Source organism: Castor canadensis, chromosome 6 (assembly GCF_047511655.1).
Source record: "Castor canadensis chromosome 6, mCasCan1.hap1v2, whole genome shotgun sequence".
In the NCBI taxonomy this organism is placed as follows: Eukaryota; Metazoa; Chordata; class Mammalia; order Rodentia; family Castoridae; genus Castor; species Castor canadensis.
The window spans coordinates 34,700,149-34,844,327 of NC_133391.1; the positions used below are offsets into that span (position 1 = coordinate 34,700,149).

At 37.4% G+C, this 144,179-nt stretch overlaps 2 protein-coding genes and 1 pseudogene across 4 annotated transcripts; 1 reads left to right on the forward strand and 2 right to left on the reverse strand.

Annotated features, from left to right (window-relative positions):
- Positions 1 to 200: 200 nt before the first annotated feature.
- LOC109697725 (alpha-2-macroglobulin-like) lies at positions 201 to 66,671 on the forward strand. 2 transcript variants are annotated; one of them, XM_074076104.1, is made up of 36 exons: positions 201 to 390; positions 8,662 to 8,845; positions 9,683 to 9,842; positions 9,959 to 10,011; positions 14,979 to 14,999; positions 15,281 to 15,449; positions 15,807 to 15,891; positions 17,308 to 17,428; positions 18,287 to 18,407; positions 18,555 to 18,664; positions 21,567 to 21,728; positions 29,336 to 29,563; positions 29,749 to 29,812; positions 30,706 to 30,848; positions 32,061 to 32,210; positions 37,563 to 37,724; positions 38,298 to 38,379; positions 42,240 to 42,354; positions 42,942 to 43,170; positions 45,014 to 45,140; positions 45,405 to 45,526; positions 46,037 to 46,088; positions 47,646 to 47,729; positions 48,015 to 48,191; positions 48,420 to 48,507; positions 49,812 to 49,968; positions 50,293 to 50,367; positions 50,941 to 51,121; positions 53,684 to 53,907; positions 55,219 to 55,437; positions 55,581 to 55,708; positions 56,655 to 56,745; positions 57,789 to 57,857; positions 58,752 to 58,854; positions 64,446 to 64,487; positions 64,622 to 64,788. In XM_074076104.1, exons 1-36 carry the CDS (start codon positions 308 to 310, stop codon positions 64,714 to 64,716), a joined length of 4,476 nt encoding a protein of 1,491 aa, XP_073932205.1. In that variant the 5' UTR covers positions 201 to 307; the 3' UTR covers positions 64,717 to 64,788. The 2 variants fall into 2 exon arrangements, with proteins under 2 accessions (XP_073932205.1, XP_073932206.1); XM_074076105.1 differs by lacking the exon at positions 64,622 to 64,788 and adding an exon at positions 64,827 to 66,671 and having other exon boundaries at positions 202 to 390.
- A 54,161-nt stretch (positions 66,672 to 120,832) lies between these two features.
- Positions 120,833 to 135,546, reverse strand: Klrg1 (killer cell lectin like receptor G1). Of its 2 annotated transcripts, XM_020181558.2 has the most exons (5): positions 135,378 to 135,546; positions 130,665 to 130,769; positions 128,528 to 128,697; positions 122,866 to 122,966; positions 120,833 to 122,541 (listed from the first exon to the last, which is right to left on the reverse strand). In XM_020181558.2, the coding sequence occupies exons 1-5, from the start codon at positions 135,511 to 135,513 to the stop codon at positions 122,430 to 122,432; spliced, it is 624 nt and encodes a 207-aa protein (XP_020037147.2). In that variant the 5' UTR covers positions 135,514 to 135,546; the 3' UTR covers positions 120,833 to 122,429. The 2 variants fall into 2 exon arrangements, with proteins under 2 accessions (XP_020037147.2, XP_073931415.1); XM_074075314.1 differs by lacking the exon at positions 130,665 to 130,769.
- On the reverse strand, positions 132,900 to 135,199 carry LOC109697720 (protein BTG1 pseudogene; annotated as a pseudogene).
- Positions 135,547 to 144,179: the final 8,633 nt, after the last annotated feature.

A 144,179-nucleotide genomic window follows, 5' to 3' on the forward strand; every position in this document is an offset into this window, starting at 1 on the left:
TCAGAAAGTTGAGTTCCATAAAATGGACTCCCACTCCCCCAAACCTTTACCACCCCACCAACAACTACCCCTAAGCCTGTTAGGATTTATCTTGAGTTGTAACAAGGTCACCACTAAGAGCACTGACCCTGATAGAGGACTCTGGCCAAATTCAACATACTCTGTTTGGAGGCCCTGGGTAAAACTTCTTGTTTGCACAGAGCCATCTCACAAATAAATCCCTGTGGTTTGGGGAGTTTGTGAGAACACACAGAGTATAAGACAGGGACACCATATTCTCTGCTCTCTATCACTTTTTCCCTATACCATGAAGAAAGGCAGACATGAGCTGCCATTTCTTATTGCAATTCTTGTTACCTTCTCTGCAGCTGTCACAGACCATGGGAAACCGTGAGTACCACCCAGAACCTTCTCTTATATCATTCTTTCTTTGTTGAATCAGCACCATTCTATGGTAATCCTCCCACCTTGAAATTTCTGACTACCTTTTATTTTTCTCCATATAATAAATAATAATTGTATATATTTATGAGGTACTATGCAAGGTTTTGCCATATGCATACATGGGGAATGATTAAATACAGCCAATAAACATATCTATCTCCTACTTACATATCACTTTTTATGGTGAGACATGTGATATTTACTCTCAGAAATTTCTAAATACATAGTAATTATTACTAACACTAGTCACTATGCTGCATGGTAAATTACCAGAACTCACTGGTCCTCATTAACTGAAACTTAATGCCCTTTGACCAGTGTTTCCTCATTCCCAACCTCCTCCCCCCAAGTCCCACTTACCACTATCCTATTCTCTCCAGCTGTTTTCTTTTTTTTTTTCCTTTTTCTTTTATTATTCATATGTGCATACAAGGCTTAGTTCACTTCTCCCCCCTGCCCCCACCCCCTCCCTTACCACCCACTCCGCCCCCTCCCTCTACCTCCCCCCAATACCCAGCAGAAACTATTTTGCCCTTATTTCTAATTTTGTTGTAGAGAGAGTATAAGCAATAATAGGAAGGAACAAGGGTTTTTGCTGGTTGAGATAAGGATAGCTATACAGGGCATTGACTCACATTGATTTCCTGTGCGTGGGTGTTACCTTCTAGGTTAATTCTTTTTGATCTCATCTTTTCTCTAGTACCTGTTCCCCTTTTCCTATTGGCTTCAGTTGCTTTAAGGTATCTGCTTTAGTTTCTCTGGGTTAAGGGCAACAAATGCTAGCTAGTTTTTTAGGTGTCTTACCTATCCTCACCCCTCCCTTGTGTGCTCTCGCTTTTATCATGTGCTCATAGTCCAATCCCCTTGTTGTGTTTGCCCTTGATCTAATGTCCACATATGAGGGAGAACATACGATTTTTGGTTTTTTGAGCCAGGCTAACCTCACTCAGAATGATGTTCTCCAATTCCATCCATTTACCAGCGAATGATAAAATTTCATTCTTCTTCATGGCTGCATAGAATTCCATTGTGTATAGATACCACATTTTCTTAATCCATTCATCAGTGGTGGGGCATCTTGGCTGTTTCCATAACTTGGCTATAGTGAATAGTGCTGCAATAAACATGGGTGTGCAGGTGCCTCTGGAGTAACAGTCTTTTGGGTATATCCCCAAGAGTGGTATTACTGGATCAAATGGTAGATCGATGTCTAGCTTTTTAAGTAGCCTCCAAATTTTTTTCCAGAGTGGTTGTACTAGTCTACATTCCCACCAACAGTGTAAGAGGGTTCCTTTTTCCCCGCATCCTCGCCAACACCTGTTGGTGGTGTTGCTGATGATGGCTATTCTAACAGGGGTGAGGTGGAGTCTTAGCGTGGTTTTAATTTGCATTTCCTTTATTGCTAGAGATGGTGAGCATTTTTTCATGTGTTTTTTGGCCATTTGAATTTCTTCTTTGGAGAAAGTTCTGTTTAGTTCACTTGCCCATTTCTTTATTGGTTCATTAGTTTTGGGAGAATTTAGTTTTTTAAGTTCCCTGTATATTCTGGTTATCAGTCCTTTCTCTGATGTATAGTTGGCAAATATTTTCTCCCACTCTGTGGTTGTTCTCTTCAGTTTAGAGACCATTTCTTTTGATGAACAGAAGCTTTTTAGCTTTATGAGGTCCCATTTATCTATGCTATCTCTTAGTTGCTGTGCTGCTGGGGTTTCATTGAGAAAGTTCTTACCTATACCTACTAACTCCAGAGTATTTCCTACTCGTTCCTGTATCAACTTTAGAGTTTGGGGTCTGATATTAAGATCCTTGATCCATTTTGAGTTAATCTTGGTATAGGGTGATATACATGGATCTAGTTTCAGCTTTTTGCAGACTGCTAACCAGTTTTCCCAGCAGTTTTTGTTGAAGAGGCTGCTATTTCTCCATTGTATATTTTTAGCTCCTTTGTCAAAGATAAGTTGCTTATAGTTGTGTGGCTTCATATCTGGGTCCTCTATTCTGTTCCACTGGTCTTCATGTCTGTTTTGTGCCAGTACCATGCTGTTTTTATTGTTATTGCTTTGTAATATAGTTTGAAGTCAGGTATTGTGATACCTCCTGCATTGTTCTTTTGACTGAGTATTGCCTTGGCTATTCGTGGCCTCTTGTGTTTCCATATAAATTTCACAGTAGATTTTTCAATCTCTTTAATAAATGTCATTGGAATTTTTATGGGAATTGCATTAAACATGTAGATTACTTTGGGGAGTATCTACATTTTTACTATGTTGATTCTACCAATCCATGAGCATAAGAGATCTCTCCACTTTCTATAGTCTTCCTCAATCTCTTTCTTCAGAAGTGTATAGTTTTCCTTGTAGAGGTCTTTCACATCTTTTGTTAGGTTTACACCTAGGTATTGGATTTTTTTTGAGGCTATTGTAAATGGAATTGTTTTCATACGTTCTTTTTCTGTTTGCTCATTATTAGTGTATAGAAATGCTAATGATTTTTCTATGTTGATTTTATATCCTGCTACCTTGCTATAGCTATTGATGATGTCTAGAAGCTTCTGAGTCGAGTTTTTTGGGTCTTTAAGGTATAGGATCATGTCGTCTGCAAATAAGGATATTTTGACAGTTTCTTTACCTATTTGTATTCCTTTTATTCCTTCTTCTTGCCTAATTGCTCTGGCTAGGAATTCCAGTACTATGTTGAATAGGAGTGGAGATAGTGGGCATCCTTGTCTGGTTCCTGATTTTAGAGGGAATGGTTGCAGTTTTTCTCCATTAAGTATAATGCTGGCTGTATGTTTGTCATATGTAGCTTTTACAATGTTGAGGAACTTTCCTTCTATCCCTAGTTTTCTTATAGCTTTTATCATGAAATGATGTTGGATCTTATCAAAGGCTTTTTCTGCATCTATTGAGATGATCAAGTGGTTTTTGTCTTTGCTTCTATTAATGTGGTTTATTACGTTTATTGATTTTCATATGTTGAACCACCCCTGCATCCCTGGGATGAAGCCTACTTGGTCGTGGTGAATAATCTTTTTGATGTGTTGCTGAATTCGGTTTACCATTATTTTGTTGAGGATTTTTGCATCAATGTTCATTAAGGAGATTGGCCTATAGTTCTCCTTTTTGGAGGTGTCTTTGCCTGGTTTTGGGATAAGTGTAATACTGGCTTCATAAAATGTGTTTGGCAGTTTTCCTTCCCTTTCTATTTTGTGGAACAGTTTAAGGAGGGTTGGTATCAGTTCTTCTTTAAAGGTCTGATAGAATTCATCAGAGAATCCATCAGGTCCTGGACTTTTCTTTTTTGGGAGACTCTTGATTGCTGCTTCAATTTCATTTTGTGTTATAGGTCTATTCAGGTGATTAATTTCCTCTTGATTCAGTTTTGGATGATCATATGTATCTAGAAATCTGTCCATTTCTTTTAGATTTTCAAATTTATTTGAATAGAGGTTCTCAAAGTAGTCTCTGATGATTTCCTGGACTTCCATGGTGTTTGTTGTTATCTCCCCTTTTGCATTCCTAATTCTACTAATTTGGGTTTTTTCTCTCCTCATTTTAGTCAGGTTTGCCAGGGGTCTATCTATCTTATTTATTTTTTCAAAGAGCCAACTTTTTTTTCATTAATTCTTTGTATGGTTTTTTTGGTTTCTATTTCGTTGATTTCAGCTGTTATTTTTATTATTTCTCTCCTTCTATTTGTTTTGGGATTTGCTTGCTCTTGTTTTTCTAGGAGTTTGAGATGTATCATTAGGTCATTGATTTGGGATCTTTCAGTCTTTTTAATATATGCACTCATGGCTATAAACTTTCTTCTCAGGACTGCCTTTGCTGTGTCCCATAGGTTCCGGTAGGTTGTGTTTTCATTTTCATTGACTTCCAGGAACTTTTTAATTTCCTCTTTTATTTCATCAATGATCCATTCTTCATTAAGTAATGAGTTATTTAGTTTCCAGCTGTTTGCATGCTTGTTGTCTTTACTTTTGTTGTTGAGTTCTACTTTTACTGCATTGTGATCAGATAGAATGCATGGTATTATTTCTATTTTCTTATATTTGCTGAGGCTTGCTTTGTGCCCTAGAATATGATCTATTTTGGAGAAGGTTCCATGGTCTGCTGAGAAGAATGTACATTGTGTACAGGTTGGATGAAATGTTCTGTAGACATCTACTAGGTCCATTTGATCTATTGCATATTTTAGATCTTGGATTTCTTTATTGATTTTTTGTTTGGATGACCTATCTATTGATGATAATGGGATGTTAAAGTCTCCCACAACCACTGTGTTGGCGTTTATATATGCTTTTAGGTCTTTCAGGGTATGTTTGATGAAATTGGGTGCGTTGACATTGGATGCATACAGATTGATGATTATTATTTCCTTTTGGTCTATTTCCCCTTTTATTAGCATGGAATGTCCTTCTTTATCTCATTTGATCAATGTAGGTTTGAAGTCTACTTTGTCAGAGATAAGTATTGCTACTGCTGGCTGTTTTCGGGGGCCATTGGCTTGGTAAATCTTCTTCCAGCCTTTCATCCTAAGCATATGCTTATTTCTGTAGGTGAGATGAGTCTACTGTAAGCAACAAATTGTTGGATCTTCCTTTTTAATACATTTTGTCAAATGGTGCCTTTTGATGGGTGAATTAAGTCCATTAACATTAAGCGTTAGTACTGATAGGTATGTGGTGATTCCTGCCATTTAGTTGTCTTAGTTGTTTGAAGGTTTGATTGTGTGTATCTAACTTGATGTTACTCTCTACTGTCTTGCTTTTTCTTTTCCTGTGGTTTGGTGCTGCCTGTCTTTTCATGGTTAAGTTGGGTGTCACTATCTGTATGCAGAATCCCTTGCAGAATCTTTTGTAGTGGTGGCTTTGTGGTCACATATTGTTTAGTTTCTGCTTATCATGGAAGACTTTTATTGCTCCATCTATTTTGAATGATAGCTTTGCTGGGTAGAGTATCCTGGGGTTGAAGTTATTTTCATTCAGTGCCCGGAAGATCTCACGCCACGCTCTTCTTGCTTTTAATGTTTCTGTTGAGAAGTCTGCTGTGATTTTGATGGGTTTACCTTTGTATGTTACGTGTTTTTTCTCTCTTACAGCCTTCAATATTCTTTCCTTAGTTTCTGAACTTGTTGTTTTAATGATGATATGTCATGGAGTAGTTCTATTTTGATCTGGTCTGTTTGGTGTCCTGGAGGCCTCTTGCATCTGTATGGGAATATCTTTCTCTAGATTTGGGAAATTTTCCGTTATTATTTTGTTGAATAGATTACGCATTCCCTTCACTTGCACCTCTTCTCCTTCTTCGATGCCCATGATTCTCAAGTTTGGTCTTTTGATGGAGTCGGTGAGTTCTTGCATTTTCTTTTCACAGGTCTTGAGTTGTTTAATTAATAGTTCTTCGGTTTTTCCTTTAATTACCATTTCATCTTCAAGTTCTGAGATTCTGTCTTCTGTTTGTTCTATTCTGCTGGATTGGCCTTCCGTTTTGTTTTGCAGTTCTGTTTCGTTCTTTTTTCTGAGGTTTTCCATATCCTGGCAGTTTTCCTCTTTAATGTTGTCTATTTTTGTCCTGAGTTCATTTATCTGTTTATTCATCATGTTCTCTGTTTCACTTTGGTGTTTATACAGTGCTTCTATGGTTTCCTTTATTTCTTCTTTTGCTTTTTCAAATTCTCTATTTTTGTTGTCTTGGAATTTCTTGAGTGTCTCCTGTACATTTTGGTTGACCCTATCCAGTATCATCTCTATAAAATTTTCATTGAGTACTTGTAGTATGTCTTCTTTTAAATTATTCTTGTGGGCTTCATTGGGTCCTTTGGCATAGTTTATCTTCATTTTGTTGGAGTCTGGATCTGAGTTTCTGTTCTCTTCATTCCCCTCTGGTTCCTGTACTAATTTTTTAGTGTGGGGAAACTGGTTTCCCTGTTTTTTCTGTCTTCCCGTCATTGTCGTTGGTGTTGTTACTGTCCCTGTACTGTGTGCAATTAAGTATTTTCTAGCTTGTAATAATAACAATGGTAATATTTAGAATGGAAGGGTGAGCTGAGATGGAAAGCAAGAAGTTAAAGAAAAGGGGAAAACAAATATACAGACAAGAGGGAGAAAGCAGAACAAGGTATCAGACAAGAGAGTTTCAAAGGTATAAACAGGGAGTGTTAGTATACTAATCGACAGTAAGCTGAACAGACATTAGAGAGACAGAGAGAGGATTGAAAATCAAAGATAAAAAAATAAAAAGTAAGTAAATGAAAGAAATATCTATATATAAAAATGAATTAAAATAAAATGGAAAGTAGAAAATTAAAAAAAAAACAAAAAACTTCCAAGCTTATATGCAATGCAGTTTCAGTCTTAATAATTTGGGTGTCCGTCTCAATCTCCAGTCCTGGAGTTTGTGCCTCAGATGTTGTTCTGTAGTTGTCTCATCAAAGGGGATGCATAAAGTAGAACAAAACTACACACTCTCTCTCTCTCTCACACACACACACACACACACACAAAAGCCCCACCAAGTGTCCCAAGTTCAAATGCAATACAGTTTCAGTAAGTTTTTCGGCTTGCAGGTGTAATTCTTTTGTTCTCTCATCAAAGGTAGGGAGAAAAAGAAAAAAAGAGTCTGGAGACAGTTCTGAGAGTCGTATCTGCAACTGTGGCTTGCCTGCCTGCTGTTCTCAGCCTGCTGTAGCTGGCGGCATTATTTATGCAGATCTCTGGGGTGAACTTAGCACTCACCTGGTCCCACAGGCTTTGTTTGTTCAGAGTTCTCCTGTGCGGGAGCCTCTGCTACAAGGTTTCCCCTTTCCAAGCACTGGGAAAGGTGACACTGCCCCTGCGTTGTCAGGCCTGCATGTTTATTTACAGTTCATGTGGGAGGTGGGTCTTCCCCCCTCTCCTATGCAGTTTTCCTCCCACTGCCACTTTCACAAGCTTTCCTGCTCCTGATTACTGGGCGGTGCTGCTGCTCCTGCCAGCCGCCATGTTTGTTTACAGTTCACGTGGGAAGTGGGTCTTCCCTCCTCTCCTGTGGAGTTTTTCTCCCTCCGCCACTCTCACAAGCTTTCCTGCTCCTGGTTGCTGGGTGCGCACCCCGCTCCTCCAGCTGTTTTCTTGAACACCCTTTCCAACTTAATATTACATGATCTCTGTAATCTTTCTTTCAACTCTATAGCAACTTTGTAACTAAACTCAGATGTGACTTAATACAGGCCTGTCACTTAGACTTAAAATTCCATGTTCAAGGCCCTTGGCTTTGAGTTGAGGCCATTTAAATGTAATAATTTTAAAAACAAATGTTTAAATTGTTGACAATCATAATTGGATTATATGTTAAAATTAGAGTTGAAATTTGGGGCAAATTAAGACTTTGGGCAAGTCAGAACTCTTTGAATATGCCTTAGACAAGCCAAGCATTCTGTTGTGTCAAAAAATGACAATATGGTATATGTGCACCTATTGCAAGGTTCACACTGCCCTGAAATTTATGAAGTACCACATGATTTCTTATTGGTGGCAGAAATAATCACATTATTAGGGATTGTATTATAACATTACTGTTCTCTTTTTATGATTAGGAGAAAAACAAGAATATTTGACTTTAAAAGGTTAATATTAAAATAATCTGGTGATATTTAGCATACTTTCAGATAGCAGTGATGGGCTGGATTTTGGAAAACTGGGGGATATGTAAACTCTCCAATATCTTGAAGGTGTAGAGGAAAGTCACCAAAATACAGACTTCTATTACTCAGTGGTAAATTGGGTAACATATGGAACTCTGAGTCCCACACTTAATCTTATGAATCTGAAGATGAGGAGAAATTGAAAATAAAAAGGGGGCACTGGGCTATTTCTCAAGAATTAAACTTGACAATTAAGTGTAATGCTGATGCACTTTGTAGAGAATAATTATTCCTCCTATGTTTCCTTAGTAAAAACAACCTCCATGAATTTGAGTGCTGAGTACTTAGTGAGGGAAGCACATAAAACAATCATACCATTAAAACCTACCTTGAGTGGCATGACCACTGCCTAAACTGAATTGTGACTATCACCAAAAACACATGGAATGGTTTTCTTGCCACTCTAACCCAACATCAAGTTGTTAACCTACCTTTTCAGGGTATAGAGTTAAGTATGGTAATAATTATCACAATGAAACCACAGTCATGAACAATGATATTTGTCCTTAGCAGACTGAATTCCTTCCTTTCCAGACAGTATATGGTGCTGGTCCCCTCCAAGCTCCACACTGAGATACCCCAGAAAAGCTGTCTCCATCTCTACCATCTGAATGAGACGGTGACTGTAAGTGCTTTCTTGGAGTCCAGCTGGGGAAACAAGAACCTGTTTGATAACCTCGTGGTTGACAAGGACTTGTTCAAATGTATTTCCTTCACTGTGAGTACTAGCTACCTATCTTAATTTGTTATATTTCTATTGGAAAGATAGGGAGATTGATTTTCAATAGAAAAATTAATTTAGAAGGATATCACTGACTTCTAAGAAAAAAATCTAGAGAGAGTTTGGTCCCACAAAAGAACAAAATATAGATTTTTTTTTCCCACCAAAGGATAAGGGACAGGAAAAAGTCATAAATATCCTAATTTCCTATATAATTCCTGCAAAAATTTTACTATGGAAAGAAAGCATGAGTTAGACTGTTCTGGCTATTTTCTATTGGTGAAATGCAAACTGAAATAATACCAGAACAAACAAGGGCCACATCTTCTACATACCCTGAATAAATTTCTGGTTTCTTCTTTGGACATACCATCCTCAAGTGTTAATTGCTACCATCATTAGCATATTAATTTTTTTCCTCTCTCTCAAGATTCACCGTTGGATCTGCTTTTTAATCAAAATTACTTTTACTCCATGAAGGTGATCATGTGTTCATAGTTACTGCTGACTCACATGAAAATTTGAGTTTCATTTGTTATGCCTCTTTGTGACTTATTATTCTGTATTGGGAGAAGGAAAGAAGTAATAGGCTAATGATAATAGCAACCATATCTTGAGGATGGATTGCCTAAAGAAGAAATTACAAATTTACTCTGTCATCTATTATATGTAGAAGATGAGGCCCTTGTTAGTTCTGGTATTATTACTGACCTGATACTTAAGTAATAACTCATGACGGACCTTCCTGTGATATGGAAGAGAAAAGGTAAAGAAAAGATGCTAAGATCTCCAGATGGAGAGATGAGAAGGCTTTCATGATCTTTTTCTTCTCAGCTCCCCAGATCCTCATCTTCTGAAGAGGTGGTATTCTTTTCTGTCCACATAAAAGGACCAACACATGAATTCAGGAAGAAGACTGTAGTGCTGATAAAGAACAAAGAAAGTGTGGTCTTTGTTCAGACAGACAAACCCATGTACAAGCCAGGACAGTCAGGTATGAACGAAGTTCCAGGGTGGCTCAGCTCCACAGATGAGGTGGTGTCCTCCTTGGCATGGTACCCAAAAGGCCTGGGTTTCTGGACCTCACAAGGAAATCTTCCCTTTTTTCAGTTAAGTTTCGAATTGTCTCTGTGGATAAAAGTTTGCGGCCACTGCATGAGTTGGTAAGTCTTTTGTGTGTGTGCTTCAGTAGTTTGAGGGGCAGTGGGGAACAAGGAAACATGAATATAAGGGATTTTTTATTCAACAAACCCCTAAAATCAACAGCAGTAGCCCTACCCAAGCAGAGAAGGAGATTGTCACCAAAAGAGAAAAAGGGAATGAAACTTTTTTCCTCTGCACTTTATAGTAAGCTAGATATCAGTTAATAATCATTTAGAAAGACATACACCAGAGGATAGTGGGGCACACACAATAACAGACATAATTTTCATCTCTTGATACCATTTAATCACGCAAATACTCAAAGGCTTTATAACACTGGTTTACAGCTCTACTTAAACATCTAAAAACTGTACTAGACAAGTGTCCCTCCCTCAAGAGAAAAGAATGTCCCTATTCTAGGGACATCCTTGTTAAGAATCTTATTCCACAGCCTCAAGTATTCAACCAGGGTCCCATTTCTTCCAATTAAATAAAATCCAAGAAAGATTTTTCATGGAAAATTCACTTTTTGACATTTTGGAAAATGCCCTCTCTTTCCTAGAAACATAATATAATCCAGAAGATTTATACAGATATCCCAGAAATTAGTAGGAAAAGCCAATAGGTTTCAGTCCAGCATTACCAATTTTTTGTCCCTTTTCCTGCAAACTCAGCACAACTGTTACTTTGCTGTGTTCATTTGACTATAGGACAAATGTCAACAAGAAAATAAAATAGTACAACACACTCTACTAATAATTCTGCTTTCTTTTGGCAGTACTGGGGTTTGTACTTAAGGCTCTGCACTTGCTCAGAAGGCACTCTACTACTTGATCCACACCTCAAACCTTCTTGATTTATGTATTTTTTCAAACAGGGTTTCACATTCATGCCCAGGTCAGCCTCGACTGGGAACCTTTTATTTGTGCTTTCCATGTAGCTTAGGATGGCAGGCATGTGGGAACCATGCCAAGCTTTTTATTAGTTGTGATGAAGTCTCACTACCTTCTTGCCAAGATTGGCCATGAACTGCAATCATCCTGATCTTGGCCTCCCAAGTAGATAGGATTACAGAAGTGAGTTACTACAGTGGCCTACAGTTTTGCATTTATTCATATTCTGCCTCTATTTCCATTACAATAAGAGAACTATTCCTGTTCCAATTCAAAGTTCTCTATCTGTGCTTTTGAACTCATCCTCTCTGACTTTTTTTAAGAACACTGACTGCTCTCTTCCTCTCCTCCATCATTGCATTTTCCCTTTATGGGATTATTTCCAATAGGATCAACCATTTGCCACTATCACTTATCCTATCAAAGTGCCCCTCTTCAAATGGAAATTCACTTCACTCTTCCCCACCAATCTCAATAAAGAATAAATACTCATACTGCCAATGTTTCCTCCAATCTATACTATTTGATACTATGAAATACTTAAAATACACAGATATTATGAATAATTTCATAAGCACTTATACCCAAATCATGATACATCAACTATTGGCATTTTTCCATATTTACATCATTTCTGTAGAAATTTGACATTAAAGAAAATGCGAATATACTCTACATGACCTTTTCCTCCTCTTCACACCCCATCACAGATAGCCATTATCCTGAATTTGGTACTTATAATAACAGAGATAAAGATTGACTTCCTTAAACTATTATGTTACTGTTTTTCATGCTTTATCAAATTTTTATCAATGGCACTGAAATACATATATCACTGTACAATGTACTCTTTCATTTATATTATTACTCAAATTAACCTATGCCACTGTAATGTATTCTTCTAGTGTAATTAGTTCTTCACTGTATGGGTAAGTCAGCATTTATCTAGCCATTCTGTTGGTGAACACTTAGGTTGTATTCAATGTTTGGCTATTGTAACAGAGCTGCACTGAACATTCTTGAACAAACCTCTTTAATACCCTATAAGAGAGGATCTCTACAGTATGTCACCAGTATAATTCCTGGACAGGAGGGTGTGAACATCTTTGACAAGGAGCTCTCTGCAACACCTATACTGATATTTACTGCCACTTTTCCACTACTTCACCAAGAACAAGGGTCAAATTTTTATGTCTTTTGAGGATTTCAATGGGACGCAATGGTTTCTCAGTGTACTAAGTTCTGACTCCCTACTAAGTAGTGAGTTTTTCTTTTCACAGTTTCTACTCTCTGCATTTGCCTGTTTATCCTTTGCACATTTACCAACAGTATGTTTGTCTTTTCCTTATAACATGTAAAAATTCCTTATTTTAGACACAGTTCATTATATGGATTACATGACTTGCAAATCTATCTTCATAGTCTCTTGGTTGTCTTTTTATATTGTGGAAATTGTTACTGTATAGAATCTGAGTGTTGGTCATATTTGTCAGTCTTTTTCTTTGGCAGTTGTTGCATTTTATATCTTACTTAAGATACCTTTTCCTAAGCTGGGCACTGATGGCTCATGCCTGTACTCCTAGCTACTCAGGAGGCAGAGATCAAAAGGATCGAGGTTCAAAGCCAGTCCCAGGCAAATAGTTCATGAGACCCAATCTCGAAAAAAAAAAATCACAAAAAAGGATTCATGGAGTAGCCTAAGGTGTAGGCCCTGAGTTCAAGCCCCAGCACCCCTCCAAAAAAAGATACTTTTTCCTAGAGAAATAACATAGTGTAATTTAAATTTTATCTTGATAAGCATTTAGACATAACTAAACTGGGGTAAAAGATAAAAGGTCCTCTATAATAAGAACAATTTAGAATGAATCAAAAATATTGAAAATCTGGTGTAGTTTAGGATTTGATTGGCTGGGACTAGTTTGTCTCATTGTTTCTCCATTCTATTATGAGCTGCATCAGTTTTCAATAGTTACTTGTAGTTATAAATCTGAAAAATCAACATATATTACTTTTCTTGCTTGAAGTTACTTTCAGATGTCCCATAATCATATGGACTATTGGAAGCTTTTCTGTATATGATCAGTCTTATTTACATAAGAGTTGGGAGATTATCATTCATATTTGATGTTAATCAAATTTATCCAGAATTTAAATAATGACTGATTCTTTTATCCCATGTTACATATTTAATAAAGATATTTTCCTAGTAATTAAAAAAGATATCTTTTCCTAATATTAGAACACCAAGATATTTTGTCTTTTTTTCTTTCATTCATATGTGCATACAATGATATTTTGTCTTTTAATATTTCTGTGATTTTTGTTGATTATCTTGGCTTGAATTGTTTTACCAGAACGGTAAATTCAAAGCCAAATTGTAGTGATAGCAAGAAAGAAAAAGAAAAAAAAATGGAGAAAATAAATGCTGGACCATGACAACATATAACTCTGTTGAGCTCCATTTCCTAGCCTGTTGGACCAGAGTCGGCTATCAACAATGGTAGCAACTTCTATTTGGAGAACTAAAAAAAGACACTTGTTATTGTTAAAAATTTTTATTTCTTGTGTGCTATTTTTAATATTTGCTAGGTTCTCAAATTTGATTCATTCGATATTCTATGAATTTTTACTTATAAATTTTGCAGCTTTCTATAACAAATAGGACTGTTTTGCATTAACTTACTTTATCATGAATTAGCTGCCTTGTTGAAAAACTGTAATTCTAGAAATATAAACAAACACAACTTATTTATCTTTAACAGTTATTTGAATTATACTTTTCCTTGCTTCTAGATGAAAGTCCTGGCAATCCCCTGGTTTTTCTTATCCCTCATCAATAAGAATTTCATGTCCCATGTATCAATCTAAACTCCATGCCCAATTCAAAGCTAAATCTTCTCCTTTTTTGGAGCTGAACTTTTCTGTAGATGGGAATCCAGACATGAGAGATTCACAGATCCTCTTCCTCCCTCAGCCTTCAGGATCTACTTTGTCCTCTCTTATCTGGGGTTTCTGACCTTGCTAGGAATGAAAAAGAAAAGAAGAGAAAATAATTGAACTGAATTGACTTGTATGCCCTAAACTAGCACCCTAAAGGCAAGGTGGATAGTTAAAACTAACTCTTATTCTTATTCTCATGGTATACATTTTGTGGATGCTCAGAAATGACCATTAATATACCAATAACAGTTCCTTACACTTGACAAGTGCACTCTTTTTCAGTGAATACTCACTGCCTCCTCAATTATCAGAATTGAACCCATGTGCTCATTTCCACCATATCCTTGCTTAAGATAAATTTGCCTCTTTTCGCAGTACAATTACAATAGAATCTAAAATGACCCCTTTATTGGCTGACACTCTCTTTCCTACATAGGCCTCACCTGGCCAATAGGAAATACTCAAGACTTCTTTGTCTATAAGTCTCTGGAAGTGCATCCCAATCCTAGGCAGCAGAAATTCTCCTTTGCTCTGTAGCCACAGCAATTATTCAGTTATTTCTTGTCCATGTATTCGTAGGGTAAGAGTTAGGCACTGGTTCAGTGTATTCAATTAGTACAGGAGATATATAGCAAATGCTATATATAATACATATTATGTATCTAATCCCTTTGCAACCACACTGATTGGAACTACAATGAGAAGCAATGCCTCATGTAAAGTAAGCATAATTCTGATTTGCCCAGGGTAGCCCCAAGTTTTAAATGTTATCTAAAAATAGTTACAATTAGTACCTCCTTTCATTGTCAGAAATTTCCTAATTTGGACAATTAATTATATAATCACTCTACTCTTAGAGCTGTCATTTGTCTCTCAACACATAAGAGAAATCTTATTCACAAAGCATTCATGAATTTCTGTTCTCCTGCTCCTTTTTATCATCAATGTGGTTTGAGTTCTCTAGCCAGTTCTGGAACATCTATCTAAAACTTTTCTTTTATGATCTGCTTTGCAATTGACTTTTTTATCTGATATTACATTTATCAAATCGTGGCTGAAACTCACATTGTAATATACATTCTTTAAATTTACTGACTTTACTATAACTAAGACTTCTGAGCTAACATATTCTTTTTCTTTTCTTTTTGTTTCAGTTTACTTCTGTTTACATTGAGGTAAGAAATGTAAAACTTTCACCTTCAGAAATAAATTGGTACAATGAAAATAAATTGTAATATTCTGACTATATATTTAAAGACTGTCTTCTCAGGAACCTTCCCTCATTCCACACAATTGCTTTCTTAAATCCCATTTGCCTCTATTTCTCTCTTCCCAGGGAAAAACAATAGAGATTTCCCTGAGGATCCTATCACCAACACAGCAGTCTTCCTAAATATATCCCTGCCCATATGTCTTTACCTACTTGGATAAGTTAAAACCTTTTTCACATATTTAGGACCCAAAAATGAATCGAATTATGCAATGGCAGAATATTGAGTTAGAGAACGGTCTCAAGCAGCTGTCCTTCAGCCTATCATCAGAGCCCATTCAGGGCTCCTACAAGATAGTGACACTAAAACAATCAGGAAAAAGGACAGAACACTCCTTCATCGTGGAAGAATTTGGTATGTTTTGGGTAGATTGAAAAGGGAATATGGGTTCTGACTTCCTTGGTATGAATCCACTTGCTATATCAGGTTTCCATGAGTAGGCTTGGCTTCGTCTGACTAGAACCAGGACCATCTGTCTACAAACACAGAACTTCATAAAACTTCTAGCATTTTCAGAAGCAAAAGATTTCCCCAATTTGGATGTTTTACTATTTAAAAGGAGGTTTCTATGACTTGCTAAGACTACTCCACCTTTTACCTTTATGGGATGTTAGCTCAAGATTATAAAATCACCATTTCACTGGTTTATCATTTAGGCAACTAGAGAAATAACTTGCCAACCTGCAACATTTCTCTTATCTGTCTCAATAGTGCTTCCCAAATTTGAAGTGCAAGTAAAGGTCCCAAAGGTTGTTAATCTACTGGATGAAGAAGTCAATGTGACAGTATGTGGAATGTGAGCTGATTTTTCTTTCTTCTATCTAAAAAAATTAAAAAGTATTGGGGATTATGTCTAATTGTAGCACCATAAAAATACACAAATACCTAAGGCATCTCTCTTCCTTTAGAACTTTCTCTTCATAACATGCATTTCTCCTCCCCCATTACAATTACTACTCTATACCCACTGCTTAAGTTATAGTATGAAGAAACAACCTGAGTTAATTCTGATAAGAACACGAATGATGGAATTAATTGTCTTGGCAGCAATGAGTTCTCCACCTTTGGCGACATAAAAAAGTACATGACAAGATCCACTTGGCCTAACATGTAAAGAGATTCATGAACCAAATGTGGTATTATGACACCACGATCTAGTAGGAAGAGCACCGGAATAAGAGCTCACAGTTCTTGCTCCAACTCCAGCACCTGTCACTAACTCTTTTGTTTTAAATATATTACTTTTTTTGTTGTGATCATGCATATCTGTATCAGAAAAATAAGGATATTGGACTAAATCATTTGAAATTGTGATGCAAGTTTATAATCACAGTAAGCCAAAATAATACCAACAATAGTCACCTGCAGTTCTGTCTAAGGATCAAGTAGAGAAGACACTGCTTCAGTTCACAATTTTGTTGTAAAGTATTACCATAAGCATTCTGAGAAGATAGAAAAACTTGAAAAGAGAAGTGGGCTGGGTGCCAGTGGCCCACGCCTGTAATTCTAGCTACTTGGGAGGCAGAGATCAGGAGGATCATGCTTCAAAGCTAGCCGGGGCAAGTAGTTCTTGAGATCCTATCTCGAAAAACCCTTCACACACACACACAAAAAAAATAGGGTTGGTGGAGTGGCTCAAGGTGAAGACCCTGAGTTCAAGCCCCAGGATGAAAGAAAGGAAGGAAGGAAGGAAGGAAGGAAGAAGGGAGGAAAGAAGGAAGGAGGGAGGAAAGGAAGGAAGGAGAGAGAGGGAGAGAGACAGAGAGAGAAAAGATAGAAAAGATAAATGATAGGATAAAGGAGAAATATTAGAGAGTTTCTTAGGGAACATGTCTCCATCTATTGAGTCGTGCTTCCAACTAACATGAGCCATACATCATAAAGTCATGGGAGGCAGCAGAATATAATGCTCAAAAGCTCAGGTCTTCCTGAGTTGAAATCTCAGCTCCACCACTTACCAGCAGAATAGCCTGCTTGAGTTATTTAACCTTATATGCCTCACTTTGCAGAAAAACAAAATGAACAAAGTAATGTTATATCCCTCATGAACATAACTTGGCTCTTCCAAGTGTATCATATTGGCTGTAATTATCATGAAACTACACCAAGTCAGCCTTCCATGACTGATTGATAGTGTGGGATATGAGTGAGAAGAAAGTAGGTCTCTGCCTTTTGGAAAATCTTTGGTCTCTGTGAATTTCTCTTATGACAGATACACCTATGGGAAGCCTGTCCCAGGACGTGTAAATATACATATATGCCAAAGATATATGTATTTTTATTATGGTTTTGGCAAATACTTTGAGACCAACTGTAAGGAAGTCAACTACCAGGTGAGTGAAAACTTTTCAAGTAGGCATTTTAACATCCAAGAATAACTGAGAAATAGAAATACAGAAAGAAAATCTGAAAGGAAAAGCATATCAAAACATTAAACATTGATAGTCCAGGAACTTGGGGTATAGTTTGTTGATAGAGCACTTGCTTAGGGTGTGCAAAGCTCTTGGCTCAATCCTCAGAATTCTCTGTCCCCAAAAAATGACAGTCCCTTGAAACACTATTGTTAAAGGAAAATTTCCAGAAATATATAGCTAAACTTGTCAACCAAATATTAGTCACAACTGAGAAATAAGGGCAGCCATTGTATTTCATTTCATTTATTTATTAGTGATAGGGATCAAACGCAGGGCTTCACAGATCTAGGTAAGTATTCTGCCACTGACCTTATACCCCAGGCCAAGGTGGCTCTTTTAAATGATAGCACACAGTTATTAAATTCTTATGACACACTAGTCAATGTTCTAGTATATTACATATATTAATTTATGTATTAGCATGCCTATGAAATAGGTATTATAATCATCATTTTTATAGATGATAAAGCAGATGCACGAAGATGCTACATAATTTGCTGAAGACCATGTCACATAGTAGTTGCATATTAGAGTGAAACCCTTTCTTACAGCCAGAATTGTGGTTCTCTCCAGAGGCTTTCACAAGCTGGAGGTGTGACTCAAGTGGTACAGCACCTGCCTAGCAAGTGTGAGTCCCTGAGTTCACATGACAGTCCTACCCAAAAAAAAAAAAAAGAAGAAGAAGAAGAAAAAGAAGCCCTCACATATTGGTTTGGATTGACCACAGACCATGTTCTTTTGTCATGTTCTTTTGTCTTTATTTTCCTCACTTATCAGCTAGACAGTAAAGGCTGCATCACACATAGACAAAACACCAGTGTGTTCCAACTAATGCAAATCCATCAACAAACTATAACAACTCTTCAAGTGAATGCCAAGATTACTGAGGAGGGAACAGGTACGTGGATACCATAAAAATATGGGAGCTGAAGGTGTGAATATTGATATCTTTTCTCATCAAGAAGATAGGGAGCAGGAATAGAAAAATAATTTGAAATTGCCTTTCCAGCTGGTATTTTTTTTTTCTTGTTAAATTCTTTCTCAGGCTTGGAATTCACTGGAAATGGGAAAATTGAAATCACAAGGATCTTAACCAAACTTGAATTTGTGAAAGTGGACTCACACTTTAGAAGAGGGATTCCAATCTTTGCAAAGGTGAAGTACTTTATGAACCATAGATGGTTAAATTGTATTGTGACATGCAAGCAACACAGACCGTTCTGGTCAAGATTAGACCTGCTTAAGATCTTTGGTTGCAGAGCTGGGAGTATAGTTCAGTGATAGAGTGTGTGCTTAGTATGTTCCAGGGCTGGGTTCCATATCCAGCACTTAAAAGGGGGAAAAAAGATTGTCCATTTCTTCATAAGGCTAAAACCCCAAATCTCAAAACCATATGTACTAGACCTTCATAAAAAATGTTTGGGAAATCTCTGAACCCTGAAGCTTTACTAAGCTTCCTTTGTGAACTAACAAGCTCTACGTGTTCATATAACTCCACACTGTCTCAAACTCTCATTGTTTGGTGTATTTTATTCCTACTCACTGACATAAATATCATTTCTTTTACAAGTTTTTCTTGTGACCATGTCAGCACATCTGCCACTCTTAGTTCCACAATGAATGCCTTGGTGGCTGAGTGATTTCTCTTAAAGCACAGGAAAGTCTGCTCCTCCTGTGTGTACTTACTAGGCTGCATATGGTATTCCTCACCATCTCTGGTCCACGCCACCTCCTGGGAAACGCGAAGTCCTTCAAACACGGCCTGACCAAGTGGAAACGCTTCACCTACAACCTGACCACCAAGGACTCCTGGGTGCCCTGCCAAGAGCTGGGGTTTCATCTTGGTCTTCTACCAAACCTCCTACAGGTTCTTGGCTGCATTCTTCTCTTTCATCACGTGGGCTGTGATTCGGACTCTGAAGACAAGGTTACAAAATATTGTGATGTTTCCTCCTCAAAGAATTTGGGGTTTTCCCAAAACCATTGACTACAATGAAATATACATGTAGTGTATATTCACAGGGACTTGGATCTCACTTTAGAGACCTTGATAAATTTCTTTTGAGCAAAAATAATTTCACAGGATGTCCTGATGGAGGAGTTTTTGAACAAAAACTTCCAGTTATTGTGCATATCATCTTCCTATTTCCTTACTATAAACATGCATTGATATGAGTGATCCTGACTTGGGCTTTTCACAGAAATCTTGTATTCTTGTGAAAGTGAACAGAATCACATTAATGCCTGAAAACTAAGCAAAGAATGCATTTCAAAGGATGAAAACATAGCAAATTTTTCAACTAATTCTAATAATGGAGTTAAAGACTTACAGTATTTCCCATGTTGTGGAAAATAAAAAAAACTGCATACAGGGATTCAACAACCATGAGCTTTCCAGGTTACCTTTGGATATAACAGTACCAAAAAAGGAGCGGCAGAATGCAAAATGGTTGGATAGCAAAAATCAGAATGAGCATGAAAATTTTGAAGGATGAATTGTGTTCAAAACTATAGCACAAGGATAGTATGCATAGGATATCTACAGAGTAAAAGCTGAGTTGTCTATCTTCATTTTGTATCACCTTAAACTGAAACTACAATTCCAGAACTGTGAAAACATCTTGGAGAAAGGTAGTGTGGTAGGTGACACTGGCATAACAACCTCAATGACATGTTTCCGTGTCATTATGCTCAGTGCCCTCACAAGTAACTACTGTTGCCTCTGCTACCATTTGAACCAGGGTACCATCACCATATGAGGACTCATGAACACTGATTCTGAACATAAAGAATGAAGATTTTCTTCTCTTTTATGTGGTTTAATTTGCCAAGTGTCTAACTATTAATGTGCTGTGCTGTGACATTGCTTCATGGATTTCACACTGGTGTTAACTGTCATATTGTGATATCAACAAAGTTTTAAGAATAAAATGGTACCTAGCCAACATTGAGTAACTTTATAGCTCTGAGAAGTGTGTGAGTATGAAATTCTGTAAGTAAGGAGAAAAGAAGCCAGATGCCTGGGGCTCACATCTATAATCCTAGCTACTTGGGAGGCTGAGATCAGGAGGATCACGGTTTGAAGACAACATAGGCAAATAGTTTGTGAAACCCTATCTCCAAAATAACCAGAGCAAAATGGACTAGACGTGTGACTCAAATGGTAGAGCTCTTGCTTTGTGAGTGCAAAGCCCTGAGTTCAAACCCCAGTCTCACCCCACCCCCCAAAAAGGAGAAACAAAAAGCGGATATTGAAGTGGTATCTTGGAATTTTTGCAAATTTACATACTTTTTGTTGTAAAATATGTTTTAAAAATGGAATTATTGTGGGTGCTGGAACTGTGTATTTTAGACCATAGATGAAATACAGCATTTTTAGGCAAGCCAGTATAACTGTGTACCTAAAATTTATAAAATTAAATTTATAAGACTTAATTTGAACCAGAATTTCTGTAATACCTTGACACTGCCTTTATTTAGCAGACTGTGGACTAGTAAAGATTTAAACTGTAAAATATAAAAAGAATACATTCAATGTAATAAATAGATATGAATAAATTTAAGAAATACAAATATTTTTAAAAACTTGACTACTTGAGGTTCCTGGCAATTGGTGATTAATGAATTTGCCAGAGTCCAACAGAAACCTTTTCTGGTGAGATTTTGTTATAGGTTATTGTTAAAAACAGAGATTGTCACAGTCACTTGCTGGTCCTAGAATCCACAATTTTTATTCTACGTGCATAATTGCCTCTACTATAGTTAGCTTGTCCCATTCTATTCTTACTCAAAAAATGTAGAATTTCAAAGATGTACACTTGGAAGTGATAAATAGTGCAAAATGATAAAAAATAAAGCAGAATTAGGGTAATGTGGGGGGATGTTTTGTTTTATACAAAAACAGGTAAGTCTTATACTTGATACATTGGAAGAACCTTTTAAGATGCTACAATATACCCCCACCCAGCACAACAATTTTAAAAAAGTTTTGCACTTATATTCTTCTGGGTGGCATTATCAAGTCTGATCCATAGTCTTCTTTCTTGTTCTATTATAGGTACGCCTCACAGATGCAAAAGAAGTTCCTATCCCACATAAAGAGGTCTTGATCAGTGTACCTGAAATTAGGTATTTCTCCAATGCTACCACAGATCAGCATGGCCTGGCAGAATTCTCCATCAACACCACTAACACTATGGATTCTCTCCTCACTATCAAAGTAAGTTTGAAAATAAGAGTCTTAGACATAAGAAGCCTTGATAACAGAGTTGTAAATCAATAGTATTTAGCTTAAGAAAAAGAATTAGCTTATATTAAAGTAAAATAAGAAAATTTCTTGATAAATATTAAAATTACTAGGAGAAAGGCCAGAAAAAAACTGCCACACCATAAAGATAACTTTAAATATGCTTCTTTGGCAAGTTTTTATTATACAAAATAATAGGCTTCATGACATTTTCATATACATATATAATGTAGTTGGGTCATATTCATATTCCATTACTCTCTCTTGTTCCTTCTCCCACTGGTGCCTAATTTCTTCCTAAATAGTCTCACTTCTGTTTTGTTACTGCACAGCACACTGGCTTCATCATGTCATTTTCACACATAGCACACAACCTACTTTGATCATATTCACTCCCTCCTCATGACCTTTCCCTGTCAGCTTCCCATCCCACTGTCCTCTTCTAGTATAGATTCGTAGGTTTTTGTTTGTGTGTGTGTATTTATGGATCTAGATTCTGCATATGAGGGAACACATGTGATACTAGTCTTTCTGAGTCTTGCTTATTTCACTAACATGATGCATAATTTTAATTCCTAATTTTATTCTCCTTTGTAGCTGAGTAATACTTCAGGGTGTGTCTACATAAAACGTTTTTCTTTATCTGTTGATGGGAACCTAGGCTGATTCCATTATTTAGCCATGGTGAATTGTGCCACATAAACATGGGTATGCAGGTATTCTTGTGGTATGCTGAGTTGCATTCCTTTGTGTGTATGCACAGGAGTGATATAGCAAGATCATGTGGCAGTTCTATTTTTAGCTTTTTGAGAAACCTCCATACTTATTTACATAGTGACTCCACTAATTTACAATTACACCAGTAGTGTAAAAGTTTGTTTTTCCCACACATCCTAGCCAGCATTTTTTATTTTTTGCTTCCTTGATGATGGCCATTCTGATTATGGTGAGATGGAATCTCAATGTTGTCTTGATCTTCATTTCCCTTTTTGGCTAAGAATGTTGGACATTTCTTCATGTATTTATTAGCAATTTGTACTTCTTTGGGAAACTGTTCATTTGCACATTTATTAATTGGGTTATTTATTCTTTTGTTGCTTCATTTTTTTAGTTCCTTATGTATTTGGCATCATAATCCCTTCTCAGATGAATAGCTGGCAAAGATTCCCTCACTCTGTATATGCTGTATCTTTACTCTGATAATTGTTTCCTTAGATGTGCAGAAGGTTTTTAAATTGACGTAATCCCATTGGTTTTATAACTCATTACATTCTGAATATTAATCCTTTGTCTGATGGACACTGGGAAATATTTTCTCTGTAAGTTCCCTTTCCTGGCCAAAAGCTTTTCACCTTGATGCAATCCCATTTATTAATTCTTGCTATTATTTCCTGAGTGATTGGAGTCCTATTCAGAAAGTCACTTCTTCTGCCAATATCTTGAAGTATTGTTTTTCCTGTGTTCCTTTAGCAGTTTCAAATCTTCAGGTTTTACACTACAGTCTTTGATGTGTTTTGAACTGAAATTGGTACAGGGTGAGCAACGGAGATTCAGACTCAATCTTCTACTTGTGGATGTCTAGCTTTCCCAGCACCATTTGTTAAAGAGCTGCTTTTTTCCAACATAAGTATTTAATGCTTTTCTTGAGAATCAGATGGCCATAGAATTATGAGCTTATTTCTGGGTACTTCTACTCTATTTTGTTCCATTCCATTCTATTGGTCTATGTGTCTGTTTTGTGCTGGTATGGTGGGTGCTGTGTTTATTCCTATGGCTCTGTAGTCTGTTTTGAAATCAGGTATACTGCTACCCAGATTATTGTTCTCTTTGCTCAGAATTGCTTTGGCTATTTGTGCTTCCTTACGTATTTAGGATAATTATTTCTATTTCTGTGAAGAATGTCATTGGAATTTTAACAAAGATTACATTGAATCATTGAATCTGTAGGTCACTCTAAATAGTATTGCCATTTTCACACTATTAATTGTGATAATCCATGAACATGGGCAGTCTTTCCATCTTTTACTATCTTCTTCAGTTTCTTTCTTCAGTATTTTATAGTTCTCATCTTTTACCTGCTTAGTTAGATTGATTCCTGATTGGGGGAAGGGATACAATAGAGGGTTACCATTGTGAATAGGTTGGTTTTCTGACTTATTTTTCAACATGCTCATTGTCAATGTATAGCTACCGATGGTCATAGATTGATTCTGTGTTCTGCTGCTTTGTTGAGTGCTTAACAGATATAAGTGTTTTCTGGTGGAGTGTTTAGGATTTTTTAAGTTTAGGGTCATACCATCTGCAAATTTGGATAACTTGACTTTTCTCTTTCTTACTTTTATCCCTTTTATTTCTCTCTCTTGACTTATTGCAGTAAGAATTAAGTACTACATGTCATCTTAGCCTCATTCCTGATTATAGAGGAAATACTTTCAGTTTTTCCTATTCAGGATAATGCTAGCTCTAGGCTTGTCATATACAGCTGTTTTAATGTTAATGTATGACCATTCTATTCCTAATTTCTTCAGGGCTCTTACCATGAAGGGATGTTGGATTTTGTCAAAAGATATTTCTGCGTCTATTTAGTTGATCTTGTGACTTTGATCCTTGACTCTATTTGTAGGCTACATTATGCTCATTGGTTTGTGTATGTTGAATCATGGTGTATGATCTTTTAAATGTGTTGTAGAATTCTGTTTGCAAGTCTTTTATTGAGAAGTTTTGTGCCTACATTCATCTATACTTTTCTTTTTCTTTGTGTCCTTATCCAGTTTTGGCATGAGGGTAATATTGGTTTCACAAAATTAATTTAGAAGTATTCTGTCACTTTCTATTTTATGAAATGAGGCACATTGGTATTAGTTCTTAAAACACCTGATTGAATTCAACGATGAATCTACCCAGACTTGGAAATTCCTTTATTGGAAGAATCTTTATTACTGTTTCTATCCCACTGCTTGTTATAGATTTGCTTAGTTTGTTTGCATCCTCTTGGTTAAATTTTGGTAGGTCATGGTGTCTACAAATTCATCCATTTCCTGTAGATTTTCTTATAAACTGCATTTATAGGAATGCAGTTTTTCAATATATTCCCTAATGCTCATCTTGATTTCAGTGACATCTGTTCTACTATTCCCCTTTTCATCTCTAATTATTAATTAGGGTCTTTTCTCTCTTTCTTTTAGTTATTTTGTCTAAAGGTTTGTCAGTCTTGTTTGTCTTTTCAAAGCCAATTCTTTATTTCACTGACCCTTTGTTTCTTCCTTTAGTCTCTGTTTCATTAATTTTGGAACTTATATTTATTATTTTTTCCATCTACTAATTTTGTCAGCTTGTTCTTATTTTCCAAGTGTTTGAGGGGCATCATTAGGTTATTTATTTGAAATCTCTGATTTTTTTATTAGGGACTTATAGCTATAAACTTCTCTATTAAAACTGCCTCTGGTATATATCAAACATTCTAGTAACTTTTTCCATCTTCATTTTATTGTAGAAATATCTTAATTTACTCCCTGATTTTTTATTGAGCCACTGATCATTCAAAAGTGTATTATTCAATCTCCATTATTTGTATACTTTCTGTAATTGCTCTCACTTTTAATTTCTAATTTTATTCTATTATAATCTGATAAGATACAAGAAATTTTTTCAATTTTTTTGCATTAGCTGAGAATTGTCTTGTGGACTAAAATGTGATCTATTTTGGAAAAAGTTCTATGGGCTATTGAGAAGCATGTGAACTCCATAGCTCTTGGATGGAATATCTTGTAGATGTTTTTTAAGTAATTTGGTCTATGGTGCAGTTTAACTCTGAAGTTTCTTTTCTTCCTTTTTGCCTGAATGATCTATCTCTTAATGAGAGTACTGAGGCCACCCACTCCACTGAGCTCTGTGGAGAAGCTCATAAGGCAAGGATCTGCCAAGATCCATATGTGTCCACCATCTTGGAACTGGATCCTCTACCCCCTGTCAAGCCTTCAGAGACCACAGCCTTGACTAACATCTTTTTTTTTTCTTTTATTATTCATATGTGCATACAAGGCTTGGGTCATTTCTCCCCCCTGCCCCCACCCCCTCCCTTACCACCCACTCCGCCCCCTCCCTCTCCCCCCCACCTCCTCAATACCCAGCAGAAACTATTTTGCCCTTATTTCTAATTTTGTTGTAGAGAGAGTATAAGCAATAATAGGAAGGAACAAGGGTTTTTGCTGGTTGAGATAAGGATAGCTATACAGGGCATTGACTCACATTGACTTCCTGTGTGTGGGTGTTACCTTCTAGGTTAATTCTTTTTGATCTAACCTTTTCTCTAGTTCCTGGTCCCCTTTTCCTATTGGCCTCAGTTGCTTTTAAGGTATCTGCTTTAGTTTCTCTGCGTTAAGGGCAACAAATGCTAGCTAGTTTTTTAGGTGTCTTACTTATCCTCACCCCTCCCTTGTCTGCTCTTGCTTTCATCATGTGCTCAAAGTCCAATCCCATTGTTGTGTTTGCCCTTGATCTAATGTCCACATATGAGGGAGAACATATGATTTTAAGTCCAATCCCATTGTTGTGTTTGCCCTTGATCTAATGTCCACATATGAGGGAGAACATATGATTTTTGGTCTTTTGGGCCAAGCTAACCTCACTCAGAATGATGTTCTCCAATTCCATCCATTTACCAGCAAATGATAACATTTCGTTCTTCCTCATGGCTGCATAAAATTCCATTGTGTATAGATACCACATTTTCTTAATCCACTCGTCAGTGGTGGGGCATCTTGGCTGTTTCCATAACCTGGCTATTGTGAATAGTGCCGCAATAAACATGGGTGTGCAGGTGCCTCTGGAGTAACCTGTGCTTGACTAACATCTTGATGCCATCTCCATGAGACCCAGCACTAGAACTGCACTGCTAAGTCCTTCCAGGATTCCAGACCCTCAAATGAATGTGGGAGATGAAAATGGGAATATTAAAACAGATACTACTAAAATCCAGATGATTGGGGAATATTTTGAAAAACCTATATTCCAATGAGTTAAAAAAATCTAGAATAAATGGATAAATTTCCACACAGATGACCTAATAAAAATGAATTGAGAGGATATGTAAAACTTAAATAGATCAACTATGGGAATGAGATCGAAGAAGTAATTAGAACTTTCTTCCTACAAAAAGAAAGTCTAGGACTGGACAGATTCATTGGTGAGTTCTATCAGAACTCTAAGGAAGAAAAAACACCAATGTTGCTCAAACTATTCCATGAAGTATTAAAGGAATAGGTGTTTTCACACTCATTTTGTAAATTCAGAATTATTGTGATACCAAAACCTGGTAAGGACACAACAAAAAAACAACAAAAAGAAAGCTATGGACTAATTTCTTTGGTAAGCATACCTGCAAAAAATCCCCAATAAAATAGTTGCAGACCAAATTCAATGACACATTAAAAAGATGATACACAATTATATACCAACACCAAGTTGGTTTCATACCAAGACTGAAATGATGGTTCCAAATACAAAAATTGATAAATATAATACAGCATATAAATACAGTCAAAAACCAGAAATGGCATGTTCATCTCAATGGATGTAGAAAAACTCTTTGACAAAATGCAACATGCCATCATGATAAAATTCTTGGAGAAACCAGAAATAAAAAGATCATACCTCAGAATAATAAAGACTATAATTGACAAACCTATCCTCAATATTATACTGAGTGAAGAAAAACTGAAAGGATTTCCTGTAACATCTGGAATGTGACAGGGTGTCCACTCTCTCTACACTGGTTCAATACAGTGCATTGAATGTTAACTGGAGAAATGAGGCAGGAAAAAAGAAATAAAGGGTATACCAATAGGAAAATGAGTTAAATTATCTTCATTTACAGATAATTTGATCCTATACCTAGAAGACCCTAATGACTTTGCGAGAAGACTTAGATTCTACAATTTCACAAAAGTAACAGGATACAGACTCAGTATACAAAAAGCAGTTACCTTTTCTATAAACTAACCACAAACACTCTGAGAAAGAAATCAGAAAGCAATCCATTCATGATAGCCTCAAAAAAAAAACTTTTGAGAATAAACTTAACCAAGGAAATGGAAAATTTCTGAAATAAAAATTATAAAACCACAAAGAAAGAAATTGGAAAAAAAAAGAAAACTAGTAGAAGATAGAAAGACCTCTGATGTTCATGGTTTGGCAGAATCAATACTTTTTAAAGGACTATACTACCAAAAGCAATCTACAGGTTTAATGTAATACCCACCAAAATCTCAATGACATATTTTTCAGAAAGAAAAAATTATGCTAAAGCCTCAATGTAAGACCTGAAATTTTAAAACTGCTAGAGAAAAATTTAGGGAAAGTCATGTATAGGAACAAGGTAATAGCTTTCTGAGTAGTACTCAGCAATAGTTAACAAATGGGATTGCATCAAATTAAAAAGCTGCACAGCAAGGAAAATAATGACCAGTGTGAACAGACAGCCCACAAAATGGGCTCTTCATCTCATAGGGAATTAATATCCGAAATTTATAAAGACCTCAAAAAATTAAATACCAAAAGTACAAATAATCCAATTTATAATGGGCAATTGAATTCAATAGACACTTTTCAGAAGAGGAAGTATAAGCAACCAATAAACACAAGAAAAAATGTTCAATATCCCCAGTCAACAATGAAACACAAATCAAAACTACATTGAGATTCCAACTTACCTTAGTCAGAATGGCTATCATTAAGGACACAAAAAACAACAAATGCTACTGAGGATGAGGAGGAGGTAAGGAAGGAACACTTATGCACTGCTGGTATGAATGTAAATTAGAGCAGGCCACTATGGATTTTGGAACATCCTCAAAAGTCAAAAGTAGAACTACCATATGATCCAGGTATATCACTACTAAGTATATACCCAAAGGGATCAAAGTCAACATCAGAAGGATGGATAAAGAAAGTATGGTATATCCACAATGAAATGTTATCCATCCATAAAGAAGAACAAAATCATGTTGTTTGCAGGAAAATGAATGGAAATGGAGATCATTCTCTTAAGCAGAATGAGTCAGACTCAAAGACAAGTATTGTGTGTTTTCTCTATATGGAATCTAGCAAAAAAGACATGAAAGTAGAAGGGGAATTATGAGGGAAGAGGAAGGAGATGACTGGAGGTGGAGGGAGAGGGTAATAGGATGGATGAATGTGATCAAAGAATGTTATACACATGCATGAAAATGTCAACATGAAACCCATTATTTTCCACAATTAATATACACTAAAACTTGCATCTCTAAACAATACTTCGATGCATGATGAAAGCTTGATAATTGTTTTCTTTGTCTTAACAAAAAGATAGTTTATTTTCTCTATTCACAAATATAAATATATTCCCCAATTCTCCTGAAAATTAAGGTGCTGAACTTCAGTTCACTGAATTAACAGTAAGGGAGACACTCTCCCCCCATTTTTACTAAGATGTACAGAATTTCTAACTATTCAACCAGGTGGGACAGTAAGTTCATGCAGTTTAGAAGTTCTTTATAATAGTCAATCTGTGACACAAACCTTCTTTTTTTTTGTTTCTCCAGGTTGAACACAATGGTCAGAGTTTCTGTGTGGATTACTATTGCAGGATAGAAGAAAATATTTACGCATATCATGTGGCTTATCCTGTTTTCTCCTTTAGCAAGAGCTATGTCCACCTTAAGCTTATGGCTGATATCTTGCCCTGTGACCAAATTCACATATTTCAGGCACATTACACTCTGAATGGACAGGTCTTGGGAGAGCAGAGGGAGCTCATCTTCTACTACCTGGTAAGCTCTGATTCCAAGTTAAGAAACAGAAGGTGACCATGAGGGAAAAAATTTTGATTTCTCCTGACACTCTGACTTCTCCCTGGGCTGAATATTACTGCCTCAGTCTCAACAATGATTATATTAGAGAGAAGACAAGACTCTTAAGTGTGGTGATAAAATGAAGAAATACTTTTTATTTTAAGGTCATGGCAAAGGGCAGAATCATACAAAGTGGAACCCATACTTTCCCCATGGAGCCAAAAAAATGTGAGTATTCCCAATCTATCAATACATGTTTGACTGTACCCCTTACACACTCACCAACGGATAACCCACAATTGAGCAATGCCATGATGCTTCTGTGTGGCACCAGGAAACATTCTCAATAGACATAACACAATGTTCTGCCACCTACACTTGATCGACACTCATACCATTAATCCCAGGCAAAAAAGTCTCAAACTCTCAAACTGAACATCTCCTGACACCACTAAATATCTATCTCTGGAGTTGTAATATCTGAAAATATAAAATATTCATAGATGTGCCTAAAATAAGTAATCCATGCAGTCAAACAAGGATTACCACTAAAATGCCAAAATGTGTTATCTTAGTATATTTCTCCAGTAAGATCTACTTTGGTCCCTGGGCCATTCTAGCTACATCATTTTTTGAATGATAAATAAGGACTAACGGGCTGGTAATGTAGCTCAATAGTAGCTTACTTACCTAACATTCAAGTGGCCCAATGTTTGATCCCCAGCACCTCAAAAAAAGACAAAATAATAGCAATAACTGGTAAGCATAATAGATTGTTTCAGAAAGAAATTTTTAAGTGGAGGATTTAGTGCAAATTAAGTATTCATCTATCCAAACGAGCCAATTCTGATCTTTCATGCCAGTGACCAACATATCTTATTTGTCATAACTCCTGCATGTATTGTATTACACAAATGTGACTATCTCCTTACATCATAAAGTATATCTTCCTGTCTTGTTACTGACTGTTCTAAGACCATTAACCACTGGAGAGATTTAAGAAAGTCTCCATTATCTGTTATCAGTGTATAGATACAGTTCCCAAATCCTCAGGTGTCATTCAGGTTTTCCTGTCAGTATCCTGGCCCTTGACCATCTTCTCTCATTCCTCTGTGCTCCAGTGAAAGGCCAGTTTGCTCTGGAGGTCCCTATCCAGCCAGACATGTCTCCAGTTGCTCAAATGTTCCTCTATGCCATTTTACCTGATGGAGAAGTGATTGCGGATGTTGCAAAATTTAAGATTGAAAATTGTCTTCTCAACAAAGTGAGTGGTTTATTGCCTTAAATTTGAAATAAAACAAAACCAGACAATAAACAGGAGTCTAGGAAGGACACAGAATACTTTACAGATAAAGAACCTGAGACCTTCGTAATGTACTAACTAATTCAAAGTCATACAATTTTCTACCAAGGTCAGGTTACTTAGAATCCAGGTTTCTCAACTGAATTTGACACACTTTTTCCTCCCACATTTTTTTTACAGCTCGTGTTGTATTTTCCAAATGTTCCTGTTAAGGAAGAGGATATAATAACACAGCTTTGTCAGTAAAAATTATCAGAAATAGAAACACCATAAGAGATAGAGCCATGAGAGGCTGCTACATGAAAACCATTAGCTTCTAACTGAAGTAGGGTCAGCTGACTGGATCCTCACACATTTGTATTATTATTGTATGTTTTTGATAAAAACACTTAATGTAAAATCTATCTTGTGATCAAATTTTATGTAAACAAAGTGCTGGAGGTGTGGTTCCAATGGTAGAGCACCTGTGTAGAAAGTGTAAGGCCTTTATTCAAATGCCAATACCACAAAAATACTTTTTAAAAATTTGAGTATATAGTATGGAATTGTTAAATATATAAGATATACTGTAAGTATACAGTATGTTTCTGGCAATTACTTATCTTGCCTTATTGTAACTTTGTTCCCTTTGACTAATATCTTGCCTTTTCTCCTTAACACCAGGAAACCATGATTCTAGTCTGCACTCATCAGCCCACTTTCACTCACAATGAGTTGTGTGTTGTAGATAAAACTAAGTCCAGAGCTATTCGTTCCACTCCCCTGAAATGAAGTGTGAAACACAGGAAAAAGATGATAGATAGATACACAGATAGATAGATACAGAGAGAGAGAGAGAGACAGAGAGACAGAGAGAGAGATCCAATTAGAATAATTGACTTTCCACCTGGAACAATAGATCAAATACGTAAGTCATCCTTAAAATTAGTAATCATCAAGAATATCACTTCAAGTGGTCATTGTTGCATCAGAATATGACTGACCCATGTGTTAACTGCTTAAATAAACCTTGATGGAAGAAACAGAAATAGAGAATCTCAGGAGTAACTCTGACATCACATTTTAGCAAAACAGACTTGTGTGTTGAATATGCAAGTCACTCAAAACTGTGATGGGCTTTAAGACTGCAATGTCAGGTATATTACTAGCCTTATGATCTTCCCTTTCTCACAGGTGGATTTGAGCTTCAGCCCAGCACAAAGTCTTTCTGCCTCACACATCCACCTGCAAGTCACAGCTTCTCCTCAGTCCCTCTGTGCCCTGCGAGCCGTGGACCAAAGTGTGCTACTCCTGAGGCCCGAGGCTGAGCTCTCCCCTTCCTGGGTGAGTCCCTATTAGCCTCAGACCAAGAAGGCCCACATGAGGGGTTCAGAGCAAGGGGAAACACTGTTTAGAAAAGAAAATAATAATATAAAATATTTCTGTTGGTTTGCAAATTTATAGTGGTCAAAATTCATAAATTCACACACTTAATGCTCATGGCATCCCCAAGAGATATTCTCTTTCTAAGATGTAAAATAGGTACAGTGGGGGGTGGTAACTAGTGGAAGTGGAGAAGGTGAATGAAGGAGATTAAAGTGAGGGAATATGGTTCATGGACTTCATATACCTACATGAAATAGAACAGAAACCTCTTGCATTTGCTTTAAATGAGGTGGGGAGGGAGTTGAAGGGGAGAGATGATGGGGCAATGTAAAAAATGTACAACATAAGTCTAATCAGAATGGTCACTATGAATCCCCCCATACAGTGAATATATCCTAATAAAAAATATTTTTAAAAAGATCTAAAAGTATAGTTCAGAAAACTTAAGCCATTGAACTCAAGATGAAATAAAAAGTAAAGCAGGCAGTAAGTTGTAGGGTTTGTATCTAATTTCAGATCTTCTGTCCATGTACCTGCAATTTATTATACCATTGCTACCTTGATAGAGACGCATGAACATTTTAATCACTTTTCCCCTTAAGATACTCGATACAAACCCTTTCAGAGTAGTGCTGGTCTTTGAACACTGAATTAAAGTTTTCATAAAAATGGAATATTAAAATTTTATGAATTCCTAAAATAAAGATAAAATAAAGTAATAAAAATTTTAAAATATAGAAGTGGGTTCTCAACCTGTTTTAAAATTTTTTAAATACACATTAAGTCATAAACTAGTCGCAAAATCTTTTGGATTTTGTATTAGATTAAGACAAGTATTCACAGAGTGTAACTACATAATAGCTCTAATTTTAAAAATTAAGAAGTGTTATTGACATTTATTTAAAGCATTTTTAAAACCTAGGGTTTATATATAAATTGTCAGAAAAAAATTGTTTAACCAGGATTCTTCTGGGAATTGGTCCATGTTTAAACTAGTGTTTAAATTATTGTCTAATTTTAACAATGAGAATTTATGTCCCAAATTCATTGAAGATCCTATTAGTAAAGTTTTCCCATTTGTATTTTAACTTCCCTCAAAACATAGTTATACTACAGAAAAGGTTAGTTCGAGAAGAATCAATTTAGAAAGTAACACATATGTACATGGAAGCAAAACTAGGAATCTCCCTATAGCTATCCTTACCTCAACTAGCAAAAACCTCTGGTCCTCCTTATTAATGTTTATACTCTCTCTTTAACAAAATTAGAGATAAGGGCAAAACAGTATCTGCTTGGAAGCGACGTGGTAGCAGGGAGAAGGAGGGGGTGGGGGGAAAGGGAGGGGGTGGAGGGAAAGGGAGGGGGCGGGGGGGGGGAGGGGGGAGTAATGACCTAATCATTGTATGCACATATGAATAAAGGAAATAAAATAAAATAAATAAATAAGGAAAAAAACATAGTTGTAACAAAGGAGCTCTTAAGTAGTTATTTTATCTGAAATACATAGGCAATTAATTTAGAAATTCAAAGAGTGTTAAAAGAGTTATGAGGAGAAAACAGTAAAAATAACAAAATGTTCTGATTCCACACCACTTTTCCTCATCCCATTCCTTGGAGGCATACACTTCCAATCCTTTCAGCTATTCCCTTCATATTTAATTCTGTATTGCTGAAAGTATTATTATCCATCCTCTCTTCATCTTGTCAGTGATATAATTTATGCTAAATCTTAGTCAATTTTCCTTCTTGTAACCACATAAATATTGTTCATCTTTAAGGCAAATAAGATATGATGAATATATTTCCTCTTTTTCTTTCCAATTTTCTTGGAGTTTAATCACTGCCTTGTTCCATATTTCCTTAGGATTCCCTTTCTTCAACTCTCTATCTTCATATTCTATAAAATAATGTTAACTCCATTCTATTAATTTCACTTTTTTCCCCACTGGAGCCACTATCCACTTGTTCTTTTCTGATCTGACTGTTCTGTAGGCTTAAAAATTCACTCTCATTTGGGGGTTTCCTCCAAAGCTCTCCTGGTTTGGTCCACTGTGTCCTGGATCACATGACTTCATTCTTGCGTTGCTTCCTCTTTTGGTGGGATGCATTCTGCAGCAGCTTTCTGAGAAAGGCAGAATGAGAGGTAAACCTCCTTTGGAACTTTGGGTATTTTTATTACTGCAATAATTAATACATTGTCTTGCACAGAACTTCAAGTATAAAAAATGACTTTTACTGAGCATTTTGAAGATACTTGCTCCATTGCTTTCTAGTTTCCAAAATTACTTAAATGCCAAGTTTTGTTCTAATTCTTAAGTCTTCCTGTTTATTCAGTATTTTCTCTCTAAAATCCTTACAAATTTTCATTTATGTCCAAAATCATGTAATGGGCCATACTTCATTTATTGTACTGGAATGAACATTAAATTAGTTGTTTCCATCAAGAACATAGGTTCTTACTATTTGGGAGTCCCTAGATCATTATGACTTTCTGGTGAGCCTATTCATAACTTCTCAGAATTTTGTTTGGGTTTTTTTGGGTTTTAAATAAAAATATTTATTTCTCACTGTTCTGGAGGCTGCAAAATCCATGATTGGGGTATCAACCAAGATCAAGATACCAGCATATTTTATATCTTATAAGATCCTGCTTCTTGAATCAGAGACGGCTGTCTTTGAGTATGTCCTCATATGTCAGGAGGAGCCATGGGAATCTCTGGGCCTCCTTTATAAGGTCATTAACCCCATTAAGATGTTCAATCCATAATAACCTCCTTCACCAATGGATGGTTGACCCACTCTAAACTTTTTTTTCTCCCAAGCATGATTTCCCCTTCTTTATGAGATGGACAGGCTAAGAATTGTTCAAATCTTTAATTAAGCTCTCCTGGCCTTTTAATTAACAATTCCATCTTTAAATCATTTTACTATAAGAGGTCAAGAGGATCCAGACCACACCTTCAACAGTTTGCTTAAATGTTTCCTCAGGCAAGTGTCCAATTTCACTCTGCAAAGCACTAAAATCCAAACACAATTCAGCCAATCTCTTTGCCACTTTGTAAGAAATATGGCCCCTTTTCAAGTTTTCAATACCATATTCCTTGTTTCCATCTAAGCCCTCATCAAAATAGCCTTTTCTGTCCAACTTCTACCAAAATTTCATTCAGGACTACTTAGATACGCTCTAAAAAAAAAAAGGAGGCTTTCTCTCCATCTGCCCTCTTTTTTTTGTGGGCCCTCAACAGGATTGCCTTTCAACATCATTCATAGCAATGGACTCTCTTTCTAACATGCATCCAGAACTCTTCCAGCCTTCCCCATTACCCTACTTCAGAGCCACATCTACATTTTTAAGTATTTGGTACAGCAGCACCCCACTTCTTGGTACCAATTTTCTGTCTTATTGCATTTGGGCTGCAATAACAGAAATACCATAAATTGAATAGTTTCAAACAGTCAAAATGGATTTCTCACCTTTCTGAAGGCTAAGAAGTGTAATGTCTAAGGACCAGAAGATTCAGTATTTGGCGAGATTCTCATTCCTTAGAAAATTGCCTTTAAATGTATGAAATAAAATGTACGGGACTATAAAATACAACTTTTGGAATATTTTTATTTGGATAACATATTGTTTCTTTATTGTCACATTAAGTAGCATTACCATATATCTTAAATGTGAGCAAGCTAGAGTTAGCAAGCTTTCAACTTTTCATACTATGTTTGTTTTCACAATTTCTCTGTTCTTTCTGAAATTTTTGTTAGCCAGATGTTCACTCTTCCTCAATATACATTTTTTTCTCTGCTATTTTCCTTTGTTTTTTTTATTTTCTAGAAGAATTCCTCAGTATTTCCCTTTTAGCATTTGTAAAGATTTAGTTTTTAAAATTAGCTTTATCTTATCACTAATTTCCAAAGTTATTCATTGTTCTCTGATTGTTTTATTTTATTTATTTATATAATTTTTTTTGGTGGCACTGGGGCTTGAACTTAGGGCCTCATGCTTGCTAGGCAGGCACTCTAACACTTGAGACATTCTAGCAACCCAAAGTGTAGCTCAGGCTGGCCTTGAACTCGTGGTCCTCCTGCCTTATCCTCTTAGCCTTGTTGATTACCGGCGTGAGCCACCACGACCGGCTGTTTTATTTTTATAATATCTTGGTCTTATTTCCTAGTTGAAATATTTCTAGCTCTATGATAATTTTTAGGGTTTTTTTCTTTTGGAGTTTCTCTCTCTCTCGCCACTATTTCCTCAGACTTTCCCTTCTCTGCTTGTATTGGTGCCTGTTACTCATACTGGAAATTTGCTGATGATCCTTAAATTAACCAAAGCCCTAAAGGTTGATCCTTTGATCTGGGTTTGAGCCAACGCTTGTCCCATGACAGCATGTTCTTTCAAAGGGAGCATCCAAAAGCAAAAATTAGTTTGTGAGCTGAGTTTTCCCTGGAGAGTGTCCATTCCATCTCAAGAAAAAGCTCCTGTCTTAGAGATAGAAACCTGTGACACTCTTCCTGTGAGTGTAACCAATCTCTTGCTTTCTGCTTTCTTCACACACACACATTCACCCATGGCTTGTCCCCTAAGCACCTAATATCTCCAAATCCTTAAGCTATTTAAGGAGCTGTCTAGCAAACTTTCTTAGACTTTATCAGTATTTCTTGGAGTTTCTTGGACCTAACATTCTTCCATCTGGCTATATCATTTGCGGTTCCTCTATTTACTTTAAAATTTCAATTGGATTTCTCTTATTTCCAATATGGAGAACTAAATGCATTCTGTTTTATTAAAGATAGACATTGTTCTGAAAATATTTTTTTCCTGCTTGGAAGGTGGTTTTTTAGGGGAAAGAAGAGCCAGAGAATTCTTTACTTGACTATTTTCAAATTGCTTGAGTATTGATCATTCCAGCTGTGATAGATTTTTTTGCATTTCAATAGTGAGCTAAAAAATGAAATCTTGACATTTTACTAATGTGCTAAACTATAGCTATATTATTAAATTTATATTTAATATAGTTTATTTTAAAGAGTGCTATAAATATTATTTTTCTCAAACATAAGTTCCAGAATTTGAACTCTATCTTGATGTTCCTTTATAATTAGATACTTAGATTATATTTTGTCTTCTCTCAAACACTTGTAAACTTCTCTAGAATAAATCACCGTACAAAAGAAAATATTTATAAGTTCTTGTCTATAAATAATGAATACTTAAGAAATGAATTACAATGTTGCATTGGTTCTTTTTTTTTGACTGGATATCATCAAATAAAGAAGAAGAATTTTCCTCCTTTTTTCCTTCTATTTCTACAGGTACATAATCTTCCAGATATGAAAGACACTGGCTTCATTCCATACATAAATCAACTACCCAAAGACCAAGAAAATTGTATGAAAAATGATAACATCCCTTTTGATAAAATACGCTACTCAGAACTACATCATGAAGAAAGGGACCCTTATAGATACATGGAGGTAAAGTCTACATTTTCTATTAATATTCTGCCTTGTGAGTTATTTAGCATGAATAGTATCATATACTAATAACAAATCTTAGAGGAGGGCTGGGGATATAGCACAGCAGTACAGCACTTCCCTTGTGTGTACCAGTGTTCTGCTGGTACACACTGAAAGAAAAAACTTAGAAAGTACCCAGTTAGTGCCCCACCTAGGGTATCACAATTTCTATAAGAATGCAGACACAGAGAGGGTAAGTGACTTGCTCAAGTAACTTAGATCATAGTGAGTCACAGCCATCACAAATGTCTGACTATGAATCCTGTGTTCCTTTCAACATGCTCCCTGGTTTTACATTACACATCGTATTATAACGCTCAGCTTTAGATCTCTTTAGATCATATAAATCTTTAGCCTTTGAATACTTAGGTTTGCTATAGTAAGGAGCGTGAGTAACACAATTTGAAGAATAATCCTTCTCAGTTATATAAAACTGTAATATCATGATTAGGTATTCTAATTTTTAAACAAAATGGGGGTTTTACATAATTTTTAACATTTATGCTTGACTGGATCATCATTTAATTACAGGACATGGGTTTAAAAGCATTGAGTAATTTGAAGATAAAACATCCTAAATTATGTCTTGACTACGCATTACTCCCACGACCAGGTAAAAAAAATAAATCAGCTTATATTTGAAATAAAGAAAAATATTAATTATTTATAAAAATTGATAGAAAATTAATTAATTAGTTAATTAAACAAGAGAGTATATATATTGTCCAGCTTAGAGAAAAAAGAACTCAAGATTCGATGGGCAAATAAATTACCCAGTGTTATAAAGACAGTAAGTGGCAGAGACAGGACAGGAGCCGTTTCTTGTGATGTGTTACATGCTACATTGTCACTGAACAAACAAGGAAATTCAATCAGATGAAAGATAATAATTCCTAGACTAAGAATCAAAATATACAGAAAAAGGGGGCAATTCTATGAATCAGGAAAAAATTCATAGAAATGCGTGATATGGAATGAAGAGAAGTTACACAAGGATATGGGACATAGAAGAGGAGAGAAATAATCTAAGTAAAGAAAGGCTTTGGAATGAAATACAATGGATTTCAGTCAAATTATACTATTAGACAAGCACAGTCGCCCTATTTCCTATCCTATCCTAAATGTTTTGAATCTTTTACTGATGCTCCCAGGCTATATGCTGTCAAATCCATGGTCAAACATTTCCACCTCTGATTATACTCATTCTTTTGTTTTATTTTTTTGGTGAGAATGGGGTTTGAACTCAGGGCCTCACCATTGCAAAGCAGGCTCTCTACTGCTTGAACCACACCTCCAGTCCATTTTGCTCTAGTTATTTCAGAGATGGGGTCTTCAGAACTATTTGCCCAAGTTGATCTTGAACCACCATCCTCCTGATCTCAGCTTCCCAAATAACTAGGATTACAGACAGGAGCCACCAGTACCCAACTAGTCATTTACTTCAACACTCACTAAAACATCATCTTTCAATACATTATCTTTACTGGAATAGTAAAATTATATAATTTTTAAATACTGAATAAGAAGGTAAAAGTCCTTATGTATGGCTGCAGGAAAATTAATTCACTTCTTTACTAATTTCATTAGTATAGTGAAACAATCAAAATCATCATTTTCTGAACTAGGGCCCTGAGTTCAAACCCCAGTACTTCCAAAAATATTATCATTTTCTTCTTGTATTATGCAATGTAAGATAATCATATAAAATGACATGATTATAATATGTTCACAGGATGAGGACTACTTAAATAATTGTTCCCTGCAGTCTTTTTTCCCTTTTTTTTTTTTTTTGGCAATACCAGGGTTTGAACTATGAGCCTCATGCTTGCTAGGCAGACAGCAGGCACTCTACCATTTGAGCCACTCCACAAATTCCAAGTCTTTCATATCTTAAGCAACATTATAATACTAGTCAATAAATTCATTACATAACTAACCCATGTTAAAAATAGCATTCCTTTTTTCCAAAAATAAATTTTATGAAAATATTATGAAGATGATACAGATTTTGAACTGTGTTTCCCAAAATGATTAATCACAAGGATAGATCTATAATTAGGTTCTGGACATAGAATGCAGGAACAGAGTAATGGGAGTCAAGTTCAGAATAGATTATAATCAATCAGGAAATTGAACAGGATATTTGAATTTACCAGAATTAGTTTGATTCATATATTTATATATTTCATTACTGCTCAATGAGAGCTAAAAAACATCTATAGTTATGAAAGCACACAAATGAAGAAACTCTAAAAGAGGTGTGGTTGGTGGAAAAATGTTGGGAACAATGCTCCTGAGCTGAATATTGAACAATGTTGTAGGTATACACCATGACACAGATGTGAGGTCCTAGGGAAATTTCTTAGAAAATATTGGTTTAATATCTTTATGAAAAACTACATATTACCTCCTGGCATGACACTATGAAGAGTAGATGGTTTTGCTTTTGAAGAACAACTAAAGAAAGACAATGTGAGAGGTACCAAGTCCAACAAAGGGGGAAAACAGTCAGTGACAGAAATAATAAGCATGAAGATAAAGTGTCAGAATGTAGCACTTTATACATAGTGAAGGTAAAAATAAAGTGCTTATGAAGGGAATATGAATGGCTCATCTTCACTCTATTTGAACACTAAGCAGAAAGCATCTGACGCTACCTAAGGACAGAACAGCACCAACCTTGAAAAAGTTGTAGATCACATTTAGCTGGTAAAGAAAGAAGGCGAAAACATCATCATGGGAGAAATACGCAGGAAGCTATCATCAATGGTGTTGGCTGATTTTTTATGTAAAAATAATGTGTAAGGCATTAAGCTAGACACTGAAACAATTGGAAAGGAAAGCCAAAGGAACAGTGTTGACAGAAAACGGTAAGAGAAGAAAGGGAGCTTGATCATTTTACAATGAAAGATAAATTGTTCTAAAAATTGTTATGCAATTATAAATTATAAAACAATATTTGTGATTCATTATTAATGGAGGAAAGACAAAATAAATTTACTAAATATAGTATCCATGAAGGATGTGTTAGAACATTTTTGCTTCCATGAGCTTTCACTTTCACTAAATATATGTATGCTAAAAGTTATTTTACACAGTGCTAGGATAAAGACAAATACCATCCAGTCTAAAATTAATGCAATACAGTTTTTTCAACCTGATTTGAAAAGAAATTAAAACATTTTCATGAGTCCCTAAAAAAACTAGGAGCCTAGGTACTATGCCTATTTTCCCTAATGGGAAAAAAAGGGTTCAGGCCCAGGTAGATGCTCAACCCACTGAGTGAAGAACTGACACAGCAACACATTCAGGAATGAAGGGCAAATAGAAGGCAGAGGCCAAGGGAAGAGGCTGCTGGCCATGGTAGAGAAGGATCTGGAGAAATTAAGTCATATCAATGCAGAAATTTCCAAATGAGAAAGATTTGGACCATGGATCTCTGAAGAGTACGTCATTGTGTCTGCCCTCCACAAGTCATTTCTGAAAATATGACAATTCAAGAGGGAATACTTAATGAGAAACCTTAACTATGAACCTGAATGTGTACACATTCTAAGAAAATGCAGACTAGTTCGAGATTGTCGTTATCTGACAGTACAAACCCAAATAATGGTACCATTCTTGGGTCATAAGTTTCTTTCTCTCCACCAAAGAAACATTCTTGGTAGGGATTTTCCATTGTGTCTTGTTTAGGTGCAAGAGTTTGTACTTTTCTTTCTTTCTTTTTTCAGTTATTTTCTCAATAGGCTCATGCAGTTTTCCCAGAGGCCAGTCTCTCCTACCTAAGCCTCCTCCTACCTAAGCCTCTCGCATACCTGGGATAACAGGCGTACCCTGTCATGTTTGGCTTATTAGTTAAGATGAGGTCTCCATAACTTTTTGCCTCAGATGTCCTCAACCTTTGTTCCTTCTGATCTCCGCCTCCAGAGTAGCTGAGATTACAGGTGTGCACCACCACAACAGACTCACTTTTTTTCTTGTTTTTTATGCACATTAAACAGTTAAATTAAAACAGTGGGTTTTAATACCCAAATATGCCAAGAATCTACTAATGCTGACATTGTTTGGCTTCTGGGCATTAGGTACTCAAATGATTCTCACTACAGCCAGATGATACCGGCCTGAAAGGTAGTCCTTTATCTTTCTTCCCTCTTAGGTGAAAGTTCTAGTCTTGCTTTAGAAGTGCTCTGTTACTAACCCAACCCAATAAAATATACATCATTTTCCCTTCCAGATCTACCTACTCTAGGTCATGCTTTCTCCAGGATTTTACAGTTTCTACTTTTGACATGGTTGTTATCCATATAGAAAAATGAGTGGCTCCATTACTTGTTTCCATGCAATTGTCTTAATATTTCAATGTTAGCAAAAAAAAAAAAAAAACCTCAAATTTAGCTATGTGATGCACATACATCACATTGTATGAAACAGTCTTGAAACGTACACTTTTTTCTTCCATTGTAATGATTGTAGCTTTTTTTATGACTTATGATGAGAAAAGTGATACAAAAATTTATGAAGAGTCGCCCACTGAGACTGCACGAAAATATTTTCCTGAAACCTGGATCTGGGACTTGGTATTGGTGAAGTAAGTAATTTCCATTTGTCTGATTTACACTGAGTGGGAAAACAATGCTTCATTATTTTCAATTATTTATTGAATTATTTTCTTCATGGGATATGGTTACCTTATAAAACTTTGTTCCATTTATATCTACCTATCAATTAGAATCATATTTGTATTCCTGAAACTCTAGAAATTGACCAGAATAAGTAACTATAATCTAGCTTTCTAATATTTAACACCATTCAGGGGTACTGTATTGAGTGGTAAATTTGAGTCAGTTCCACATGAAATGAACCACTTGTAGAATTAAATCTTATAAAATTGCCAGATGGTATTTAAGAGAGGAAAGTTAAGTGATAATTTCAAATTCAGATTCAGATTTGTAATGATGGTGCAGACATTGAGGGGCTATGGGAGGGCATGACCAAAGTTGCAAGACTACAACTGTTGAAAGACCTTTTATTTTTCCATGTTGATCACTGTTCGTTTTCTGAAACTTTTTAGGGGACTCAAAAGTATGACATTAGGTCACACTCATCAGTTACCATCATCTTAGAAATAACCAGTTCACATGCTTACCTTCTGTCCTTCACCTCGCCATCCCCCAGCTCATCAGGTGTGACTGAAGTGGGAGTAACTGTCCCTGACACCATCACTGAGTGGAAGGCAGGGGCTTTCTGCCTGTCCAATGACACTGGACTTGGTTTCTCTCCCACTGTCTCCTTCCAAGCCTTCCAGCCCTTCTTTGTGGAGCTCACAATGCCCTACTCTGTGATCCATGGAGAGGCCTTCACCCTCAAGGCCACTGTGTCGAACTACCTTCCCGAATGCATCCGGGTAAGGACCTTTCCAAATTCAGCATGACCAGAGGGGAAGAGGGAAATTACTATGTGTGAATCAAAACTGATCATTAAATTTAAAATTTCGAAAATCAAAAGAAGGCCCGGCACCAGTGACTTACACTTGTAATCCTAGCTACTCGGGAAGTGGCTATTGGGAGGATCATGATTTGAGTCCAACTTGAACAAAAAAAGTTCACAAGACCCCCTCTCAGTCAATAAAAGCAGGGCATGGTGGCATGTACTTGTCATTCCATCTACATGGGAAACAAATAAGAGGGTTACAGTCCAGGCCAGTATGGACATAAAGCAACGATTTGAAAAATAACTAAAACAACAAGGCCTGGGGGGGGTGTGGCTCAAGTGGTAGAACACCTGTCTAGCAAGTGCAAGACCCTGGGTTCAAACCTCAGTACTCAAAAAATAAATCCAGTGGAAAATGAAAGGGAGTGAAAGATTGCATTTGACCCATCAACACCTCTTCCAGATCTCAAAGCAATTCCCTTGCTCTGGCTACATATGTGCAGTAATGTCTCACTTAAAATAGGGATATGTTCTGAAATGTGTTTAGGTGGTTTCATCACTGTTTACTCACCACCAAATGTACCTGCACAAACCTGGATGATATAGGTCAATTTCTCCACACAGCCTCTTGAAGCACTCACTCAGCATGGTGTTCTACAGTTTTACACTGGTATTTTGTTATAAATAATACTTTTAAGAAGTGATTAAAAATATAGTATAGTACATATATAAACCAGTCATTTACAGTATTTGCCAAGTATCATGTACCACAGTCACTGCATTGCTATACTTCTATATAACCTACAACACAGTAGATTTGTTCCCACCAGCATCACCACAAACACTGAACAATGCCTTGACTATAACTGCAATGACCACAATGCCCATAAAGGAGAGGGAATTTTCAGTTCTGTTAGATACTTACAAGAACACCATTGTTCATCCAGCTTGTCCTTGACCTAAATACTCTCATACTGCTCATGACTGTTTTACTACACCAATAAAAATCAAGTCCTAGTTAAAAGGGACACTTAAGTAGCTTTTTCTTCCAAAAATACATATGACACTGCTTGTGAAGTCATAACTTAAAACTCTAGTCCTTAGCATTTTTCATTTTCAAAGTTTACAAATGTATCTTTACTTTCCTCTGCCTACAAATATATTTAATTATAACCTAGTCTAGAAGCATAAAAATCAGTGCTACAAATTACTGTGGCATTTTCATTGCTCCTGTCCCCTATTGTTCATCATATTCAACTGCATGTAGCATAGTCTTTCTTTGTGATCATGTTAGTATAAGTAACCAAAAACACCTGAAGTGCAGAGGCCACTTATAAAGTCTGCAATGTACATTTTCTGCTTAATGAATTGATGAGCCCCTAGATAAAAATGGAGGAAGGAATTCCATCCTGACTATAGTCGTAGAATAAACTAGAAGAATTCTCATGAACCTATGCTCATGGATAAATTTCCTCAGGACAACATTCCCGTGTTGCCTTTCCCTATCACCCATAACCGGGGAACCAAAATGTTACAAATGAATATATTTTTATCTCTATATCTATAAGACATATATATATATATGTGTATATTTGAACTCTATATGAAGTTTATTTTCTATATGAAGTATATGCAAGTCCTTTATATAAATACTGTCAGCTTGCATGTCATTTTCAACCCCATACTTTCCAAAAGAACTCCTACTCATCTTCTTTTAACATGCTAAATTCATTCTCAGCTCTTTCACTTGCCCCATCCCCTTCTTGCCCTTCTAAAATCACATCCCTCATAAATCTCTGTCCCATGGGGAACTATAGGTGAGTGTGCAGCTGGAAGCCTCTTCTGATTTTGTGGCCATCCCAGTTGTGAAACACCAAGATTCTTACTGCCTCTGTGCAAATGGGCGGCAAACTGTGTCCTGGTTGGTAACACCCAAGTCACTAGGTGAGTAAAAATTCTCTGAGGGACTCTGTCTACTCAAAGGTGATGACTATAGGAAGGTTCCTTAAATTAAGCTGCCCTCTTTGAGCCCCCAAGCAGAAGATTCCAGTCAATTCTGCTTCTGATCCTATACTTACCAGCTTCTTAGATAAGGGGCAAGAGCTCAAACTTCTCATAGAATTTAGGTTAACTTTTAGATCTTGGGACTGTAGAGGATATCAAGAACCAGGCACATCCAAGCTCAGATCTAAGGGCCCTTTGTTTCAGGAAACGTGAATGTCTCTGTGAGTGCAGAAACACAGCAGTCCTCAAAGCTTTGTGGTACTGTCTTGGCTACAGTTCCTGAAATTGGAAAGAAAGACACCATTGTCAAGCTCCTAATAGTTGAGGTGAGTATGTTTGTCTTACTTGATAGAAAGTGGAATGATGGTGACTGTCTTTGGGTAACAAAGAATTATAAAAATAATACATGATCTCAGTATATTTCATGACATCTCACAAGTACATGCAGCAAGTACATGCCTCCAAACACAAGTGGTTTTTTTTTCCCCTTAATTTTGTTTCAACTATTTTCTTATTTGTTAAAAGTTGGACTAGGTATGCTCTGTACCAATTTTTTTTCCTTGAGATACACCTCTTTCCTCTGTTCCCATCGTGTTTTCTTTTCTCCTTTCTCTCTTAATTATTCTTCCTCATTCCTTTCTCTTTTAACCGGGCTCCCTGAGATTTCACACTTTCATGCCTTTACCGTAATGGAAAGCAGGCATTATCTAAAATAAGCTCTATACCTCATAAGTAATGAGCCAGTGGATACCCTCTCAAAACTTCCGTTACTGTTTTTACTTGGATACACACTCTACCTCTTCTCATCTCTTAATTTTCCCTCTTTTTCATCCAAGCCTGAAGGAATTAAGGAAGAATACACCTTCAACTCTTTACTCTGTGCTTCAGGTAAGAGTTATTTGAAACAGCAATAAAAATATTTTAAATTTCAATGTATTTTTTCCCACATAGATTAACTAATTTGATGTTTTGCAATATCCTTATTAGGAAACCAGGACACTGTGTGCCTTATGTCCATTAAACAAATAGGGAAACTTATTCTCATAGAATATCACAATCCTTAGTCAAGACACTGCCTAGGACATCTTAGTTGTTCATCTTCAGCTCTTTTCTTTAGAAAACAGGAACCTCTTCATCTAGACACATAAAGACTAAAAGAGGAAATTGCCCAGGAATAGTAAGGCAAAAGTCAGAATCAAAATTTCCCTAAACCAATGGGAACAATGTACAGAATATATGTTGAAAGGACTTATGCTATTATCTTAGCACTTATACAAAAACTAAGGATTTTTATGGATGAAGACATGACACAAAAAACTATACCAAATCATGAATCTATACTTACCGTAGTATTTTTCTCAAATTTTTGCAATATGACTTACTTTTTTTGCCAATGTATACATAATCTGAAACTAACTTTGGAAAAGAGTCTATAGAAATGTATCATCAAATGAAAATCTTCAGATATTCCACTAGGTGAAAAGTTAAGAAAAGCAGAGATTTCTTTCTACTCTTGTTCTTGACTCTATTCCCAGTGCCTAGAACAGTGACAGGCAAAAACTAATTGCTCAAAACTTATTTGTTTTCAGAATGAATAATTGTGAATTAAATTTTAATTGAATTTTGAAATAAACTCATGATATAAAATACATCGCAATAAGAAAACTAACAAAGCAGACATGAGATAAAGCAGATGACTTTGCCAAATATGACAAAATAACATCACAGCCACATGTAGTACATTTAAGAACTTTACTTTATAACTACTGAAAATCTTATAATTTTGTGTGAAAGGTAGAAATTGTAAAGGGAATCACTGATAATTAATGAGATTTATTTCTGAAATACCCAAGAATAGAATAATAAAAGGCATACCTTTACCATTGGTTAATTCCAGTTCTCTTAATCTTTCATCATTACAAACTAATCTACCTATCACTCATCTCACATATACACCCATCGTAAGGACTTCCATGATATGTAAGATCCTGGAGTAGCTACTCAACTAACAAGATCACAATAGTAAAAGTACCCTGGGAGACAAAGGTCTGCATTTGACTTATCTATTTACTTATTCTGAAATGTTGGCTGTCTATTCACACATAAGCCAAAACTAGGAGCAATAAATGTAATGTCTTCATAGGACTGTAAAATATTTTAAGAAGGTTTCAATAGAAGTAAACACAGGTCACAGAAAACTCAGAGCTTTCTTTGGATAGTTCCTCTGCTATTCACTATAATGGGGAATAAAAGATGAAGAGATGTAGCTTGGCGAGCCACGCAATCCCAAGAAATGGGAATTTAAAATGTTAAAATCAAAATTGTTTCCTAAGGTGGTAGCAGATCAGTTTAAGATGCGTTTCTAAAATGACTGGTCTTAGAACTTTTTAGAAATACAGACATCATGGATAATCATCTATATATTTGATTTGTTCTTGTATCAAGATGCTGGATTTTCTGAAAAATTGCCCTTGAAGCTTCCACCAAAAGTAGTGAAAGATTCAGCCAGAGCCTATTTCTCTGTTTTGGGTGAGTCATTCAGCCCCTGGGGGACTTGGGACACAGCTACTATCACTCTCCCTTAAAACACACACATTTATATTTGTTTCTGAATGCAGCTTTTTAACTATACTTGAGTGTTTTAGCTTCTCGTATCTCTACTTCTTCAGTATCTTCTGGTTTCCTAGCACATCTGACCTTCTACTCAAGTTAAAATGCCTTCACATGAGCTATCTTTTAGAAGTAATTCTACATATAAATGTCATTTGTTCTTGAAGATAATGACTGTTCTGATGTCTCATCTCTCATTTCCAGGAGACATATTAGGTTCAGCCATACAAAATATACAAAATCTTCTCCAGATGCCCTATGGCTGTGGAGAACAGAACATGGTCCTTTTTGCTCCTAACATCTATGTCCTGAAATATCTGAATGAAACTCAACAGCTGACTCAGGAAGTCAAGTCCAAGGCCATTGAGTATCTCCTTGCTGGTATGTAAACTATAGAAACTTCACTTGGCATTTTAAGTATTTTTCTCCAGAAATAGGCTTAAATGCAATAGAAGAGCAGGGTGCTTTGAGGGCCATGCATGCAGGGAAAGCCAGCAAAAATTAGGAGCCTGTCTGGCTTCTCTGGCATCAACCTGCACCTATGATAATCCTGTCTTTCTCTGATGTATCACTAATACTTTGTGAAATATATGAAAACTTCCATTCAAGGTTACCAGAGAGAGCTGAACTACAAACACCAAGATGGCTCCTACAGTGCTTTTGGAGATGAAGATGGCCTTAATCAAGGCAACACTTGGTAAGAAAATGATGCTAGGAATCTAAATGTGGTACAAATGATACACTGAGTCAAATCTCCCATACAGGCAAAAAAAAAAAAAAACAGAAAGGAAATTTTGTGCCAACCCTTGCACAACTTCTGTTCCTCGTAACAACTCTATGAACACTAGATATTACAAACTTCATTTTTTAGAAATAAAAACCAATACCTAGTACTGATGAGTAAATGTTTCAAGTTGCACAGATAAGTGGCAGAACTGAGACTCTTAAGGTTTATCTGCTTTGACTCCCAAACACATTTTTGCTGTACTGGGATTTGAACTTAGGGCTTCTCCCTTGCTAGTCAGATACTCTACCACTTTGGCCTCAACTCCAGCCCACCTTGCTCTGGTTATTTTGGATATAAGAGTCTTGCTTTTTGCCCATGTCTGCCTAGACTGAGATCTACCTATTTTATGCTTCCCACCATTGCTGGGATGGAAGACACATGCCACCTTGCCAAGCTGTTTTCCATCGAGAAGGAGTGTTGCCATTCCCCACCCCACCCCACCCTGGGATGGCCTACAATTATGATTTTCCTGATCTCAGCCTCTAAAGTAAAGGATTATAATCATGAGCCACCAACACTCAGCCCAAACACATTTTTTTATTCAATTTAGTAAGTTGAACTTTCTTTTTTCTCTCCAAGATTAATCACAAGAATGTGTGTGTGTGTGTGTGTGTATTTTACTAAGTTATTTTCCAACATCCAGAAATGATAGAAATTAAGACTGGAAAATCTATCATCACTCTTCACATGACCTTGCATACATAGCATGGTTTTTCTGAAATAAAATACATAGGCAAACAATAGATAATAAATGAAAACAAGATAGGTGGATGCAGCAAGAAGGAAGCTGAGGGAATGGGGGAAACATTGAAAAGTGGTTTGTCCTTAGAGCAAGGAGTTTCTAAATAAAAGATTTTTCTCACCTACAAAAGAAAAATCAGTGAAGGGAGGAACCTTACCATGGAAGTACAAATGTCTTAGCCAATGACCTGAGCAAATATGGTATAGCCAAAAGTCATGAATCAATGAGAAAGTAAACCAGGAAGGACATGAAACCAGTTGGTGTTGGATTAATCATAGGGAGGGACCAAAGAAACAGAACATTGCCTTGGAGTAGCAAAGAGAAACTCCCCTGCTGTCCACTATTATCACCCCTTATCCTGACTCACGAGTTTTGAAAGAGTCCCCATGATTCCTATGCATGTGAATGATGCATGTGAATAATGCTACAGTAAAGCAAATGCATTCATCACCCCACTCTTTCTCTCCATCAGGCTTACAGCCTTTGTGCTCAAGTCTTTTGCCCAAGCTCGAGCCTTCATCTTCATCGATGAAACACACATTGCACAAGCACTCAACTGGCTATCTGAGAAGCAAAAGGACAATGGCTGTTTCACAAGTTCTGGATCACTGTTCAACAATGCCATGAAGGTAATCCCTTTCCTGAGCTAGTTATGAATACAATGACTGATTCATGACAAATTTTCCAAAGATGGAAATACATAAAAAAGAAGGTAAGAGAAAGTCCCAAAGGAAAGGACTGGAGTGAAGAGAGGCAATAGGTAGGAGACTAAACTCACATATTACTGAGGAGAAAGAAATGGACTCTGGGGTGGGAATGTGCTGTGAACAGTGGAGATGTAGATGAGAACTTCCCAGGATCCATGGAGCAGAAGGGAGTGGCCATGAGAGAAGAAGACCCCTTGAAAGGGCTTCCTGAAGTGGAATTAATCTCTTTCTCTCTTGCATTCACAGGGAGGAGTAGAAGATGAAGTGACCCTCTCTGCCTATGTTGCCATTGCCCTTCTGGAGATTCCACTCCCTGTCACTGTAGGTGTCATGTTTCTTGTCCAGTTTCTCAGACTGCTATGAAACCTATTGACCTGTGGCCAAACCACTCCTCTAAAAGTCAAAGGACAGCTTCTCCTTCGCACGATGTTATATAGTTATCAAATCCCAGCAATGAGAATCTTCAATAAAACAACAGATTATGCTTCAAAACGAATCCCAAACTTGGCATCTAGTCCTGCCTCACTTATATTTTTAATAGAAAATAATTTTTAAAGGAGTAGTTTCTAAAAAGATGGTCAGAGAGTGGATGGGCAGATGAAAGGATGGATAGATAGAAATATACATGGATACATATAGATATATACATAGATACATACATATATAGATACATAGATAGACATGGATAGATACAGAGAGAGATGATAGATAATAGATAAATGATGGATAGATAGATAAATAGATGATAGATAGATAGATAGATAGATAGATAGATATAGATAGACACCTTTGAAAGGCACTGGTACAACCTATCCTCTAGTTCATATGTTTATTACAGGACCTGATAGGGCCCCCTTTCACAGAGCTCAGGGTACCCTTGTTCTCCCTTTACAGCATCCTGTTGTGCACAAAGCCCTAATCTGCCTGGAGTCAGCCTGGGAGACAATACAGAATGGAGACCATGGCAGCCATGCCTACACCAAGGCCCTGTTGGCCTATGTGTTTGCCCTGGCAGGGAACAAAGACAAAAAGAATGAAATACTGAAATCACTTGATAAGGAAGCTGTGAAAGAAGGTGAGAATGTATGTGTTTCTACTGGATAGAAACAGGAGAGAATATTTAATTCCTGAAAATAACCTTTCCTTTTGGGCTACCACCTTAGGAAATGCAAGACTTCTATGCAAAATAACTGGTTAGGATATTGATGCTCTATTTATACCAAAGCATTCCTTTTTTTTTTTTTTACTTTTTTTTAATGGTACTGGAGTTTGAACTCAGGGCTTTATGCCTGCTAGGTAGGCATTCTACCACTTGAGCCACACCTCAGTCCTTTTAACTTTTTAGTTATTTTTTAAATAAGGTCACATATTTTGCATGGACCGTCCTAGACTGCAATCTCTTATAAATGCTTCCTGCATACCTGAGATGATGGGTACACTTGACCACTCCCAGCTTTTTATTGATTGCAATAGTTGTGAAGTTTTGCCCAGATTAGCCTTGAATTGACATCCAGATCTCTGCCTCTTGAATAGCTAAAATTATAAGAATGAGATACCATGCCTGGTTTTGCTTTAGTTATTTTTCAGATAGGGTCCCACATTTTTGCCCAGAACTAGCAATAAAGGAAATGCAAATTAAAACCATGCTAAGATTCCACCTCACCCCTGTTAGAATAGCCATCATCAGCAACACCACCAACAACAGGTGTTGGCGAGGATGCGGGGAAAAAGGAACCCTCTTACACTGTTGGTGGGAATGTAGACTAGTACAACCACTCTGGAAAAAAATTTGGAGGCTACTTAAAAAGCTGGACATCGATCTACCATTTGATCCAGCAATACCACTCTTGGGGATATACCCAAAAGACTGCTACTCCAGAGGCACCTGCACATCCATGTTTATTGCGGCACTATTCACAATAGCCAAGTTATGGAAACAGCCAAGATGCCCCAGCACTGACAAATGGATTAAGAAAATGTGGTATCTATACACAATGGAATTTTATGCAGCCATGAAGAAGAACGAAATGTTATCATTCGCTGGTAAATGGATGGAATTGGAGAACATCATTGTGAGTGAGGTTAGCCTGGCTCAAAAAACCAAAAATCGTATGTTCTCCCTCATATGTGGACATTAGATCAAGGGCAAACACAACAAGGGGATTGGACTATGAGCACATGATAAAAGCGAGAGCACACAAGGGAGGGATGAGGATAGGTAAGACGCCTAAAAAACTAGCTAGCATTTGTTGCCCTTAATGCAGAGAAACTAAAGCAGATACCTTAAAGCAACTGAGGCCAATAGGGAAAGGGGACCAGGAACTAGAGAAAAGGTTAGATCAAAAAGAATTAACCTAGAAGGTAACACCCACGCACAGGAAATCAATGTGAGTCAATGCCCTGTATAGCTATCCTTATCTCAACCAGCAAAAACCCTTGTTCCTTCCTATTATTGCTTGTACTCTCTCTACAACAAAATTAGAAATAAGGGCAAAATAGTTTCTGCTGGGTATTGAGGGGGGGGAGCGGGAGGGGGTGGAGTGGGTGGTAAGGGAGGGGGTGGGGGCAGGGGGGAGAAATGAACCAAGCCTTGTATGCACACATGAATAATAAAAGAAAAATGAAAAAAAAAAAAAGAATGAGATACCATGCCTGGTTTTGCTTTAGTTATTTTTCAGATAGGGTCCCACATTTTTGCCCAGAACCGCTGGACCACAATCCTCCCACCTAGCTAGGAGTACAACTTTGCATTACCATGCCTGTGTTCAGGTGGGTCTCAGTAACTTTTTGCCCAGACTGGCCTCAAACCATAATCCTCCTCTCATGAGTAGTTAGCCACATGCCTGAATCCCAAGTCTTCCTTAAATATTTTGTTATGTAGAGAAAAAAAAATCGCCAAAGGTAATGTAACAGAACAACTCAAGCATTTCAATCTCCCTTTACAAAGAGAAAAGTTGACATATGTACTTTTCTTTATCATACATATATGTATATCAGAATTCATAAAAGCTACCAAAATCCATAGGAAAGGAACTGTCATCTATAATAGCTTTCAGGGTTAAGGATATAGCTTAGTGGTAAAGCATGTCCCTGGACTTAATGCTCAGGAGAAGGAAGGGAGGGAGGGAGAGAGGAAGGGAAGGAGAGAAGGAAGGAGGGAAACAGGGAAGAAGAAAGGAAAAAAGGAAGGAAAGAAGAGAAAGAGGGAGAGGGAGGAGGGAAAAAAGAAAGCTCCCAGTTTAACTATTTCAATTACAACTATGAAATTAGTCAGAAGCTTTTGTATTTCAGTTCAACTAATCACTGATGAAGTAACTTTAGATTGGGTCTGAGGCAGTGAGGGAATCATGGCTGCCATTTTTTCTTAACCAACTCTACCAAAGCAGTATTTGAGAAAACAGTTCAGTTGTTCTTACAAATGCCTATCTTCACTATGCTTAGTACTATTTTTCATGATTTCCTTTAGCCATGCTATACCATATCAAGTTCAATTTTTTACTCTAGGTTACTAGAGCTAGGAGTATTATAATTGAAATTAAAAATCCTACACAAATTTTGCTATATTTCTTCCTAACTATAGACATATAGTCCCATGGTGAATACTCACAGTTATTCTTTCTTTATTCTTATCTTTAAGACAACTCAGTCCATTGGGAAAGGCCTCAGAAACCCAGTACACCAGTGGGTCTCTTGTACCAACCTCCAGCTCGCTCTGCTGAGGTGGAGATGACAGCCTATGTGCTCCTCTCTCACCTCACCGCCCAACCAGCTCCAACCCCAGAAGACCTGACATCTGCAGCACACATTGTGAAGTGGATCACAAAGCAACAGAATTCCCATGGCGGTTTCTCCTCCACACAGGTGAGTGATTCCCTCAGGGGCATCCTTGCCTTAGAGTTGGGATAGAGGTAGTAGATATGAACTAGAGACAAATGAGTAATCACAAGAGAAATGGTCAGGAGATGAAGAGTATAGAAAATTAAGAACAGGTATTTTGAATCTATAGGAAATAAGAAAAAGAGCTTCAAACATTCCCCCAAAACAAACTCTCCCATTCCCTGTGGAAGGAATGGGACCATTTTACTAAATCATGGTGGCATCATCCCTCCAACCTGGAGCCAAACGTTGACTTACCACCAATGGCAAAACTTCTGGAATGTCTAGAATCCTGCAAGTAATTCCTTAAACTGAACAAGCACAGTGGTTTGTCTAAGAAGTGTCATACAAAGCACCCTCACACCTATTTTCCTTCCTCTCCTGTCAGATTCTCCCAATCTTCTTTGTGAATACATCCTCCTTGAGTTTTCACAAAGTAGCAGGAACTCTCCACCTCCCAATACTTGGTATCAATCAGAAATGCAAACTACTCAACTTATCATACAGCTAATATAACTCTTATCAGGTTATTTCCAAAAAAAAAAAAAGCACATACCTAACATAATACCTATACTTTCTACACTTAGTAGTCTGAGCATTCATAGGAGAATGTATCTTCAGAGAAGTTTGATCAAATGGTAGAGTCTGCTAAAGAAGGAATGAAAATTCAGGGAGAGAAACCTCCAATTATACTTGCCACTCTACTTTGCAATTCAATTCTCTGACTCTTCTCTTTGAAATGAACACTCCTCATTGTGATATTGAAACTTCCTTTGCATGTTTCTTTTCTCTTATTTGAGTCCCATTGTCTACATGAGAGTATCAAGGACAATTTATATGAAAAATAAAAAGAAACTCTAGAGGGAGAGATCTTCTGGGGCAGGAAGTGCAGATCAGAGTGCAGTATGATCAATATTCTGTGACTGCCTGGAAGGTACATCAAATGCAGAAGAGAGTTTAGTGATGACAGATAGCAATGTAATTTGGTCCACAGATGGTGGACATTATTATGACTGTTACAGGCACAGACAAGCAAATATAAGGAAGTGAACAAGATTCATGTTTACATTTTCTACTTGCTATGAAAGAATTTGCTTGTTGATGGCAACTTTATAGCAAAATTATATGAACATTTTGATTCTCAGATATTTTTTAAATAAGTCTTGGGATTAAAGGGCAGAGTTCAAATGATGGGAGAGAAAACCTCATGGCACCTTTGTAATAGCAAAAATGAATTTTGGCCCATCCCCTACAACTTGCCACTACCCTGAACTTACACATTCATCTCTATTCCAGGACACCGTGGTAGCTCTTCATGCTTTGTCCAGATACGGAGCAGCTACTTTTGCCAAATCTGGGAAAGCTTCTTTGGTGACCATCCAGTCTTCAGGGACATTTTCCACAAAATTCCAAGTGGACAACAGTAATCGCCTTTTACTACAGCAGGTCACATTACCAGACCTTCCTGGGGACTATGACATAAATGTGTCAGGGGAAGGATGTATGTATACCCAGGTAAGATTCTTGAGGAAAGTTGGAGAGATGCAACTGAAAGCATCCCTACACAAATAATGTACAAATTGGGAGAAAAGAAATAGCAACAGATTGAGGGATCCTGTGGATTGGAGGTAAATTATTTCTATTGATTAATTTAACAGACAGCTCTGAAATACAATGTCCTCTTGGAGAAGAAACAATCTGCATTCACTCTGCAAGTACAGACAGTACCTCAAACTTGTGATGGACTCAAAGCCCACAAAAGCTTCCAGATCTCACTAGAAGTCAGGTAAGAATATCTGTCTTTTTTACCTAAGTATTAAAATATTACTTACCTAGAAGTCTTCAGTAAATAGATTCAAGCATATTTAAAGTAAGACTTTTCATTAAGTTTTTGCTTTGTCTAAAAAAATTGTCTTTACCAATGAGACAATGAAGGATTTGTAGAGTTGTAAGTCCCAATTAGTCTGCTTCTGGTATTCTTTTACTACCCACCATCATAATTGAAGAATAAATTACTCTTTTCAATAATACTATCACTCCTCTTTAACTCTAAAGGAAATTCTTCTGGTCAAAAATACTGTTTTTCTGGAGAAAAAAGAACCAGCATTCAAGGACTGAAAATCATTGGTATACACTTGTGTAGAAAGCACAAGGCCCTGAGTTGGATCCCCAGCATCGCAAGCAACAACAACAATAAAGTGTTCAGAAATGTTCTTCAAATGTTTTACATAGAATACCACCTGTGCCTGTTTATAAGTACAAAATCTGATGGATTTGGAGTGAAACAAGAAAATAATGCTCAAAACTTGATCCATCATCAATAGACAAATAAGTTAAATGTGTTTCATAAAAGCAAGATAGGAAAGATAGCTACATGTAATGTAAATATAGATATGGTCTCTTACATAAAGGAGTCTTATGGTCTATTTCTGAAGATAATCTTGCATGAAGAAAGAGATCATTAATCCAAAACACACTTTTTAGGTGATTGTGTTATACAGTTTTTAGAACCTTTCACAGTGGCAATAAAAGCTACATATAAGGAATGGAAAGGTCAGTAGAATAAGGCAGGAGTTAACAAAATTACTTAAAGATGTCACATCTTATGATGTACCTCAACAGGAAAGATTCAAAATATTGATATGACACTATCCACGAATATCCACATTCAATGGGTACATCTATTCTGTTAACGAAAAGAGGACTGTTTCTTTCCTTTCCTGTATCTGTAGTTACACAGGGAGCCGTCCAGTCTCCAACATGGTGATTGTGGATGTAAAGATGGTATCTGGTTTCATTCCGCTGAAAACAACAGTGAAACTGGTAAGTATGTGCTAGATATTTGGATTTTCTGAATCCTCAGCTCAAGACCTAAAACAGCATTCTAACAATGGCAACCTGTGTCAAAGCAACATTGGTCCTAATCTAACAAAACTGAATGTCTGTGGCACCAAAGATGACTAGTAGCATTGTGCTAGATATAATTACAAGAAATATAAGAAAGGAACCGAGGATGGTGTCTCACGCATGTAATTCTAGCAATTCGGTAGGCAGAGATCAGGAGGATCGCAGTTTGAAGCCAGCCCAGGCAAATAGTTCCTCTAGACTCTATCTCAAAAGTACCCTTCACAAAAAAGGGCTGTTGGAGTGGCTCAAAGTGTAGACCCTGAGTCCAAGCCCCGGAACCGAAAAAAAAAGAAAAAGAAAGAAATATAAGAAAGGTGTCTGCATTGATGAGCTACATGCTAGTTAAGTGGATTAAAAGTGGGTACCTGATACTGGTAACAAACAATTCAAGGCTGATAAATTCAGTGCCAAAATTGTTGGTAGAGCCTTTTTGTGTGTGTGTGTGTGTGATATTGAGGTTTGAACTGTGTCTCACACTTGCTACCCCTTGAGCCATGCACCAGCTTTCGGTTACAGCTGTTAAAACAGTATAAAAATGAAGAAAAAGCTGAGATCAATAGTAGAGTAGAGAAAGATACTTTCACAGATGATGTCACATAAATATTAAACTTGAGGATACTCCTTTTTTACCTTGAAACAAAAATTTAAAATACCTGTCACTTAGTCATGTGAATATTCAATCTTGCATTTAATGTAGTAGTTCTCACAATTTTCTAAATGTTTTCATTTTTACTGGGCGAGTGTCTTCAAGTTCATTTAAAAGAATTTAACCCCAGTTTACTTTTTTAACTCAAAGCCTCACACTTGCTAAGCAGGTACTCAACCACTTGAGCCACTCTGCCAGCCCTAATCCCAATTTATTTTTTATATCAACTTCAATCCCATAGTTCATTTGTCTCTTTAGAATCCCAACAGCTTCAGTTATTCAGTAACACCAATGATTTCTTTCTTTTCCTCAGCTTACAAGATCAAGCCACATGAGCCGGACAGAAGTGAGCAGCAATAATGTCTTGATTTATCTGGACCAGGTGAGGGTCCTGCCAGCCTTGCTAGATGTACCTAGGTGGAGTCCTTCTTGGTGGGTGTCTTCACCTGGGAAGCATATGGCTTGAGAAGAACAGTCCTAAAGAAAGCATTTGGAAAAGCACATCCCCTCTGTTCTCATTAGATAATACTGCCAGTTCTGTTTCCTCATTACAGGCTTCCCTAGGACTTGGAGTATAGAGGGGTTGGGGGAGGGGATTTAGGATATATTTATGCTAAAATGGAAGTATGAGTATTTCTATACTTAAGGTAAACACTCTTTTCCATAAATAGGATTGTATCATCTAGAAGTCACGTAGAAAATTGTTTATTACAGGTAGCGTTTAATCAAAGATTTTACCAATTTCAAAGAATTAGATTATAGATAAAGTAGACGTCTATCTACTTTAGATAAGACAAATATAATAAGTATGCTATCAGTCTAGATATATTGAGCACTATTAGTTTTGTAACAATATACTACAATTGATTTCATTAGCCATTCCAGAACCCCACTACAGTGTATCTCAGTGTATCTCTGTTTCCTGATCATTTGGAAATATCAATATGGATAGAGTCAGTCTACCATTAAAATGATTTATCTCTCACAATGGAAAGAGCTCTGTATTGGACATTCAAGAGGAATATGGATTACTGGAGTTGTTTTAAAGATTGATAGCTTTCTTACCTACTCTCAGGAGTCCTAACTTTAGTTCCTTTTGTTGCTACTCTAAAATCCATACCCACATGCATGAGCAATTATGTAACACAGTGAATTTGATACTGAATGCTATCTGTTCAATATCAAATTTGTTTCTCAATGAATAAAGATTGAGCCATATTAAAGAAAAAGTGATGTAGCCTCCCTACTTCTGGATTATTATTTTTTCCTTTCTTAGGTTACCAGTCAGACACTGAGTTTTTCCTTCACCGTTCAGCAAGACATCCCTGTACGAAACCTAAAACCTGCTCTTGTGAAAGTCTATGACTACTATGAAACAGGTGAGCAAGAAAGAACTAAGGACCCTAAATAAACTCAATTCTTAGTGAAGAAATTAGGGTGCAACAAGTGTTTTAGTTCCATTTTCAATTTATTCTGTCACCAATGCCTTATTACAGCCTCCTTGTCCTACAAGACTTCTGTAAAACTATGACATGAGGCTAAAGGACCATGCAATATTTTCCAAAGTGCCAAGAATTTTGCAAAGAAATGCTTATAAAGAGTTACCTAAATCTTTATTTTTATTTTTATTTTTTTATTATTCATATGTGCATACAATGCTTGGGTCATTTCTCCCTCCTGCCCCCACCTCCTCCCTTACTACTCACCCCGCCCCCACCCTCTCCCCCCCAACACCCTCGATACCCAGCAGAAACTATTTTGCCCTTAAGTCTAATTTCGTTGAAGAAAGAGTATAAGCAATAATAGGAAGAAACAAGGGTTTTTGCTAGTTGAGATAAGGGTAGCTATACAAGGAGTTAACTCACATTAATTTCCTGTGCATGTGTGTTACCTTCTAGTTTAATTCTTTTTGATCTAATCTTTTCTCTAGTTCCTGGTCCCCTTCTCCTATTGGCCTCAGTTGCTTTTAAGGTATCTACTTTAGTTTCTCTGCGTTGAGGGCAACAAATGCTAGCTAAATTTTTAGGTGTCTTATCTATCTTCATACCTCCCTTCTGTGCACTCGCTTTTATCTTGTGATCAAAGTTCAATCCCCTTGCTGTGTTTGCCCTTGTTCTAATGTCTGCATAAGAGGGAGAACATATGATTTTTGGTCTTTTGGGCCAGGCTTACCTCACTCAGAATGATTTGTCCAATTCCATCCATTTACCAGCAAACGATAACATTTCGTTCTTCTTCATGGCTGCATAAAATTCCATTGTGTATAGATACCACATTTTCTCAATCCATTCATCAGTAGGAGGGAGCTTTAGTTGTTTCCATAATCTGGCTATTGTGAATAGTGCTGCAATAAACATGGGTGTGCAGGTGCCTCTGGAGTAACCTGTGTCACAGTCTTTTGGGTATATCCTCAAGAGTGGTATTGTTGGATCAAATGGTAGATCAATGTTTAGCTTTTTAAGTAGCCTGCAAATTTTTTTCCAGAGTGGTTGTACTAGTTTACATTCCCACCAGCACTGTAAGAGGGTTCCTTTTTCCATGTATCCTCGCCAACACCTGTTGGTGGTGGTGTTGCTAATGATGGCTATTCTAACAGGGGTGAGGTGGAATCTTAGTGTGGTTTTAATTTGCATTTTCTTTATTGCTAGAGATGGTGAGCATTTTTTCATGTGTTTTTTGGCCATTTGAGTTTCTTCTTCTGAGAAAGTTCTGTTTAGTTCACTTGCCCATTTCTTTATTGGTTCATTAGTTTTGGGAGAATTTAGTTTTTTAAGTTCCCTGTATATTCTGGTTATCAGTCCTTTGTCTGATGTGTAGCTGGCAAATATTTTCTCCCACTCTGTGGGTGTTCTCTTCAGTTTAGAGACCATTTCTTTTGATGAACAGAAGCTTTTTAGTTTTATGAAGACCCATTTATCTATGCTATCTCTTAGTTGCTGTGCTGCTGGGGTTCCATTGAGAAAGTTCTTACCTATACCTACTAACTCCAGAGTATTTCCTACTCTTTCCTGTATCAAGTTTAGAGTTCAGGGTCTGATATTAAGATCCTTGACCCATTTTGAGTTAATATTGGTATAGGGTGATATACATGGATCTAGTTTCAGTTTTTTGCAAACTGCTAACCAGTTTTCCCAGCAGTTTTGTTGAAGAGGCTGTTTTTTCTCCATTGTATATTTTTAGTGCCTTTGTCAAAGACAAGTTGGTTATAGTTGTGTGGCTTCATATCTGGGTCCTCTATTCTGTTCCACTGGTCTTCATGTCTGTTTTTGTGCCAGTACCATGCTGTTTTTATTATTATTGCTTTGTAATATAGTTCAAAGTCAGGTATCATGATACCTCCAGCATTGTTCTTTTGACTGAGTATTGCCTTGGCTATTCGTGGCCTCTTGTGTTTCCATATAAATTTAACAGAAGATTTTTCAATCTCTTTAATGAATGTCATTGGAATTTTGAAGGGAATTGCATTAAACATATAGATTACTTTTGGGAGTATAGACATTTTTACTATGTTGATTCTACCAATCCATGAGCATGGGAGATCTCTCCACTTTCTATAGTCCTCCTCAATCTCTTCCTTCAGAAGTTTATAGTTTTCCTGTAGAGGTCGTTCACATCTTTTGTTAGGTTTACACCCAGGTATTTGATTTTTTTTTTGAGGCTATTGTAAATGGAATTGTTTTCATATATTCTTTCTCAGTTTGTTCATTATTAGTGTATAGAAATGCTAATGATTTTTCTATGTTGATTTTATATCCTGCTACCTTGCTATAGCTGTTGATGGTGTCTAGGAGCTTTTGAGTAGAGTTATTTGGATCTTTTATGTATAGGATCATGTCATCTGCAAATAGGGATATTTTGACAGTTTCTTTACCTATTTGTATTCCTTTTATTCCTTCTTCTTGCCTAATTGCTCTGGCTAGGAATTCCAGTACTATGTTGAATAGGAGTGGAGATAGTGGACATCCTTGTCTGGTTCCTGATTTTAGAGGGAATGGTTTCAGTTTTTCTCCATTAAGTATAATGCTGGCTGTAGGTTTGTCATATATAGCTTTTATAATGTTGAGGAACTTTCCTTCTATTCCTAGTTTTCTTAGAGCTTTTATCATGAAATGGTGCTGGATCTTATCAAAGGCTTTTTCTGCATCTATTGAGATAATCAAGCAGTTTTTGTCTTTGCTTTAGTTAATGTGGTTTATTATGTTTGTTGATTTTCATATGTTGAACCACCCCTGCATTCCTGGGATGAAGCCTACTTGGTTGTGGTTAATAATGTTTTTGATGTGTTGTTGAATTCGGTTTGCCATTATTTTATTGAGGATTTTTGCATCAATGTTCATTAAGGAGATTGGCCTATAGTTCTCCTTTTTGGAGGTGTCTTTGCCTGGTTTGGGGATAAAACCCAAAATTATATCAAAATTTTGATATAATACTGGCTTCATAAAATGTGTTAGGCAGTTTTCCTTCCCTTTCTATTTTGTGGAACAGTTTAAGGAGGGTTGATATGAGTTCTTCTTTAAAGGTCTGATAGAATTCAGCAGAGAATCCATCAAGTCCTGGACTTTTCTTTTTGAGGAGACTCTTGATTGCTGCTTCAATTTCATTTTGTGTTATAGATCTATTCAGGTGATTAATTTCCTCTTGGTTCAGTTTTGGATGATCATATGTATCTAGAAATCTGTCCATTTCTTTAAGATTTTTGAATTTATTTGAATATAGCTTCTCAAAGTAGTCTCTGATGATTTCCAGGACTTCCATGGTATTTGTTGTTATCTCCCCTTTTGCATTCCTGATTCTACCAATTTGGGTTTTTTTCTCTCCTAATTTTAGTCAGGTTTGTCATATATGGCCCCTGTACTGTGTGCAATTAAGTATTTTTTGGCTTGTAATGATAGCACTAGTGATATTTAGAATGGAAGGGTGAGAGGGGATGGAAAGCAAAGAAGTTAAAGGAAAATGGAAAAACAAATAATCAAGTAGAAAAAAACAAAACAAAGAAACAAACAAAAAAGTTTCAAAGATATAAACAGGGAGAGAGTGTACTAAACAATTGTAAGCTGAAATGGCATTAGAGAGACAGGATTAAAAATAAAAAATAAAAAGAATAAAGATAAGAATAAAAATGAAAAATAAGTAAATGAAAGAAAAAAATATATAAACAAAGTAAATAAAAATAAAAATGAATTAAAAAATAAAATAAAAAATAAAAAAAACCTGCCAAGTTCAAATGCAATGAGGTTTCAGTCTTAATAATTTTGGTGTTTGTCCCTCAGCCTCCAATCCTGGAGATGGTACTCAGATGTTGTTCTGTAGTTGTCTCATCAAAGGGGAAACATAAAATAGAACAAAACTGCACACACACAAAAAAAATCCCACAAAGTGTCCCAAGTTCAATTGCAATACAGTTTCAGTAAGTTTTTCAGCATGCAGGTGTAGTTAGGTTGTTGTCTCATCAAAGGTAGGGAGAGAAAAAAAAAAGAGTCTCGAGACAGTTCTGTAAATGGTATCTGGGGCTGTGGCTTGCCTGCCCACTGCCTCTGCTGTTGCTGGAGGTGTTATTTATGCAGATCTCTGGGGCGAGTTTAACACTCACTTGGCTCCGCAGGCTTTGTTTACTCAGAGTTCTCCTGTGCACGAGCCGCTGATGCAAGCTTTCCCCTTTCCAAGCACACTGGGAAAGGTGACACTGCACCCACTTTCTCAGGCCTGCATGTTTATTTACAACTCGTGTGAGAAGTGGGTCTTCCCCCCTCTCCTGTGGAGTTTTCCTCCCATCCCTGTTTTTACAAGCCTTCCCGCTCCTGATTGCTGGGCGTGTGCTGCTGCTCCTGCCAGCCAGCATGTTTGTTTACAGCTCACTTGGGAGGTGGGTCTTCCCCTCTCTCCTTTGGAGTTTTCCTCCCACTGCCACTCTCACAAGCTTTCCTGCTCCTGGTTGCTGGGCACACGCCCCCGCTCCCACCCTCTCTGGCCAGGCCCACCTTGTTTATTTACAGTTCTGTGAGTGATTCCCTTCCCATTCTCTTGGGTGCTCAGGGTGCCCCACCCTCTTTGCTATGTGTCCTTATTGTTCTTATTGCTTATTACTCAGTTTCTCTTTTTTCCCCGGGGTGGGGGTCAGTCCATGCAGGGGACTATGGTGATCTGGCCCAGGCTTGTCTGTGGGAGTACCGTGTACTGCTTAGCTCACCTTGTCTGCATCTTCCCAAGCTGTCTGGGAGCAGGCATCTGTCAGTGGCCCGGGGGCCCTCCTGGTTTCTCTGTTTAACATGAAGTGGAGATGCTCTGCACAGGCTTGAAGTGTGGAGGGGTCAAAATTTTGCCTCTTCTCGGTGGCCTTGCCTGTAAGGTGTGTCTCCAGCATCTCTCCAAGATTTCACTTTAGAAGGCATGCTTTCTGCTTCCTCCCTTTAGCCGTCATCTTGGAATCCCCCAAGTTACCTAAATCTTGTTATGAATATGGAAATGCAGGGCAATATATAAGAGGTTGAAAAATCAGATAATTATAGTAGACATTACAGATGAGAGAGTTATAGCCTGAGTGATCACTGAAGACTAAACAAAGAACGCAAAATTTGAGGTGCATTGTAAAATGTATTATTATGATTAATGGAGTAGACCATGCCCTGTGTTTTAGATTAGCAGAGACATATAAGAAATATCACAAAGGAAAAAAAGTAACAAATATGAAAAGAAAACTGCAGGATTAAAACCTTTCATGATCCCTGCTAGCACTTTGCTTGAGCACTGTGGTATGAGCAGACTTATTTTCCCCCAGTGTAAGGGGTTATATCTATTGCTTCATGAGGAGAAAATTCTTGACCATGCTAGTCTTTCCATAGAGAGCTGATTTTCAGCAATTATGCAGGTCCTGATTCAGGAGAGCTTACATTCCTAATACATAAATGGCCCTCCCCAAACCCTTTCACATGGAGGCTCCCATTCTCAAGTTGTTTTCCCTTGTGTCTTTCAGATGAAGCAGCTTTTGCTGAATATAGTGCTCCCTGCAGCACAGGTAACCAAAACTTGTACTCCCTATCCCACGTCTTCTTTTCACTGTCAAAACCAGAGTGAAATGAAAGCTATATACAAAATCATAAACAAATTTGTTAATTGATCTCATATTCCTTCCACTGCATGATAAAACAGAAGAGCAGAGCACAAATCCTCTGGAAGATGTCTCTAATTCCCTCATCAAAAAATCTATAATATTTCAGGGTAAATATCTGATGAGCCTATTCTAGATCTTGGTTTGATTTCCTTTAGCAAGTCCTGTTACCCATATATAATTAGAATTATAGTCAACCCTTGACAATCCCTGAATCACACTCTCTTTCTTCTCTTTTCTCCATAGTCACAAAGCAAGAAAACTTTTGAAGCTGATATCTCTAAACAGGATCTTGCTGGAATCTATGCAGCCAGGAACTTTTAAGGGGATTTCATGTAGCTGTGTATACTGAACATGCTGGTGATATATATATAGATAGATAGATAGATAGATAGATAGATAGTGTATTTCTGATCATTTATTCTTTCTTCATTCAATACAAATTTACTCAAGTACTCATGTACACTTAGTGCCTTGCACTGTACTTTGTATATGCAATGAACAAAAACTGACATTCTAATTGAGATCATGGTGCATATTACAAAAGTGGGAACAATTCAAAATAGGCTCAATATTACAGAACCTCAGAATATGAAGAGTAATGTAATGGTAATCCATTTGATAACTTTATGGTGGGTAGATTGGTGACAATAAGAATATGACACAGGCTGACAGAGTGGCTTAAGTGGTAGAGTGCCTGCCTAAGAAGTGCAAGTTCAGTACCAGAAAAGAAAAAACTGTGACACAAGCTGAACATGATGGCATATGTCTGTAATCTCAGCATTTTGAAGACAAAGGCAGGAGGATCACTAGTTCAAGACCAGCCTGGGCTACATGGTGAGACCTTGTCTCAAAAGAAACGATAGGTGGAGATGCAACCCAGTGACAGAGAGCTTGCCTAACATGAGCAAGGCCATGAGTCAGTCTCCAGCACTGCAGGAAGAAAGAAGAAAGGAAGGAAGGGAGGGAGGAAAGAAAGGGAAGGGAAGGGAACAGAGGGAGGAAAGAAAGGGAAGGGAAGGGAAGGGGAGAAGATGGAGGAAGAGAGGAGGAAGGGTCTTTCAAAAAATAAAAAGGGTCCAAAAGCATTCAGAAGGCTGAGGCAGGAGAATCATGAGTGGAAGTCAGTCAGGGATACAGAGTAAGTTCCAGGTCAGACTGGGTTACATGGCAAGATGATGTCTCAAAAAATCCAAAATGGGTTGGTCTAAAAATCTCCATCCTCAGAACTGGATCTGGCCCACAGGAACACTTACCCAAGCCACATGCTGGAGGTGGTAGGGAGAGTCTGAAACACGCAGAAGGCAGAGACAGGAGAATCATGAATTGAGGTAAGTCTGAGCTATGTAGTGAGTTCCAGGACTGCCTGGGTTACATAGCAAGACCCTATCTCAAAAGAACAAAATCTCCACCCTCAGAACTGCAGCTGGCCCATGGGCACTCTTAGCCAAAACACATCCTATTCTTCAAATCACAAAGGAGTTACATCAGCTTGAGGCCATATTTGGGAGCTCCCCCACAAATAAACACATGAAGAAAGTCACCTTCACTCAAGGGAAGAGAAACAGTACAAGTAAACAATCACATACTGTCAGCATTGTATTTAATGGAAGAAACCCTGTTGATTGGGCTCTCATTTTTGTTGCACTGATTTTTTTTGTCTAATTGCAATGAAAACATATAAGTAAGGTATATTATAGATTGTGAAAGCAGTTCTTAATTTGCACGCATGTTAAGAGAGTTAAACCAGGTTGAATATTGAAAAGACATTGATAGCGTTTGGAGCTGGAATGCCCCCCAAAGGTCCATGTATTAAAGGCTTATTCCCTAGCTTGTTGCAATTGGGAGATGGTGGAAACTTTAAAAGGTGGGGTCTGATAAAAGGTCTCCAAGTCATTTGGATGTGCCCTTCTTGACGTTAGAGGGACTCAGGGCTGTACTCCTCCACTCATGACACAAATGCTTTACTCTGCTATGCACTGCTACCATTATGGGCTCCATTGCCACAACCCTAAAATATAAGGGCAGTTGATCATGGACTGAAACTTCTTAAATTGTCAGCCAGAATAAACCTGTCTCCTTATAAACTGATTAGTCTTTGATATTTGTTTCAGTAACTAACACAGGCATAGTGACAATGTTTATTTATGGGAGATAACAAAAGTGAAGGTGGAGAAAGGAGTTTGGATTAATTTATAAAGGGTCTTACAAGAAGTCTGTATTATAGCCTATAAGTAATAGGAAGCCAATGGAATCATTTAAAAACAAGATAGCTGTATAATCAGATTTGGTTTAGAATGGTGGCAACTGAAGAAGTGAGCTATAATGGGGAGATTATGACAATCATACTTACTTCTTATGAAAAATTTTCTTGGAAGAAGGATTATAAATATATTCTAATTTTTAAAACTGGTTTTCTTCAATTCTTACAACTTAGAGAATGCCAAAATGCTTTTTACCAATATTGCAAGTTCCAGACCAAAATGAGGCTTATAAGAAAGCTACTGTAGATATTAGATTCAGCTTTCTATGTACTTTTCTGGAGTCCATTCAAAACCAGATCAACAATTATTTTGTTCCCAGAGTAATTATGCATCTTGCTTCAAACTTGAATTAGGAATGGGAGACTACTTCAAGAAAAGTTTAGACTCTGATTAATGGAATTCTAAAGAATATTCACTATATGACAGCCATATAAAATATGCTACATTCATGACTCAGGGCCCTTGCATCATTATTTTTTTTTTTTAAATCTTATTCTCCCTATTCTGACAGCTTAGAAACTCAGACTTTTTTCATGTACAGTAATAACCACATGGTGGCAGCAAACAGTAAGAAAATATGAGCTGCTATTTTATTGAAACCAGATTTTAAAAAAAAGAAGTTAGGCAAAAGGAAGAGAGAGGAGAGAAAGCAAAATAACTAAGCAAAATCTAAATGGTAAGATGCCCCAGCCTGCATGGGTACGCTGCGTGAGCCTGACTAAGAGTGATGGGGAACAAGAAATAAAACACACACAAACATACTGACATACAACATAAAAACAGAACACTAGTATCAGGAGGGCTGCACATTCCTGATGGAAAACGTGAGCACCTACCTGAGCCAGAGTGTTTATTTTATAGGTCAGTACAAGGAAAAGACTCAGGTAAAACTCAAGCTTTAACAATTCTTGATGCAAGGTAAAAGGAATGAGGTTTAGTGGGCTAATTTTCCTAAGACTAATGAAGCTTAATTACAACACATCAGTTCTGGAATCATCTAGGCGTGCAGGACACCTTATCTACGGTATTGATTAATCTTTGCATCAGGGAGTCTCCTAAGAGTTCTGGTACTTAATCTAGTTTTGCATCAGGGGGCTGGTATGCTGACACAGCAGGTTGTATTCTTCAAGGAGATGTGAGAACAAAGGTCAAGACAACAGGTACTGGGGAAATTATGGTAGAAGAGGCTGTGCAAACTTCTACATGGAGAGGTTGTGCAAACTTCTGTATAGAGAGGCTAGGCAAACTCCATTATTCCCAGTCCAGGGTCATGCCTGGTCCCCAATATCTCCCCCTACTCTATTTCTTAAAAGCTCCCAATGCATTTCTATGTTTAATTCAAGGAGTTGCCTTTTGATTTTTCGAGTTCCTACTGAAAGTAAGCGAAAACAACAAATCATAATAACACAATGCCAATGAAATACCAAAAGGAATATTTTAGAGTATTAAAAGGGTTGAATCCTTGCAATTCATTTAATGTAGCTCTTGCTATATCTGCAGGAGCAGCCATCTGATCGTGTGCTCACTTGCATGGCTAAAATTTGCTGTCTTAAGGCTCGTAGATTAAGGGAGTCATTGTTATTTTCCCAGGCTCCCATGACATGTGCTTTAATGAGTTTCCATGGGAAGTCTGTGGCATTGTAGGGTGCTGCAGTAACACAAATATGTTGGAAGCCTGCATGGCACAGTAAATCTTGATGGAATTTCAGCATTTGAACTTCATCTCCCATAGCCAGCAAAGCAGCTTCTAGAGAATTTAAGTGGATATCAATTTTTTCATGTATAGCAACTTGTTGTTGAAAGGCATAACTGACAATTTATGTTGAGGTATTAATGTAATGAGCATTTTGAATGCTTTGGGAGAGGGCTACTGCAGCAGTAGCCATGGCAGCAGTAGCAGTGATGGCTGCCACAATGCCTGCTTTCAAGAGCCCTACAAATCTTTTTTCCCTTACTAATAATGATTTTATTTCTTTGACAACCTGTAGTCCTCTGTCATGATACAATGGTCCCATGAAATTTGGAGATACCAAGATATAGGGGATTTGTTTTACTATAAGTAGGCTGCCATTTATGTAATTATCACACATGAAGTTAAATTGCAATTAGAACAAGAGATATCAAAAATAGTTCTGTTTTTAGAGATGTTAATTTATCCAGCCAATAAAGCAAAAGGATGTTGAACACAAGCTTGTAAGCCTTTAATAACAGAGCTGCCTGAATGGCTAGTTAGATTGATATTACCAGTAGCAGCTCCGAGCTTCCATATATCTGATTGAATGGTTCCTCCGTCTGGTCCCACCAGAGGGGTGGTCCAATACCCCATAATATTAGTTTCAGAAGTGCCATTATAAGACCAGTATGCAAGCTTGTAGCCTATAAAAGTAACAGCCATTGGAGAAGCAAATATACATTGTTCTCATGAGGCTGCCTTATGGGGGTGCCAGGAATTGCATTTGTCATGACAGCAGAGAATGTGAGGCCAATGTGTAGCATTATATGGCTCAGTGGCATTAAAGCTGAAAATTTCTAGTTTTTAATCAAGAAACTGAGTACCATTCCATAACAGAGCACTTTTCCAAGTAGGTGTGAGAGGGAGAAAATATGGCAAATTCCCCAGACATGCGGGTAAAGCAACAGCTTGTCCTGTAAAATTATAATTAGTGAAAGTAGGAACCAGGTGTCCACTGGAGTGATCTCCTACCAGCTCAGACTCATTAGTAAAACTGATGTAGGTGGACTTTTCCAGGTAACTGCATGAAGCAGCGGTGGACGAGGCACAAAAGCCCAGTGCACTAAGTTCTGGGCTTCTGCAGCATTTACCTGCTGACTAATGATGGAATCATAGCTAGCAGAAGAACCCCTTAATGGCATTCCTGGCCATATCCACCAAGCATTGTATTTGACCCCAAGTTAGGGGAGTAGATCCCCGGGTTGTTTCACTGTGTTTGTCAAGGTGATGATGTTGCCTCTTGTAGGACCTGTAAGTAGTTCCTTGTCACTTTCAGTGATAAGATCTCTGTCAGTTTGGTTTTCAGCAGGGTTAGGCTTCTCTCCTCCTCTGTCAGGTGGAGCTTCTGCATCTGATGGCTGATTGGTTCCATGGGTCTGCACAAACTGTGAGGGTACCCAAATTGGGCTTTCTGTACCTTCAGGAAAAACATAAGCATGGCCTTGGCCCCATAACAAGACCAGGCTAGGGCCTTACCAGGCCCCAGTCATTACATCTTTCCACAATACCTGTGGCAAACATTGTTTATTACAATGTTCCTGATGTTTTTCAGCTGCAGTAAAGCCAGATTCAGAGCAATTTAAAAAATTTAAAGTAAAAAGAGCTTTGTCAATTTGAGTGGCTGGGGAGCTGTCTCCCCCTTCTTGTTTTTGTAAGTGAACTTTAATATTTGTTGAGCTTGTTCCAATATAACTTGGCCTTTTGGATTGTAGGGTATGCCTGTGGTATGAAATTTTGTAGGAGGAACAAAAAGCCTTGAAGGCAGTAGATGTATAGCCTGGACCATTATCAGTTTTAACATGGAGCGGTTTGCCAATCACAGCAAAGGTGGCTAAACAGTGATCTATGACATGGCGTGCTGCTTCTCCTGATCTTGGAGAGGTAAAAACAAAACCAGAGTAAGTATCAATGACAACATGGACATAATGCTGTCATCCAAAAGATGGAATGTGAGTAACATCCATCTGCCATAATGATAGAGGATGAAAACCACAAGGGCTAATCCCTCACTGGGCACAGGGAAATGAGGAGCACATTTTGAACACGACTTAACAATTTGATGAGCTTCTTCAACCTTAGCCAGGGCCATACGACCCTCTGCTGTAAGATATCTAGGAGAAGATGGTTGAGTGTCTCCCTGTAAAATTTTAACGAGAGGAGACAGTTCACAGGTGGTAAGTTTTAAGGCAGGACATAGCCAATTTATATCACCTAATAATTTTTGAAAATCATTTAAAGTTTTAAATTTATCTACAGATTTCTATTTTTGGGGGGTGCATAGTCCATCCCTTAATAAGCCGTCCCAAATATGAAAAGGGAGGTTGCTTTTGTCCCTTGTCTGGAGCTACAGTAAGGCCCATTTGGCCAAGTTATAAACAACAAAAGAAGTTTAGAAGAAGTGGGCTTACCTGGCATCCATTTTTAGTTCTGTCTGGACTATAGATGAGATCCTGACAGCTTAAAAATGCTGCAGAATGTCAACAAACAACATCTAAAGATTTTGAAAAAAGCCAACAATATTTAGAAGGCCAAACTCAATTGAAAATAGGTACTGGGTAATTGCAAATGCTCTGAAGAAGGACCAGACTGAGAATGAAAACACTTAGAACAGCTATGGCTAAAATACTGAGAAGTAGTTTGGGAATTGTCAGAACATTTAGTTATTTCCATTGGAGACTGTATTTTTGGGAAAATAATTATGACTAATAGTATTAAAACAGCAGCACTAATGCTCCTTGTTACAATTAGGAACACGTGGACACAAGCTTGTAAAAGTCTGGCATTGTTAACTTTAGATCTCTTTAAGTTATGAATCCAATGCCTGTGATCCCAAATAGCCTTATTTTTTGATATACAGCTATATTTTATATATATACAGTAACACTTATTTGACTAAAACTAGTATAGGCCATGTTTTAAGTAGCAGGATTGCTCAAATGCAAGGTTTTACTGAATGTTACTGTTTACAAACAGCACACCTGCCAAAAGTTTCATTAACCATTTTATATGTCAAAGGTTTATATATCAAAGGTTAGGCATGCCATAAATGTCAGTTTAAGAGTGCATAGATTCAAGAGCTCAAAAACATATAAAAATTAACTGAGTGGCCACAAGTACATTGATTACTTTTTTTTTTTAACTTTTAGGAGCAGATTGAGAAGTATCCCATTCTTTTCTTTTAGGACTCATTTTGGGCAGCTTGCAGCTGAGGCGAGAATCAATTTTAGGAATAGTGTTTTGAGTCAGTCTCAGTTTTTAGTAAGACTGTGGCCATAGCTATTAGACTTTTGTCTCTAATAAGTTAATCATACAATAGACATACACAAATGAAACATACACAATAGACATACAAAATGAAACACAAAACAAATACACTAATATACACAAAATTTACACAATGAAACACAAAATGGTTACATTAATTTCGAGTGCACTCTTAGACATCGAAGACTTTAGATTTACCTCTAGTTTTAAACATACGTACATAGCGATCTCTTTCCTTAGATCTAGTTTGTCCCATATGTATTACTCCTGACTGTATTCAGAATTTTGCTCTCCTCTTACCTTATTTTCCTTGTGGATGCGTCCTCCAGAGAGCATTCCCTTGCCTTGTCCAGTGAGTTCTCTTGTAGTCAGGCCCCACATTGGGCGCCACTTGCCCTGGACTGCATGGGTATGCTGCGTGAGCCTAAGAGTGACAGGGAATGAGAAATAAAACACACACAAACATAAAGACATATAACATATAACAAAACGCTGGTATCAGGAGGTTTGCACGTTCCTAGTGGGAAACATGAGCACCTACCTGAGCCAGAGTGTTTATTTTATAGGTCAGTACAATGAAAAGACTCAGGTAAAACTCAAGCTTTAACAATTCTTGATGCAAGGTGAAAGGAATGAGGTTTGGTGGGCTAATTTTCCTAAGGCTATAGAAGATTAATTACAACACATCAGTTCTGGAATCATCTAGGCATGCAGGACACCTTATCTATGGTATTGATTAATCTGGCATCAGGGAGTCTCCTAAGAGTTCTGGTACTTTATCTGGCTTTGCATCAGGGGGCTGGTATGTGGACACAGCAGGTTGTATTCTTCAAGGAGATGTGAGAACAAAGGTCAAGACACCAGATACTGGGAAAATTATGGTAGAAGAGGCTGTGCAAACTTCTATATTCCCAGTCCAGGATCATGCCTGGCCCCCAACATCAAGATACAGCAAAATATTCTCAAGGTTTAAGAATAATCCTCTTAAACTTGATGCCCACTCTTCCAGTCCCACTGAAGCAGCACTCCCACCTTCTTTGGCAGAGTCATGTGGACAGAAGATCCACCTTCCATATCCAGTGGGCCAATGATCTTATCCCACTGCTTTTTCAGGGTAACAATCAGATACCCAGGGCTCCCGAAAGCCCATGACTTTGGGCAAAGATGTTTTAGTCTGTGAAAGCTGAGAGAGTGGCATTTTTTTTAAGTAAAGTCCTATTCAACTTAATATTGGAATTTCTAGCCAGAGCAATTAGGCAAGAAGAAGAAATTAAAGGAATACAAATAGGTAAAGAAACTGCCAAGATATCCCTATTCACAGACAATATGATCCTATACCTTAAAGATCCAAAACACTATACCCAAAAACTCTTCGCCACCATAAACAGCTACAGCAAGTTGGCAGGATACAAAATCAGCTTACAAAAATCATTAGCTTATACACCAATAACAAACAAACTGAAAAGAATATGTGGAAACAATTCGATTTACAATAGCCTCAAAAAAAATCAAATACTTAGGAGTAAACTTAACAAAGGGTGTGAATGACCTCTACAAGGAGAACTACAAACCCCTAAAGAAAGAGATTGAGGAAGAATACAGAAGATGGAAAGATCTCCCATGCTCATGGATTGGTAGAATCAACATAGTAAAAATGGCTATACTACCAAAAGCAATCTACATGTTTAATGCAATTCCCATCAAAATCTCAATGATATTCATCACAGAGATTGAAAAATCTACCTTAAAGTTCATTTGGAAACACAAGAGACTGCAAATAGCCAAGGCAATACTCAGCAAAAAGAGCAATGCTGGAGGTATCACAATACCTGACTTCAAACTATAATACAAAGCAATAGCAATAAAAACAGCATGGTACTGACACAAAAACAGACATGAAGACTAGTGGAAAAGAATAGAGGACCCAGATACAAATCCACACAATTATGCCCACCTTATTTTTTGACAAAGGCACCAAAAATATATGATGGAGAAAAGATAGCCTCTTTAACAAATGATGCTGGGAAAAGTGGTTATCTGCCTGCAGAAAACTGGAATTAGACACATGCTTATCACCCTTTACTAGTGTCAACTCAAAATGGTTCAAGGACCTTAATATTGGACCCAAAACTCTGAAGACTACAGGAAAGAGCCAGGAATACTCTGGAAGCAATAGGTATAGGCAAGGACTTTCTCAACAGAACCCCAGAAGCTCAGCAACTAACAGAAAAGATGGACAAACAGACTACATAAAATTAAAAACCTTCTGCACAACAAAAGAAATGGTCTCTAAACTGAAGAGACCACCCACAGAGTGGGAGAAAATATTTGCTAGTTTTATATCAGGCAAAGGACTGATAACAAGAATTTACAGGGAACTCAAAAAACTAAACTCTCCCAAAAATCAGTGGACCAATAAGGAAATGGGCAACTAAACTATACAGAACTTTTTCAAAAGAAGAAATTCAAATGGCCAAAAAACTCTTGAAAAAATGCTCACCATCTCTAGCCATAAAGGAAATGAAAATCAAAACCACACTAAGATTCCACCTCACCCCTGTGACAATAGCTATCATCAAAAACACCACCAACAACAAATGTTGGCAAGGATGTGGAGAAAAAGGAACCCTCGTACACTGCTGGTGGAAATGCAAGATAATACAACCACTCTGGAAAACGATATGGAGGCTTTTTTAAAAACTAAACATAGATCTGCCATATGATCCAGCAATACCATTCTTGGGGATATACCCAAAGGAATGTGACTCAGGTTACTCCAGAGTCACCTGCACACCCATGTTTATTGCAGCACTATCTATTCACAATAGCCAAGTTGTGGAAACAGCCAAGATGCCCCACTACTGACGAATGGATCAAGAAAATGTGGTATCTATACACAATGGAATTTTACTCAGCCATGAAGAAGAATGAAATCTTATCATTTGCAAGTAAATGGACGGAACTGGAGAACATCATCTTAAGTGAAGTTAGCCAGGCTCAGAAAGCCAAAAATCTTATGTTCTCCCTCATATGCAGACTTTAGATAAAACAAATGCAGTAATATTATTAGACTTGGGTCACATGCTAAGGGAAGGACACATACAGGAAGAATAGGGAAAGGTAGGAAACCCAAAACTTGAAAGTGTTTGTTGTCCCCACTGCAGAGGAGCTAACACAGTAACCTTAAAACAACAGAGGTCAGTATGGGAAGGTGACCGGGAAGTAGTGAAGAGGTCTGATAGATACGAATCAATTCAGGTTGTAATACACTTGTGCATGGAAGCAATGCTAGGAATCTCTCTGTATAGCTATCCTTATCTCAACTAGCAAAAACACTATGTCTTTCTTACTATTGCTTATGTCTACTCTCCAAAAAAATTGGAGAAAAGGGCAGAACAGGTTCTGCCTGGAAGCGAGTGGGGGTGGGGGAGACACAGAGGGAGTGGGGGCGGTGGGGGAAGAAAAAACGTATGCACATACAGTGTATGCACATATGAATAAATGAATAAAGAAAAAAACATCTGTCAGAGGATGGACAGATTGAGAGATAATAGATGATAGATAATACATACACACATACATATACATACATGGATAGATACATAAATGATAGATGCATATATACCTACATACACACATGATAGATAGATAGATAGATAAACACCTTTGAAAGACACTGGTACTATCTATCCTTTAGTTCATATGCATATTACAGGACCTGGTAGGGCCCCCTTTCACATAGCTTGTTCTCCCTTCACAGTATCCTGTTGTGCACAAAGCCATGATCTGCCCGGAGTCAGCCTGGGAGACAGTACAGAAGGGAGCCCATGGCAGACATGTCTACACCAAGGCCCTGTTGGCCTATGCATTTGTCCTGGCAGGGAATCAGGACAAGAGGAATGAAATACTGAAATCACTTGATGGGGAAGAAGTGGAAAAAGGTGAGCACATATGTGAAGATTTTTCTCTCTGCCCACATCCACTGGATGGAAACAGGAGAGAATACTGAATTCCTGAAAACAGCCTTCCCTTGTGGGCTACCACCTTAGGAAATGCTGAGATTTCTATGCAAACCAAATGATTAGGGAACTGATGCTACTTTTATACCCAAGCATTCTTTTATTTATTTATTTATTTATTATTTATTTATTTTAGTACAACTGGGGTTTGAACTTAGGGTGCCATGCCTAGTAGGCAGGTGCTCTTATGGATTGAGCCATGCCTCAGTCCTTTTAATGTTTGAGTTGTTTTCTGAATAGGGTCGCACAGTTATGCCTGGACCATGTCCCTCTTATTTATACTTCTCACATAGCTGGGATGACAGGTGCATGCCACCATGCCCGGCTTTTTATTGATTGTGATGGAGACTTGAGAACTTTTTCCCTAGACTGACCTCAAACCACCATACTCCAGATCTCCTCCAAATAGCTAGAATTACAAGCATGAGCCACCCACACCTAGCTTTGCTATACTTCTTTTTCAGATAAGGTCTTGTGTTTTTGCTGAGGACCAGTCTTGGATGATGACTCCCCTGCCTATGCCTCCAGTGTAGCTGAGACTACAGACATTAACCACCAAGCCTGGCTTATTTGTTCAGATGCAGTCTTACTAACTTTTTGCCTAGCTGGCCCTAAATAGCAATTCTCCCAATCTTTACCTCATGAGCAGCTAGGATTATAGTCATGAGTCACCACGCCTGACTCCCAAGACTTCCTTTAAATATTTTGTTATCTAGAATACAAAATCACAAAAGCAACATAACAGGACAATTAAGGTACTTCTATCTGCATTTACAAAGAGATAAGTTGATGTGTATACTTTCCTTTAGGAAAAGTATTGTATACAATACTTCTATTGTATACATTGTATATGATATTGTATACATATCAGAATAAGTAAAAGCTACAAAAAGCCATAGGAAAGGAATTATCATCTATAATAATAGCTCCCAGGGCCAGAGATCTAGCTCATTCGTAGAGCACTTCCCTGGATTCAATGCCCAGGGAAAAACGGGGTGGGAGAAAGTTTCCACTTTTTATCATTTCTCTTACAACTCTGAAATTAGTGAGAAGATTTCATATTTCATTTCAACTAAACACTGATCAAATAACTGTAGATTGGGTATATAATAGTTATTTAGTAAAGGAATCATGGCTGCCATTTTTTCCTCATCAGCTCTATCAAAACAACATTTGAGAAAACATTTCAGTTGGTACCTTACAAATTTCTGTCTTCACTACACTTATTCTTTCACTATTCCCTCAACCACACTATACCATATCTAGGTCAATTTTTACTCTGGGTTCATAAATCTAGGAGTATTATAACTGAAACAAAAAAGCCTACTCCAACTTTGCTATATTTCTTTCGAAATATAGACATATAGTCCTACATTAAATACTAATAGGTTTAATTCTTTCTTTATTCTTATCCTTAAGACAACTCAGTCCATTGAAAAGGCCTCAGAAACCCAGCACACCAGTGGGTCCCTTGCACCAATCCCAGAATTGTCTCTGCTGAAGTGGAGATGAAAGCCTATGTGCTCCTCTCTCACTACACTGTCCAGTCAGCCCCAACCCCAGAGGACCTGACATCTGCAGTACACATAGTGAGGTGGCTCACAAAGCAACAGAATTGCTTTGTGTTACCTTCTAAAATGCAGAAACTTTAAAGCAACAGAGGCCAATAGGAGAAGGGGACCAGAAATTAGAGAAATCGAGAAGAATTAATTTAGAATGTAACACATATGTACAGGAAAGCAATGCAAGTAAACTCCCTGTATAGCTATCCTTGTCTCAACTAGCAAAAACCCTTGGTCCTTCCTATTATTGCTTATATTCTCTCTTCAACAAAATCAGAGATAAGGGCAAAATCGTTTCTGCCTGGTAACAAGGTGGTTGGGGGGGGGCAGGGGAAAGGGGGGAGAAATGACCCGAACATTGTAGGCACATATGAATAAAAGAAATAAAAAAAAAATCACCATGATCAGCTGGTTTCATACTTGGAATGCAAGGATCATTCAATATGCAAAACTGATACTACAGCACTTAAATAGAATGAAGGACAAATATCACATGATCATCTCAAAAAGATGCAGAAAAGTCCTTTGCCAAAACTCAACAGTCCTTCTAGATAAAAGCCCTGAAGAAAGTAGGAATAGAAAAGACATTTCCCAATATGATAAAGGCTATGTAAAGCAAACTGGTAGCCAACATACTAAATTGAGGAAAAGCTAAAAACATTTCCTCTAAAATCAGGACTGAGACAAAAGCATCCGCATTCACCACTTGGACTTTTAGCCAAAACAATTAAACTGGAGAAACAGATAAAATGGAACACAAATAGGAAAGAAGAAATCAAATTATCCTGTTGCAAATGATATAACCCTGTACTTATAAGACTGAGATGAGGAAGATCACAGTTCAAAGCCAGCCCAGGGAACTAGTTCCCAAGACCCTATCTGGAAAATACTCAACGCAAAAGAGAAGGGTTGGAAGGATAGCTCGAGTGGAAGAGTGCCTGCCTAACAAGTATAAGGCCCTCAGTTCAAACCTCAGTGTCACATCACATAAATAACCTAGTGATGCACCTCAAGCTCTTAGAAAAAGAACACCAAGCCAAACCCAAAGGTAATAGATGGAAAGAAATAGTAAAGATCAGGACAGTAATTCATGAAATGGAGATTAAAAGAATAGAAACAATCAAAGGAGGAAAGCACTGAATCTTTGAAAAGATAAGCGAGATTGACAAAATCTTAGCAAAGTAACAAACAGAAGACCCAAATTAACAAAATTAGAGATGAGATAGGGGATAGCACAATAAATCCCAATGAAATTCAGAAGATCATTAGAGATTACTTTAAAAATCTACATTCTAATAAAAAGGAAAATCTAGAAGAAATGGCTACATTTCTAGAGACAAGTGACCTACCTAGATTGAATCCAGAGGCTATAAACTACCTAAATAGATCTGTAACAAGTAATGAATTTAAACTACTAATATAGTCTCCAACAAAGAAAAGCCCAGAGTTGGATGAATTCACTGCTGGATCTTACCATATTTTTAAAGAATTAAGACCAATGCTACCCTAAACTATTACACAAAATAGAAAAGGAAGGAATATCATCAAACTTATTCAGATACTAAAACTGTATAAGAAAATTATAGACTAATTTCCTCGATAAAGATAGATGCAAAAATTCTCAATAAAACACTTGCCAACTTAATTCAACAAAACATTTAAAAGATCATATGCCATAATCAAGTTGACTTAATTCTAGGAACGCAAGGGTGGTTCAACATATCAATAAACATAAACAAAATTAAGGACATAAATACTGCACATAAACCAAATAAATGACAGAAATCATGTGATTATCTTATTAGATTCGGAAAAAGTCTTTGACAAAGTACAAAATCCCTCCATGATAAAAACCCTGAGCCAGGTGCCGGTGGAGCACACCTGTAATCCCAGCTACTTGGGAGACTGAGATCAAGGGGATTGTGGTTTGAAGCCAGCTGAGCAAATAGTTCTCTAGACCCAATCTCCAAAATAACAGAGCAAAATGGACTGGAGTTGAGGCCAAGCAGTAGAGCACTTGCTTTGCAAGCATGAAGCCTTGAGTTCAAACCCTACTCCCACCAAAAAAAAAAAAAAAACTGAAGAATCTAGGAACAGAAGGAATGTACTTCAATAGAAAAATAGAGCTACCATATGATCCTGCTATCCCACTCCTGTTATGTGGAAGAAATCAAAGTCAGCATACAATAGAGATATAAGCACACCTATGTGTATAAGAACACTGTTTTTAACAGCCAAACTATAAAATCATCCTAAGTGCCCAACAACTGATCAATAGATAAAGAAAATGTGGTATATATACACAACGGAGTAGTATTCAGTCATAAAGAAGAATGGAATTATGGAAACTGGAGATCACCATGTTAAGCAAAATAAACTGAACTGAGAAGGACAAGAATTGCATGTTTTCTATCATGTGTAGAATATAGACCAAAACAAAATGCAAAAAGAATTACATGATTGTAAAACAGTGATGGAAAACCAGTGGGAGGAAGAGGTTGAAAGGTGAAGGTGATGGGGAAACAATTGTATCAAAGTACTTCATATGTATATATCAAAATAGAATAATTAAACACATTAAAATTGTTTAAAAACTGGAAGGGATAAGAAAAAGTAATGGAGGGAATGAATTCAATCAAAGTATATTATGTGCATGTATGGAAATATCACAATGAAATCCCCTTGTATAATTAACATACACTAATTTTAAAAAGCCTGATATGGTCATGCACACCTGAAATTCAAGCTACATGGGAGGTGGAGATAGAAGGATCACAGTCCCAAGCCAGCTCCAGGCTAAAAGCACAAAGCCCTACCTGAAAAATAAACTGAATTGAATAGCGCTGGGGTGAGGACAGGGTAGAGCACTTGCCTAGCAAGCACAAGGTACTGAGTTTAAACCCCAGTACCACAAAAAAGTAAGCATAAAACAAGAAACAACAAATATTAGTGAGGGTATGGAGAAAATGGAATTCTGTACTCTGTTGGTAGAAATGTAAAATCGTCCATCCAATTTGGAAATCAGTATGGAAGTCCCTCAAAAACTTAAAAATAGAACTACCATATGATCCACTATACCACTTCTGGATATATACCCAAAAGAATCAAATTCAGCGTATTGTAAAGTTACTTGCATATCCTTGCAAAAGTACCATGGTACTTTTCACAAGAGGCAACTTGTGGAATTAGCCCAGGTGCCCATCAGTGAATGAATGGATAAAGAGAACTTGGTATATTTACACAATGGAGTTTTATTCAAGACTATGTTCTCTCTCACATGTGGAATAAAGGGAAGGGATAAGGACAGGAAAGTAATAGGGAAAATATTAGGGATGTGAAAAGGGGAAGAGAATAAAAAAAGGTAATACAGGGGGTGAATATGATCAAAATACATTGTATACATGTATGGAAATGTCATGATGAAACTTTTTACTTGACAATTAATATACACAAAAAACACAAAAGGAGAACAGAGAGGGTAATTTAAACAAAAGAAAAAAATAGCAAGTCCTAGGCTATGAAGAATCAATATTAAAAGGTCAATTCTGTCAACTTGATTCTAACATACATTCAGAAAAATAAATGAACCAATGCTCTTCTAATAAGGAAGAGCATTGAACAGTTCTATTGTGTGTTAAAATATATTATAAAGTCATAATAATTTGAACAGTATAGTATGAGCAATTGAATAAGCACATTTCTCAACGGAACATAATAAATATCAATAAATAAGGCCACATATTTATAAAGAACTTAATAAATAATGTAGGCAGCATGTCAAACTAGTTAAGAAAAAAAGTGGATTATTCAATAAATAATATAGTGGTAAGTAAATAACCACTGATGAGAAAATCAAGTTGGATCCTATATGACACTTCACACCAAATAATTCCAAGGGCATAAATATTCAAGCAAGGAAAAGAAAGTTATAAGTGTACTAAAGGAAAATATGGGAGATTTGCTTTCTGTAATCTTTGAATGGAAATTGAATGATTTTGAGTATAAAAAGCAGAATCCATCAAAGAAAATATGATAAATTTCATATGTGAATTCAAAATTTCTCTCAGGAGAAAAATATCCCATGATATGCAAGTTAGAAGAGAAATGACAAACTAAGAGAGAATATTTTTAGCCTATATCACACTGATTTGTTTAAGCATCTAAAAACTTTTTGTCTTTTAATTTTTGATACCAAGTCTCATATGTTGCCCAGGCTAGCATTCAACTCCAGAATCCTCCTGCCTCAACCTCCAGGTAGCTGGGACACAGGTGCACACAACCATGACTAGCTAGCATGTTAAGGAAAGGATCATTCACACAATCTTTCAAAAGCTGACAAAGGCTCTAGCACTTCACAGAAAAGGAAATACAAATGGCTCTTCAGTATGTGAAAAGATACTATCATTCTTGCCAAGAGAAATACAAGTTAAAACCACATGAGAAAACATTTTTTACTTCTCTAGCAAAGATTAAACATTTGATTAAAAACTATGCTGGTGAAGGTGAAGAGAATGAAACTTTCATATGTTGTTAGTGCGAATTTGATCCATGCATTTCTATAGAGCAGTTTGGCAATGTCTACAATGCACAAAATTACATCTGCAGAAATTTAGTGATTGCCCAGATTGTTGGAAAGGCAAAAGAGAGAAAATTATCATAAACTTCCATTAATAGGAGACTATCCAAATAAATTGTTAAATCCAGCCACATAAAAAATTAAGCCAGCCAGGCAGGAGGCATGGCTCAAGCAGTAGAGCACCTGCCTAACAAACGCAAAGTCCTGAGTTCAAACCTCAGTACTAACCAAAAAATGAGGGAGCTGGGCACAGTGGTACATGCCTGTAGTCCCACCTACTTGGGGGCAGGGCTGAAGCAAGAGGATCACTTGAATCCATGAGTTCAAGACCAGCCTGGACAATGGAGCAAGATCCCATAGCAAAAATATAAAAAAAAAAAATGAAGGCATTTAAATGAGTATGAACATAGAAAACTTCAAGATATATGGGGAGGTTAATTTCAGAACAGTGTATACACTAGGTTACAACATGCATAAATGTGAGCACATGCACTTATATATGTAAATGTTTATAAATAAATAAATTTTATCTGGAAAGATACACAAAAAATCAAGTCAAAAGAAAGACAAAAAGTCTTTCATCAGCAAATTGAAGTGTATGGGCTGCAAATGATACTTAAAATATAATAATCTGGCTAAGATTATATGCATAATTTTGACATCTCAGCACACCCAGTTATGCTACTGTAACTATGGTACTCCAGCAGTATCAAGGGTAAGGTCTTAGAAAGAGGGGACACTGCCACAAACCCTGAATATCAGAGGGTCCTTGCTACTTGCTACCAAAGAAAACACAAATTAAATGTATTAAAGAGTAAAAAATAAAGTGTGTGGGCTGGAGGTAAAGGGTGGGAGTAGAGACTCTATTTTCATTGATAATAATATGAATTTTATATTAAAGCATGCACAAAACAGTAACAACTTTAAAGAAGTAACACGTAAGGAAGACATTCAGAGGATGGCAAAAAGAAACCAGACAAGTGAATGCTTAAATTTAGGCTCAAAAATGTTAAGTGTTTTGCTTAGCGCCATATAGTGATTATTAGAAAAAAGATTGTTTTGGTTGTTGTTGAGAGGGGATTGGATCCGTGTCCTCGTGCATGCATGCTAGACAAGTCTTCTACCACTAAGCCATACTGCTACCCCAGAAAAGTAACTTGAGAACATGTGTGTCTGATTGAATCCAGTACTATCCTCATCACATTTTGTTCTCACTAGTGTCAAAGTTGAAACAAGGCATTTTCACAAAGAAAATTTAAGGAGTAAATAAATAATTCTTATATAAATACTAATGAATAATATCTAGATAGTCATGCAGTGGTGACTACTTAACAATGTGGATATATGAGAACTGCATCGTTGGCAGAATTTGATTGCATCCTTGTACGAACAGGGTATACTTACAAAAACCTACGTGGATAATATAGGTTAATGGCTCAAGGTAGCCTCTTTTTAAATTATAATTATTAACACATATTAATTGTACAGATTAATGGGATTTGGTGAGATTTTCCATACATGCATGTATCATCCATTGATTGTGTCCATCCACACTTCTACCATCTCCCCCATCCTTTTTCTCCCTCTTCTGCTCACTTTCCCAGCCCTTTGTAGTCCCTCTTCTACTTTCAGATCACCATCTTCTTTTTAATTTTCCACGTATGAGAGGAAACTTGTTACTTATCTTTCTGTGTCTGACATATTTCGCTTAACATGATGAGCTCCAGTTCTATGTAGTTTCCTGAAAATGTCAGGATTTCATTTTTCTTTGTGGAAGAACAGTACTCCATTGAAACAATACTTTCTTCATCTGTTTATAGGCTGATTCCTTATCGTGGCTATTGTTAACAATGCTATAATAAACATGGACATATAGATATCTCTTTGGTATGCTGACTTCATTCCCTTCAGATACATACCCAGGTATGGGATAACTGGATCATAAAGTAGTTCTAATGTCAGTTTTCTGAGATGCCTCCATACTATTTTCCACAGGGACTGTATTAATTTATATTCCCCCCAGGAGTACATAAGAGTTCCTTTTTCTCCATATCCTCATCAGCATATGTTAATTTTTATTTTTGTTTTTGTTCTGTTCTTGTTATTGTTTTGGGTTTTATGATAGCCACTCTAACTAGGGTATAAGATAATAATATTGTACTTTTGATATGCAATTCCCTGATGAGTAAAGATATTGAGCATTTTTTCATGTATTTCTTGACCACTTGTATTTCTTTTGAGAAGAGTCTATTTAGATCATTTGCCATTTTTAATTAGATTACTTGGGTTTGTTTTGTTGCTATTGTTTGAGGTTATGTTCTTGAGATCTTTAAATATTAATCCTCTCTTGGATGAATAGCTGGCAAAGATCTTCTATTCTGTGGGTTGTCTCTTCACTCTGTTGATTGATTTTTTTTTTTTGCTGTGCAGAAGCTTTTTAGTTTGATGTATTCCTATTTGTCAATTCTTGTTTGTGTTTCCTATACTTTTGGAGACCTATCCAGGAAATCATTGCCTGGGCCAATATCTTGAAGTGTTTCCCCAAAGTTATCCTCTTTGGATTCAGAGTTTCGTATCTTGCATTAAGGTCTTTGATCCATTTTGGTTTGATTTTTATACAGGGTGAGATATAGGGGTCAAGTTTCAATACATGAGGGTATCAAGTTTTCCTAGCACCATCTGTTGAAGAGACTATACTATATCCAGAGTATGCTTTTGACATATTTGTCAGAAATCATCTGGCTGAAAGTACATGGATTTATGTCTGGTTATTCATGTCTAGTTCTTCTGTTCCACTGGTCTACATGTTGGTTTTTATGCCACTACCATGCTGGTTTTGTTGCTACGGCTCTGTACAGCCTTGAAATCAGGTATTGTGATACCTCCAACTTCGCTCTTTTTGTCAAGATTTCTTTGGTTATTTGGGGTCTTATGTGTTGTCATATGAATTTTTTATTGTTTTTTCTAGTTCTGTCACAAAAATTGCTGGTATTTTAATAGTAATTGCATTGAATCTGAAGCTCACATTGGGCAGTATGTATATTTTAGCAATATTGGTACTACCAAATCAAGAAAATGAACGTGAGAGATCTTTTCACTTTTTAGTTTCTTTCCTCAGTGTTTGGTAATTTCCACAGTAGAATCTTTAACATCCTTAGTTAGGTTTATTCCTAGGTATTTCTTGTTTCTATTGTGAGTGTGACTACTTTATTATTTCTTTCTCAGTATGTTATTAATGTCTAGAAAAGCTACTTCATATGTTAACTTTATATCCTACTTCTTTTACTGAACTTACTTAGCAGTTCTAATTGTCTTCCTGTGGATTCATTAGGATTTTTTCTATACAGAATAATTTCATCTGAAAACAGGAGCAATTTGACTTCTTCCCTCCCTTTTCATATGTATTTTATTTCTTTCTCTGGCTTTGTCTAAAATTTCTAGTACTATATTGAATAAGAGTGGTGAGAATAGACACATTGCCTTGTTCCTGATCACAGAGGAAATGCTTTCAGGTTTTCCCATTCAGTATGATCTTATGATCTTGTTATATATAGCCTTTAGATTATTGAGGTATGCTCCTTCTATGTCTAATTCAATCAGGGATTGAACAATGTTCAATTTTATCAAGTGCTTTTTCTGTATCAATTAAAATCATGTGATTTTTGTTCTTGGTTCTGTTTAGGTGAGGTATTATGCTTATTGATTTGTGTAGTTGAACCATTCTTGAATTCCTCATAATAATCACCCACTGTTACTATATTGGGGACTATCTCTCCTTAATCAAACATCAACCTGATTATGGTGTGTAATCTTTTTCATGTGCTGTTGAATTGGATTTGCAAGTATTTTTGTTGAGGATTTCTGTATCTATATTTTTCAGCAGTATTGTGTGTAATCTTTTTTTTTTTTTTTGGTTGTGTCCTTATCAGGCTTTCATAGTAGAGTAATGCTGACCTCATGGATTGGGTTTGAAAGGGTTCCTTCCATTTCTATTTTATGGAATACTTTAAGGAGCATTCATTTTACTTATTTAAATGTTTGGTGAAATTCAGCAGTAAAACCATCTAGGGGATTTTCTTTGTTAGTAGACATTTTATTATTGATTCAATCTCATCACTTGCTCTTGGTCTATTTAGGTTTTGTATATACTCTTGGTGAATATGTCCAGAAATTTGTCTATTTCTTCTAGATTTTTTAATTCATTGACATGAAGTTTTTTGGTTGCAATGTCTCTTTTTTGATTTCTAATTTTATTAATTTGGGTCTTTTCTCATTCTTTTGGCTGGATTAGCCAAAGGTTTGTTAATTTTACCTTTTCAAAGAATCAACTCTTTGTTTCATTGACTCTTTTTGTTGTTGTTGTTCTAGTCTCTATGTCGTTTGTTTCTTCCCTGATCTTTATTATTTACTTCCTCCTACTCATTTGGGGTTTGGTTTGTTCTTGTTTTCCTGTGACCTTGAGATACATCATTAGGTCATGCTTGAGATTTCTTTCTTTCTTTCTTCTCTCTCTCTCTCTCTCTCCCTCTCTCTTTCTCTGAGCTCTCATTGCTATAATTTTCCATCTTCCTTACTAGTATTGTGTTTGCTATACCCCCACAAATTTGATATGTTGTTTCCATTTTCATTTTTTAAATTTCTCCTCTGACTTTTTAAATTACTCATTTTTGAAATGTGTGCTGTTCAGTACTCATGTGTTGTACAACTTTTACAGTTTCTCTTACTGTTGATTTCTAATTTTATTCTGTTGTGATCAGAGAAGATACAGGACGCAATTTCAGTTTTGTTAAATTTTTAAACCTTGCTTTGAGGTAAGTCTTTATTTTAGAGAAAGTTTTATACACCAATGAAAAGAACATGTATTCTATCAGTCTTTGATGGAATGGCCTATAAATGTCTGTTGAGTCCATTTAATTAACAGTATAATTTAATTCTGTTTCTTTTTTAAATTTCTCTAAAGTTTTTTTTAATATATTAGCATATAATAGTTGTACAGGAGGATAATTGTGGCATCTACATACATGTTTATAATATATCTTAATTAGATTTACCCCTTCCAATTTATGATGGGTTTTTTTATTGTTTTATTATTCATATGTGCATACAAGGCTTGGGTCATTTCTCTCCCCTGCCCCCACCCCTTCCCTTACCACCCACTCCACCCCTTCCCTCTCCCCCACTATGATGGGGTTTTTGGATGATTTTTTTGTTTAGATGATCAATCTATTGGTGATATGGGTTATTGAAGCCACCCACTGTTATTGTATTGGGGTCTATCTCTCCCTTTATTTCTATGAGTTTGTTTTATGAAATTGGATGGTCCAATGTTTGGTGCAGATAAAATTGTGATATCTCTTTGATGAATTATTCCTTTCTTCAATATTTAGTGACTTCTTTTTCTCTTCTAATGAATTCTGTTTTAAAACCTATTTTATTGGATATAAATATCACTACTCCTGCTTGCATTCAAATTCCATTTTCTTAGACTACTATCTTCCATTCTTTCACTTTCACTCTGGGTATATCTTTAGAAATGAGTTTTTTGGAGGGAGCATATTCTTACACCTGATTTTTAATCCATTTATCCATTCTGTGTCTTTTAATAATAAAATTAATATAATCTACTTTCAGAATCATTACAAAAAGGTATGGCTTTGTTCTTGCCATTTTGTTGATGTTCTTTTGAGTGTTTTGAATATTCTTTGTTTATTCTTCTCCTATTCATCTTTGAGATTTGATGGTTTACTGTATTATATTGTTTATTTCTTAATTCTCATCTGTATATCTACTCTTCTAGTCGAAATTATTCTTTTACATGCTTTCAGGATGGTGGCTATCTCTAGTCCTCTTTGGGGTAAAGGATTTCCTTTTTTTCCTTTAGTTTATGCTTATCTCAGTTTTTATTTCTCCTCTATCTAAAGGATAGCCTTGCTAGTTACAGTATTGTGTTGGTAGTTATTATCTTTCAAGACTTGAAATATATCATTTTATGCCTTCCTTATCATTAGGGTTTCTGCTGAGAAATCTAGTGTTAATATAAAGGGTTTGAATTTAAGTATGACTTGGCCCTTCTCAATTGGAGATTTTAGTTTTCTTTCTTTGCCCTATACCTTTGGCAATTTAACCATAATACTTCATGGAGAGGCTTGGTTTGGATTTTGGTTTGGGTTTTGATTTTCTGGACATGTCCATATCTTTCCCCATGATGTGAGAAGTTATTTACTATTATCTCATTGGGTAGGTTTTCTATGCCTTCTATTTGTACTCTCCTTTGTATATGCCAATGAGCTGGATGTTTGAGCACTTAATGGTGTCCCAGATAGCTTGCATGTTCTCTTCATTCTTTCTTATTTTTCATTTCTGACTGAATTTAATATTTTGAAAGACCTGTTTTCAAATTCTAATTTTTTTTGCAGTTATAAAATTTTATCTTAACTTTTTCCATCACAAAAGTCTACATTTTACTCCCCACTTCAACGCTTTATGCTATTAACATAACACTTTTGTATTTTTTTCATATTGTGTATTCATTAACAAATTATTGCATCTGTACTAATATTTTTTTCTTCCACTAAATCTAGTCTGTGGTTAAGGCTTTCAACTGAATTTTCAACTGTTTTACTGAGCTCTTCACTTTAAAGTTTCCATTTGGTTCTTTTTCAATATCTCTTTATCGTTACTGTTACAGAGTAAAGATATGCTGCATTGTCTTCCATATTTCATTCAACTGTTTGTGTGCATTCTCCAGGATTTAAGTGAGCTTTTTTAAAAACCAAGCTTTTGAATTCTTTCTCCAACATTTCATTCACTTCAGTATCTTTGGAACCTGTTACTAGGGAGTTATGAACCTCAGGAGATGTCATTTTCCATAGTTTTGACATATTTATTGTGTTTTTGTTGAGAATTGTGCATGTGTTGGGATGGATATCTCTTCTGCTTTTATGTGATGGTCTTCTTGATATGCAGCTTTCTCCTCATGATGCTTCTTGGGATATCAGTTTGTTGAGCAATTTTGAGTTTGTTCCTAGACACTTTAACCTCTCTGTAGCTTCTTTGGTTGTTATCATACCACAGATATGGTATCACAGATCATAACATATCTGAGTCAGACAGACCTGGTGTCTCTGAAGGTCTTGCAATATTTCAGAGACTACAGTAATCCAACCAGGTATAGTGTTGGCAGCAGAGAATGTGGGGTGTGTCTTCTGTGCTCATTACTACAATGGGATCCATAGCCCCCATGTTATTCATAGCCCCTGTCTTGAATCTGGAATGTGCCTGAAAGCCTAACCTGTTGAAGGCTTGGTTTCCAGTTGATGGAAATTTAGGATATGGGACGTCATTGGAGGAAGTAGCCCATTGGCAGTGTGCTTTCAAAGGGTATATTGGAACTTTTCTCCTCCTCCCTCCTTCTTCATAGACACCATGAGGTGACCAGATTTACTTCACCACATCTCCTCACCAAGATGGTATGTCTTACCATGGGCTCAGAAACAATGGAGCCAAGTGACCATAGAATAAAACCTCTGAAACTATGAGCTAAAATAAATCTTTCCTCCTTCAAGTTGGTTTTGTCACAGCAATGGGAAAAATTGGTACTGAGAAGTGGTGTCATTGCTATGCCTATACCTGACCATGTAGTTCAGAAGCCTTTGAAACTGGTTTGCAGGAAGATTTTGGAAAGGTTTGGTGATATAGACCAGAAGCCCTAAAATGTTAGTGAAACTTGATGGATTATTCTGGGGTGAACTCAAAATACCACATCACTAACAAAAATGTGGATAGAAAAGACTGCTCATGAGAATTCACATAGAAATGAGGATTTTATTGGGAATTGGACATTCATCTTACATTCTGAGACTTGTCAATATTTTATCCATACCCTAAGAATTGGGAATGGGGAGAGTTTAAGTTTACAAGGAATAAAATTCCATGTGTAATTTGCTCATGCCTAGAACCTCAGCACTCAGAAGGTGGAGGCAAGATGATCAGGAGTTGCAGGCTAGACTGGATTACCTATTGAGACCCTGACTCAAGAAAACAAAGGCTGAGATGTAGCCTAGTATGTGGAACTCAAACTGGGTTCAATCCCTAGCAATACAAATATAAATTAAATAAGCTAGGCACTGGTAGCTCTTGCCTGTAACCCTAGCTACTCAGGAGGCAGAGATCAGGAGGATTGCAGTTCAAAGTCAGCCCAGGCAAAGAGTTTGCAAGATCCTATCTCAAAAAAAACCCTTCACAAAAAAAGGCTGATGGAGTGGCTCAAGGTGTAGACCCTGAGTTCAAGCCCCAGTACCATAAATAAATAAATTAAATTAAATTAAGTAATGGTCTAAATAATCTGGCAGCAGAAATTTGGAGGCAGCCCAGAATTCAGGCTGTGGCATGCTTATTGCTGGCTGCATTTAGACAGGTGAGAATTAGAACCAATAGGAAAAGCAGAGAGATATGAAGAACTTGATGTTTGACCAGAATGGGGGCAGGTTTAAAGTTGTGGCCAAGAAAGATGTGGCTGTTAAAGAGATTAGGACCATTAAAAACAAGCAAGATTTCCCAGATGGTGGACTGGAGACACCCATCCTTCTTGCATCTCCAGAAATCTGAAATAAAACTTCAGGTATGTGGCTACAAGGAAAGGTAAGCAATTTACAAATGCAGACGAGGGCACCAGTTACAGAAGAGACAGATAGGAAGAAATTAAAAAATACTGAGATTTGGAAATATAAAAGAAACAATGGGAAGTTTCACTCAGGTGGATCCCAAAGAGGCCCTGCACCCTGAATCCTGCTGCTCAGTGCTAGCTGCAGGAATGGGCAAAGTCTCCAGAGCACATACTGACCCCACTGTTAGACTCACCATGCCATGTATTTGTGCAGCCAAGAGCTAGCTGCACATTGGATGCACCATCCCTGAGAACTAGAGGAGACAGCAAACCACGCTGTAAATGAGTTAGTTATCTGGTGCCCTGAATCCTCTGCCCTGGCCAGTCACGAGAACAGGTAAACTGTTCAGAGCACAGCCCCACACAATAGCTGTGCATGGAGGCCACCCAACCCAGTTCAGTGTGTATATGATTATAATCGTTATATCCTGTTTATAGACTGTTCCTTTTATCAGTATGAAGTGAACTTTGTCTCTTCTGACTAATTCTGGTGTGAAGTCTTCTTCGTCAGTTGTGAGTATAGCTCCAACACTCTGTTAACTGGAATATCTTTTTTCCAGTATTTTACTTTAACCTTATGTTTGTTTTTGCCAGTGAGCTGTGTTTCTTGTAGGCAAAAACAATTAGGTCTTGTTTTTTAATGAAACCTCTAGTCTTTGTCTTTTGACTGGAGAATTGAGATCATTAGCATTCAGAATTATTATTGAAAGATATGCAGTAGTTCCTATCATTTTGTTGTGTTTGACTCTTCCCTACTCCTCATGTGCTTATCAACTTCCCAAGTGGGATTACTCTTTCCCCCATTTCATGTTGCCTGTATCTTCTTCTTCTGTGTGGAGGATTTCTAGCTTTATTCCAATCCTTCCTTACTCCACCAAGTAGGATATCACCAATATATAGGCAGACAAGATATGCAATGACTAACTTTAAATTAGTTTTTTATAGCACAAAACAGCCTGGAAGCCTGGATACTGTTGCTACCAGCTGCCACACCAGACCTCTGGGGAACAGTTTCTTGCCTTTTGTTTTGTTTTGGTTTGGGGGGGGGGGTTCTTCTTTTTTCTTTTTTTTTTTTTCCTTTCTTTCCAGAGAACAAAAAGCAACACAGAGAACTGCAGAAAAAGTTCTGAAAGCACCTGGGTTATCCAGGACCCACCAAGATTTGTGAACACAGAACATCTGACTGCCACTTGTGACCCAGGTCATCAACCTCCAATATCACAGAGAGAAACTACAACCTATTCAGGTGAGCTTGCTGCACAATCCACCCTGGAGGAAACCACATAGTCCAGCACAGCTTGTGGGGTGAGCATCAATTGCATCCCTCCTGGACAAAGCTGTTGATTTAAAAAACAGAGGAAAATCTCCTATTCTGCCTAGTGATGGAGGGGCAGTTTAGCCTGGGGAAAATAACAATGTGTTTCACCTTCTTGGAGAAGCTAGTAGCTAGCTGAAACTAACTGCCTTCCCAGAGAAGAGCTTTTGACCAATCAGCTCAACTCCAGCTCTCAGGCTTGCACAGTGGGCAAAGGGTCTGGCCATGCTCACACATCAGCTCCTCTAGGGACCATTTCTGAGTACCTGTTTACTCAAACTAATCCTGACAGCTCAATTCCCCAAGAGAAGCCTAGGCTTAAACATCCTGAGTGAAACTCCCCAAACCTGTCCAGTAGAGAGAAACACCATAGATTGCCACAAAGCTCAGTGTATCAACCCTAAAAAGGAGCAGAGACCCAAAGTAAGCCCCATTCAGGAAGGACAGCACCCAAATTAGAAATCAGAGGGAAGCCCCCCATGCACTCAAGTAAGAAATTTGGACAATAAATATTAGGCATATGACTGCACACCTGGGTAGCCATTACACAATCACCAAACAATTTGGGGGAGACTACAAAGGAAGAGCCTCAACTTCATGTCACCTAATAACTCCATTCTATTGGACAATAAAACCCCAAGCCTCAACAACTTTTGGAAAGTCAGTTCTTATCCAAACTGCCCAACTCATACCTCAAGGCGCACTTTCACTTTACTAGTAAATCATTCTTTGCTATCTTCCTACTCTTTGCAGCTCTTTTGCCGTACCTGGGGCAGTGTCCTGATCTTAAATATTACACCTGAAGAACCAAGGGACATCTGTAACACCCCATCCACCAGAATAGTTACTGATTCTAAATTTTCAAAAAGGAGCAAACAAAATTGTTAACAGGTGATTTGTTAAAGGAAAACATATTGAGAAGACAAGGAATATGTGCACTATATTCTCAGCAAATATACTGGATTATATTCTCAAGAATATAATCCTTTCCCTCTGGAAGCATCTATAAAAGAAGCCAAAATACCTTTGAAAAAAATTTTTATCAAAAATCATATAACATGGAGGAGCCAAGATAGTAGACTAGAAGTAAGAAGCATTTTTCAGCTTCTCAGTGACTCAGAGTTAAAGCAGCCAGTAAACAGCTTCTCAGTGAGGTGCATGTTGAGTACACGCTGAAATTTAATACTGGACAGAGATTTGGAGATACCCAGAGAACCTGGATGTTTGAACAAAGGGTGAGAACGTACACACTAGGGCTGAGCCTATCCCCTGAAGCCTGGTGGTGTGGCAGAAGGGAGGAGTAACAGAAAGGGAACTAAGGAGAGGTGAAATGGGGAAAAGTGGCACAGAAATAAATGCAGAACATAAAGTCAGTCTGAACTTGGCTGACTGAGTGCTGCAGAGTATGTTGGTGCCTGGGAAGTGTTCTGTGTTCCTTAACTAAAAGCCTAGTGCTATAATAGGAGCCATCTTGAGAAGGTCACACCAAAGCTTTCTGTTTTGGGAAAGAGTCCCTACATTCTCCTTTCCCTTGGAACTCATAGCAAGTATTGTCATGCTGTCCTGGGCAGTGTCACATTCTGGCCCATTGTGGCCCTGCAGAATGCCATTGAAGCAAGCTCATTGAAAAAATACATGCAGTAGGATTCAGGTGAGACACACAGAATGAAATAGAGCTCCCTTTCCCTCTAAAACTGACAGCTCAGGTGGCCAGCTAAAGAGATTTGGGAGGCTGAGCAGGCATGCAGGACTGTGTGCAGAGACTAGACCTCAGAAAACCATAGTCATAGACAAGCAACTTCCCTCTACCCATTACAGTTTGTAGCCCTGCCCTTTGTGTGGGTTTCAGGGAACACCTGAGATCCACAAGCACACAGAAATGAGTGCAAACTGGGCCCTGGAGGTACAAAAAGTTCATCAGTCCAGGGTGAGCTCCAACAGAGGAAAATTTATTCTGTGCTACCTTCTACTAGTGAGCAGGGAAACAAAACCATTCCAACATACTCCAATCTCAACCCACTCCCATTGAATGACTGGTAAGCAGAATACTAAAAGAAAGAGATGAATACCCTCCAGTCATTGCTCTCTCTCCAAGGAGTACATAGCCAAGAAGTCACAGAAAGAAGTGCAGGCTGGCAGAAGGAGTGAATATCCATTCTTGCCTGCACAACAACTCCAGTGGAAACAATATTTTCTCCTTCTTTCTTTTCCTCTTAATTTCTTTCTTTTTTTAAATTATCACCTTTGTTCTATTTATTGTTATTGGTGGTTGTTTTTTGTTTTTCTGTATTAGCTGATTGGTTAGTTGGTTTTTGTATGTATATACATATCTATTATATAACAGATTATTAATTATACATAATATATATTCTGATTCTTATAATTTTTATTTTATTATAATTGACAATACACTTATAAAGATTAGTGGCTCATTAAAGAAATTGGGGTGACATTCGAAAATTAGAATTAAATGAAAACAGAAACATAACATATCAGAATCTGTGGGATATAGCAAAGACTGCTCTAAGGAGGAAATTTATAGTGACGGACACCTACACTGAAAAATCAGAGAAGCTGGGGGCTGATGGCTCATGCCTGTAATCTTAGCTACTCAGGAGGCAGAGATCAGGAGGATTACAGTTTGAAGCCAGCACAAGGCAAATAGATGGTGAGACCCTATCTCCAAAAAACTCATCAGAAAAAAGAGCTGGTGGAATGGCTCAAAGTGTAGGCCCTGAGTTCAAACCCCAGTGCAGAAAAAAAGAAAAGAAAAATCAGAGAGATCTCAACCAAATAACCAAAGTCTTATAAAAAGAAGGGCAAGCCAACAGAAGAAGGACCTAATAAAGATCAGAGCTGAAATTGATGAAATAGTCTAAAATAACAATACAAAGGATCAATGAAACAAGTCAGTTCTTCAAAAAGATTAGCAACATTGACAGACCTTTAGCCATACTAGCCAAAATAAAGAGGGAGAAGACCCAAATTAATAAAGAGGATTAGAGATGTAAAAAGGGATATTACAAAAGAGAGCATTGAGATCCAGAGGATCACTAGTGAATACTTTAAAATCTTCTGCCCCAAAATTGGAAAATACAAAATGTATAAATTTCAGCACACACACAACCTACCAAAATTGAATGAAGAGGATATTTTGGGGAGAAAAAAAAAAACCTAAGTAGATCAACAGCATCTAATAAGATTGATGCAGTAATTTAAAAGTCTCCTAAGAAAGCCTGGGACTGGATAGATTCATTACTGAATTTTATCAGATATTTTAGGAGAACTAACATCAATGCTTCTCAAACTATTCCATTAAATACAGCTAGAAGAATACTTCCAAACTTATTCTCCAAGCACAGTATTACCCTGATACCAAAACCAGATAAGGACATAACCACAAAAGAAAACTATACATCATTATCCTTGATGAACATAAATGCAAATATCCTCAACAAAATACTTGTAAACTAAATTCAACAACATACTAAAAAAATCATGCTCCATGAATGAGTTGGATTTATTCCAGGGATGCAAGGATGGTACAACATATGCAAATCATTGAACATAATACACCACATAAATAGAATAAAGGCTGAAAAATCACATAATCATGTCAATAGATACAGAAAAAGTCTTTGACAGAATTCAGTATTACCTCAATATAAAAGTACCAAAGAAAATAGGTATAGAAGGATTGTATCTCAAGATAATAAAGGCAATTAAATGACAAACTTATAGTCAACATTTTACTAAAAGGAAAAAACTGAAATCATTTCCTCTATAATCAGGAGAAATAAAAGGGTGTCCACTCTCTCCACTCTTACTCAATGTAGTTAGAAATCTCAGCCACAGCAATAAGATGGAAAAAGAAAGAAAGAAGATACAGACAGGAAAGGAAGAAGTCAAATTATCACTATTTGCAGATAAAATTATCTTATATTTAGAAGACCCTAAGACTCCACCAAATAAGTCTTAGATATAATTAATTCAGTCAAGTAGCTGTACACACAATCAACACAACAAAACTCAGCAACTTTTTATACATCAATAACAAAAGTGCTGAGAGAGAAATCAGGAAAACAAATCTAATCACACCAACCTCAAAAAGAAAAAAATACTGAGGAGTAAAATTAAACAAGGAGGAGAAAGACTTCTACAATGAAAATTAAATACTGAAGGAAGAAATTGAAAAAGACACTAGAAAAGAGAAAGACTTCCCATACTCATAGATCACCAGAATTAAAATCATGAAAATGGTCATATCATAGAAACTGATCTATAGATTCATTATAAACTTCATCAGAATTCCAATGACATTCTTCACAAAAATAGAGAAACCAATCCTAAAAGTCATATGGTAGCATGAAAAACCTTGAACAGTCAAATCAATCCTGAGCAAAAGGAGCAATGCTGGAGTCATCACAACACCGGATTTCAAATTATATTACAGTCATAACCATCTGATTCTCAATAAAGGTGCCAAAAACACGCACTGGAGAAAAGACAGCCTCTTTATGAAATGGAGTTGAGGAAATGGGATATGCAAATGTAGAAAACTGAAACTTGATCCCTAGTTCTTAAACTGTGAAAAGTCAATTCAAAATGGATCAAAGACCTTAATGTAGACCTGAACTTTGAAACTACTATGGGAAAACACTGCAAGATATAGACATAGGCAATGATTTTCTGAGCAGAACTCTATTAGCACAGAAAATAATAGCAACAATTGACAAATTGGATCCCCAGCTATCTTGCTGGTGAGGATTGGGAGGCTCATGGTGTGACTAGTGCAAAAAGTTAGTGAGACTCCATCTTGAACAACAAACTAGGAATAGTGGTTCATATCTATAACCCCTGCTATGTAGGAGGATCGCAGTCCAAGGCCAGCCCAGGCAAAAAATGAAAAATCATATTATAAAAATATCTAAAGAAAGGAGGGCTGGGAGCACAGCTCAAATGGTAGAGCATCTGCCTAGCAAGCATAAATTCAATCCCCAGTACTACCACAAAAAAATTGACAAATTGTATTGCATAAAATTAAAAAGCTTCTACACAGCAAAGGAAACAGTTACCAATGTGAAGAGACAGACTTCAGGAAAGGAGAAAATCTTTCCCAGCTATTTGTCCAACAAGGGATTAATATCCAGAATATAAAAAGAACTCAAATTTAATTACCAAAAGGAAAAAATACTCCAATCAATAAATGGAAAAATGAATGAAATAGGCAGTTCTCAAGTGGAAAAGAAGAAAGGACCAAAATTATATTAAAAATGTTCAATATCTTCAGCCACCAGGGAAATGCAAATTAAAACTACACTGGCATTTCATCTCACCCCATTCAGAATGGCAATCAATGAGAAAACAAACAACAAATAATGACATGAATGTGGGAATGAGAAACCTTAGAGAGTGTTGGTAGGGATATAAATTAGCAATTACAGTCCTATGGAAATCAGTGTGGAGGTTCCTCAAAAATTAAGAGCAGAACTACCAATAATCCATGAACTATACTCCTCCAAAGGAATTGAAGACAGTGTGCATAAGAGAAAACTACACGCTCATGTTTATTGCAGCACTGTTCACAACAGCCAAGTAATTGAATCACCCTAGATGCTTATCAATGGATAAATGTATAAAGAAAATATGGTTGCAGGTTGACAGAGTGGCTCAAGTGATAGAGCATCTGACTAGCAAGCATGAGGCCCTGAGTTCAAACCCCAGTGCCTCCAAAAAAGCAAAGCAAAGAAAATATGGTTACATGCACACACAAACAGTAGAATATTAATCATACACAAGAACAAAACCATATTGTTTGCAGGAAAATGGAATTGGACATCATGTGTTGAACAAAACAAGCCAGAATCAGAAAGATAAATATCACATGCTTTCTCCCATATGTGGAATCTAGAACAACCACATTCCTAAGAGGGAAGAGGAAGGATGAGGAGTTGTATACAGGGGGAATTAGAGTGTATGAAGGAGTGAATGTGATCAAAATATATTGTGTACATATGTGAAAATGTTCCAACATGACCCATTATTTTCTACAATTGATATGTGCAAGTAAACATTTTTTTAAAAAAACAACAAACCAATTCAAACCCCAGTCCACCAAAAAAATAAGTAAATAACTCCACAATAACTAAAAATATCTTCCACATTTTCATTATCAATCATACAGGATAATAAAGCACTTTAAATATTCAGTAAATGCTTTCTTCATTTTTAAAGTGTCAGCCTTGGGTGAATAGAATAGCCTACTGCAGACACTGACAGATTTTCATTCTATGTGAGAATACATATTTCTGATATTGATGTCTGCTTATGATGGAATTATTGGAGAAAAATGGAAAATACTTATGGAAAGAGTTAGTATAGTGAAATGAGAGAAAAGGGGGAAGATGTAAAGGAAAAACAGGGGAGGGACCAAGATGGCAAATAGCTAAGAGACCCCAGAATTTTGAGCTCTTACAGGCTGAAAGAAGTGGTAGCAAGGAATGGGGAACCTGGCTACTCCACCAAGTGAGATGTCACCAACACATAGACCAAATGTACAATGACTAACCTTAAATTAGCCTTTCAAAGCACAAAACAGCCCCAGAAGCCTAGGTGCTGTGTCTGCCAGTTGCCATACCAGATCAGTGGTCAGTTTTTTTCCTCCCTCTTTCTCCAAAGAGCAAAAAATCAACACAGAGAACTGTGGAATGAGTTCTGAAAGCCCTGGTTTGTCAAGAACCCATCAAGAATCATGGGCACAGAACCTCTGACAGCCACTTGCAACCCAGGCTGCAGATCTCCTCCCACCCCCACACCATCAAGAGAAACTACAACCATTCAGGTGAGCTTGCCTCACCTTCTGCCCTGGAGGAAACCACCACAGTCCAGTGCAGCTTGTAGACATCAATTGCACCCCTCCTGGACAAAGCTGTCCACCTAACAAATGGAGCAAAATCTCCTGCCCTGCTTGGTGAGGGAAGGGCAGCTCAACCTTTGACTCTTTGTACAAAATTCTGAGGCTGCTCAAGCCTGTGGGGGACGGGGCATGGAAGCGGCTCATACCACAGTGCTTGAGCAAAGTTCTAGGAGACATCATGGTAGGTTTGCATCCTTTCATTTCTCTTTCCATATTTTCTCTTTTTCCTTCATGATATTTCTTCTTTTTCTCTCCCAACCCAAAGTACTTAGTACGTTCCTCTCTACTAGTCAGAACGTACCCTCACCAGGGTCTCTCTCATCTGCTATTTCTACTAAAAGTATCTGATTTCTTACTCTTTTATTTATTGCTCTGAACATCTATAGTCCTAAGAAGATTTGTGTATCTCTTTACCTTTAAGCACTTCTTTGTAAAAACTCTTGTTACTTTGGAAAATATTGCAGGATCATGTCACAGTTCATTTTGCTGTAGTTTTGCAGGCCATGGAGGCAGGAATAAGAGATGGGTGACAAAATAAATTGAAAATAGGACTTTAAAATGTTTGCTGCGCTGCAATTTCTTTATTAAGAATTAAGTTCATTTAATCCTCTCTTTCTCACCTGTCTGATAGTAGTCATAGACTTCACAAGAGCAGCTTTCAGGTTTCTCACAGGGGCTTCTTGCTGAATGCTGAAGGGAAAGACTCAGTGTCTGATCAGTAACCAGAGAAAGGAAAAAATGATAATTCAGAACCAGGGATGCTGCATCTCTTTTTCTTTAGTATGACTTTATATTTATTCCTTGAGAAACAATTCTGAGTTGGCACATAGCACTCCATATCAAATTCACTGTGTTACATAATTGCTCACCAATGTGGTTGGTGATATGAATTTGAGAGCAGAAACCTGCAGAACTAAAGTAGAGGCTCCTGAAGGTAGATGATAAAGCTATCAATCTTTAAAACAATTTCAATAATCTGGTCCATGTTTATTCCCCCCAGGTCAGAAAGTATAAGATGGGGACCACACTTTTGAGGCTCCACTCTCATTTCCTGCATGAGGAACAGGAAATGTTTCTCCCTATTTTCCCAGTTCTCTTCACTTTTATCCTATTACACTAGATTCCTTTCCCAATACATTTTACTATCAGTTTCATGACATTTTCATGTCTTGCCTGAATTCTTCTCTTGCTAGACATAAGAACTGAGGCATATACTAGTGCTAAACTTTCCAGTAACATTTTTGTGCCCTGACTTGGATCTCAAATCTAACACATCTTGACTAGGACCCAGACCTATCACATTTGACTCAGATCTCTGATTTAATATGTCTTGACTCAGATCTTGGGTTTAATACATCTGTTTCTGCAAGAGCATATAAAACTACAAATCATACAACTCAAAGTGTTAATGGCTCTTGTACAGTCTGTAATCAGAAGACTTTCAAGTTCTTTGTCCTGTATGGAAGAATCTGTGGCAGGACACATGGGTATAGATGGAGTTCAGTAAAAGTTAGGGAAAGGAAATACAAAAGGGAGCATGATGGGGCCCAGGTGGAATCCAGAGGCAGAGAACATATTTCTCTTCTCCAAGTGCTTTTAAAACTTACCCTAAATGATGGTAAGGGAGGAACCAGGTGATTCCCATTCAAAAATCAATGAGTTGGGAGGAGCATGGGTGGTTCCTGGCCAGGTGAGGATGGTCCCTGAGCCAGAGCATGGTTAATCTGAGATGTAATATTTTTCTATGTGTGTCAAACTCCCTAATTTTAGCCTGCTTCAAAAGGATGACTTCACAAAATTCTGGGCATGGCTGCTCCTCCTTAAACATAACTACCACTGGTTATGATCTTTTCCTTCTATAAGGGATCCTGGACCATCCATGACCTGGGATCCCAGCTGTCTTCATCCACCTAGAGAAAAGAAAGGAGATTCCTGACCTAGGTTTATGCCCCATAGCAGCAAGAAGTAGCCAAAGACTAACTATGACTTCCATTTCCAAAAAGATTTCAGGGTCTCTAGTCCTTGAGTGGGGAATATTAGGTGGCAGTTAGTCATGAGTGATTGGTGAAGCTGAATTGATAGAAGAGGGAACAGGAAAATATATCATTTTTAATTAATATTAAAAGGGCCAGACACAGACATTGAAACAAGAAAGTAAAAACTAAAAAGCAAGAGCAGCTAGCCCCTTCATTTTTGATGTTAACTTATGAGAACAGGTAGATATACAGGTGCTATCTGCATCTGCCTTCCTCTTTAAGATGTTAATAAGCTGCAAGGCTGCTTGTATGGGTGGGGGGAAATGGTTATGTGCCAAAGGAAGTTCCAAGGCACACCTATCGTCCCTGTATTTGGGGTAGGCCTGTATGATATCTCCCTGTTAAAACACCATTTTTAACCTCCCAGATTCATTACCTTAATAATTAGAGGTTGCTAAACATGACCATGTGTATTCCATCTGGGAAAGTATAAGACTAAGAGATGATTGAGAAAGAGATGCCCATCCAGGTATAGGAAATCTCTAGGACACCTAACAGACATGACCAAATAGAACCTCTCCACAGCATATTATAGTTAAAATAATTAGCACAGAGAACAAGGAAAGAATATTGAAGGCTGTAAGAGAGAAAATTAAATAACATATAAAAGTGAACCAATCAAAATAACAGCAGATTTTTCAACAAAAAACTTAAAAATAAGAAGGAAATGGAGTGAGGTATTTTGAGCACTGAGAGAAAAGAATTTCAATCCTAGGATACTCTACCCAGCAAAGTTATTATTCAAAATTGAAGGAGAAACAAAAGCCTTCCATGATAAATAGAAACTAAAACAATACATGACCACTGAATCAGCACTCCAGAATATACTCAAAGGAATCCTACATGCAGAATATGAAAATAAACATAGTCTTGAAAGGATAGAAATTATTAACTCTCATCAGAATAACAGACAAGTAATTAGAGAGTAGCATAAAATTAACTGTACATTCACAAACCCTTACACAACAAAACCCTTACACAACTAAATGGCAGAAATTGCCACAATGTTAATATTGAATATTAATGGCCTCAACTCCCCCATCAAAAGACATAGATATTCAAACTAGATTAAAAGGGAAGACATAATGATTTGTTGTTTACAAAAAAACCCATCTTATATACAGAAACAAATATTGCCTTAGGGTTAAAGGGTAGAAAAAGATTTACCAAGCTAATGGCCCCTAAAACCAGGCAGGAGTAGTTATATTTTTAACAGATAAAAGTAGACTTCAAATCTATATTAGTCAGAAGAGACAAAGAAGGTCACTTCACATTAATAAAAGGAGCAATACATCCAGAAGACATAACAATTATTAACTTATATGTGCCCAATGTCAGCGCACCCAACTTTATTTAACATACACTATGGGACTTAAAAATACAAATAGATCCCAACACAGTGGTGGTGGGAGACTTCCATACTCCTCTATAACCAATAGATTGGTCATCCAGACAAAAAATCAGCAAAGAAACTTTAGAATTGAATGACACCATAGATCAAATGGACCTGACAGAGGTCTACAGAGTATTCCATCCTGCAACAGCACAATGTACATTCTTCTCAGCATCCATGAAACTTTCTCCAAAATAGGTCACATTTTAGGTCACAAAACAAGTCTTAACAAGTAGAAGAAAACTGAAAAATCCCCCTGCCTAATGTCTGAGCACATGGAATAAAGAAAGAACTCAACAACAAAAGAAACAGCAGAAAGTACTCAAACACCTAGAAACTGAACAATGCATTGGTCCATGAACAGTGGGTCACTGAAGAAATAAGGGAAGATATCAAAAAGTTCCTAGAACTTAATGAAAATGAAAACACAACCTTCCAGAATCTATGTGACACAGCAAAGGTGTGCTAAGGAGAAAGAATGTAGCCATGGATGCATATATTAAAAAATACAGAAAGATCTCAAATAAACAACCTAATGCTGCATCTCAGACTCCTAGAAAAACAAGAATAAGCTCATCTGAAATGAGCAGAAAGAGAGATAAAAATAAAAGCCAAACCCCTACCCAGCACAACAATAAAAAAAGGAAAGAAACCACAATGAGGGTAAAGAGGATGGAAGTACTCTGCCCCTAGACATAGGAAGACAGCATGATGAAGCCCACCAAACACTGCAAAAGAGGAAGGGAGAGGGAGAGAGGGAATGGGAATATATTGGAGGGGGTGAACTTGTTCAAGGTACACTGTTCACACATACGTAATTATTACAGTGAAATTCCCCCATATTAATAATGTATGATAAATTTTAAAAAGACCAAACAAACAAGGTGCATTAAAAAAATGTAAAGAATCACCAAAGCAAAAAGTTGGTTCTTTGAAAAGATAAGATTAATAAACCCTTAGCAAATCTGACTAAAAAGAAGAGAGAAAAGACCCAAACTAATAAAACTAGAAATGAAAAAGGGGATATCATGGCAAACACCAAAAAAATACAGGGAATCATTAAGAATTACATTGAAAACCTATATTCAAATAAATTGGAAAATCTAGAAAAAAAATCAATAAATTTTTAGATGCATATGACCAACCAAAATTGAACTAAGAGGATATAAATTAGCTAAATAGATCTATAGCAAACAATGAAATTGAAGCAGCAATAGTCTCCCAAAATAGAAAAGTCCAGGACCTGACAGATTCACTACTAAACTCTACAGACCTTTAAAGAAGAATTAATACCAACACTCCTCAAACATTTCTATGAAATAAAAGGGAAGGAACACTGCCAAAATCTCCATGAAGACAGAATTATATTCATCCCAAAATCAGACAAGGACACATACACACATAAAAAAGAGAGAGAGAGAGAGAGTGAGAGATAGAGAGAGAGAGAGAGAGAGAGAAGTAGAGGGCAATCTCTAATGAACTTAAATGCAAAAATTCTCAATAAAATACTCAATAAAAATTTGCAACAACATAGCAAAGAGATCATACACCATGATCAAGTCAGTTTCACCCCAGGGATGCAGGAATGATTCAACATATGCAAATCATTAAATGCAGTACAGCATATTAACAGAGGCAAAGACAAAAACCACATGATCATCTCAATAGATGCTGAAAAACTTTGACAAAATTCAACGTCTTTTCATGATAGAAAGCTCTGATGAAACTAGGAATAGAAGGAATGTACCTCAATATTATAAAGGATATATATGACAAGTCTTAGCCAACATAATACTAAATTGGAAAAAACTGAAACCATTTCCTCTAAAGTCAGGAATGAGACAAGGGTGTCCACTCTCTCCACTCTTATTCAACATAGTCTTGGAATTCCTAGCCAGAATAATAAGACAGGAAGAAGAAATAAAAGAAATACAAATAGGAAGTGAAGAAGTCAAACTATCCCTATTTGCAGATGACATGATCTTATACCTAAAAGATCTGGGAAACTCCACCAAAAAATTCCTAGACATCATAAACACTTTTGGCAAAGTAGCAGTATGAAAAATAAATTGACAAAAATCAGTAGCCTCTCTATACACCAACAATGAACAGACTGGGAAAGAATATAGGAAAACAATTCTATTTACAATAGCCTCAAAATACTTAGGTAAAAACTTAACAAAGGAAGTGAAAGACCTCTACAATGAAAGCTATAAACTATAAAATAAAGAATTCAAAGACTACAAAAGATGAAAGATCTTCCATGATCATGAATTGGCAGAACCAAGATTATGACAGTATTACCAAAAGCAATTTACCTGTTCAATGTAATTCCCATCAAAATTCCAAAGATATTCATCACAGAGATTGAAAAACCAGCCCTAAAGTTCATTTGGAAGCACAAAAGACCATGAATAACCAATGTAATACTGAGCAAAAAGAGCAACGTTGGAGGTTTCACAACACCTGACTTCAAACTATACTACAGAGCCATAGCAATAAAAAAAAAGCATTGTACTGGCACAAAATCAGACATGAAGAGAAGTGTAGCAAAATAGAAAACCCAGATAGGAATCCACACAGCTATACCCACCTGATTTTTTACCAAGGCAGTAAAAACATACAATGGAGAAAACAACAGTGTCTTCAGTAAATGTTGCTGGGAGGAAAACTGGCTATCTGCCTGCAGAAAACTGAAAGTAGATCCATGTCTCTCATCCTGTACAACTGTCAACTCAAAGTGGATTAAGGATCTTCATATAAACCTGAAACTTTGAAGCTAGTGCAGGAAAGATCAGGGAATACACTGGAATAAATAGGAATAGGCAATGTGCTCAACAACTAAGAGAAAGGATTGACAAATGGTACTACATGAAGCTAAAAAGCAATAGTCACTAAAATGAAGAGGCAGCTCACAGAATAGGAGAAAAATCTTTGCCAGCTATACATGTGACAAGGGGTTAATAACCAGACTATACAGGTAACTCCAAAAACTAAACTCCAAAAAAATCAATGACCCAATGAAGAAATGGGCAAACTAACTGAACAGAACTTTGTCAAAGGAAGAAGTCCAAATGGCAAAAAAAAAAAACATGAAGAAATGCTCAACATCCCTGGCCATAAAAGAAATGTAAATCAAAACCATGTTATGATTCCACCTCACTCCTGTTAGAATGGCTATCATCAAGAACACAAACAATAACAAATTTTGGCAAGGATGCAGGGGAATAGGAACCCTCATACACTGTTGGTACAACCACTAAGAAAACAGTATGGAGGCTCCTCAAAAAAACTGAAAATAGAGCTGCTGTATGATCCAGCAATTTCACTCCAAGAGATACACCCGAAGGAATGTAAGTCTGTTTACAATAAAGACACCTAAAAGCCCATGTTTACTGCAGCATTGTTCGCAATATCCAGGTTATGGAAATAGCCAAGATGTCCCACAACTGTTGAATGGATTAAGAAAATGTGATATTTATATACAATAGAATTTTATTCAGCCAAAAAAGAAAAATGAAATTTTGTCATTTGCAGGTTCAGAAAGCCAAAGCCACAGGTTTTCTCTCATATGTGGAATATAAGCCCAATACAAGTAAAAGTGATATTATATATACATAGAAATATGCAGAAAACATATATCCAAAAGTGGGATTGGTAGAGGAGACCAAGGGAGGAGGAAAAGAAGGAAAGAAAGATAATGAATAATAATGAAGTACTTCGCATCAGTGTAGGAACAAGACACAAGGAAACACGCTGAGAATCATTAAACACAGGATGGGGAGGAAAGGGTTAGGAAGTGCAGTGGAGGGGGTTACATTGACCGCAAATTGAAAAGGGTGATAGGTAGAGAGAAATCCTATGAAACACACACATAATTCTGGAAGTTGAACCTTGTGCAAGATGGTCAACCTTCATGTACAGGTATAAAACCAAGGCAAAAGTCCCAATGAACAATGAACAGACAGACACTCAAACAACAAATGACAAGAATGAAAAACAGGCCATGTGAAAGGAGGACACTAATGGGGTGGGGAGGGTAAAATAAGGAAGTAAAGAAGGTGAATATATTTTCTATACAAGAATGAATATAGAATTTTTTTAACTGTTGAAATCACCATAAGAAGAGGACTAATGTAGAAAGGATAAAAATGGAAGTGATGAACCAATTTGGGATACAATACATCGATTCGTGGAAATGTCATAATGAAACTCTCTGTATAGACATCTTAAACCAACAAAAATGTCTCTTTTCCAAAATGGAGGACAGTAAGGTAAAACAGGTCCTGTCTGGGGGTTGGCACCAGTGGGAGGGGGAAGGGTATAAGGTGAAAATATGAGAGTCAGTGTGTTGGAAATATTATGTACTAACACATGAAAATGGAAAAGTGAAACCTGTTCAAACTATTCTAAGAACAGGGATAGGAGGAATAAAGGAGAATGATGGAGGGGTGAATTTAACTAAGATATATTGTAAGTACTTTTGTAAATGTCACAGTGTATCCCCAGTATAACAATAATATGATAATAAAAATAAAATACTAAATCAAATTAAAAAATAAAAAAGAAAGAAATTTTATTTTGTGGTGTCATCTAGTTTTTAAAAAATGGGAAACAATCCAATTAATAAAACTGAGCAACTTAAATAAGAACAACCTAAACTCAGTTAGAAGACAGAAAGAAATAATAAAAACCAGGACAGAAATTAATAAAATGGAACATTTAAAAAATGCAAAGAATCAGGCTGGTGGAGTGGCTGAAGAGATAAAGCACCTGCCTAGCAAATGGCAGGTGGCCACGCCCCCTTCTCTTTTATCTTTCTCACCAACCAGTGGGGTGGGGGACTTTAGGCCACACCCACACTCCATGCTGCCTACTAATGCCCTGGATACTCCTCTTTGGGGTCACCCTGCGACCAGTTGCTGTCCAAGCAATTGGTGGTGATAACTGAGGTCGACTGCAGTAATTGCAAGGATTGTGGCTATGTGACCCCCACACTTTCCCGGTTCCAGCCCTGAGATGGAAATAAGAGTGGAAATTGGCTGCGACCAAGAAAAAGCTGAGGGAATATCAGCAAAGGAACAGCCTGTGGTGAAACGAAGGAGAAACAAAGAGGAAAAAGGCAGTAATCCTAAGACAACCACCTCTGGGGGTTGTTACTCAGCCAAGGAGGCACCCAAAGACCCGTGCTGTTCCCGCACCACCATCTGCAGATGACACTGGCTTACCTGTCAGCACCCCTTCACCTAAGACCAGTATTACCAACTATGCGCCACCTCGGAAGCATGGTGGATTTAATCTTATAGGTGAGACGAAGTCTTTACCACACACCAAGAGCCTGCTATATGATTCCAACAACTCAATGGTAACAGGCTTGTGTGGATGTACACCTGACTTCCACACGGAGGCCTTCACCTCTAACGCTAACCAGAAGGATCCAGAGAACCAAGAAATAACAGTAGCACTGGACTCCAGCTATCTAAAAAACCAACAACTGAGTAACAAGATCAAGAAATTGAAGGAGAACCTGTATCAACTGAAAAGAGAGGAGGAGGGCTGGTGGAGTGGCTCAAGAGATAGAGCACCTACCTAGCAAGCATGAGGCTCTGAGCTCAAACCCCAGTCCCACCAAAAAAAAAAAAAAAAAAAAGAGAGAGAGAGAGGAGGACCAGCAGAAGTTGGCTAAGGAACAGGAAGATCTACACAAGCAGCTGCAACTTCCCAGATCATAGAGATCCTGGTATCTGAGAAATCAGACTTGCACACAGCTCTGACCCACATGAAGCAGGAAGCCAGACAGAAAACTGGAGAATCTGAGGCTCTTGCCAGCCACCTCCATTCTGTTCAACTGCACATGAGAGAGATGGAGCTGACCGTGTCTGCCTCGTCCACACAGAAGAAGCAGGCAGACAGGTACAATAAGGAGCTCATCAAACAGCAAGATGCCCTGAAGCAGGAACTGTACAAGAACCAGGAACACTACAAGGACCTGGCCCAGCAGGAGGTCAGGTCTCCAAACTGGAGGAGAGACTTCAAGTAGTACTGGCAGAGAAAGCACAAAATAGAGTTGCTGCAGAAGAAAGTAGAAATGTCTGAAGTCCTGCTGCTACAGTTCTCTAGCGGGTCTGAGGCCCCCAATAGTAACCAGTAGTTATAACAGGCCATGGAGGAGTGGGCCCAGCTGGAGATAAATGTGGGGAAACTGATAAGAGTTGCTGAAACAGCTGCAGCTGGAGAGAGACGAGTACAAGGAGACTCTGAAAAGAGAGAGGGTCCTGTGGGAAAAGATGGAGGAAGTATTGGAGCAAATGCACATCTTCAGGGCCAAGAAGAAGCACAGTGTGTGTCTGGTGTCAGCTGGAAAGCAAGTTGGCTGAAATCGGGAGCCAGCTGGTAGAGCCGCAGTCACCACAGTCCCCAGCAGGCCCATCTGAGGCAGAAGAATGGCTGCAGGAGGAGGCCCAGAAGTTGCAAAAGGAGCTAGAGAACCTGGCATAGCAGCCAGACACCCAGATGTAGGACAAGAACCTTTGGCTTCTTAACCAGAAGCAGGAGGAACAGCTGCTCTCACCACAGCGGGTGGCAGAGTTCTGGAAACAGCAGGCGGAAGAACCTGGAAATTATGGAGAATGGCTGCACCACCATCAGCTGCGCACTCTTATAGAACAGTGAACTCAAGGAGCAGCTGATCAAGCTGCCCCATGACTTCATAAAGCTGACAAACAACAATGAGGAGCTCACCGGTGCCCTGCAGTCACAGCAGCACATCAAGAAAGAACTGGCCAAGAAGTGAGCCAGCTGCAGAGACGTTGAGAGACATGAAGGAGACAGTGGAACTGAAGATTCAAGAGGCTCAGATTCTGCAGGAGCAGTGTGACCAGTGCCTGGCCCACCTGCAGCAGCACCTATCAACAGCTGACCTTTGAGAAGGAGGCACTTCACCTGCAGCTTCTCATACAGACCCAGCTCCTGGAGCAGCTGCAGCACAAGGAGATTTAAGGCAAGATGGCCTTGGAGATGGTCCAACAGGAGTTGAAGGAGACTCAGGAATGAATGGAAGTCACCAGCCAGCAGAACCACTACCTACAGGCCTAGATGAGCCTCCTGGCTGTCCCTGAGGAAAGGGATGGAGTGGACAAAGTGAAAACCAATGGGGAGGCTTCTCTGCCCTATCTCATCATCCCAAAGGACCTAGACAGCCAAGAAGCCATGGTGGCATTTTTCAGTGTCACTCTCGCCCATGCTACAGAAGGCAAAGGTAGGTCCGGCTGCATGGGTAGCTGAGGATGCAGAGGATGCACTGCCAGCACCTGGCTCAGCTGGTAGGCCTGGCCCCCAGAGGGACCAGGAGACTGTGTGTATATAGGTAAAATTGCCAGGTCCTACAGGCACCCATGGAAAAACTGCAAAGCCACTGCCTGGAGATTGTGCAGTAGAAGCTGGAGTTCGGGAAGCAGTTGAAGGAGCTAGAACGTCACAATGTTCAGCTCTCCAGAGAGATGAACACTGCTGCAGAGTCCATTGTCCTCTAAGAAAAACAGAGGGCAATGCTGAAGGCACTACAGGGTAACTTTCAAGATGTGAGCCTCGCTGAAATTGTGGAGCCTGCACAAGAGAGGCTGGGGCAGCTTGGCCCCCTGAGAATACCACTGATGTACTGTGTGAGATCCAGAATCCCCAGAAACATGTAAGGTTGGGTAACTAGTGCATCCTCTTGGCTCTTGAGAAGGAGAGGGTGAGGTTGATGCTGATCTAAAACACAGAGCCCAATCTTGGAGAAGTGGGGTTGGGTCTCTGCCCTACTGCAGTCCCACCACCCTGTCCCTGCCACTCCTTCCCAGTCACCCCTTTATATTTAGAGTAGCAATATCAAACCCTCTGTTTTAACAAGATGCACAAACAAATGCAGACCTTTCCCATCTTGATGATGGCTGAGTCTTTATTTTTAAACTTCTGTTCTTGAAAAGGAACCTGCTCCCTTCTTCTTAGAGATCCTTTGGGGCAGGATTAGCCAGGCAGCATTTTCAGGGCCCTCCAGGCAGTCAGTCCTGGCTAACCATAGGCCAGAAGAGGGCAGAGTCCACATTCATCTTAATGTATATGTGGCTTTCAAAAGAGAACTGAAACATTTTGAATTAATTTAAGTCATAGTAACATTTTGTAGTTTTAAAATTCAACCTTTATTTTCTTTTGTTATTTCTTTCATATATAGACAAACACACTTATATAAGAACACACACTCACACAGACACACACAGGTGGGCATGCACACACATACATACACACCCACACACTCTCACACACTAACACACACAGAGGTATGCACATACACACAACTTCACATAATTGTTCCTTAAAAGAAAAGTGTGTTTATTGCTGTGCTCTGTTTCAATATGAAAATATTTTTTTCTCTTCTAATAGAGGTATTTAGTTTTCTAACACAGATTTGTAGTTTTAAAATTCAACCTTTATTTTCTGCTGTAATTTCTTTCATACATAGACAGACAATACACTCACACAAGAACACACACATGCACACTCACACACGCACATGCACACTTACACACACTCACATACATGCACACATACACACACATGACCTCCCAGGCTTGTTCATTAAAAGAAAAGTATCTTTATTGCTGTTCTCTGTTTCAAATGTGAAAATATTTTTTCTTTTTTCTCTTCTAACACCGATGTTGTTAGTTTAAGCATAATTTCCCATGAACCACAGTATTAAGGATCCATAAGTTAGATATGTTTCAAACCTTAATTCAACCAAAAGAATAAAATTTTCTTATCATGGACATAAAGGAAAGGTCACTATGTTCCAAAGAGATTAGGCCTTAGATATACAAACACAAATTTTCCACCCCACATGTTCAAATAAATGAATCTGGCTGTATCACTGAAGTTTTGTTTCAATGAGTATTGCTTTGTTCTTGTTGTGTTTGTATGTACATGCATGTGAAGGTAGATATGAATATGTTAGGCCCAATCCTATGTTTGTTGTTTGTGTACATATTTAAAGAAAGAGGCAAATTCTCAGCAATACTTTGGTGATTTTATATCGATCACGTATTTGAGGAGTATCTTCTCTCTCCTAGAATATGTAAAACTCAAACATAAAGAAATGAGTCAGATGTCTAAATTTTAAAATAATTACAAGATCCAACACTCTGCAAATGCAGCCATAGACATAGAACTTGACATCGCAATTATTCCAAATATAGCTAGCCACACCTGTTCAACGTGACTCACAGGAGACTGTAACCAATAACAACAAAAATAGGCAATAAAAATAGCACAAAATTGACTAACCAGGTACAATGAGTAATTTTGTTTGTTAACTAGGTCACCAAGCGCTCAGATACTTGGTTAAATTCTAGATCTGTCTGTGAGAGTGTTTCAGAACAAGATTATCATCCAGATCCGTGCACTGAGTAAAACAGATTGCCCTCACCTATGGAGGTGGGCCTCATCCAATCTATCAGAGGACTGGATAGAAGAAAGTTCGAGGTAAGTGAGAATTTGCTGTCTGCCTGCCTGTTTACCAAATGGACATCAGCCTTCTCCTGCACTTTCAGTGGGACTTAACCACCAGCTATCTTGCATCTAAGGCCGCTGGACACAGACTGAAACTATACCCCTGACTCTCCCAGGTCTCTAGCTCGCAAGCAGCCTCCATATTTGTGTGAGCCAGTAAGCCAATTCCACATATGCACAGACGTACACACAGTCATACACTGCTTAATGACAGGAGGCATTCTGAGAAATGTGTTGTTAGGTGATTTTGCTGATGTGAGTACATCATAGATTGTACTTACACAAACTAAGACTGCTGGGACATCACTGGACAATATAATCTTTGGAATCACCATCATCTGTGTTGTCCTTTTTAACCAAAACATTACTATGCATACATGACTGCATGCACCCTTATAGATACATAGAGAGCCTCTTTGTTCTATTTCCCTGTTTCCCTGACCTTCTTTTTCATTTCACCAGAAAAATACAGTAAAAAAAATAATAAAATCCACCTGAGTGATGAATACAACTTTTCCAGAAGCATTTAGCAGGGGTTTCTTTCAGAGAGTCATCTGGAAGCCTCATCTTTCAAGCAAGAGAAGTAGTCAGATCTTTAATATTTGAGAAGACAAAAAAGAAAATATTTTTGATACCTGTCTCAAAAGGGAATCATCTGAAACCCCTTGTTGTACACTGCTAGACGGTGCCTGCATGGTGGCAGCTGTGAGAGCTAGAGTCCAAACATGGAGCCCCTGGGACAAAAATTAGTACCCATAGAATTAAATTTTTTAAGAAAAGGTAAAAAAAAGAGAGAGTGTTATCATACATTAATAGTGACTATAGTTAACAATGCTTTGTGTTCTTCAAAAAGGGGATTGGACTTTGATCACATGATAAAGCGAGAGCACACAAGGGAGGGGTGAGGATAGGTAAGACACCTGAGAAACTAGATGCATTTTTTGCCCTCAATGCAGAGAAACTAAAGCAGACACTTTAAAGCAACTGAGGCCAATAGGAGAAGGGGACCAGGAACTAGAGAAAAGATTAGATCAAGAAGAATTAACCTAGAAGGTAACACACACACACACACACACACACACACACACACACACACGGGAAATTAACGCGAGTCAACTCCCTGTATAGCTATCCTTATCTCAACTAGCAAAAACCCTTGGTCCTTCCTATTATTGCTTATACTCTCTCTTCAATAAAATTAGAGATAAGGGCAAAATAGTTTCTGCCAGGTATGGAGGGGGTGAGGGGGAGAGAGAGGGGGCAGGAGGGTAAGGGAGGGGGTAGAAATGACCCAAACATTGTATGCACATATGAATAAAAAAAAATAATAAAAATGTAGATTAAAAAAAAAACAATGCTTTGTGTTCTTAAAAATTGATAAGGTAGGGGGCTAGAGGTGTGGCTCAAGCAGTACAGTGCCTGCTTTGTAAGCACAAAGTTCTGAGTTCAAACCAAGTCCCACAAAAAAAAAAATAAGATATGCTCTCACCATAGAACATGATAAGGAGGTGAGGCAGTATATGTTAATTAACTCAATTCAGCAATTCCATAATGTATTCATGTTTCAAAATATGTTATACACAATAAATATTTATAATTTTCTTAACTTTTAAAAACACATAATTTTTTAAATAAAATATGAAATGTAAAAACAAGCACTAATAGAAAGAAAATCTTTGCAACACATATGACTAAGGGTTATCTTTGTTGATATACAATTAGTGCCTACACATTGATAAGAAAAAGAAAAAAAGAAACCTGAATAAATGGCCCAAGGACATGAACACAAATCTTAGAGAAAATATAAATAATTGACTAACAAGATGTTCAAAGATAATAGTAATCAGAAAAACACAAACTGTAACACAGATGCATCATTCCTCCTCCCCCATAGAAATAATCATAATAATAAAGCCAAAATTTAAGACATTCGAACATGTGGAGCTGAGAAGGAAGGCAAGTGCCCTCATCCTTTGCTAGTGTGAATAGGAGTTAACCTATTCACATTTTTAATTTGGCGTACACTCTAGCCCATAATTGCCACTTTTAGCAATCTATTACAGAGAAGTAGAATACATGAACAAAATGTTCAACGTGATTTTGACTTCATATCCTACACTACTACACCCAAATCTTTTCCTATCCAGTATGTTCCTCACTTCCAGGCTCCTACTATTTGGGTGTCTGGTCTGCTTCTGTCTCTTATTTCTTACATGTTTTTTCCTTCCTCTTAAACCACCCTGTAAAATCACTAGTCTTCATTACTACCATCTGACTTCTCAGTTACTACACCTACCCTGATATGGGCTGCTGCCAAAATCATGCAATAGGCAGACTGACATCAATAAAAAAACGTATAGCCTCTGCCTCACCTGAGCTTCACTGCCACTCAGCAATGATGTCTCCAGGCAGATGTCTGTCTTTTCCATCTATCCGACTCTGCCAAAATTCTGAAGTCTATTGACCCCCCCAACCATCATTTCCTTCCTTGTTCTTAACACATGACCTTGGCATTCATTTCACAGAGAAAATGAACTTCAGCAGGCAAGAAGAGTCTACATTTTCTTCCTAACCACGAACATATCAGAATCTTCACCCATTCTTCCTTCTTCAGTGGAAAAATGGATTCTCTTTCTAGGCAAGTTTACTTCTTCCTGTTGTTTGTTGGGTCCCACATTAATTCACTGCCTCCAAGATCTAGGTCTATGAAACGTCCTCTCTCGTATGCATTTTTAATTTATTTCTTTCAACTGTATTTTTCACCTCCAGTTATGAATATGTGCTTTTCCCTACCCATATTTGAATAAATAGTGACCTTACATGGAACTATTTAGATATTATCTCTTTCCTTCCTGTCACAAACTATTTAAAAGAGCCTTCTAAATGAACAATTTCCACTACCTTACCTCCTTTTCATCTGTCAGCTTACTGAGTTCACATCTGCAACCATCACACCAAACATAATAATGAACAAAGACCTCCAGATTGTCAAATTCATTGAATACTCTTCTTTCATTATGTTACTGAACAGCTCTTCAGCATTTCATACTGGTGATTTCTCCCTCCCCCTTGAACATCACATCTTCCTTAGCTGGGATGATGTAACAAACTGCATCATTTTAATGCTTTTTTCCTGCATGCCAGGACAGTTTTCTCCCTTGCCCTTGATTTCCTTCTCCATTTCAGTACTAATATGGAAATAAGGACTTTATGATCTTCAGGATTTACTATGAGAGAAGATCATTACCTGCAAGGGAAATATTTACCTTATACATGTTCCAGTGTGAAAAACCTGAAATGCCTCCTCCTATGTGAAAATTCACCACTCTCCTTCAACAAAGAAGCCAAATGGACTAGAGGCATGGCTCAGGTGGTAAAGCACATGCCTAGTGTGCAGGAGGCCCTGGGTTCAATTCCAGCACTACCAAAAAAAGAAAAAAAGAAACCTAATGCTTTAGGATGGCAGTGTAGCTCGAGTGGTAGAGTGCCTGCCTAGCAAGCCAAGGGCCTGAGTTCAACTGCCAGAACTGCCACAAAAAAAAAAAAAAAGAATGGAACCAGTAGAGAAAACTCATCCTGACAATGAAGAGCCTGTGGCTTACCTCACCTTTCCTGTGAGGGTATGAAAAGGCACTTTAAGATCATACAGTGCTGGTTGGATGCAGGGTCTCACACCTGTAATCCTAGCTACTTGGGAGGCTGAGATCTACAGGATCAGGGCTCGTGGCCAGCCAGGCAAATTGTTCTTGTGACCGCCATCTTCAAAATAACCAACGCAAAATGGACTGAAGGTGTGGCTCAAGCAGAAGAGCACTGCTTTATAAGTGTAAAGCCCTGAGTTCAAACCCCAGTTCAACCAAAAAAAATTCATATGGTGGCAGAAAGTTTAAACTGATAGAATGTTTGAAGGAATCTAACAGAATTTAAAATGTATACTCCAATGACTCAGTAACTCTCTCTGATATATTTATACATATGCAAAGTAAAATATTCAAAGGATATTTATCTAAAATCTATAGGAAAGACCAAACCTAGAACTAAAACTATTTATTAAAAAAAACAAAGTTAGAGACTATAACACTTTATAATATTACTATGGTAAAGAAGAAGAAAGATGACCCAAACAATGTATGCACATGTGAATAAATGAAAAAAAAAAAAAGAAGATGGGAATACAAATAAGTGAAACAAAACAGAAACACAGAAACAGAACTACCTGTAATTAATCACTGATTTTCAGCAAAGATACCAAAAGAAGTCAGTGCAGAAAAGAGTCATTATTTCAATGTGCTGAAACAATTTGTTTATCTATAGGAAAAAATAACTTCAACCCATTCCTTACACTATATAAAAAGTTAAAACAGATTACAGGCCTAAATGAAAAACCTGAACTATAAAAATTTTTTGAAAAAAAGTATTAAGGCAATCTTGTGACCTTGGACTAGGCAAAGATTTCTTAGGCCATATTCAAAAAGTACAAACTACAATACAAGAGACTGATTACCAGAAAAAGTTTGCTTTTCCCAAAAACAACACACAGAATGCTTCTGTGACTAAGTGTGAAGGGGGACTCCGAAAACCAAGCAAAGAATCCATCCTGTGGTGGATTTCCCAGCAGACACTAGCTGAGTGTTCTCTAATTCAATTTGATTCTGATACTGCCTCCATTAAAAAAACCACCAAATATCACAGGTTGGTATAGTGCCTCAAAAATCCAATGCCAGTTGCAAGTACAGGTTGTAGCCTGGCTCTAAATTCAGGGACCTGTAACCTCCTCAGACTCAATTTGCTAGTGTCTCACACAACTCAGAAAACACTTGCTTATGTTTACTCTTTTTTTATAAAGTATATTATAGAGGATACGGATAAACAGCCAGATGGAAGAGAGGCAAGACATGTGGGAAGGGGTATGGGTATCTGTGTGCTCTCTGGGTGTCCCACCCTGCAGAAAAGTCCACATGTTCTGCAATCCAGAAGCTCCCAGAACTCAGTTCCTTTTAATATGGACGCTTCCATCATTTTACATGAATAATTAAATCATTGACCATCTGCTAAAGCTTCAGTCCTTCCCTGCTCCCAGAGGTGAGGAAAGTCCCAACCATCAATCATCCCTTAATGATTTGGTGACTAGCCCCAACCTAAAGTTAACTAATAATTCCATTAAGATACAAAAGGCACACTCAACACTCTGGAGATAATAAGGATTTCAAGAGGTACATGTCGAGAAGCCAGGCCCAGGTAAAATACATATTTTACAATACACATTGACATACTGGATTTCATCAAAATTAAAAACTTTAATTCTTTGAAATATACTGTTAAGAGAATGAAAAGACAAGACTCAGACTAAGAGGAGAGTGTGTATTTGTAAAGTGTATATCTGATAAGAACTTGTACACAGGATATATAAAGAACTTGAAAAACTTAACATCTAGAAAATAAATAGGCAAAAGATTTGAACAGATACTTCGCTAAAAAAAAATTATGGTTGGCAAATAAGACCATGAAAAAATGTTCAACAATGTTAATCTTTAAGGAAACAATAACTAAAACAGATACACTACACATCTGTTAGAATGGCTAAAATTTAAAAAGACTACATACACCAAGTCGTGCCCAGGATGCTGGGGAAACAAACCCACACAATGCTGATTGTATGTTAAAAATGGTGCAACCACTTTGGAAAAGATATTAGCATCCTCTTAAAAAGTAAAATATAAGCTAGAACATGGTAGTACAAACCTGTAATCCCAGCACTCAAGAGACAAAAGCAGAGGATTACAAATTCAAGACCAGCCTGAGCTACATAGTAAGACTTTGTCTGAAAAAACTTAGATAGAAATGTAGCTCATTAGAAAAACAAAATGAAAGAAATCAGTAAGCTCTTTGGTTTGGAATCCAAACAACATGGTGTTTGTTTCACTTTAGTTTTGAGACAGGGTCTTGCTATGCAACCCAAGCTGTCCTCAGACTCCAGCTTCTGGTGCTCCTCCTGCCTTAGGGACCTGAGTACTGGGATTACAGGCAAGTACCCCTACACCCAGCACAACAGGGCAAACGTAAATGGTAGGGCCATTTCCCAAGGTGGGGAAGTAGAGCTGTGTAGAGAATATTTGCAGGGAATCAAAGGCAAACAAGAAGTCAGCATTAAGAGGAAAAGTACTTCCGGAGACTGTGAAGCAGCTAGAAGCACGCTTACACGAACAGAGCTAGATAGATGTCAACAGCTTAACACTAGAGAAGACAGCAAACAGTGAGGTACTGAATTAAATATGAAGCAAACAAAGCTGAAAACTATATATTCATAAGGAAATAAGCATGCCTAAGGAACCTATCATATATCAAAGTTGTTCCTACAGAGGAAAGTGGATAGAAGTGGCATACAGGAAGAATGGGAAAGGTAACAAGAGATAACATGAGTGGGCTGATAAAGATGTTGATCTATGAACCAAAGAGTTTGTTTAATCATGCACTTGAGGTCCAAATTTTATTTATTTATTAAAATACAACAAAATAGACAAAAGTGAAATGGACAAGAACCTAAACTCTTGCTGTATTAAAAGAAATATGCTCTTTTTGCAAGGGGAGGTATTGAGGTTGATGGGGTGGCACTTGCTAGGCCACATCCCCAGCCCTTTGGGTTTTGGAAGATTTTTTTTTTTTTTGGTTGGTTTTTGAGGGAGAGGATCAGGGGGATTGTTTTTGCTTTTTGCTTTTTGCTTTAGTTATTTTTTAGGTAGGGTCTCACTTTTTTCCAAGGCCAGACTGGGACCACAACAAGGAATATACAATTTCATTTCTACCTTTCCTACTGAGCTCTCAGATGTAACAGAGGAGCTTTCTCTTCTTTGGCTTGTCCTCATTTTCATTTTATGACTGCTCTGTTAGTATCTTTAATAAATGTCTTATTGTAAACACACATATTCTAGGGATGTACAATGCTCACCAAAATGAATCAGGGATGGAGTTTAAGTGTCAAAAAAAATCTTAGTTTCCAGTGTTACCTAACTTAGGGCTGATGGAGTGGCTCAAGCGCTGGAGCATCTGCCCAGCAAGAGTGAGGTCCTAAGTTCAATCCCCAGTACCACCAAAAATTAAATAAATAAACAAGTGTTCTAATTTTACCTAACTTAACTTCTCCAGGCAAGGTAAAAGAATTGGGTCAATAACTAACCTCAACTCTCAATAAATAATTCTAAGGACTACACAATTGACTAAGAAATGAGACACTATGTCTATTGTTACATCCTTAAGGAAGACAAAATAGTGAAGATCTAGACCCAATGCTGATGACAGGTGAGAAATCCTTACAAGAGGACTGAACTCTCTTCATCAAGGAAAACTGCACAACATCCCACCTGCTCAGTTGAGAATTGAAAGGCCTACTGTATCCCTTCATTTGTCTTTGAATCAGTAACTGAAATTGTGCAGCCTGTAAAATCATGGTCCAAGTGGAATCACTATCATTACATTGTTAACAAATGTAACAATGTAATGTTAAATCACACCCATCACTCAGAAACATTCCCTGCCCCAGAACCAAAAATTTGATTATAAGAGAATGAGACCTGGTTTCTACTTCCTATGAGCACAACAGCCACACCAAACTGACTGTTTCCTTTTTGGAGTCAGCTATTGAATGCTCATACAGGCAGCTTAGGGAAGATTAACATCCACTATTTCTCTTGCCTTTAATCTCTCTAATTTATGGGTTAACAGAAACAACTAGAATAAATATTTTTAATTCTTATATTTTATTAATCCACTGACTTACTTAATGTTCACTGAATGTAAGCACTGTTGTATGTGTTTCGAATATTTGTAGGAAAAAATACAGTCTGCATTCTAAAAGAGTATAGAAGATAAAGACAGATGATAATATAGCATCATCAACGTGACAAAATTACTGTCTACTTTAACACTGCTTCTTATACCTTTAATCAGCATCTTCTCTCCTTATCTATATGCAAATTCTACTAAGGAGAAGTAATAAAGTATTTTCTCTTTTTTTCTTTTCAGTACTGGAGCTTAAACATACTTGCTAAGTGTTTATTTGGGAGCACTAGGGCCTGAAATAATTTGGGGAGCCAACTCCATAAACTACTTCTGTAAACTTGACTCTATGAAAATACATTATCGAATAGACTATCACAAATTAATATGTGAGTGACACAGTGATTGCCTAGAAAGGTTCCAGTCACATCTATGTTTGCACAAAAAAAAAAAAAAAAAAAAAAAAACAGTTAAGTGGAGGTCATTATGTAAATGTGAAAAGCTGAGAAGCAGAAAGCAATACCCTATTCTCACCCACTTCCCACAACATATAGTCTCATGGTTAGCAGTATTCTTCACAATTTTTCATCAAAACAAAGGGCAACTTTTAGGATAGAAGTATATGATCACCAAGAAGTGGTATGTTACCCCAAAAGTATACCTAAAGCTCCTCTGGGGCATTAACAATACTATATATTTGCACAGATTTCTTCAGATTAGCTCAAAATATAACATAGAAAAGGTATACTTTCAGGGAGCTCAAAAAACTAAACTCCAAAAAAAAAATCAATGACCCAATAAGGAAATGGGCAACTGAACTGAAAGGAAGAAGTCCACACGGCTAAAAAACACATGAAAAGAATGCTCACCATCTCTAGCTGTAAAGGAAATGCAAATCAAAACCACACTAAGATTCCACCTCACTCCTGTTAGAATAGCTATCATCAAGAACACCACCAACAACAAATGTTTGCAAGGATGCCGGGGAAATAGGAACCTTCATACACTGCTGGTGGGAATTTTAGCTAGTACAACCACTATGGAAAACCATATGGAGACTTTTTTTAAAAAGTGTGCTGCCATATAATCCAGCAACACCACTCCTAGGGATATACCCAAAGGAATGTGACTCAGGTTACAACAAAGGCATCTACACACCCATGCTTATTGCAGCACAATTCATAATAGCTAAGATATGGAAACAGCCAAGATGCCCCACTACTGACGAATGGATTAAGAATATGTGGTATTTATACATAATGGAATTTTACTCAGCCACAAAGGAGAATGAAATTTTGTCATTCGCAGGTAAATGGATGAAACTGGGGAATATGGAGGCAAATGGATGTCATTCGCAGGTAAATGAATTGAACTGGAGGCCACGCACAGCAGGGATAGGACAGGGGAAGGAAAACAAAAATTTGAATGTAGTTGATGTGCTCATTGTTCAGGAATGAATACAGAAATCTTAAACTGTCTGTGACCACCATAGGAAGGGGAGTAGGGAGGAGTGAAGAGGACTGGAAGAGATGGACCAATTGGGGTTGTAATACATATATGCATGGAAACAACACAAGGAAATTCTCCCTGTGTAGCCATCTTTATCTCAAACTAGCAAAAACATCATGTTTCCTTTTTAACTTTTATGTTTTTTCTTCTACAAAATCAGAGAACAGGAAAGCAGAACAGGTTCTACAGGGCAGTGGTTTGGGTGGGCTTGGCACTGGTAGGATTGGGGAGGAGGTGGGAAAGGGTTAAGAGGATGAATATGGTGCAAATGTATACACATGTATGTAAATGCAAAAATGATACCTGTTGAAACTGTTCCAGGAATCAGGGGAGGGGGTATGAAAGAGAGCAGTGGAGGGGGTGAATTCAAGTGTGATATATTTGGTACATTATAAGAACCTTTGCAAATGTTATAATGTACATCACCCATCATAATTATAAAAAAGGTATACTTTTTAATTTTGATTGTGTCTTATTTGGTTATTATCTTTAATTGATACATAATAATTATACATATTTAGAAGGTACAATGTGATATTTCAATACATGTATAAAATGCATAATGATCAAATTAGGGTAATTAGTATATCCATCACCTCAAACATTTTGGAACATTCACAATTGTCTCTTCTAGGTATTCTGAAATCCACAAAAAGTTTTTGTTAACTATGCACTAATCATTGTTATTGCCACCTACTTTGCTCTAGAACACTAGAAATTACTCTTCCAGTCTGTTAACCAACCTCTATCACACCCTCCCTTTTCCAGTCTCTGGTAATCATTATTCTTTTCTCTATACCTATGACATTGACTTTTTTAGCTTTCACCCAAGTAAGAGCATGAGATATTTCTATTTCTGTGTTTGGCTTATTCCTCTCCACATAATGTCCTCCAGACTTGTCTATGTTACTTCAAATGACAAGATTTCATTCTTCTTAATTTCTGCTGTGTTTATACACCACATATTCTTTATCCATTCATCCACTGATGGAAGAAAAGGTACATCTTTGACAGAGATAGTTGAGGTGGAGATGAGGGAGCCAGCATGAGTTGCTAGAGTGAGAGCTATTAAAAACAAACTTTTATCTATTTCATAAACCTGCCTAAATCTGAACTTAAAATTGCTAGCACAATACGTAAGTCTCAAAGAGAACCCACAGTAAAGCATCAATCCATGGGAGCCTGCATTCCATCTAGTGGTAGATCATAGTAAGTTTGGCATTCACTAAATGGCCCAACATCCCAAAGACCAGTTCCCACTTTTTTTTTTTTTGCCCATCCATCAAATCCTGGTCTTCTTACAAATCCATTGTAAAAGAGCTTCGCAGCTAGAAGCTTGGAGACCATCTTTGTTGATAACACCACACGTCTGTACCAAGCTATTAGAAATAATCCTGTACAGAAATTAGAAAAGTCGATCACTTATGGCAACATGCACAGTTGAGAGGCATGAAGTACAAAAACTGAGCAAATTCTGTCTCCTATTCAGACCCCTCAGCTACAACAACAGCAGAATAAAAAAATGTTCATTAGCCTTGCTGAAATGCCATTTTCTTGTCCTTTCCGATTATCACCATAGTTCATTCCCTACCTTGTTCCCTGTTTTCCTCTCCTTTCACCCATTCCTCTCCTCACCATATACTATCCTTCATCTATTTCTCAAGCCCCCAAATTTTTCACTTCTCTTTTCTTGTTTTCACTCCTTTGAAACCATTTACCTTGTGAAGTTTAGTGCTGACCCATCTTCCCACCTCCAGCCATAATTATTCCTCAGACCAATCCAGTAAAAGTCCTGATTGAGGGAATCTTTGAGCAGACCCTAAAGGAGAGATTGGAGATGATGAACAAAGGCAGGAAAGATGCAGCAAACCAAAGAAGAGACCCATGTCATGGTCAATTATTCTTTGTCAGCACTGTTACGAACTGACTGGTTTTAGTCCCACCAAAATTCATGTTTAAGCCCTAGTCCCCAGTGTGGTGGTATCTGAAGGTCAACTTTTTAGGAGGTAATTAGATTTACATGAAGTATTGAGAGTGGAGTCTCCAGGATAGGATTCATGTCTTTGTAATATGGCAAGAGGACTGTGGTTCAAGTGGTAAATGCTTACTTAGTAAACACAAGACCCAATATCACCAAAAAAAGAGAAGAGACCAGAGCTTGCTCTCCACCAAGTGAGAACACAACAAGGTAGTTTTCTGCAAAGCTGGAAGGGGGCCTTCATCAGGAACCAAATCTGCTGGTACCTTGACCTTAGACTTCGCAGCTGCCAGAACTATGAGAGATAAATATCTACTGTTTAAGCGATGAACAGTGTGGTATTTTATTATACAAGCCTGAGCTGACTAAGACAAGCACCCACTCCAAATAATTCATCCCTCTTTTCATTTCTAATTCTAGGAGAAGCATCCTAGTACTGACCTTTCTGTCCATAATTATATTCTTCTCATGTGACAGATAAGATAATGTTACATCTCTACCTTCCATTACAACTTCCTCCTTGATTAGATGAAACACCTGATAGGCATTCAAAAGAAAGAAGCCAGGGCTGGGGATGTAGCTCAGTGGTGTTTGCCTAGCATGTTGATCCCTAGTACCAAAAAAAAAAAAAAGAGAAGAAGAGGAAGAAAGAAGCCATAGTTACTGCAGAAGCAGTCATCTTTCTTATCATCATCAAATACATAAATTGTGGTTAAGCTTGTAGCAATATACTTGTATTTTTCCCACTACACTCCCATTTTCCAAGTCCTCATGAATTTTGTATATGACAAGAAAAAAGAAATTTTTAAAGGAACAAGGCAAAGATAAAGTTGAATGTGTGCCATGCCACCCAATGGAACAGAGATAAAAGATGCTTTGGTCTGTGCAGTTTTACAAGCAAATGAAGACTAATAGCCAAAGGAAATTTCCTCTATACATTAAATAAAATAAAGAATAAATCTAAGAAGATTCATGTCGTTGTAACATTTGGTGTTAGTATAATGAATAATTGTACTTTTGGTATTTTCTAATGACAGCTTAATAAATTGACTTGAATTGAATTAGTTGAATAACTTTTGAAAACAGTCTTTTTTATCCAGAAACCAAGAAAGCAGTGAAATTTCAACTCTCTATAGTTATTATATGACCAGATGTCCCATTTTGCTGTTATTTTTATTCTACCCCTGGAAAATGGTTGCTGAAGAGTAAGAATTCATGGACTCTGCTCATAACTGTCTCCCTTTACCCAACTGCACCTTTAACCTGCAAGAATAAAAAGGTCAAGGGTGGCATAAACATCTGTGCTTCCAGTGAAGATACCATAGAAGGTATCATGAGTCTTTTGCACTATTTCCCATGGTCAAATAACCTCAATTTTATCTTCATTGGGTTTCAGTTCTAAAATCCTTAGTACATACACAAAGTCTTGCATGATCTAGTCTCTCAAACCATTTACCGGGTCTGGCTTTGAGCCTTGACTCTCCTGATCTCTGCCTCCTTAGTAGCTAGGATTATAGGCATGAGCTTCTGGTCCCACTTCAAGCACATTCTTGATTGGGGACCTTTGGATAGCTTTTCCCTTTCAATCCATTTCTTTTCCTTGTCATTTCAAGAAGAAGAATGGTAATAGTAAAGAACAGAAATGGATAAAGATTTGCTCAAATATTGCAATAGGTATCTAAAGAGTTAGTATGAGATAAAGCCCTTTTATGAACTCCATCCCTGTATTCTCTTACTATTTTCAAGAGCCACACAATTCTAAGCCATCTGAGCAAATCTTTTGACTACTTTTCACTGGTGAGGCCTGATGTTCAAAAATTTTTACTATCTCCCTTTTACTAGAAAGTTATCTCATTTGGAACAGGCCTTCACAACCAAAATGGGGTGACCTTTCTATGACCTCAGGGTGTATGTGTGTATAGAAACAACATTAAAAGATAAATAAGGGCATTAACTCAGAACTGTTACCCCCAAAGGTGTGAAGTAGAGCACTTAGTGTTGTGTCACACTTGTAATGTTTGCTTGTATCTTAGAGAAAAAAATACAAACACTGAAAATGACAAACAAGATGAAGTCTAAACCCAAAGAAATGAAATCAGATACATTTTTTTCTTTCCTTTTCCTTGTTCAACTACACACACATATGAATGTTCACACATGCTTTCATAGGTAATATTTTTAAATTTAAATTATTATTAAGGTACAACACATAACCCTTAAACTTCCAAAATTTACATGGTTTTTGGAATGTATCTAAATTATTTCAACACACATCAAGGAAAACTAATCATACAGCAAAACTTCTAAATTAGTCATATCTTTTGGTTAACCAAAAGAATAAAACATAAATAAATGACCCCAAGCAAAATTGTTCATGTAAATATGTTCATGGATCATAACAATTAGAAATGAATCTTCTCTGATAATATGTAAAGATTTAAGCAATAATAGAATACTAAGTAATTTTTAAGTAATTTCTAAAAATACTTTACAAATTTTTTTTAAATTATCTGAAAAATTTTGGTATTAAGAAAACAACAGTAATGAAATAATGTGCACTAAAAGCAGAACATAAAATGCAGGGTGTCCAAAACTTTTAGAAGCATGGGATATACATTTTTAAACAGTATGTCTCATATTTTCAAGTAATATCATTAACACATCTTTCTTCAGACACTTTTCCAGGTAAAGTATTTAAAGCAATGGATGCTGTTACTAACTTGCAAAAAGGTACAGTATAGAGTACTTATAAATTCTAAAAGCAATTGAATCTATTGCTAAAAACAACTAGAAATGTGTCTAAAGGATGAATAGAAACACATTGAATGTGTTACTTGAATATGTAACTAAAATTTTTATAGGCATGTAGCCACTACTACATAGCAACCTAATTGTGTTGCTGTATTCTTCACTAAATGGATGCCAATTTAAAAACCTTTGGTTTTAACAGACCCACATAGCTGCTTTATTTTGATGGGGAGGGGGCCTAGGTGTTTTGAGACAAGGATTTGTTGTGTGGCCCAGTCCAACCTCAAACACATTGTGTAGCCCAGGCTGTCCTGGAATTCAAGATCCTCCTGCCTCTTGCCTTTCAAGTGCCATCTCAAGTCTGAGATGACAGACATTTGCCACAACACCCAGCTTCTTTTCTTTTCTTTTTTTTAAATACGTTTTTTGGAAACTGTTCAGACCAAGGCATGATACTAGGAACATCACATACAGCATAAAATAGTATGCAAATCTTGCCTTGAGAACAAAAGAATAACAAGACTGAGACAAGAGACTGAAAATCAGATATAGGGCAAATTGTTTCCACAGAATCTTACAAAAGCAGAAAGAAAATTAAAAAAAACAAAAAACAAGGAATCAACCAAAAACCTACAGGAATATCAAAAGTAAATTTTATCTGTGGTTGCTATTAAATGTAACATGGATATTCCACCCTCTTCAATACTAACTTGAACCAACAGGTTTAAGAGAAAAAAAAATCTCATTTTGGAAATTCAACCAATTTAACTCTGCCCATTTACAGTGTCTTCCAGATCCAGGGAGCCCAAAGAAAGAAGGATAAAATCCCTTTAGTATCACCTTTCTTTCGCTGGGTACCCCAAGAGACATGGGGATATCCCCAACTCCCACATACTCTGTGCCTTTGTCTTTTCCTTCCTCATCTCTCATCACACTGTGTAATTTAAGTTCCTGTGACACCATAGTTTTCTGAGGCAATGTCTTGCCTTATGACTCATGACTCCTGTTTATTGGTATTTGCAGTGCTGAGCAAATGTTTCAAGCTCAATGCTCACTCTGCTTTTGACTTCAGTCAGCTCAGGTCCTCAGAAGCAACAGCTGTATCAGAATGTTACTACTAGTTGCTGCAACCATGTCCAGAGAGCAACTCTATTATTACTAGAGGCCATAAAACTAAGATTTCACATCTAATGAATACACTTCAATGCATTCTGTCACTTAGCTTAGGGAAGGGCAAAAGGAAAAGTAAGTCACAGAGGTGAAATGATTGGGGTTTATATTCTACCCAGAATTTCAAATGAATGAGCATTCCTTTGACAGCAAAAAGAATCTAGGCACTTGAATCTTTTCTCAAAATAGAAAGTAATGAGCTGGGCATGGTGGTTCACAATGCCCACCTATTTACCATAGGATGGTAAAGCGGGATAATTGCAGGTTTGAGGCCAACCTGAGCTACAAAACAAGACTATCTCACAAAAGAGAAGCAGGAGAAGGAGAAGGAGAAGAAATAAAATTAGGGATTATGTGTTCCACTACACTTAAGTGCTTTAGAGTAAGTACCTCTCTAGATTTCCCCAATGGATATTAATGCATTTTCTTTTTTTTATTGTACTGGAGTTTAATTGAATTCTTAATAACCTGTTCTCTATAACATGATTCTATCCAAAAAATGAAAACAGATAACATATCAAAACAGAGAAGTCAACATAAAATTAGCACTAAAAACTAAACTAGGATTTCTTATATTCTTTGTGTGTGTCAGTTATAATTGTACTTGGTTCATTTTTGCCAGGATGTCAATTCCTATATTATCTTCAGATGCTCTAAAGCTATAGAGACTTCTCCTCAAAGAGACTTTTGATGAATAAGAAGAATATGGGAGGCCTCTAGGAAATAGAACCCTGCCACCTGACTTCTGCAAGGTGTGTAAGATCACATACACACATACACACACTTTTCTTTCTTGTATCCCAACTTTCTGGACATTGTTTCTCAGTCTAGAACTTAATTGAATTCCATTCAATGAAGGAGAACAGTTAAAGGCAAGACATTTAATTCCTTGCCATGGTCCTTTTGTCCCAGTGATCTCTCTTCTTTCCCTCCTTCTAAGCTCCATTGACTCTTGGGTAGAAACCTGCTGCCTTATTGTTGGACCTGTTATGTTTCCAGACCTAATGCTTCTTTTAATTAGACCTGAATGTCAGGTCTAGTGCCTTTCTAAAATACTCACCAACCTCTCTCCTCCAACATTCACACACACACACACACACACACACACACACACATCTGGGTTGCTACATCTGAGGATTGTTAGGTCAGGCAGTGTAAGGGTTAGGACTGGGAAAGGAGGGATGGGGGAGGGTAAGGGTAAGGATAGAGGAGACAGAAGAAAGAAGAGTGAAAGGGAAGAATACAGTCTTACCCAAAATGAAAGGTTCTTTTTGTTACTCAAAAGAGGATACATGACACATTTGAGCATCATTCATCAAAAAATAAAATAAGCAAACTAGTATGATGGTGCACAGCTGTAATCCCAGCACTCTGGAGGCTGAGGCAGGAGGATCATTAGTAAGAGGCCAGCCTGGGCTACAGAGTGAGGCTCTATTTCTTTAAAAAATATATATATATTACATTTTCTAAATTTTTACATTTACCATTTCCTGGTTATCTGTAAGCATAAGGAGATGTGAATCTTTGGTTGTGCAGAACTCCAAACTAGAATTCCAGTCCTTTTTCTCCACTGAGAAATAATAACAATGGTCACCATATCTCCTCCAGAGGTCTGGGCAGCTAGGACAGCTGGCATAAGTGGAATCCTTGGAGCCTAGAAAGCAAGAGGAGGTGAGTCACACCGATATGAACCAAATAGTCTTAAAAATGACAAGAGATGGATATGGGAATATGGCTTCCCAAGTCTTCCCTACCCGAGCACCTTTCAGATCAAGATTTAGAGAACTGCGTGACCGTGCTTGGCCTCAGTACCCAACCCCATCACTACCAGCGCACACTCCACTAAGCCAGGATGAGGCTATGACTAAGGAGCAAGGAAGAATATGTGGTCCACTATGAAGACTGCGTAGAAAGACCATTGCTCTCTATGCACAATGTACATGGGATATAAACACACCAGGTAAAATGACTGTGCATTTGCTTGATACGGGTCCATGTGCCATCTACGCATGCTCAGTGCATACACTAGGTGATGCGTAAGGTGCATTGCTTAAACCAGGCAAAAACACTTAGGGTGCCCAACCTCAACATAGCACATCATCATGGTAGATGAGAAAATGAAAGAAACTTCTAGTTTCTAGTATTATTATATCCATTGGAAACTGAAAAAAAAAATACTTACAATTTAAAAAATTAGTTAAGTATTAAAACTTTTTTCTGACTGAGAAGTTTATCAGGGAAAAGCAATAGAATTCTCCTGACTCTGTTTTTTCAAAAAAATATAGACAAAGCCAGGAGCTCATGGCTCACACCTGTAATCATAGCTACTTAGGAGGCTGAGATCGGGAGAATCACAGTTCGAGGCCAGCCTGCACAAATAGTTCATGAACCCCCTCATCTCCAAAATAACCAGAGCAAAATGGGCTGGAAGTGTGGCTCAAGTGGTAGAGAACCTGCTGTGCAAGCACAAAGCCCTGAATTCAAATCCTGGTACCGTCAAGGAAAAAAAAATACAGACGATCCTCATTCCTTTAAAATGGTTGAATTATATTGTTCTGTCAAAATGACAGGAAACTGAATATGCTTCCAAGGTAATTTCAAACAATATCCCATAATTCTATTGGCTTTGTCCTTCTTTGAAATATATTTGCATGAACTCACCATCAGCACAATTCTACAGTGAGCAAATATGAACTGTTGTATAATATGAGCACATGTGTAGAGATACAATTGCAAAACAGATTTATGTCTGTTCTAGATTTAGGAGTTTAAAAGTGGGGAAATTAGTCCTTTTCATGTATAGACAAGGTGACTTTCTATGGGAAGGCCCGGCAAGAGACCAATACAGAGTTCTGCAGATCAAGTTGTTAAATTGGAACCTTACAGATTTGCACTTTTTCCACACAACTTTTGTTTTACCCAATCTGTATCAGAAATTCCCAACTTTCCTAGGAGTTTCTCTGTAGAAACTCCTTACATGGGTGTAAGCTGGTGATCCTGAGGGTGAATCCTAAGAATTCTAATGAGTAAATTTATATAATGGGTCACTAACAATCATTCCCCATAACATAAACCTAAATTAGAACTCTAGATTGTAAAACAATAAACTAAGCCCCTGGGTCACCAGATTTAAGAACCTAGAAGAACTAAACCTAGAAATGTTAGCTCTAGAAAATATGAAAACACCTAAATGGCAAAGAAAAAAAAAAATAAGATCAGAATGTTAAATCTATGACTATGTGAAAGATTAAACACCATTAATATTATAATATAATAAGTATGTTTGTGACACATGAAATTAAACAGCAATACACAAAATTATAAGTGTCCTATGATCAGAACTATCCCTAAGACCAGGGATAGTCTGGTCTTTCTTTGAGAAGAAAACAAAAAAATGCAAGAGATTTTACGAAGACTTGATTGCAATTCTATTAAGAAAATAAACATAAATCCATGTAGACAGAAATGAGGAGGCTACATCCAGAAAAGAGTTGTGTATAGATAGTAATTTATTTTGTGCAAATTATTTTTCAGTTTTCTCAACTTCTGTTATGTTATATTGAGTTTACAATATAAAAGAGACAAAATGAAAGATTAATTTTGATTTAAGTTGGCACTTACCCTGGCACAGAATCCATTGGTATAGCAGCAAACTCATAAGAATTGCTGTCAAAAACCCCAAGGATATTGCCACAAGGCAAGAAAGAGAAGGCCTAGAAGGAGAAGCTGAAAAAAGATTAAAGGAAAAGATAAGGTCAGGGGAGCATATCTGATATCTGACCCAGGCCATAAAGATTGCATTCCTAGAGTCTGTCTAGCACTTGCTTTTAGTCTAAGGTAACCACCACCACCTGCATCAAGGAGCATACAATATTTATCAAGTTAAGAAAAATGTTTTCCTTTGAATTTGTAGCATATTTCTGCCTATGCATTGGTGCTGAGAATATAAATTGACTCGCCTCTTCAGAGGTTGGAAGAAAATTTCATAATATTTACCAAATTCATAAAGACTTTTACCGTTTGGCCCAGCAATTTCTCTTTCAGAATTTTTTCTGCAGCTTCTCATAAATGTGCAGTGTACATTTATAAGGCTATTCATGGAAACAGTGTTTATAGGAGGAAAATATTGAATACAACCTAAATGTCTATCAGTAAAAGACCAAATATACTTTGATACAGTAAATATGAAGTCTAAGAAAAGAATCCTTTTTTTTTTTTTTTTGGTGGAACTAGGATTTGAACTCAGGGTTTCACGCTTGCAAAACAGGTGCTCTACTGCTTGAGCCACACCTCCAGTCCAGGAATTTTTTTTTTAAACTGATGTGGAGTGATTTTCAAAGTACATAATTAAGGGACAGAAACATTCTTCAGAACAGGGTGTACTAACATCTCTACCTGCACACCCAAGCATCCAATAGTGTTAGCATCTGCGGATAGGGAATGGGTTAGTGGGGGCAGAGATAGGAGGGAGAGCTTTCACCTTGTTTTCTTTTGTAAATTTTGAATTTTGAATCAAACAAATGTATCATTGACAAATAATAAAATTTAAATAAATTTAAGTCTGGAGGAGTGGCTCAAGTGGTAGAGTGCCTACCTAGTAAAGCGGGAGGCCCTGAGGTCAAACCTTAGTGCCACCAAAATAAATAAATAAATAAATTTAACTTAAATAAAAATAAAACAACCTCAGTCTCAGAATTAAATGGGAAAATTCATTTTGCTTTATAAGCTGTCATTATTAGAAGCATAGTAACAAGTCGAAGTTGATGTCATGTAAAGATAGAGCATTACTTCATATTAACTATGTCAGACACATCCTATATCTAAGAATGGTATTTTTTAGCTTGAAAATGGAAGCATTTTTCCAGCCTTTTATTTCAAAATCATAGGTGTACCATAGCCTGAGAATATAGGAATTATGTAATGAGAAAAAAAATTCGGCAATGTAAGATATTTAAGTTCTAGTTTTGACTCCTTTGTTTGGTAACCTTTAATTAGAAAATTGATTTTGCTTATTTGGGTCTCATGTTCCTACTTAAATTTTGTTCATTTTTTTAAATGCCAAGATAAAAACCTATTATAGAGAGAATAAAAATTTCTTACCCAAAATACAGAAATCTGCACAACTTTGCCACAATCAATATACATGAACTGTACAAATTTACACCAGTTAATAATTTACTAAATAAAAGATGACTAACAAAAGTTCACAAAGTAGTTGGTGGTTTGTGGAAAAGACTTTTACCCAATTAAGTACAACAAAAGTTACAAACCAGACCTTCACTTTCTAAAAATAAGAACTTTACTCAGTCTTAGAAAACTACAAGCTAGCAAATGTACAGAGAGCGGGCTGGTGCTAACACCACAGTGGAGACAGTGTCTTTATAAAAGTCTGTTGCCAAGGCAGATTCTGGCCACTTGCAACTTGCAAAGTCAAAAACACAATACGAGGTCTGACCATTTCCCCAGATCATGCTTACTAGTTTGTCTTTATGTACATTTATACATATTTAAGTGCGAGGTAAAAGTCTTGTGGTAAAATGTCCAGTACTACCATGTTTATTTAAAAAGTTGAGCTTTTCTACTGAGCTGCCAAAAAGGTTACTGATAACAATTCCTCTGCGAGATCTACTGCAAAGAAAGTTCTTTGAAATACAGATTTTCCTTAAAGGGACTGATGTAAAAATTTAGATATGATGTCTGGGAAAAACTGAAACCACCCTGGGACTTTGCTCCCTAGCAAATAAAGTGATCATTTACTTGGACTCACAGGTTATTCAATCATTGAAAGGTACTGTCCAAACTATGGCACTGTTACTTAATTTTGTTTGTTTGTTTACCATTCTATCTTGTGCCAGATCTTCACAGCTGTGAAGATGTTAAATTCCATAATCCATCCCCAAGAGGCGCCCACCCAAAGCAAAAATCAAATTTGATCCATCCATTATAAGATGATCCATCCATAGACTGTGTCTTGACCCGATACAGTCATCCTGTTGTAGTTTGGGGAAGGGCTTGTCTCTGCCTCCTTCACTGCTAACTCTGCTGTCTACCGTTTGCACGTTGCTGCTGTTCTGAGTGCTACCTCCTGCTGGTGAGGCTTCATACAGCACACAAATGGAGCCATGCTGTCCAATTCTGTGGGACACTTCTTAGGGGTCAACCCAGAGAGCGCGCTCACTTGGGAGAAATCTGAACAGCTCCTGCCTGCTCAGTCCAATCTGCCTGTCCAATCAGAGGGTCATTTTATGGTTGATGCAAGCACAACGTGCAACCTGATCCCTTGTGTTGCTTTTCCGGGAACCAGTGATGTTTATAAAGTTCTGCCAGCAGCTTCCCAGGCTCTGGCCGAAGATGTGCACCTGGCGCTCGCTTGTGAGCCCCGGGGTGCGGAGGGACTTGGAGATGAAGGACAGGGCAGCGATCTCGCCTATCACCGAGGCAGCCCGGTGTAGAAGGGATGCCTGGGGACGGAGACCAGACGGAAAAAGAGGAAAAGAGGGTGTGAGGAGCGGACTGACTCCTTTTTTTTTTTTTTTCCCCTTTCTTTAGAGTAAAAAAAAAAAAAAAAAAGTTATTTTCGAGACTGGACGAGAGCGACGGCGGCCTGGTCACATCGCTCGGACCTCCCCAGCAGCCTTAGCCTCCAGCTCTGTAGCCCCGAAGACCTCAAAAGTTGCGTTTCCAGCTCTGAAGGGCGAAGAACTACTTAAATTTTAGATGAATTATTCTGCATGTATGTGTGTGTGTCTTTGAATATTCTGAATTTCTTAAGAGAAAGGAATGCATAATGAAAGATGCCTTTATAAAGACAGAATTCTGGATGACAAATTTTTGACTGGTGATTCCAGAAATACTAAATTTCTAGTGTTATAAAAAAAATACATTTGTACCATAAAGAATAATTAATTAAATAAATAATTCATTTTAGATGATACACTGAAAGAAAAAATTGTGTCAATACCTAATTGTGTGCTGGCGTAGTGGCACAAGTGGTAGAGCACCTGCCACACAAGCATGAGTCCCTGAGTTCAAACCCCAGTACTGCTAAAAAAAGAAAAAAAAAATTTCACAATTGTATTTGTGTGGCCACTATCCAATTTAAGAAAAATTTATATTAAATATTAGTTCCAACTATCAAGTTTCAACTTATAGCCAGTTGTGTGGCTTTGAACTTTTACTTTCAGATATAGATTCCTTTAGGCTTAATATTTCTATTTCTTAGAAATTAGCATAGATATAATCCAAAGACAGAAAAATTGTACAAATAATTGTCTACTGCTATATATTTTATAATAATAGGAATAAATCTAAGTGCCCAAATATATTGGAATGATTTAGCAAATCATGGCAATTCTTTCAAAATGCAGCATTAAAACTACAAAAATAATAGAACGAAAGCTTACAGAGTCACACTAAAGAATATGTCCACTTTTGGAATTTACTCACTTAAGATAAAAAATCAGATGTCAGTTTTGGCGTTTGTATCTGTCTGTCTCCGTGTCCTCTCAGGTCACTACATAAAAATGGTCTTTTCTCTCAAATCTCCCTGAAATGTCAGGGACTAACTAGTGTTGGTTACCTTTTCATACCCTATCACCATTCTGGTACAATAATTGGAACGGGGTTAAAAAAATAAATAAAAACTGGAGGGTGCTGGTGGCTCGTGCCTATAATCTCAGCTACTTGGGAGGTTAAGATCAGGAGGATAGTGGACAGCTTCTGAGACCCACCCCCATCTCCAAAATAACCAGAGCAAAATAGGCTGGAGGTGTGACTCAAGCAATAAAGTGCCTGTTTTGCAAGCACAAAGCCCTGAGTTCAAACCCCAGTCTCACCTAAAAAGAAAGAAAGAAAGAAAGAAGCCTCTGTATACAAATCAATTTCTTTTCTGAAAAAAAAAATCTTACTATTTCCCATTAGCAAAAAATTATTGGTGTTTTCTCTTCATTGCATAGTCAGAAAAATAGAGATGCCTAGAATTTAAGCAGTTGATCCAAGGTTACTCCAAACATGGCTAAAGAGATGAAATTCTCCTAGTACAGTTCTTGCTTTATTTCAGGAGCAATAAAGAATGGATGGTGTGACCTTTGCATTGCATTGGATGGGACCATACAATTGAATGACTAGAAAAGAACTTACCGAAGACCTAAGATCATATCTTATACCATATACCAAATTTCCATATTCTGTTTTAGGACGACAAACTGAGCATAAAGTATTTCTTTCAATTATCTTTGATTTTTCTGCACCCTCTACTCCAAACTTATTCTACCCCCCATTCATCCTTGGCCTCCAGTCACTATGCAGTTTTCCCTGCTAACTTATTTAACTCACCTTTTTGCTGTGCTCTGAAGTCATTCTGGGCTTCGGTTCCAGTAGACAACTCTAGCACAGAATAGATGTCATTGTCAGTCATCTCTATCTGGTGTCTTTCACATTCAGTAGAGATTACAGCAGTGTGAAGAGACATGTATCAGTGAGGAAACAGCCCACTCTCTGAACTGATAGCAGGAAACTTGACAAAAGCAGAAGTAATTTTTCAGGAAATGATTCAAATTCTAGGACTGCCTATAGAAATTAATATTCTAAATTGTTTTTTTTAAAGAATTTTTGCTCCACCACACTCTAGATATTCATTAAATACATAGATTCCCAATCTCACCTTATTCAGCAAGGAAAATGGGTCTCAGGTGCAACAATTTTTATTGTAGACTCTAGAATAAAAATGAGAGTGGTTCCTAGCATTTATCACAGATTTTTTTCTCTTTTTTATTTTCTTCTGAATAAACAGTGTATACCAAATGGGACTGATTTCACCATTTCATGGACCTTTTGATTAGTGAACAATAGACTCTTGGCGGCAGGTGCCTATCATAATGGGAGAAACAGGCTATCACCCAGGCATATTTTGTGCCTATGACATAACACTGTCTTTCCCTAAAACATTCTTCCAATTGTGCGCTAATCTTTATTCTTCACAGTATCAGAAATTCCATCAATACCATTAACTTTTCTCCTTACTGTCTCCTTCTATAAACTACAAAGAGGAACAACTTAAAGCAATTATAAGCTAAAGTGTTAGTAATTCATTTCTAAAGGAAACGGTTAAAAGTTAAACTAAGAAAAACAAAAGGGAATTGAAACTCTTCAACATAGATAAGATCTCCAGTTAGAGCATATAAAGATAGAAGAAAAGAAAGAGAAGAGAAACAGGGAGTATAGGTCAGTAAAAACTAATAGAGTTCTGTTTTAAGTAATGATAGTAGCACTGAACTGACCCTTCAACCAAGAAATTATACCTGACAAAATACACATAAGCATAAAATATATATAAGCCCACACAGACAGCACTGACCTCTGAAAGAAAAGAATAACTAATGTGAGCTCTACAATTGATAACCTGGCTTTCCAGCCAAGGCCACTTTCTGACACAGAGCAGGAAAAATGAATCCTAAATAGAACAGCAGCCTCACTCACTAAGCTGAGGCAGAAATTGGGGTATAGAGCTGCTTAGGTGGTGGGAATTTGCAGGGCATGGTGACTGACAAGAGAGTTGCACACAGAAAGGTATCCAGAAGGCTGCATGGGAACTCACCAAAGATCTGTGGCTAAGACCTAGGCTGCACACACACAGGATAAAACTCTGCAGGTGCTATTTGAAACAGTCTCTTGCAAGACCAAATGTCAGAGTCAGAACAGAGATGATACATTGCTTTATACCACTAGCAAAGCAAAACAAAGAATGACAGCACCAATAAAATCCACTGGCAATTCAGCTGCCTATAAAAACTAACTTTAATGCCCTTAAAAGGAAGGCAACATAAACAAAGTGTTGTCTACACACACAGTGGAATATTATTCAGCTTTAAAAGGAAGGAAATCCTATAATACACTACAATACAGATGAACCTTAAAGACATTGTACTAAGTGAAATGAGCCAAGCACTAGAAATATAATGTATGATTCTGCTTCTACAAGGCATCTAAAGTAATCAAGTTCATTCAAACAGAAAGCAGAATGCAGTTTGATGGAGACTGGGAAGAGGAAGGAAAGGGGAGTTATTCAGTGGGTATAGAGTTTCAGTTTTGCAAGATGAAAAAGTTCTGGCAATCAATTGCACAACAATGTGACATCTGTGTACTAGGCTGATACAGCTGCCATAACAAAATTCCATGGACTGGGTGGTTTAAACAACAAATTTATTTTGTCACATTTCCAGATACTGTCAGTAGAGTTGGTGTCTAGTGAATTCTTGATATATCCTCAAATGGCTTTTCTTTTGTGTGCATTCAAGGAGAGACAGCGTGGCCTCTCTAGTGAGTTTTCGAAAGAACACTAATCCTATCAGATCAGAGCCCCAATCCTGTGACCTCATTAACTTTAATTAGTTATTTAGAGAACCCAGTTCCAAATACAACCATCCTAGAAGTTAGAGCTTCCATATGTGAATTAGGGAGGTTCAAAAAGTTCAATCCACAACTGTACTTAACACTGCTGAACTATATGCTTAAGAACGATTGAGATGATAAAAAGGTTGGGAGTGGCAACATAAGAACCAGGGTCTCCTTGAAGAAATTGCTAATTCTAGGGCTAAGGCAGAGAAAATTCCAGATGTACTTGGAGCATCTTATGGTCTTTCAGAGTTAGAAAATGCAGAAGCTTTTGTTTTTGGCAGTACTGGAGTTTAAACTCAGGACTTCACACTTGGTAGACAGGCCCTCTACCACTTGAGCCACTCTGCCAGCCTTTCTTTATGTTGGGTATTTTCTAGACATGGTCTGTCAAACTATTTGCCCAAGCTGGTTTTGAACCATGATCTTCCTGATCTCTGCCTCCTAAGTAGCTAGAATTGCAGGCATGAGCCACTGGCACCTGGCCTGAAGTTTTTAACTCAATTTTTTTTTTTTCTTTTGGTAGTACTGGGGTTTGGACTTGAGGCCTTGCAGTTACTAGGCAGGCACCCTATCACTTGAGCCATACCCCAGCCCCAAGAAGTTTAAAAAAAAATGGGGGCATATCAAGATACAAGCACCAATTAAAAAAAAAAAAAAGCAAAAAAACCAAAATAACTCCCAATGGGACAATTTGACAAACAAAATAAATAACAGTATTGGATTAAAACTCAAGAGGAAAAGTCTTGTATGCACATATGAATAATAAAAGAAAAATGAAAAAAATAAATAAAATAAAATAAAAAATCCCTAACAACTTAAACAAATAAATGATGATAGCAAGCATGAGGCCCTAGGTTCAATTCCCAATAAATGGAGGAGAAATAAGTTTTCCTTATCAAAGATCTCAAATAATATATGTAGATAGTCTCCCTTCTAAATAAAGAACTTACTTTCCCTCCTATTAAGTGTGATCAAGATGTAAAGACTCACTAGCCAAGAATAAAATATGGACAGAGGGCCAGAGTAACTTTACAATAGAGATACCTGGCAAACACTACCTCAACCACAACACAAAATTCACCCCTGAAATGATGCAGTGAGAACAGCACCTAACCACTAAGATATTTTCCCAAAAAAAAATCAAAACCCAAGTCTAAACAAGAAAAAATAAGACAACTCAGCCAGGTACCTGTAATACCAGCACTCAGAAGGCTGAGTCAGGAAGATGTCAAAGTTTGAAGTCAACCTGGGCTACATCAGGAGATCCTAGATTCAAAAAAAAAAAAAAAAAAAAAAAGACTCAGATACCTATAAATTGAGGGATATCCTACTAAATATCTAACCATACTCATCAAATATATCAGGATCATAAAAAACAAACGGACACTGATAAACTATCATAGACCAGAAGAGAATAGGTAAATGCCATGTGATATCTTGAATTGCACCCTGAAACAGAAGAAGAACATTAGTGGAAAACTATTGAAATTCAAATAAAATCTGGAATTTAGTTAGTAAATATTGTGATATAATTTCTTAGTTTTGGCAAGTGTGCTGTGAAAATTTAAGATAATAACATTAGGGGAAATTAAAGGAATGCTCCTTGACAATGTATCATATTTATTGTCCAGTAAACAAAAATTATTAAAATTCAAAGAAATAAAATGTTGGGCCACAATCCAGAGAAAAATCAGTAATTAGAAAAAAATGTATATAAGATACATGTTAGAATAAGTAAGCAAGGACTTTAATAACCACATAAATACATTCAAATACTTAGAAAATATGGTTGTAGGGCTGGCAGAGTGTCTTAAGTCATAGACCGCATGCCTAACAGTGTGAGGACTTGAGTTCAAAGCCCAGTTCCACCAAAAAAGAAAAAAACAGAGAGAGAAAAAGAAAGAAAATATGGTTGTAATACATACAAAGTTGAAAAACTTCATCAGAGAAATAAAATCTATTAAAAAAAAGTGAATGGTCTAGAAATTAACTGAATAGGATCAATAGCAAATTAGAGTGAACAAAAGGAAAGGTCAGTGAGCACGATGATGGTTTGGTACAAATTACTCAATATGAAAAACAGACTCAAAATCGGGAGGAGGGGAAGGGGGAATGAACAGAACCTCAGTAACCTGTAGAATAATATCAAATGATGTAAGCAAAATTGAAGTCCCAGAAATAAAAGGGAAATATAATCGAATTGGAAAATAATTTAAAGAACTAATAGTCAAATACTTTCTGCAGAACTTACAAGTATAAGAAACTCAATGGAAACAGCCAAGATGCCCCACCACTGACGAATGGATTAAGAAAATGTGGTATCTATACACAATGGAATTTTATGCAGCCATGAAGAAGAACGAAATGTTATCATTCGCTGGTAAATGGATGGAATTGGAGAACATCATTCTGAGTGAGGTTAGCCTGGCTCAAAAAACCAAAAATCGTATGTTCTCCCTCATATGTGGACATTAGATCAAGGGCAAACACAACAAGGGGATTGGACTATGAGCACATGATAAAAGCGAGAGCACACAAGGGAGGGATGAGGATAGGTAAGACACCTAAAAAACTAGCTAGCATTTGTTGCCCTTAACCCAGAGAAACTAAAGCAGATACCTCAAAGCAACTGAGGCCAATAGGAAAAGGGGAACAGGTACTAGAGAAAAGGTTAGATCAAAAAGAATTAACCTAGAAGGTAACACCCACGCACAGGAAATCAATGTGAGTCGATGCCCTGTATAGCTATCCTTATCTCAACCAGCAAAAACTCTTGTTCCTTCCTATTATTGCTTATACTCTCTCTACAACAAGATTAGAAATAAGGGCAAAATAGTTTCTGCTGGGTATTGGGTGGGGGAGAGGGAGGGGGCGGAGTGGGTGGTAAGGGAGGGGGTGGGGGCAGTGGGGAGAAATGAACCAATCCTTGTATGCACATATGAATAATAAAAGAAAAATGAAAAAAAAATAAAAATAAAAGTTAAGTGGCAACACTAAAGGACATGAAAAAAAAAAAAAGAAAGAAACTCAATGAAGCTAGGCACTAGTGACTCGTGCCTATAACCCTAGCTACTCAGGAGGCTGAGATCAGGAGAAACTCTGTTCGAATCCAGCCCAGGCAAATAGTTCAAGAGATTCTATTTTAAAAATACCCAACACCAAAAAGGGGACTGATGGAGTGGCTCAAGTGTAGATTGCCTGCCTAGCACGATGAAGCCCTTGGTTCAAACAAACCCAGTACCACCAAAAAAAAAAAAACCTCAAAGAACCCCAACTAAGATAAATGTAGAGAAAAGAACACCTAAGAACACCATATACTACTGCTGAGAAACAAAGATAAAGAGAAAATACCAAAAACAGCCAGTGAAAAACAACACATTAATGGTGAACAATGACATGAGTGATACCTGAATTTTCACCAGAAACCAAAAAGGAAGAAGACACTGAAATAACATCTTTAAAATGCTAAAAGTGGGGCTGGTAGTGTAGCTCAGTGGTAGAGCACTTACCTAGCACATGTGAGCCCCTAAGTTCAATCCCCAGCACCACACACACAAAAAGAAGGTAAAACTTCCACTCTAGAATTCTATCTCCAGCAAAAAATATCCAGTAAAAATAAAGAGAAAAAAAATTTCAGCACAAAGAAAACAGAAATTGTCATAAACTTTCTAGTACTATAAGAAATACTGAAGGAAGTTCTTAGAAAAGAAATACCATCAAATGAAAATCTAGACCTACAGAAAAGACTGAAGAACAACAGAAAAATGAGTATTTGCACATTTATAAAATATATTCAATTTCTTTGAAAGAGAAAAGAAACAAAACAGAAAAGAAATTATAAACAAATTGTAACACCATTAGCGTTGATAAGGTCATGCACTGTTTAACATCAGAGGTCTGTGCTGAAAGGTATGTCATCAGGAGAGTTCATTATTGTACACACATCACGAGGTGTACTTACACAAATGAAGATGGCTATGATGTCATTAGGTGGTATGACCACTGTCAGGTATGCAGTTGACTGAATGCAGTGATGCGAGACTGCAATTGAATTCACATAAATGTACTTTTTCTGTTAATCAGACTTTTCTCTGTGACCCAATATTTGACAGAAACAACCAAAGGAAGGAAGGATTTATTTTGGCTCAGGGCTTTGGAAGTTTCAGTTCATAGTCTTTGTCTTTGTCTCCATTGATTCTGGACCTACTGTGAGGTAGAGCATTAAGGAGGTGGGAACAAGTGGCAGAGGCTGTTCATCTCATGGTGGACAAGAAGCAGCAAGAGAGGACAGGACCAGGTTTAAATTGCAAAAGCACACCCCAAGGCTGGTGGAGTGGCTCAAGTGGTAGAGCACCTGCCTAGCAAGTATGAGGTCCTGAGTTCAAACCCCAGTGCCACAGAAGAAAAAAGCATGCCCCTGTGACCTACCTCCTCCAGCAATACCTCACCTCCTAAAGTTTCCAGCACTTCCTAAAATATCTGGGGACCAAGGCATTCAACACACAAACCTGTAGGGGACATTTCATATTCATGCCAAAGCATGGTCTAACACACAAAATAAATGGCAGAGATTGATTATAAGCCTAGAAGAAAAAAATCAAGAACTGTGTGTATAAGATGTGCATTTTAAATACCATGATACCAATAGGTTGAAAAGTATTTTTAAAACATATACTATACAAACAGTAAGCAAAAGAAGCCTGGATTTGTATATTAGTTTCCTAACACTGCTGAGTAAATCACCTACCACAAACTTAGTGGTCATAAAATTACATTAATTTTCATAAAATTCTGGAAGTCAGAAGTCTTACATCAAGGAGGTGATGAGACTGTTTTTTTTCGGAAGACACCAGAAAGTAATCCACTTCCTTCTCTTTTCTAGCTTCTAGTGACTGCCTGCATTCCTAGGCCTTTGGCTTATACCATCACCTTAAAAATATCATTTCCCCAGGCACCGGTGGCTCGCACCTGTAATCCTAGCTACTTAGGAAACAAAGGCAGATCAGGAGAATCACAGTTCAAAGCCAGCCCAAACAAATAGTTCACAAGACTCTATCTCAAAAAAACCCTTAAAAAAAAAATGGGGGTGGGGTGGGGAGGGGCTGGTGGAGTGGCTCAAGGTATAGGCCCTGAGTTCAAACCCCAGTACTGCAAAAAATATATATACGTATATATTATTTCAATCTCTGCTTCTATCATATTTCCTTGTTCTAATTTGAATCCACTGTCTCTCTCTTAAGAGCCCTCATGATTACATTGGACCCACCTGGAAAAACCAGAATAATCTCTTCATTTCACATTCTTAAATTAATCATATCTACAAAGCTTCTTTTGCTGTATCAAGTAGCAAATACACAGATGATACTAGAAGGTTATATGTCCCTGCTCACGGACAACGATGAGATGGGAGGCATTATTAATCTTGCCACCAGATATTAATGTAAGATAAACAGACAAATATAAAGGGGTTTATTTCATAATTGTGTGAATCATTGCATCAAGTATAACTAAGAATTATAAGCAAGCATGCACCTAATTTAGAACTTGAAAATGTATGAAGCAAAAAGTGACTAAAAGAGGAATAAATAAACTCATAATCATATTTGAAGTTTTTTAACACTTTTTCCCAGCAACTAAGAAAATTATTAAACTAAAACATCAGTAATATATGAACTGGTGGAGTGGCTCAAGTGGTAGAGCACCTGCCTAGCAAGTGTAAGGCCCTGAGTTCAAATCCTAGTAGTGCCAAAAAAAAATCATGAATATATAAAATATCTCAACAATAGCGTCAGCCTCCTCTACCTAATATGTTTGTTTGTTTGTTTTACTGGTTATTTCTTTTTTTAAGCATTTGTAAATTGTATGAAGTAGCTTCAATGTGATGATTCCATAGACATATGTAATGTACTATGACCAAATGCAAAGGGAGTATTGAGTTCTGTACTGTCAGTGACCAAGGCACTCTGCCTGCTGGAGTGCTTTCAATCACATCCCAGCAGTTTAGCTCCCTGTGGAAATCACTAGATTCAGAAGGCCTGGGTTCTGGGATCTCAGTCCCACCTTACAGCAAACACACACCAGCGTGAATTTCCAGGAGGCAGGTCTCAATGCTTTCAGACTCGACCTATTGGCTCACCTTCCTGTAGTGGAGGAGCAGGCTGTGGAAGTCATGTGGTTTGGAGACCTGGGCTCAGGGTTCCTGGTCTCTTCTGGCAGCAAACCCTCACCATGAAGTAATTCCCAAGAGTAGATATCAGTTCTTTCAGACCCCATCAAATTTCACCTCCATGTTGGGGGAGATGGCCACTGAAATCATGTAATTTGGAGGCCTGCCCTTGGGGCTCTCAGTTTCACCTGGCAGCAAACTAGGAAGTGGGTTTCAGTGCTTTTAGACCCTTGTTAGCAGGGCACCTCCTTGGGTCGGGGAGCTATGGGAATCATGTCATTTGGAGGGCCTCGGCTCTGAGCTCTAGGCCCACCTGGTAGCCAAAACATGCAGCAGTAAGCAGGATCTGAGGCCAGGTACTCTGCCAGCCACAAGATCAGTGCTCTGTTTCTACTGTGACCCTCGGGCAATGGGTCTCACTTATCACCAGGGAAGCAGGGCCTCTGACCACAATGTTTACTCTCTGAGCTCCCTGCTGCTTAAACTTCTCAGCAGGATGGTGTCAGATCCTCTCCCTCTTCACAACGTTTTCTTGTGGCTAGCTCTCATCCAGACACTGTTTCAGGGTGTCCCAA

What these genes read in the sequence shown, in the direction of transcription:
- LOC109697725 (XM_074076104.1), top strand. Translation starts at nt 308, where the DNA reads ATGAAGAAAGGCAGACATGAGCTGCCATTTCTTATTGCAATTCTTGTT. An exon ending in GATTACTGAGGAGGGAACAG is followed by an intron (nt 18,408 to 18,554) that starts GTACGTGGATAC and finishes ATTCTTTCTCAG; the next exon opens with GCTTGGAATTCACTGGAAAT. An exon ending in CTCTTTACTCTGTGCTTCAG is followed by an intron (nt 46,089 to 47,645) that starts GTAAGAGTTATT and finishes TCTTGTATCAAG; the next exon opens with ATGCTGGATTTTCTGAAAAA.
- Klrg1 (XM_020181558.2), bottom strand. Translation starts at nt 135,513, where the DNA reads ATGTCTCTTCACACTGCTGTAATCTCTACTGAATGTGAAAGACACCAG. An exon ending in CCAATGGATTCTGTGCCAGG is followed by an intron (nt 128,698 to 130,664) that starts GTAAGTGCCAAC and finishes CTTGCTTTCTAG; the next exon opens with GCTCCAAGGATTCCACTTAT. An exon ending in TCAGCACTAAACTTCACAAG is followed by an intron (nt 122,542 to 122,865) that starts GTAAATGGTTTC and finishes ATTTCTGTACAG; the next exon opens with GATTATTTCTAATAGCTTGG.